This window comes from Hyperolius riggenbachi, chromosome 3, assembly GCF_040937935.1.
Source record: "Hyperolius riggenbachi isolate aHypRig1 chromosome 3, aHypRig1.pri, whole genome shotgun sequence".
Classification (NCBI taxonomy): domain Eukaryota; kingdom Metazoa; phylum Chordata; class Amphibia; order Anura; family Hyperoliidae; genus Hyperolius; species Hyperolius riggenbachi.
Genome location: NC_090648.1, coordinates 345,933,920 through 346,078,098, shown reverse-complemented (window position 1 = coordinate 346,078,098; position 144,179 = coordinate 345,933,920). Strand labels below are relative to the sequence as shown.

General features: G+C 41.8%; 1 protein-coding gene across 1 annotated transcript; it reads left to right on the top strand.

Annotated features, from left to right (window-relative positions):
* Window positions 1–42,060: 42,060 nt before the first annotated feature.
* LOC137561510 (homeobox protein EMX1-like) lies at window positions 42,061–103,502 on the top strand. Its single transcript, XM_068272815.1, has 3 exons — window positions 42,061–42,637; window positions 99,205–99,389; window positions 102,995–103,502. The coding sequence occupies exons 1-3, from the start codon at window positions 42,343–42,345 to the stop codon at window positions 103,160–103,162; spliced, it is 648 nt and encodes a 215-aa protein (XP_068128916.1). The 5' UTR covers window positions 42,061–42,342; the 3' UTR covers window positions 103,163–103,502.
* Window positions 103,503–144,179: the final 40,677 nt, after the last annotated feature.

Here is a 144,179-nt window from a genome sequence, read left to right as displayed (position 1 = left end):
TCTACTTAAAGGACATATCCAAGCTGTTTAAAAATAAAAAAGTCCACTTACCTGGGGCTTTCTCTCAGCCCCTGCCAGCCGCTCCGTGCCCTCGCCGCAGCTCCAATCACCGCTAGTGGTCCTGGGTGCCCTCCGGCGCAGGATTCCTACTGTGCCTGCGCCAGCAGCTCTCAGAGTCTCGCAGTAGTTTTGCGCCCGCGCAGAACAGCAGGACAACGTCCATGCGACTCAGTGAGCCGCACCATGGAACGCAGCAAATTGGAGGAAGATGCCGACCTGGCGAGGTCGGCCTCTTCATCAGAGGGGACCAGGAGCACACGGAGGGCATAGTTCGGTTGCTGGGGGCTGGAGGAAGCCTGAGGTAAGTGGATTTCTTTTTTTTTTTCCCTCCTTGGACCACTCCTTTAACATATAATGTAAAAAATACTCTCCGGCGCTGGGAAATGCCCTGTCTACAAGCTGCGTGTCTTGTGGAGGGATTCCCTAACCCTCAAAATTATGCAACAAGGTATATAAATCACTTGCACGCACTAAAATGCTTCAGCTGTTTATTAAAAAATAAAATATAAAACATAAAAATTGATCAATTCCCACACATACCCCTTCCACACATCCACACCGTAGAGAGGCCCCTCCACTCACTCCCACTAACCTACCCTACAACTTGAACTAAAATCAATTAGGTGTATTTTCCTTAAAGCTGGGGACTACGTCTAGCTGTTTGTCCGTTTTTAGTCTCCTTAGGATAATACGTATAAGTGTCTTTTTCCAATACACCACTACAAAACGTTGCTGTGATCTTTGATAGTCTCCACAGTTCGCTTTTCTTATCAAAAAACTTTTTCAAGACAGCAATGTGGTATAAAGACTCACGGTTTCCTTGTCATTAAGTATATCGTTTCTTTGAAGAGTCCTAGTTACTTCTCATTCCATTTGTTACTGGCTTCAAAACCGCTCTTTGTCTGCGGGTTCTCCCCGTCTGTCCGCCGCTTGCCAGTCTGACGTCCTTACACAGCATACGTCACTTCCGCATGGGGATCACTGAAGCCCGCTCGCTGTGTTGTCTCGTCTTTCGGCTTCTGGCTTGCACTGCTATTGGGTGACGTCACCACATTAGGCTATTGGAACTTTGCTGGCGGCTGCTGCGCGCTGGCAGTACGCTGCTTCCAAAGCCATTTGCAGATTCTTATGGGCACTGTTTCAACTTGAATTTAACACCTCAACGCGTTTCTGCCGATGAAACCGTCGGCCTTCTTCAGGAGGATTCAAGGTTATAGAGCGATTCAATCCTGCCATTTTTATAACTGGTGTAACTCCAAAATTCATCCGCCCCCATTCTCCAGGGCGTGGTTTCAATCATGTGATCCCAGACTCCATTTTCTTGTAGTCCCCACTCCATCTACATTACTGTAATCCTTTCCATATACATTATTCATTCAAAATGCCTCTATATTTATCTCATATCCCTCTTATTCCATTCCAAAATATCCTTACAATTATAAATTACAACAGGAGGTTCAAACAAACTAAAAAAATGCAAACAATTCCATCTCACTGTTTAGTCCATTTGGGATCAATGTCCCCAACTGATAAATCCATTTTGATTCATTTCTAGACATCTTCTGGATACAGTCCCCTCCCCTTCGTGCCCGGCTTATAATTTCCAACCCAAAAAATATTGTCCCCCTTAAACTCCCCCATGTTTTTCTTTATAATGTTTTGACAATGGGTGTACATCATTTTTCTTTTCAATTTTATTAAAATGCTCTGCTATCCTACTCTGTAGTGCTCTTTTTGTCCTTCCAACGTACATTTTGTGGCAGGGGCACTGGATGCAGTAAATCACCCCGCATGTGGTGCAGGTTATTTGATCTCTAATCCTGTGCTTCACGGAATCCAGTCCCTCCACCTCTATTATTCTGCCAGGATTGCTGGTCCTCCTACAATTTAGACAAAAACCACATCTCTGGAAACCCGCCCTCCCTCTCCCCTTCCCAGCTCCATCACAGTCTCCCTTATATTCGTTGGCAGCCGTTGCTATTGAGACCCCAATGTTTGGGGCCCTCTTGAACACAACCTTTGGTATTTCTGGCAACAGCTCTCCCAAAATTTTATCCTGTTTCAATATGTCCCAGTGTCTACTGATAATATTCTTCACTCTTTTTGATTGTACACTGTATTGTAATGTGAGACTGAAATCATTTCCATCCCAATCCTGTTTAGTTGTAGGGGCGTGAAGAATTGTTGGCCCCTACAACTAAACAGGATTGGGATGGAAATTATTTCAGTCTCACATTACAATACAGTGTACAATCAAAAAGAGTGAAGAATATTATCAGTAGACACTGGGACATATTGAAACAGGATAAAATTTTGGGAGAGCTGTTGCCAGAAATACCAAAGGTTGTGTTCAAAAGGGCCCCAAACATTGGGCTCTCAATAGCAACGGCTGCCAACGAATATAAGGGAGACTGTGATGGAGCTGGGAAGGGGAGAGGGAGGGCGGGTTTCCAGAGATGTGGTTTTTGTCTAAATTGTAGGAGGACCAGCAATCCTGGCAGAATAATAGAGGTGGAGGGACTGGATTCCGTGAAGCACAGGATTAGAGATCAAATAACCTGCACCACATGCGGGGTGATTTACTGCATCCAGTGCCCCTGCCACAAAATGTACGTTGGAAGGACAAAAAGAGCACTACAGAGTAGGATAGCAGAGCATTTTAATAAAATTGAAAAGAAAAATGATGTACACCCATTGTCAAAACATTATAAAGAAAAACATGGGGGGAGTTTAAGGGGGACAATATTTTTTGGGTTGGAAATTATAAGCCGGGCACGAAGGGGAGGGGACTGTATCCAGAAGATGTCTAGAAATGAATCAAAATGGATTTATCAGTTGGGGACATTGATCCCAAATGGACTAAACAGTGAGATGGAATTGTTTGCATTTTTTTAGTTTGTTTGAACCTCATGTTGTAATTTATAATTGTAAGGATATTTTGGAATGGAATAAGAGGGATATGAGATAAATATAGAGGCATTTTGAATGAATAATGTATATGGAAAGGATTACAGTAATGTAGATGGAGTGGGGACTACAAGAAAATGGAGTCTGGGATCACATGATTGAAACCACGCCCTGGAGAATGGGGGCGGATGAATTTTGGAGTTACACCAGTTATAAAAATGGCAGGATTGAATTGCTCTATAACCTTGAATCCTCCTGAAGAAGGCCGACGGTTTCATCGGCAGAAACGCGTTGAGGTGTTAAATTCAAGTTGAAACAGTGCCCATAAGAATCTGCAAAGGGCTTTGGAAGCAGCGTACTGCCAGCGCGCAGCAGCCGCCAGCAAAGTTCCAATAGCCTAGTGTGGTGACGTCACCCAATAGCAGTGCAAGCCAGAAGCCGAAAGACGAGACAACACAGCGAGCGGGCTTCAGTGATCCCCATGCGGAAGTGATGTATGCTGTGTAAGGACGTCAGACTGGCAAGCGGTGGACAGACGGGGAGAACCCGCAGACAAAGAGCGGTTTTGAAGCCAGTAACAAATGGAATGAGAAGTAACTAGGACTCTTCAAAGAAACGATATACTTAATGACAAGGAAACCGTGAGTCTTTATACCACATTGCTGTCTTGAAAAAGTTTTTTTGATAAGAAAAGCGAACTGTGGAGACTATCAAAGATCACAGCAACGTTTTGTAGTGGTGTATTGGAAAAAGACACTTATACGTATTATCCTAAGGAGACTAAAAACGGACAAACAGCTAGACGTAGTCCCCAGCTTTAAGGAAAATACACCTAATTGATTTTAGTTCAAGTTGTAGGGTAGGTTAGTGGGAGTGAGTGGAGGGGCCTCTCTACGGTGTGGATGTGTGGAAGAGGTATGCGTGGGAATTGATCAATTTTTATGTTTATATTTTATTTTTTAATAAACAGCTGAAGCATTTTAGCGCGTGCAAGTGATTTATATACACTCCTTTAACATATCCTGCAGATTTAGCGTTTATATCATGTAAGGGGGCTTTGCTATTAAACGCCGCATTCAGCAGATTTTGGCGGTTTTAATCATGATCGTGAGCACGGCTAAATCCGTGATCACGAGCCGGATTTGGACAACGATCACGAGTGCATTTGGAAATGAATCCGTGATCGAGAGGTGATCACAAATTCAGATCACAATGTCGGATAGTGAAAAAATGCTCGTGAATCACACATGGGCAGCACGGTGGTGTAGTGGTTAGCGCTCTCACCTTGCAACTCCGGGTCCCCGGTTCGAATCACAGCCAGGGCACTATCTGCAAGGAGTTTGTATGTCCTCCCCGTGTCTGTGTGGGTTTCCTCTGGGCACTCTGGTTTCCTCCCACATCCCAAAAACATACAGATAAATTAATTGGCTTCCCCTAAATTGGCCCTAGACTATGAAACATACAATACATGATACAGACATAAGACTAGGGTAAGGATTAGATTGTGAGCCCCTTTAAGGGACAGTTAAGTGACAAGATATATTCTGTATAGCACTGCGGCTATATAAGTACTAAATAATAATAATAATAATCACGGCTATTCCGTGATCACGAGGTTGTGATGAGCATCACTGGTTATTAGTGTTCTTGGCTCTGTACATACACATGTCTATCTCATCATGTCACATGTCACCTCGGATATCCTTTAAAGCTGCAGAGTGCAGAATCGCCATATCTATTGGGGGTGGGGTGTAAACCTGTGGACCTCAAGAGGTTTAAATCAATGTTGTTACTAGGTTTGGGCTTAAGTTTTAGCTGTAAAAATCTAGACTTCAATAGAAGTAATATTAAAAAAGCAATCTTTTTCTATAGCGACAAAAAGGCACAAAATGTCCTTATTTGCGGATATGGACACCTCAAGATTGGAGACTTTGGACTGGATACAGAAGCTCTGTTTGTGGCCGACTTTGCAGGAAGTGTTCTTTACATGACTCCCAAGGTAAGTGACAATAGTATTGCTAGCTGTGTCACCATTGTTAGTGCTCCATGGAGCGTTGGAAGAGTTCCAACTTTAGAAAATCCTCTACAATTGATGATAGCCCAGAGGACATTTACAGTGATAACAGTTAGAGCATTCCCTGGAAATGAGTGAGAACCTGGATGTAGTGTTGTGACTTTTTCCTGTGTAATGATGATCTATTTAGTTATCTTGTTTGTTATTTTTTCACAAATGCTCAAGGGTCGTCCATATGAGGCAGGTGCTGACTGGTTCACACTTGGTGTGTTCCTCCAGATGCCCATTGCAAAACACCCCGTACAATGACGAAACACCCCTCTGGAAGCCTACAACTTACACCCTCTGGCCAGAGACATCATTAGTAAGCTGTGTGAGGACCCAAGCCAGCATCTAGGTGTGACCGGGAGAATTAGATGACATAAATTTTTCCACACCCTTGACTTGGAGGTCCTGAAGCTAAAGAAAATAACTCCCCCAGTATTTTCAGATGTCTGGTATGCATCTTATTTGATATTTCACTTCTATATTTAACCACTACAATCTATCAGGAGTGCTGCTGCCAGATTGTCTACCCTTCTCACCGCTCCCCATAGATTGTACATTAGGACATAGTAGATAGTATATAAGTAGACAGTAGATTATGATATGTAGAAAAAAAAGTGAATACTTAGACACAAAAAACAAGAAAATCACTACCCTCCTTCCCATAGAATTGCAGGAGTAGATTACTACATTAGTAGTAGTACATTAGGAAATAGTAGATAGTAGTACATTAGCACATAATAGATAGTGTATTAGTAGTAGATGAGGTAAATGCATGCAAAAACAAAAATAAAGAAAAAACCCTCTGCCTCCCCACCTTCCCATAAGATCGGCAGAGATAGAAGGATACACAGTAGATTACATCAACACTACATAGTAGATTACATTAGGAGATAGTATATCGTACATTAGGATATATATATAATTATTTTTTATTTCTCATATATTGTAGATAAGAAAACTACCAAACCCCACTTTAAAAATAGTAGTAGACAGTAATTGAAATAGTTTAAATAGTAAAATAGTGCTCACTAGCTCTAAAAGTAAGAAGAAAATAGTATTTGAATACAGTAGTAACCACAAGTAGGATTCCTTCAAGATTGCATATTTCAAATGAGGGGGGGGGGGGGGGGAGCACTTGTTATATGGCGGAACGGAATGGCTTGTTATATGGGCCTTACCAGCCTCTTTTATAGCCCAACTGAAAATGATTAGCAACTGTTTTTAACAACAATGAGACTTAAACAGAACATTGGAGATTTTAGTCATGGGGCTGACTGATTAAAATTGTTGCAAATGGAAGTAAACAAGTAAAGCATATCAATAAACAGAGAATTCCATACAGTTAATCCACTACCTCTTCTCTTTCATATAACCTGAGGCTGTAAACCAGAATAGTAGGTTTTTCTAGTCCTATGAAAACCTACATGCTTGAACGATCCCTTTCTCCTCTCAGGACGTTAATGAGATGGTGTAAGATAATTTCATGCCCTGGTGCCCTTTTTTTCATACTGCCTCCAGTGTTGCACTGCTTGTCTTCTAGCCTCCATTTAGTTGTTACAAAAGACAGGAACTGCCTTTATTTCTCAGTTTCTCACCTTAGTAGTAGTTGCTTTTAGTCATTTCAATTGTTCTGTACTTTTCCTTTTGTCATTGTAGTTGATGTAAAAGTATAATTTTAATTAATAATAACCCTACTTTAAGATTCTAGATGGATTGCAATGTAGCTACAGATTCATGAGCTCCAGTGCAAATTCCCCCATCCTCCCTTCCCAGCACTGTCAGTATAATAATCACAAAATCAGGTTCCCAAGGACAGCCACAGAGAGGTGTGAAAAGAGGAAAAGGAATGGTTTGTTATTGCTTATCAATGTTAAAAAAACCACATATAGAGGACATAATTACTACTACATTTCCAATAAAGAACTAATGCAGAAACTGGGGTGGGGGAGCATGTGGGCCCCTCAGGTCCAGGGGCCCTGGTGCATTGTAAACCTTTGTATCTGTTGCTTGCATAGAAAGCTTACACTATTTTTGTAACACGTGATAAACAATTTGCATAGCAAGAGGAAGTTGCAGCGCTTTCGGACAGAAGCTGTAAATTAAATTAGCTATTTGCAAAGATGTGCAGAGCTCCACAATGTGGACAAAATTACACAACATGCATTCAAAACAGGTACAGGAGAGGAGGGCGTTAGCTTCATTATAAATAATATGTGCACAAATTATTCCCTACTAGACTTCCCCACAGTGTTGACGGGCCATCGGGGTGAAGACTTACCGTTTTTTGCATACCTTTTTTTTTTTTTTTGGAGGGGGGGGGGGGGATTTCAGGGAGATTATCTTTATTGTGATATTAATGCTGCTTTATACCTTTATATATTGTTAAATATCTAATATTATCTAATAATATCTAATGTATAATGTTGGCAAGGGAAAACAAAAGCAGTGCAGGGCTAGTGCTGCTTGGTTCAGCACTATCCATTACTTTTACTGCCCCCGGCAGCTTTTATCTGTAGCTAAAAGACCGCATCACGTGCTTATGCTTTTTGTTGTTCTGTCTCCTATAGGCTAATGTTTTTAAAGATTTTAAATAAATGATTTAAAAAAATATTTAAAAAGTGCCTCTAACATAATTCGTTTTGCCATGGTATTAAATAATTTTCTTTTTTTATATTGTTTTCAGGCTTGTAATTGACACTTCTGAAATTACTTAACAATAAAGTATTTTAACACAAAGGGAGAGAAAAGAAAGCCCATATATGCAGCACCACTGGGAAGGTACAAAAAAAGTTTATTCATTGATACAATAAACATTAATAATTGACACAATGAGATTCAACACAATATTAAAAACCAATTAAAACATACGGCAAGAACAAATCACTGCTCCAAAATATCAATCATATATCATTGGTATTATGAAATAATTGCATCACAAGAAATTACAATTATATACTGTCATAATATTAACACTAATAGCACAGTGGGCATCTAACAAGAGCCCAATGATGCCTATGAACCCGGGTTCAGTAATAAAGTGCAAGTAACAATATATTAGGCAAATTGTGAAAGAAATCTTGTGCAAATAAGCAAATAAAAATGGTACATAAATCCTAATAGTGCAAATGGCTGCAAACACGCAACAAGAGCAGCCTATAGATAAAGTGCATAGGAAAAAAGATGGAGGTGCAAACAAGGAAGATACTTATCCCCGGGTGTGATGCAAGCAGCAGGATGGTAGGTCTCCCTCAGGACAATCCCGCTAGCTCCGTGGGCGTCACCCCGCTTTGAAGGAGAAAGGACACCGCACTGCATGCATGCCAGAGCGGCGTTTAAATGGAGGAAGAAAGAAGGGCGTGCACATCGAGGCCGGGATCACGCTGGGCGGATATGACGTCACCATAGACGAGAGTGGAAGAGACCGGAAGGTGGAAGAGAGCCACGGTGGAACGCAGCGGCAAGAGCCGCTAGGTGAGTGGTCCACAGACTAAAAGGGGGAGGAGGAGTGCGCCCAATGCCAAACAGCCCACAGAACCAGAGCAGCATAGACCGCGGATTGTCTTGATTTGCTTAACAACAATGAAATGAATATCCATTTAACTGGCCATATTTCATCCACAGATATTGATTTTTTGGACATCAAAATTAAGATTGATGCGGATGGTCATTTGAATACGGACCTTTTCCGCAAGCCAACTTCGGTAAACTCCTTGTTGCACTATCATAGTGCACATACTAAACCCTTACGCAATAATATACCGGTGGGACAGTTCCTTCGCATACGTCACATCTGTTCTAATGAGAGTGATTTCTTTATGCAGGCACGTGGACTGACTGAACGGTTCAAAGACAGGGGTTACCCCAAAAAAGTGATATCATGGGCCTATCAGAGGGCCAGATCCACTGAAAGACCAAGCCTTCTTCATCAAACATCCAGACCAACCAATCAATTGGTAAGACTCAGCACCTCTTACAACAACCAATGGAGGGACCTGTATCGCATTTTTAACAAGTCTTGGCCAGTTTTACTTTCAGATACTACGATTACTAAATTCATCACACCCCAGGCATCTATAACAGCAAAAAGATGCCCAAGTCTTAAAGAGAATCTGTATTGTTAAAATTGCACAAAAGTAAACATACCAGTGCGTTAGGGGACATCTCCTATTACCCTCTGTCACAATTTCGCTGCTCCCCGCCGCATTAAAAGTGGTTAAAAACAGTTTTAAAAAGTTTGTTTATAAACAAACAAAATGGCCACCAAAACAGGAAGTAGGTTGATGTACAGTATGTCCACACATAGAAAATACATCCATACACAAGCAGGCTGTATACAGCCTTCCTTTTTAATCTCAAGAGATCATTTGTGTGTTTCTTTCCCCCTGCAGCTATCTTCAACTGAAGTGTCAGGCTGTTTCTTCCTGCAGAGTGCAGACAGCTGTGCCTGTATGTAATTCCTCAGTATGTGAAAGCCCAGCCAGCTCAGAGGAGGATTTATACAGCTTGTAAAAGATAATAGAGCAGAGAGAAGCTGCAGTAATCTAAATAAAACACAGGCAGTGTGCAGAGAGGGGCCTGGAGGGGGGAGATGCATCACAGAACCACAACACTGAAGAACTTGGCAGCCTTCCAGACACAGGCTGACAAGTCTGACAAGAGAGAGATAAGTTGATTTATTACAGAGACTGTGATAGCAGAAAGTGCTGCAGTAAGCCAGAACACATTAGAATAGCTTTTGGAACTTGTAGGATGGAAGAAAACCGGATGAAATTTTTGTTACGGAGTCTCTTTAAAGACAAACTTTGTTCGAGCCATTTTACTGAGAGAAAGAAGAGTTGTAGAGGTCCTCTTAAAGGTAGCTACCCTTGTGGGGAGTGTAATGTATGTCAGCATATGAGGCCTCAACAGTGTATTGCCAACATAGAAGTAACCAAACAATATAGGTTAAATGACTATATTAACTGCAAAAGTCGAGGTGTGGTGTACGCACTGTTATGTCCCTGCAATAAGATTTATGTTGGTCAAACAAAAAATATGCTTAAGATTAGAATACAGCAGCATCTATCTAAAATTAGGTTGGCTGCACGTGATGCAGCCAATGGCCAAGTCTTAACATCAGTTGCCTCCCATTTTCTATACACACATGGGGGCTCAACAGTGGGGTTGCGTGTTATTGGTGTAGAACAGATTAAATTGGGCCTTAGGGGTGGAGATTTGGTCAGGCATCTATTAAAACGAGAAGCCAGATGGATTTATCAATTAAATAGTATGGCTCCACTAGGTATTAACGAGGAGATTGACTGGACTGGCTATTTGGGCTGAAGGCCCCATTAGGGGTTCATTGTTAACATATAAAACAGATGCATTTAGTTGGGGCTCCTCTTCAGTGAGGGTTCTGTAGTGGTACATATTGTCATGAGGACCCTTTCATTGATGACTAATATCTATTTTGTGTGTTTTTTATGCAGATTGTACAATATCATATATGTGCTTAATTTGGTATTTGGATGTGGACTCCTTTAAGACATGGACGTTATGTTGTGGACTTCTTGGACCCTATCGTTATGGAATTTCTCCTAATGAATTGTTCTCTCGAACTTGGACCTGCTTCATTTTGGGAATCCTCTTTGCGGCCGTTGTGCGTCGTTGCGTGTGTTTTGGAAACATCAGATGCATTTCGTTTCCTATGGGGTGCTATATGAACTGCATAATGACTTAGTGCTGTCTCTTTAAGAACTTTTGAATGTGGCGTAATTATTGTGGAATGTGCCTCCCAGATGTATGATGTATAATATATGTATAGTACTGTAAGTATTGGTGTTTATATTTAGGACCCGATGTATGCATATATATGATATACTGTTTTGCTTTATTTATGTTGTACTCAATATGCTATTGGGCTCTTTGCTAGCTTCCTCTCCTTCTCTTGTGCGCGGTCTATGCTGCTCTGGTTCTGTGGGCTGTTTGGCATTGGCATGGCCGGATTTCAGGCAAGGCCACATAGGCCATGGCCTAGGGCACCAGGAAGCAAGGGGCGGGCTGCAGGCTGGCACACTCATGCAGTCAACCTGTGAACAAAAACAACAGAAGTGGAGGAGCACCCATGCAAAAGGATATGGGGTGTGCCGTAGCTTTAAGACCACTGTACCAATGATCCAAAGATGCAGATCCAGACGAAGCAGGCACCACCTTCAGTAAATAATTAGCTCTTTATTGAAAAAGTCATAAAAAATGACAAGTCATCGGTAAAAAATGGCTTTAGCGGCTGACAGCCCGCTGTTTCAAGCTCAGTAGCTCTTTTTCAAAGCCAGAAGCCATACAAACAAGTAGAGGAACAACTCCTCCTTAAATAGGAACTATACAAGTCATTAGCCAATCAATTTAAAATCTGGCTGGCCAATGAGAGCACTCAGGAGGGCTGTGGACCTGATGGGGAACTGAAAAAAATGACATCACCAAAAACACGCCTCCCAGACTTGCCAACGCCTAGCGCATGCGTATACAACCGTCCGCATGCGGAAAAACGTACGCATTATACGCGGAAAATCATCCAGACGGCAAAATCATACGTACGTATAAGAAGGTCCGCATGCGTAAAATTGTACGCGTCTGACGCGTAAAAACCGTACGCGTTTAACGCTGAAAATTTCACTAACATGCGTTAATATAGCCGCAAAGAAGATAGTAAGTGAAATTTAAAGATATAGCAGCGGTATACAAAAGTGCCTGGGGACCACCAAAAACGTCATCACAAACATGAAACGGTCACCACAACCAAGTGTGACAATATGCAATGACAACAAAAGGGGTGTCCCCAGAGCAAACAACAACCGCCTATACTTACAAAAAGGCAAGATACCACACATCGCTATGCGTTCAGCAAGACACATGGGAGTTTTCCTAAAAAAGAAAAAAGAAAAAAGAAAAAATTAGAAACAACACTAGAAAAAATGAGAGGAACACAGCCGTCCCAAGATTATCACACAGGCCAACCAGTAGGAGAAACAGTAAGCAGAGAAAGACAATCACAAAGGATAACTCATATACAGAAACTGAGATCATATTCTCGATTTAGCCCACCCAACCCCATAACATTACGTTTTCGAATCCACCATGCTTCCCTACGTGCCAATTCAGCCTTTCTATTCAATCTACCCCGCCAATCATAAGGTACACTATCTATAACCTGCAGCTTCATCTGTGCCACACCATGTCGAGCTGTTGAAAAATGAGACGACACAGCCTGTGTCGTATCATGATTCCGGATTGCTGATTTATGCGATGCCATTCTGTCTCGTAAGGGTTGTGTGGTCATTCCGACATATCCAAGGCCGCACGGACATTTAATTAGATAAACTACATAAGTGGAGTCGCAAGAATAGCGACCTCTAACAGTATATTGTGTGCCCTTGCATGGATGAGTGAATGTACCACCTTTTGCTATGTGGCTGCACAAATGGCAGCTTAAACAGGGAAAAGTACCAATTCTTGAACCAGTGGATAATGAATTAACAATCATGGAAGAACTCAATGAATTACAGCTACGTTGTCTAAATACTTTATCACGAATGGTGGGGGCCTTTTTGAACGAAAGCAAAGGAGGATAGCGGAACTCCGGTATCCGGGGGAAGGCTCCTTGCAAAAGGTGCCAATGTTTTCTAACAATACTTCCCATTTGTTGACTACAGGCTGAATAAGTTGACACAAAGGGCATACGAAATTGTTTCTGAGTTTTTTTAGAACGACATGAGTTAGGGGACAGAGTATGTTCTGGGTAACCTCTTGCTCTAAATTTGGTTTTAATTAGCTCTTTATGGGTTTCTAAAGAATCTTGATCAGATACTATTCTCTCTACTCGTGTAATTTGTCCCTGAGGGATAGCATTCTTTACCGAGGGTGGGTGGAAACTTTGATAGTGAAGAAGGGAATTTCTATCAGTGGGTTTAGTATAAAGGGTGGTAGTCAGTCTACCCGACTGCATAATCACCCTTGTGTCCAGAAATATTGCCTCATCTAAACTGCCATTTACAGTCAATCTAATTGCCGGACAACTAGCAGCCAAAGAGGATACAAATTCTGTCAGGGTCGAATGTGGCCCCGCCCACAAACAAAAAATATCGTCAATATAACGGAACCAACATTTGGCATGTTGATGAAAAAGGGGGTGGGTATAAACAAAACTTTCTTCGTACTGCCCCATAAAATGTCCAGCATAGGACGGGGCCACATTCGACCCCATTGCTGTACCTCTCAATTGCATATAGTAGGAACCCTGAAAAGAAAAATAATTACATCGCAAGATGATATTCAATAAATCAATAACAAATTTCCTCTGTGTACAGGACATGTCGGAATACTGCATGAGGTACCATTCGATCGCCTCCACACCCCCATCATGTGGGATGGAGGTGTAGAGGCTCTCGACGTCCAAGGTTACTAAAAGGGTACCCTCCTCAACAGGACCAAAAGATCGTAATTTGTCTAGAAACATCCCTGTGTCCCGAATGTAGGACTCCAGAGAGGTCACTAGAGGTTGCAGAATTCGATCCACATATTGTGCCAATGGCACAAATATCGAACCCACGCCGGCCACAATAGGTCGCCCAGGTGGCCGGCGTGGGTCCTTGTGGATCTTAGGTAATGTATAAAAAGATGGAGTACAGGGAGCCTCTTGTTGTAAAAAATTGTACAGGGCATCATCAATAATTTCATCAGCTTTTGCCTGATCTAACACCTCCTTGATACGTAACTGTATTCTTCTGAGTGGATCAACATCGACCTTAGAATATACATCAACCTGTGCCAATTGTTCCAGAATCTCCTGAACATAATATTGACTATCTAAAATCACCACCGCGCCCCCCTTATCGGCAGGGCGGATGGTGATTTCAGTCCTCCTACTCAGTTGGATAAGGGTGGCATGCTCTTCCTTCGTTAGATTATAATCGACTCTAGTAGTACAAAAGTCCAATTCAATGGCCTTCATATCTTCCTTCACTCTCTCGATATATGAGTCAATCACCGGGTGACTGGGGGGAGAAAAATTACTTTTGTTTCGCAAACCCGTGCCGGCTAGAGATAACAGATCCTCCTTAGGGGTCACAACATCCTGTCCAGACTTTCGTTCCACTGGAAAAATACCAAAAAAATATTTAAGTTTAATGTTACGAAAAAAACGAAAAAGTTCCTGATCTATCTGAAAAAAATTAGGCAAATTTGTGGGGCTAAACGAGAGGCCATAGTTGAGAACACGTTTCTCAATATCTGATAAAGAGTGCCCAGATATATTAACCACTAGGTTCGATTCTTCTGATCTTTCCTTGCACGTAGTGTCATGGAGCCTTTGTGACTGTTTGCGTTTGAACCTTGTGCCGCCTCTCCGGCGGCGTCTCTTCTTATTGTTGGTGAGTGTTCCCTCGACGAGGGCAAAAAATCATTTGAAGATGAATTATTAGGTTCTGAGCCAGTTGGATTAGCTCCTCTCTTTCCCTTTGGACGTTGCGGTCTGGAGTATTTACGATTGCCAGTCGGAAGGGAGGGTCGCTGCCAGATATAAACATATCCTGTTTTATAGTCAGAAGTATCCCTATGGTATTTAGACCGTTTGATCTCTACTGCTGATTTCCTATACTGTTCCATTTTGTTGTTTAGAGCATCAACATATGATTGGTATTCGCCAGCAGCCATAGTTGCTTTCAATTGGTCTCCAGCACTGTTGATCTTTCCGTCTATGACGGGCAATTCCTGCTGGATACGGGCTACTGTGTGCACCATTGCATCAAAAGATGCTTTATTCCAAATTCGCTCCCATATGGAGCAAAACTCAGCATCATGGACAAAAAGCATAGGGCTGATCGGTGAGTATTCAGCGAGGGTCTTGGCGTGCAGATCTAAATCAACGCGGCGTTTACGTAAAGCCTCCAATTCACGTTTGACAGATTTAATATCCGGATCTTGCAAGAAGTTAGAGTCATCCTCTGTGATCGCCAGTATTCTGCTCGCTTGTTCCTCAGTGTAAGAAAAGGTAACTGGAGATTGTCCAGCATTTCCATCCTCCATGGTGCTAGCGCTTCCTTGGTACAACTTCACAGCAAAAACAACAGAAGTGGAGGAGCACCCATGCAAAAGGATATGGGGTGTGCCGTAGCTTTAAGACCACTGTACCAATGATCCAAAGATGCAGATCCAGACGAAGCAGGCACCACCTTCAGTAAATAATTAGCTCTTTATTGAAAAAGTCATAAAAAATGACAAGTCATCGGTAAAAAATGGCTTTAGCGGCTGACAGCCCGCTGTTTCAAGCTCAGTAGCTCTTTTTCAAAGCCAGAAGCCATACAAACAAGTAGAGGAACAACTCCTCCTTAAATAGGAACTATACAAGTAATTAGCCAATCAATTTAAAATCTGGCTGGCCAATGAGAGCACTCAGGAGGGCTGTGGACCTGATGGGGAACTGAAAAAAATGACATCACCAAAAACACGCCTCCCAGACTTGCCAACGCCTAGCGCATGCGTATATAACCGTCCGCATGCGGAAAAACGTACGCATTATACGCGGAAAATCATCCAGACGGCAAAATCATACGTACGTATAAGAAGGTCCGCATGCATAAAATTGTACGCGTCTGACGCGTAAAAACCGTACGCGTTTAACGCTAAAAATTTCACTAACATGCGTCAATATAGCCGCAAAGAAGATAGTAAGTGAAATTTAAAGATATAGCAGCGGTATACAAAAGTGCCTGGGGACCACCAAAAACGTCATCACAAACATGAAACGGTCACCACCGTTTTTCCGCATGCGGACGGTTGTATACGCATGCGCTAGGCGTTGGCAAGTCTGGGAGGCGTGTTTTTGGTGATGTCATTTTTTTCAGTTCCCCATCAGGTCCACAGCCCTCCTGAGTGCTCTCATTGGCCAGCCAGATTTTAAATTGATTGGCTAATTACTTGTATAGTTCCTATTTAAGGAGGAGTTGTTCCTCTACTTGTTTGTATGGCTTCTGGCTTTGAAAAAGAGCTACTGAGCTTGAAACAGCGGGCTGTCAGCCGCTAAAGCCATTTTTTACCGATGACTTGTCATTTTTTATGACTTTTTCAATAAAGAGCTAATTATTTACTGAAGGTGGTGCCTGCTTCGTCTGGATCTGCATCTTTGGATCATTGGTACAGTGGTCTTAAAGCTACGGCACACCCCATATCCTTTTGCATGGGTGCTCCTCCACTTCTGTTGTTTTTGCTGTGAAGTTGTACCAAGGAAGCGCTAGCACCATGGAGGATGGAAATGCTGGACAATCTCCAGTTACCTTTTCTTACACTGAGGAACAAGCGAGCAGAATACTGGCGATCACAGAGGATGACTCTAACTTCTTGCAAGATCCGGATATTAAATCTGTCAAACGTGAATTGGAGGCTTTACGTAAACGCCGCGTTGATTTAGATCTGCACGCCAAGACCCTCGCTGAATACTGTCGAGCCAAGAAGATCCCACGATCTGTACGCTCACCGATCAGCCCTATGCTTTTTGTCCATGATGCTGAGTTTTGCTCCATATGGGAGCGAATTTGGAATAAAGCATCTTTTGATGCAATGGTGCACACAGTAGCCCGTATCCAGCAGGAATTGCCCGTCATAGACGGAAAGATCAACAGTGCTGGAGACCAATTGAAAGCAACTATGGCTGCTGGCGAATACCAATCATATGTTGATGCTCTAAACAACAAAATGGAACAGTATAGGAAATCAGCAGTAGAGATCAAACGGTCTAAATACCATAGGGATACTTCTGACTATAAAACAGGATATGTTTATATCTGGCAGCGACCCTCCCTTCCGACTGGCAATCGTAAATACTCCAGACCGCAACGTCCAAAGGGAAAGAGAGGAGCTAATCCAACTGGCTCAGAACCTAATAATTCATCTTCAAATGATTTTTTGCCCTCGTCGAGGGAACACTCACCAACAATAAGAAGAGACGCCGCCGGAGAGGCGGCACAAGGTTCAAACGCAAACAGTCACAAAGGCTCCATGACACTACGTGCAAGGAAAGATCAGAAGAATCGAACCTAGTGGTTAATATATCTGGGCACTCTTTATCAGATATTGAGGAACGTGTTCTCAACTATGGCCTCTCGTTTAGCCCCACAAATTTGCCTAATTTTTTTCAGATAGATCAGGAACTTTTTCGTTTTTTTCGTAACATTAAACTTAAATATTTTTTTGGTACTTTTCCAGTGGAACGAAAGTCTGGACAGGATGTTGTGACCCCTAAGGAGGATCTGTTATCTCTTGCCGGCACGGGTTTGCGAAACAAAAGTAATTTTTCTCCCCCCAGTCACCCGGTGATTGACTCATATATCGAGAGAGTGAAGGAAGATATTAAGGCCATTGAATTGGACTTTTGTACTACTAGAGTCGATTATAATCTAACGAAGGAAGAGCATGCCACCCTTATCCAACTGAGTAGGAGGACTGAAATCACCATCCGCCCTGCCGATAAGGGGGGCGCGGTGGTGATTTTAGATAGTCAATATTATGTTCAGGAGATTCTGGAACAATTGGCACAGGTTGATGTATATTCTAAGGTCGATGTTGATCCACTCAGAAGAATACAGTTACGTATCAAGGAGGTGTTAGATCAGGCAAAAGCTGATGAAATTATTGATGATGCCCTGTACAATTTTTTACAACAAGAGGCTCCCTGTACTCCATCTTTTTATACATTACCTAAGATCCACAAGGACCCACGCCGGCCACCTGGGCGACCTATTGTGGCCGGCGTGGGTTCGATATTTGTGCCATTGGCACAATATGTGGATCGAATTCTGCAACCTCTAGTGACCTCTCTGGAGTCCTACATTCGGGACACAGGGATGTTTCTAGACAAATTACGATCTTTTGGTCCTGTTGAGGAGGGTACCCTTTTAGTAACCTTGGACGTCGAGAGCCTCTACACCTCCATCCCACATGATGGGGGTGTGGAGGCGATCGAATGGTACCTCATGCAGTATTCCGACATGTCCTGTACACAGAGGAAATTTGTTATTGATTTATTGAATATCATCTTGCGATGTAATTATTTTTCTTTTCAGGGTTCCTACTATATGCAATTGAGAGGTACAGCAATGGGGTCGAATGTGGCCCTGTCCTATGCTGGACATTTTATGGGGCAGTACGAAGAAAGTTTTGTTTATACCCACCCCCTTTTTCATCAACATGCCAAATGTTGGTTCCGTTATATTGACGATATTTTTTGTTTGTGGGCGGGGCCACATTCGACCCTGACAGAATTTGTATCCTCTTTGGCTGCTAGTTGTCCGGCAATTAGATTGACTGTAAATGGCAGTTTAGATGAGGCAATATTTCTGGACACAAGGGTGATTATGCAGTCGGGTAGACTGACTACCACCCTTTATACTAAACCCACTGATAGAAATTCCCTTCTTCACTATCAAAGTTTCCACCCACCCTCGGTAAAGAATGCTATCCCTCAGGGACAAATTACACGAGTAGAGAGAATAGTATCTGATCAAGATTCTTTAGAAACCCATAAAGAGCTAATTAAAACCAAATTTAGAGCAAGAGGTTACCCAGAACATACTCTGTCCCCTAACTCATGTCGTTCTAAAAAAACTCAGAAACAATTTCGTATGCCCTTTGTGTCAACTTATTCAGCCTGTAGTCAACAAATGGGCAGTATTGTTAGAAAACATTGGCACCTTTTGCAAGGAGCCTTCCCCCGGATACCGGAGTTCCGCTATCCTCCTTTGCTTTCGTTCAAAAAGGCCCCCACCATTCGTGATGAAGTATTTAGACAACGTAGCTGTAATTCATTGAGTTCTTCCATGATTGTTAATTCATTATCCACTGGTTCAAGAATTGGTACTTTTCCCTGTTTAAGCTGCTATTTGTGCAGCCACATAGCAAAAGGTGGTACATTCACTCATCCATGCAAGGGCACACAATATACTGTTAGAGGTCGCTATTCTTGCGACTCCACTTATGTAGTTTATCTAATTAAATGTCCGTGCGGCCTTGGATATGTCGGAATGACCACACAACCCTTACGAGACAGAATGGCATCGCATAAATCAGCAATCCGGAATCATGATACGACACAGGCTGTGTCGTCTCATTTTTCAACAGCTCGACATGGTGTGGCACAGATGAAGCTGCAGGTTATAGATAGTGTACCTTATGATTGGCGGGGTAGATTGAATAGAAAGGCTGAATTGGCACGTAGGGAAGCATGGTGGATTCGAAAACTTAATGTTATGGGGTTGGGTGGGCTAAATCGAGAATATGATCTCAGTTTCTGTATATGAGTTATCCTTTGTGATTGTCTTTCTCTGCTTACTGTTTCTCCTACTGGTTGGCCTGTGTGATAATCTTGGGACGGCTGTGTTCCTCTCATTTTTTCTAGTGTTGTTTCTAATTTTTTCTTTTTTCTTTTTTAGGAAAACTCCCATGTGTCTTGCTGAACGCATAGTGATGTGTGGTATCTTGCCTTTTTGTAAGTATAGGCGGTTGTTGTTTGCTCTGGGGACACCCCTTTTGTTGTCATTGCATATTGTCACACTTGGTTGTGGTGACCGTTTCATGTTTGTGATGACGTTTTTGGTGGTCCCCAGGCACTTTTGTATACCGCTGCTATATCTTTAAATTTCACTTACTATCTTCTTTGCGGCTATATTGACGCATGTTAGTGAAATTTTCAGCGTTAAACGCGTATGGTTTTTACGCGTCAGACGCGTACAATTTTACGCATGCGGACCTTCTTATACGTACGTATGATTTTGCCGTCTGGATGATTTTCCGCGTATAATGCGTACGTTTTTCCGCATGCGGACGGTTGTATACGCATGCGCTAGGCGTTGGCAAGTCTGGGAGGTGTGTTTTTGGTGATGTCATTTTTTTCAGTTCCCCATCAGGTCCACAGCCCTCCTGAGTGCTCTCATTGGCCAGCCAGATTTTAAATTGATTGGCTAATTACTTGTATAGTTCCTATTTAAGGAGGAGTTGTTCCTCTACTTGTTTGTATGGCTTCTGGCTTTGAAAAAGAGCTACTGAGCTTGAAACAGCGGGCTGTCAGCCGCTAAAGCCATTTTTTACCGATGACTTGTCATTTTTTATGACTTTTTCAATAAAGAGCTAATTATTTACTGAAGGTGGTGCCTGCTTCGTCTGGATCGTCAACCTGTGAACTGCAGCAGTTGGGCAAGTGTCTGGAACTCAGGGAGTGAAGGAGCAGCAAACATGGGCACTTTATTGTTTGTGACCTGAACTGTCACTCATCGCTTTTCGATTCCAATTCCGCCCTCCACCAGCTCCAATCTATCAGAGCGGAAAGTATCGATTTGGTCCGTAAATGGAATCAAAATTATTCACCATTCCAATCATTTCAGACCATTCCGGTCCACAAAACAGACTGATAAAACAATTGACAATTGGTCATTTGTAGTCGCTTGGCACCATCAACACTGTTCAATCCAATCAAGCATTGATTACTGCCACCAATAAAAGTGTGTATGTGGTAGGGCACTAGCTGTTTGTCAGGGGGCGGCTGGTGATAGTGGCCTTGGGCAGTAAAAAGTATAAATCCGGCCCTGGGCATTGGGCGCACTCCTCCTCCCCCTTTTAGTCTGTGGACCACTCACCTAGCGGCTCTTGCCGCTGCGTTCCACCGTGGCTCTCTTCCACCTTCCGGTCTCTTCCACTCTCGTCTATGGTGACGTCATATCCGGCCGGCGTGATCCCGGCCTCGATGTGCACGCCCTTCTTTCTTCCTCCATTTAAACACCGCTCTGGCGTGCATGCAGTGCGGTGTCCTTTCTCCTTCAAAGCGGGGTGACGCCCGCGGAGCTAGCGGGATTGTCCTGAGGGATACCTACCATCCTGCTGCTTGCATCACACCCGGGGATAAGTATCTTCCTTGTTTGCACCTCCATCTTTTTTTCTATGCACTTTATCTATAGGCTGCTCTTGTTGCGTGTTTGCAGCCATTTGCACTATTAGGATTTATGTACCATTTTTATTTGCTTATTTGCACAAGATTTCTTTCACAATTTGCCTAATATATTGTTACTTGCACTTTATTACTGAACCCGGGTTCATAGGCATCATTGGGCTCTTGTTAGATGCCCACTGTGCTATTAGTGTTAATATTATGACAGTAAATAATTGTAATTTCTTGTGATGCTATTATTTCATAATACCAATGATATATGATTGATATTTTGCAGCAGTGATTTGTTCTTGCCGTATGTTTTAATTGTTTTTTAATATTGTGTTGAATCTCATTGTGTCAATTATTAATGTTTTTTGTATTAATGAATACACTTTTTTTGTACCTTCCCAGTGGTGCTGCATATATGGGCTTTCTTTTCTCTCCCTTTGTGCTATATATTGAGCCCTAGCACACTTGGTGGATTATTTATATGCTTGTGTTGCGGATGTTTCCTCTTTTCTCTTCAATAAAGTATTTTAAACACATTTAAAAAGCAAAACACATATATTTTAAATAAATAAATATAGCAATGCTCATACCATAAGTAGCTGAAAATTTAAAAAAGGGTAATAATAATGAAGTTCTGCCAATAAAAATTAAATATTGGCAAAACTTGACAGAAGATAGTTTAATGAACTTATAACAGCTTAATTGGGGCTTCAGATTTGATTGTTAAAATTATTGTCTGCTGTAATACTGTGTAAATAAAGATCTTCCATGTATATTCCATTGTTGTAATAACATATATTAAATTAAATTAAATTGAATGTTAAGTAGCACCACTAGTACTGTGGTGGTGACCGCTGCAAATATCACCTGGGTCATATTTAGAGATGGCCCGAACGGTTCACATGCAAACTTATTCGCGCAAACTTCGGTGGTTCGCGTCTTTACCGGAAGTTCGATTCGCCCCCATAGTGCATCATGAGGGTCAACTTTGACCCTCTACATCACAGTCAGCAGGCACATTGTAGCCAATCAGGTTACACTCCCTCCTGGAGCCCCCCCCCCCCTTCCTTATAAAAGGCAGGCAGCATCACCCATTTCACTCACTCGTGTGCCTGTTGTAATTAGAGAAAGGAGAGCTGCAGACTCAGAGAGAGATATAGGGAAAGCTTAGTTAGGCTCTTGTAGGCTTGTTAGCTTGTTCCTTGCTGATATTAATTGCTAAGAATGAACCCCTCAACAGCTCTTTTGAGAGCTAATCTTGTTCTTGTGATCTATTTTGTGTGTGTGTGTGTGTGTGTGTGTGTGTGTGTGTGTCACAGACACTTGTGTTGCATAGACAGCCTTGGTAATTCCTACTACTGTGCCACTGCCAGGCCCAGCACATTCAGTGACTACCTGTGTGTGTGACAGGTGCAAATTGCAATGCCCATCACCGCATATACCTACCTGTTGTTCACGTCAGTGCACCCACCTACCTACGTGAGTGCACACAGTTTCACTGTGCCTGTCCGGTACCTGTCTGTGTGTAACAGGTGCACATTGTAATACCCATCACTGCATATACCTACCTGTTGTTCACTTCATTGCACCCACCTACCTGGGTGAGCGCACGCAGTGTCACTGTGCCTGTCCGGTACCTGTCTGTGTGTGACTGACAGGTGCACATTGTAATACCCATCACTGCATATACCTACTTATTGTTCACGTCAGTGCACCCACCTACCTACGTGAGCACACACAGTGTCACTGTGCCTGTCTGGTACCTGTCTGTGTGTTGAAAAGATACTATTGGGTAAGGTAGTGGGTTCCCACGCTTCAGCGTCTTTTTCGCAGTTGGGAAGGTTTTGTGTACGCCTGGTATGTTCAGGCGCCCCCAGTATATTATTATTTGATTCCTATTTGGTTTTCCTCGTCTGATTGAGCCATACAGAGCTGGGTATCTTGGCCTGATGAAGGGCATATTTATTGTTATAAAAGCCCGAAACGAACGTGTGTCGTTGCCTTGAATAATACAAATACCCATAAAGCTACAATCATTTTCCAAGTCAAATTAGATATTGTTCCTATTTTTGGCTCTATGAGGACCCACTGTTTGATATTCAAGAACTGTATTTTTATACATTTTCTATTTTTGGATATACCTGTTTTGTATATGTGTCAATAAAGCTTTTTTATAAGGAATTTCCGGTGATCTTGAGATTGCATTAACTATATGAGTCCTTCTCTAAAGCAATACACCTGTCTGTGTGTGACAGGTGCACATTGTAATACCCACCACTGCATATACCCACCTGTTGTTCAGTGTACCCACCTACCTACGTAAGCGCACGCAGTGTCACTGTGCCTGTCCGGCACCTGTCTGTGTGTGACAGGTGCACATTGTAATACACACCACTGCATATACCCACCTGTTGTTCAGTGCACCCACCTACCTACGTAAGCGCACGCAGTGTCACTGTGCCTGTCCGGCACCTGTCTGTGTGTGACAGGTGCACATTGTAGTACCCATCACTGCATATACCTACCTGTTGTTCACTTCAGTGCACCCACCTACCTACGTGAGCGCATGCAGTGTCACTGTGCCTGGCCGGTACCTGTCTGTGTGTGACAGGTGCACATTGTAATACCCATCACTGCATATACCTACCTGTTGTTCACTTCAGTGCACCCACCTACCTACGTGAGCGCACGCAGTGTCACTGTGCCTGCCCGGTACCTGCCTGTGTGTGACGGGTGCACATTGTAATACCCATCACTGCATATACCTACCTTTGTTCAGTGCACCCACCTACCTACGTGAGTGCACGCAGTGTCACTGTGCCTGTCCGGTACCTGTCTGTGTGTGACAGGTGCACATTGTAATACCCATCACTGCATACACCTACCTGTTGTTCACTTCAGTGCACCCACCTACCTACGTGAGCGCACGCAGTGTCACTGTGCCTACCCGGTACTTGTCTGTGTGTGACAGGTGCACAATTGTAATACCAGTCATTGCATAATTGTTCACAGTACCTGTGTGACCGCTCGCTGTGTAATATACCACTCCGAGCATACCTGTTAACTGCACCTGTGTGACAGCTGCACATTGTATTGTAATACCAGTCACTGCATACCTTTCACTGCACCTGTGTGACTGCACATTGTATTAGTCAAGTCAGTGCATACCTTTGACTTTATCCCCCTGATATGGACAAAACAGGTAGAGGCAGGGGCAGACCCAGAGGCAGGCCACCCAGCAGGTCTGTTCGAGGTCGTGCTGACATGATTTCGTATGGCCCTGGACCAAAGTACAGTGCTCAGAAGAAGGCACTTCCCATCAACTCCCAAGATTGTCAGGACGTGGTTGACTATTTAACACAGAACACCTCATCTTCTGCAGCCACCAGCGCTACTACAAGCACCACATCTGCTGCATTTGACACTTCGCAGGAGTTATTTGGTGGGGAAATCACTGATGCACAGCCATTATTGTTACAATAAGATGAAGGCGCTAAGCAAGTTACACCACCTCATATGTCTGAGTTAGGCGACACTATGGACGTAACATGTGAGGAGGAAGATGATGAAGTACCTGCTGTTGGTGCAGTTTATCAGGTGTCTGAGGCAAGTGAAGCTGGGGAGGATGATTATGATGATACGGGTGCCACGTGGGATCCTAAAAGAGACAAGATGATCAAGGGGGCAGTTCAGAGGGGGAGCCAGATAGGAGTAGGAGGAGACGAGTTGCTGAAAAAAGCAGAGAGAGCTCGTTGTCAGAAACAGCTGGTGGCAGTGTCCGGCGCTATTTATCGCCACCTATGGACAGCCAGCCAACTTGCCCTTCAACGTCAGCTGCTGAGGCCACCATGGTGCCCACACCCCAGGGGGGCTCAGCGGTTTGGAAATTGTTTAGTGTATCTGCCGTAGATCAGAGCAATCCCATCTGTTCTCTCTGCCTCCAAAAATTGAGCCGTGGAAAGGCCAACACCCACATAGGGACAACTGCCTTACGAAGGCACATGCAGAAAAGGCACAAACTGCAATGGGAAGAGCACCTGAGGAACAGCAGCACACCAAAGAAAAGCCACACTCCTTCTCCTCTTCCTCCTTCAGGTGCATCATCTTCAGCCGCTTTCTCCATTGCACCTTCACAATCACAGCCACCCTCCTCCACTCCGCCTCTAACCTTGAGCAGTTCCTGCTCCTCTGCCCACAGCAGCAGCCAGGTGTCCATGAGGGAAATCTTTGAGCAGAAGAAGCCAATGTCTGCCAGTCACCCCCTTGCCCGACGTCTGACAGCTGGCTTGGTGGAACTGTTAGCTCGCCAGCTGCTACCATGCCAGCTGGTGGACTCTGAGGTCTTCCGTAAATTTGTGGCCATTGGGACACCGCAGTGGAAGATACCAGGCCGCAATTATTTCTCAAAAAAGGCGATACCCAAACTGTACCATGAAGTTGAGAAGCAAGTGGTGTCATCTCTGGCACACAGCGTTGGGTCAAGGGTCCATACACAGCCCATTGGGTCAACCTGGTGACCGCTGGCAAGCAGGGAGTACATGGCTGTGCAGCGGAACTTGTGACACCTCCACGGCTTGCAGGCAGGCCTGCTGCCACCTCCTCTCCTCCTGCTACATCCTCTTTGCTGTCGTCCTCCTCCTCCTCCTTGGCTGAGTGACAGTTCAATTCTACTGGTGCTGCGATCTCCTCTCCAGCTACACAGCCCCAGCTGCATGCCAGGTACAACGGTGTCACGCCATCTTAGACATGTCTTGCCTCAAAGCAGAGAGTAACACTGGAGCAGCTCTCCTGGCTGCTCTTAACAAACAGGTGGATCAGTGGCTGACTCCGCACCAACTGGACATCGGCAACGTGGTGTATGACCACGGCAACAATCTAATTTCAGCTTTGAATTTGGGAAAGTTGACACATGTTCCCTGCATGGCACATGTGCTGAATCTCATCATTCAGAGATTTGTGTCTAAGTACCCAGGCTTACAGGATGTCCTGAAGCAGGCCAGGAAGTTGTGTGGGCATTTCAGGCGGTCTTACACGGCCATGGCACGCTTTGTGGACATTCAGCTGAGAAACAACTTGCCGGTGAAACGCTTGATATGTGATAGTTCAACTCTCTGGAATTCGACCCTGGTCATGTTTGACCGCCTGCGACAACAGGAGAAAGCCGTCACCCAGTATCTCTACAACTATAGTAGAAGGACACAGTCTGGGGAGATGGGGATGTTCTGGCCCAAGAACTGGACACTCATGCGAAATGCCTGCAGGCTCATGCCGCGGTTTGAGGAGGTGACAATCATGGTGTGTCGCAGTGAAGGCGCCATCAGCAACTTGATCCCCTATGCTTTTTTCCTGGAGCGTGCCGTGCGTAGAGTGGTGGATCAAGCTGTGGAGGAGCAGGAACAGGAACAAGAGGAACATTTGTGGGATCAATTCTCATCAGAGCAAGATGTTTCCTCAACACTTGCAGCAGCACAGAGGGGGGGAGGAGGAGGAGGAGGAGGAAGAGTCTTGTGGGGAAGAGGAGTCAGACTCAGATGATGAGGAAGGTGTATTTTGGAGGAGGAGGAGAAGGCGGCAGAAGAACAACCGCAGCAGGCATCACAGGGGGCTTGTGCTGCTCAACGTTCCCGTGGTATTGTTCGTGGCTGGGGGGAGGAGAAGAACTTACCTGACGTCACTGAGGAAGAGCAAGAGGAGATGGATAGTACGTCTGGATCCAAATTTGTGCAGATGGCGTCTTTCATGCTTTCCAGCCTGCTGAGGGACCCTCGTATAAAAAAAATCAAGGGGAATGACAATTACTGGGAGGCCACGCTACTAGACCCTCGGTATAGGCACAAAATGGCGGAGATGTTACCAACTCACCTGAAGGCAGAAAGGATGCAGCACTTGCAGAACAAGCTGGCAACTATGCTTTACAGTGCATTTAAGGGTGATGTCACAGCACAACAGAATAAAGGTACCACTGCCAGTAATCCTCCTCCCATGTCAACGCAGGCTCCAGCGATCTCATGGTGATGTCTGACTTGCGGACATTCTTTAGTCCAAAGCCTCACCTTAGCCCTTCTGGATCCACCCTCCACCAACGCCTGGACCGGCAGATAGCCGACTACCTGGCCTTAAATGTGGATGTAGACACTGTGAGCAGCGCTGAACCCTTGGACTACTGGGTGCGCAGGCTTGACCTGTGGCCAGAGCTGTCACAATTTGCCATTCAACTTCTATCTTTCCCTGCCTCAAGCATCCTGTCAGAAAGGACCTTCAGCGCAGCTGGAGGTATTGTCACTGAGAAGAGAAGTCGCCTAAGTCACAAAAGTGTTCAGTACCTCACCTTTATCAAAATGAAATAGGCATGGATCCAGGAGGGCTACTGCCCGCCCGAAGACTATGTCAGTCCCCATACACAGCATCTCTGCCGGCACACCGTGTGACTGCCTGCCCCATGACTAAGTTGGTCCCCACACAGCATCTCTGCCTGCAGGCCGCTTGACTGCCTTCTCCGCCACCACCAACAGGGTCCAGGACTCCAGGCGGATTCCTGAATTTTTAAGCGGCCGCTATAATAATTTTTCTGGTGCGTGTACATGCCTGCCTAATTTTTCTGCCTGCACTGCAGCTGCAACAACAAAACAAAAGGCATGTACATGTGCTAATTCCCCTTCGTGATCATTACCTTGCCGCGGTGAAGGGGCTTACGTATCACAATGAAGCAATGACCGCCGGCTATATGAGTGTTTCGGGTGGGGGGCGCACCCAAGATAAGAAGGTCATTGCTTCATTGTGGACAGACCAAATTCGATCAGCTGGACACTCAGTCACTGTTGTTCTGTCATTCAGCTACCTCAGCCCGACTATATGGGCTTGAAAATCGCTATTGCCTGCACTCTGGCCATGGTGCGCACCAGTCCAGCACGGCCGTCACAACACAAACAGCTGTTTGCTATGCGTTACACAGTGAGTTTGGTGTGTCAGTGTGAAGCAGTACTCTAATTACACTCCCTGATTGATGTATACACATGCAAGATGTTTTAAAGCACTTTAGGCTTCCAATTTAGCATTCAATGTGATTTCTGCCTTTAAAAAGCTGCTTTGCGTCAAATCCAGATTTTTCCTTGGGACTTTTGTCATGTATCCCACTCCACCATGCCCCCCTCCAGGTGTTAGACCCCTTGAAACATCTTTTCCATCACTTTTGTGGCGAGCATAAATGTTTCTAGTTTTCAAAGTTCGCCTCCCCATTGAAGTCTATTGTGGTTCGCAAAAGTTCGCACGAACCGAACCTTTGCAGAAGTTCGCGAACTGGAAATCGGAGGTATAAGCCATCTCTAGTCATATTAAACAAAAATAAACAAACAGTTGTCAAATGTGTGGTCATGCATGGGCACAATCATGGCTCCTTTTTTAATTAAATGGAGCAAAGTAAATTTTTTGCTAAATCGCTGATGATTGCCCATTTTCAAAGTTCTTCGCAACACTAGTAAACCAGGAACAATATACATTTTTATTTCATGTCTGCTTTTAACAAATGTAAAATTATTTTTATTTATACTTAAGTTAATGAATGAAGATAACATTTGAATTTTAGTAGCAATAAGTGATGTATATATATTGTTTTTTTTGTGATAACATATTCTTTGGGTAATATTTTTTCCAAGAATTGTTTCATTTTATAGTCATTCCACATGGAAAAATATAGGCACCCCCCTATTTTTCACATGACAAGTGCCACAGTTATAAAACACCTCAAAGACTACAGTGAGCTGAGAAAGTTTGGGCAACCTTGTTAATCGTCATGCTTTTCCTGTATAAAACTTTAGTTGTTAAGATAATAAAATGTCAGTTAAATATATCATATAGGAGACACACAGTGATATTTGAGAAGTGAAATTAAGTTTATTGGATTTACAGAAAGTGCGCAATAATTGTTTAAATAAAATTAGGCAGGTGCATACATTTGGGCACTGTTGTCGTTTTATAGATTCCAAAACCTTCAGAACGAATTTTTGGAACTCAAATTGGCTTGATAAGCTCAGTGACCCCTGACCTACATACACACGTGAATACAATTATGAGAAAGAGTATTTAAGGGGGTCAGTTGTAAGTTTCCCTCCTCTTTTAATTTTCTCTGAAGAATAGCAACATGAGGGTCTCAAAACAACTCTCAAATGACCTAAAGACAAAGATTGTTCACCATCATGGTTTGGTGGAAGGATACAGAAAACTGTCTCGGAGATTTCAGCTGTCTGTGTCCACAGTTAGGAACATATTGAGTAAATTGCAGACCACAGGCTCAGTTCAAGTTAAGGCTTGAAGTGGCAGACCAAGAAAAATCTTAGATAAACAAAAGCGACGAATGGTGAAAACAGTCAGAGTCAACTCACAGACCAGCAACAAAGACCTACAACATCATCTTGCTGCAGATGGAGACACTGTGCATCATTCAACCATTCTGCATACTTTACACAAGGAGATGCTGTATGCGAGAGTGATGTAGAGGAAGCCTTTTCTCTGCCCACAGTGCAAACAGAGCCGCTTGAGGTATGCTAAAGCACATTTGAACAAGCCAGCTTCATTTTGGAATAAGGTGCTGTGGACTGATGAAACTAAATTAAATTGAGTTATTTGGGCATAACAAGGGGCAATAAGCATGGAGGAAAAACAACACAGCATTCCAAGAAAACACCTGCTACCTACAGTAAAATATAGTGGTGGTTCTATCATGCTGTGGGGCTGTGTGGCCATGCAGGGACTGTAAATCTTGTCAAAGTTGAGGGACGCATGGATTCCACTCAGTATCAGCAGATTCTTGAGACCAATGTCCAGGAATCAGTGACAAAGCTGAAGCTGCGCCAGGGCTGGATCTTTCAACAAGTCAACAACCCTAAACACTGCTCAAAATGCACTAAGGCATTCATGCAAAAGAACAAGTACAGCGTTCTTGAATGGCCATCTTAGTCCCCAGACCTGAATAAACTTGAAAATCTGTTGTGTGAGTTGTCCATGCTCGGAAGCCCTCAAACCTGAAGCAGATGTTTTGTAAAGACATATGGTCCAAAATACCTTCAACCAGAATCCAGAGTCTCATTGGAACCTACAGGAAGCGTTTAGAGGATGTAATATCTGCAAATGAGGATCTGCTAAATATTGATTTCATTTCTTTTTTGTGGTGCCCAATTGTATGCACCTGCCTAATTTTGTTTAAACAGTTATTGCATACTTTCTGTAAATCTAATAAACTTCATTTCAGTTCTCAAATATCACTGTGTGTGTCTCCTATATGATATATTTAATTGACATTTTTTATCGTAACAACCAACGATTTATACAGAAAAATCATGACGATTAACAAGGTTGCCCAAACTTTCACATCCCACTGTATTTATTGGCTGGTCCAAATTAAAACGATACAACTTATGCCATATTTCAATACTAGTTGTGCATGCAGCGTACTGTTTTTTCTAGCCTATATGTCTGTAAGGATTGCTGTATAGATGCATCACTAGGCAAGAGCACAGTATGCATATACAGCGTTGTGTCCCCAAACCGTTGCCCTAGTGATCACATCCGATCGCTATGGGCGGCAGCAATTACAGGTGTCAACAGATCTTAAGGCCAAGTATAGGTGTCACGAGGGTTTAATTTAATATAACACTGTCACTTTAATAAACGTCAAGAAAAAACTTTTTTTTCCAACTGATTTTGCTTGTAAAATGTATTCACAAGCACACAAAAAATGTGTGCATAATCACATGCACGAGAACGCGCACATGGGACAGAGGCACGCACATGCCGCAGTATGTGGAGGTTGCAATTAGTGCAGGACGTGAGTCTCACATCCCGAACCTACAGGAGCTCTAAACTCGACATGAGACTCATGTCCAAAAACCACAAGTGGTTCTTTTTTACAGATAATTTACAGATAATAATTGTTTGTAAGAATTAAAAAAAGTAAAAAAATAGAAATAATTTTGTATTTTACAAAGAAGGATACATTAGGATACACCCACATATACATACATATTAGGGATTGTCAGTAAGATGTAAATTATTCAAAGCAAATGCAGGATTATGCAACTTTTGTGTGCAAATTTGTGCAGCTTGAAAATTAACTGACTGAATTCCACCTTGGCAGTATTTGGTCAGAATTTTTCAAGTTGCATACATTTGCATACAATATTTGCATAATCCCACATCAACTCAGGACGATTATCTCATTGAGCGTCTTTAATATATATATATATATATATATATTATGTCCAGAGAATTGCAGCACACACGCTCAGTTTATTGAGCAAAATAATAAAGCTTACAGCAGCAAACGTTTCGGCTGTCCACAGCCTTTATCAATGCTAATTAATACACATCACATGATCACTTTTATACCTGCTGGGAAATGACATCATCACACCACATGATCTCCCAACCAGGAAGTAAACAAAACAAAGGAAGCAATAGATTGCAAATACACATATGGCAGTCCATTGTGACGATTAATGCCACTACTCAGATATCTGATTGTTGGTGATCTGCAGAATCACCAACCATGCAGACGCTATACCCGATTATGTGTGATCCGCAGAATCACCAATAATGCCAGTATAGCAAGACCGAGAGCAGAGTGTATGTGTGTACTTGGTGTTACCATAACTCCAATGGCTCTACAGAACCTCACCAAAGGAGTTGGCAAGGAACCCTCAGGGTAAAAACAGGACAGATCAGACACAAGGCTCCCCAGTGGGGCTGGGAAGGGTACAGAGTGAGAATACAGAGGTAGTATAGTTGGTCTCTACCAGAGCTGCTGGCGAGGTACCAACGACTCCCAGGCCGTCCGTGTAATAAAGTACAAACCCCAGCAAGCTGGGGATACTAAAACTGAGACAGATTCTCCCAGGGAGCGGACGGTTAAGACCGTACTGCAGCCTAGGCAACGTGCTACACCAGAGGGGCTGGTGTAGCAACACCTCACCAGTGGCGAGGGCCCACCGGTGAGTAGAATGGTCAGGCAGGCAAAAGTACAGAATCAGAGAACAGGAGAAAAGTCAGCAAAGCAGAAGGTCATAACAGATATACAGAAGCTCAAGCTCAACCTGAGGTGTGAGGACCTTGGTCTCGACACCCGGGAACTGGTCTAAAGTATAACAGAATAATCACACAGCAATCCTAAGCTTGGGGGTGAGGTCCTTGGTCTCAACCCCCTGGAACTGGTCTAAAGTATAACATAATAATCACACAGCAATCCTAAGCTTGGGGGTGAGGTCCTTGGTCTCAACCCCCTGGAACTGGTCTAAAGTATAACAGAATAATCACACAGCAATCCTAAGCTTGGGGGTGAGGTCTTTGGTCTCAACTCCCTGGAACTGGTCTAAAGTATAACAGAATAATCACAGAGCAATCCTAAGCTTGGGGGTGAGGTCCTTGGTCTCAACCCCCTGGAACTGGTCTAAAATATAACAGAATAATCACACAGCAATCCTAAGCTAGGTGTGAAATCCCTAGCATCACACCTGGGATCTAGCCTAAAGGTCTGAGCGCTGACACACAAGCATTCACGACAACAGACAAGGACAGAGTAACCATTCCAGGTTTAAATACTGAAAGCAGATTCAAGCAGCCCCGCCCGAGGGGCTGAACCAACCTGCAAAGTAGATTGACAGGTGGAAGTCAGCTGACCACAATGTCAGCTGATCTGTCTCCTCCGCCCATAAAGGTCCTTTTGCTCCATGCGCAGGCGTGTAGACTTAAGCTGCTGTGTAACAGAGATTCCTGTTCAGCCTGAGTCGGGAAGCGAGACCCGGGATGGCGTGGCCGCAGAGGTGACATCAGGTGTGAAAGCAGCTGCGCTGCTTTCCCCCACAGAGGTAACGTCTTCGATCGTTACATCCATAATGCATAATCCACTTATCTGATCGCAGATGACTTTATGTAGAATAATGTCTTATCCAGATCCAAGAATATATATTGGTTGTTCTCGGAAATTCCAAACCTGAAAGATTTTAAAAAGAGATAAAGGTCAAAGTCACGATTAAGACCTCCTGGGTGCAGACTACCCAACCAATCTATCCATGATACCTCACGTTTCTTTAGCATTAATATTCGATCCCCTCGCCTTCTCGGTTTGGGGATATGATCAATAATCATAAATTTAAGATCAACATCTTTGTGACCGAATTCCCTACAATGACGAGCCACAGGTAAGTCAGAATTGACACTCCTGACAGAGCTCCTATGCTGTGCAATGCGATCCCTCACCCTTTGGGTTGTTTCCCCTATGTAATTCAATCCACAGGGGCATTGCAATAAGTACACAACATAGGAGCTCTGGCAAGTTAAGTGAAACCTGATACTAAATCCATCACCAAATGTCGAGCCTTTTATGACATGGTGACACTCACTACAAGATAAGCAAGGGAAACTTCCCACTCGTGTCGGACCCAAGAAGGTAGATAGACTCTTAGGGACAGGACCTGTATCTGCATGGACCAAGCGTGTACCCACTGTCTCATTTCTCTTATATGCAGGAATAGGAGGCAAAGAAAATTCCGGTATTTCCGGATAAGCGTCTGCAAGCATGTGCCAATGTCGAGAAGGGGAGGGGATCGAATATTATTGCTAAAGAAACGTGAGGTATCATGGATAGATAGGTTGGGTAGTCTGCACCCAGGGGGTCTCAATCGTGACTTTGACCTTTATCTCTTTTTATAATCTTTCAGGTTTGGAATTTCCGAGAACAACCAATATATATTCTTGGGTCTGGATAAGACATTATTCTACATAAAGTTATCTGCGATCAGATAAGTGGATTATGCATTATGGACTGCCATATGTGTATTTGCAATCTATTGCTTCCTTTGTTTTGTTTACTTCCTGGTTGGGAGATCATGTGATGTGATGATGTCATTTCCCCGCAGGTATAAAAGTGATCATGTGATGTGTATTAATTAGCATTGATAAAGGCTGTGGACAGCCGAGACGTTTGCTGCTGTAAGCTTTATTATTTTGCTCAATAAACTGAGCTTGTGTGCTGCAGTTCCTTGGACTTTTTGTTGTACTTTAGGGGAACTGGGCACCCCCAATTGCGTGCACACCACCTGGAGAGTGTTTATCTGCCTGTGGAGCTGCTGCCCTCCCTTGGATTGTGTATATATATATATATATATATATATATATATATATATATATATATATATATATGTATATGTATATATATATATATATAGTAAATGTAAAACAAAGTTTCGAGAACATGTAAGAAAATAAGCAGTTATAACAATCACTTCACAACGGCACAGTTATAGCTTTACCATATTAATAACGTGATTAACTGTACAAAGATATTTAAAGCAATGTATTTTATTACTAGCTGATGATCCAGCGTTACTCAGGTATTTATTTATAGCATTCTAATACTGTAAAAGATAGTGGAAAATGAAAAAAATTGCAGCTGATTTTAAGTACAATATACAAATTATAATATAAAATGTTTGACAAAATGAATAAAATATAACTTAAACACAAAACGTAATTATAAACAACATTTTTAGATTTACCTCTAGGAGTGAGCATATATAAACTCTTATAATCATATATAAACTCTCATATATAAACTCAAGGGTGGGTGAACCCACCCTTGAGCAAGCAACATAAAATTGTCCACGGGAGAAACAGGGCAATCTCTGATCCACTCCACAGTATATAACAGTCTGTCCCTGTGACTTGTTGATTGTGATTGAGAATGCTAGTCTCACTGGAATTTGCAATGTCTTAAAATGAAAAGGGAGATCCATTGGGATGATTGTTATCCATGGAATAAATACAGTTTCACCTTCTCAATTTCCTATTAAGATATTAATTTCAATTACATTGGCCAGTAGCTTCTTAACACAAAGCCTTGTGCCATTGCAAAGTTTTGGTAGGTCGAGGTTGCAGAGTAAAATAATTGGAGATCTGACTTTAAGTAAAAGATGATGTGGTGGTAATCTAACTGGATCAAGTGAGTTTAGGATTTCTGTTGAAAAATTGATGACTTTATCTGCATCTATTACGGTATCAATACAGTTATATTTAGTTACTACGTCTGTTAACATGGCAAATATTTGTTTATTTCATGGACATCTTCATTTTTTGCAACAAGAATAGCCCTCTCTCTCAACCAGTTAAAATTGCTATAGTTTTGTATAAATGCTGGATAGACTGCGTCTGACAACACCAGATTACAAAGAAATCAGAAAGTAATTTTATCTTGCCAGAAGACTCAACTGGTGACTTACCTTCTCCAATTTTGAGTAGTTTATTTGAATAAATTAGAGGTACTCTCATGTTTTGCTTTAAAGTTACCTGTTGCACATGTCTCCACAGAAATGATTGTTTTAAACTGGTGTTGACTTTGGGATGATAGGTAGAGTTTGACTAAAGTCTCCACAGTGCCAGAGCTCCTCCCATTAGCTTGTGATTTCTTCTCAGATCTCAGAGTGACAGGAAGGGCCTCAAAAGCTTTCTTGTGAGCCATTGTGCATTTTTCCCATGATATTAATTTACATGTTTTGAGCACTTGTGCACAACCACTTGCCTTATTTATGTTGCAGGTAGTATTTTCTTACCTGACTTTGTCAAGAAAAACATGGCCTGACATATTGCTATGCTGATGACACCCAGCTATATTTGTCATTCAAACCTGGCGTCACAGACCCCACTCCACAAATAAACGCATGAGCTTCATGAGTGGATGAATAATAATTGGCTAAAACTTAATGCTGACAAAACTGAGGTTCTTGTTATCAAGGGCCAGGGCTCAACAGCAAAGCAGCCCCAGTCTCAACCAACACCGCTAAGGATAGGGAGCTCAGACCTGAACAACTCAGACTGTGTGTGCAGCCTGGGAATATTGATTGATGGGAAATTAAGCTTCAGGAACAAACCTCAGCTGTTGTGAAACATTCCTTCTTTCATCTAAGGAATATTGCAAGGATTAAACACCTAATTCCTTCAGAGGATCTTCCAACCCTAGTTCATACCTTTGTCACATCAAGGTTAGACTACTGCAACGTCCTCTACACAGGCCTGCATAAAAAAGACTTATGCCGCCTGCAATTAGTACAGAATGCCGCCGCAAGGCTGTTAACGAGCCAACCGCGCCATTGCCACATAACACCAACCCTGTGCTCACTCCACTGGCTATCGATAAAATGGAGAATTCTGTTTAAGATTGGCTTACTGACATTCAAATCCTTGCACAATCTGGGCCCTGGATACCTGAAGGACTTGTTATCACCCCCCCCCCCCCCCCCACACACACACACACACACACACAATCTTAGATCAAAAGGACGTAACACCTTGGTCACCCCCAGAGTCCACCTCAAAACCTTTGGAGACAGAGCCTTTTGTCATGCTGCCCCTACACTTTGGAACTCCCTGCCACACCCAATCAGGGCAGCTCCATCCCTGGAAGCATTTAAGTCTAAACTGAAAACCTACCTCTTCAGTCTGGCATTCATGAACATTTGACTATCTCCTCTGTAACACAACCCAGCCTGCAACCCTGTATTAATCTGAGACACAACTATGTGCTTTGAGTCCTATGGGAGAAAAGCGCTTTACAAATGTTATTGTATTATTGTATTATTATTATTGTAAGAGGCAATTAAGTGCAGAATGGGCTGTCCTCCCTCTTTCCATTAACATTGCCGCAATTCCTGTAGAGGCAATGGCAAGAGCAACTTCACCATGATCCCTGATTGTGGCCAGAATTAAATTAGTCAAAAATGTTTTCCCTGTGCCCCCAGAAGCATCCAAAAAAAAAGAATAACCACTTGTTGTTTTGCTACCTGATCCATAATAATTTATAAGGATTTTTTTTTTAAAATCTTTATTTAGAAGTGGCTTCTTTTTGGCAACATATGCACTCAGGTCTTTGACATTATAATTCTTTACCAGCATGTAATCTGTATAAAGTACGTCTTTTGGTTCTCAGACTGGTGCAGGCTGGCCAAGCTGCAGTAACGTTTTATTTATCATGGTTTATTGTAATATAGGAATTAACTGGATACATGAGTAACATTTGTGGGAAAGGGCACTATATAAAATAGCTACATGGGAGATGGTGGTATGGTACGAATATTAGTAATTCACATAGGGTCACACATTAAATAGAAGAATGGCACATAAACATACTTATTTATTTATATATTTATTTATATATTTAATTACCAAATAAGTATACACACATATTAATGAATCACAAACACAAAGAGTTCGCTTCATTGTGAAGTGAATATATGTTTTTTACACTAGGGAGTTTACGATAACTGCACACTGCATAATCAGAGTTCAGTTTGTACCAAGGCACAAAAGTCTATGAAATATAAGATGGGGTATGAGGATCGCATCGGTCTGCGCTCCCTATGATATGTACGAGTACATGTATTCACAATAGGAGAAGAAGGAGGAGTTAGGATGAGAAGTCAATAGGTTGCTAGGCAATAGGGTACAAACACCGCGAGAATAGGAGCCGCTCAGACAGCTAATTTACATACAACGTTGCACATAGCGTCCCAGTCTGCCGCTGGCCAGCAAGCCCCTGATGAGTCATTTGACGAAACCGGTAGGGCGTGGCCTCAAGCGGCAGACAGGAAGACGCTGAGAGAGCGGCGGTGAGGACGTCCAGGAGGTTTTATACTATGCGCATATTGATTTTATAGAATGTGAGTGTATTTTTAATGTTTTACCAAGGAATAAATACAGTATTATGCTATGAGGAGCTGTGTATTAGTCCTGCAGGAAGGAATTTAAACGCTGATGGCAAAGAGTCTTTCACCCTGTGAAACCACCCTGTTTGATCAGAAAGCGCTGTTGGCTGGGCTCTGTGAGGTCAGCATAAGAATCTGGTGAGCGACTACTGTTTTTTTTGCACAGTGGTGTGGGAGTTCATAGGAACACAGGGTGCATGGTGGCCACAGCGGGGGGACACCTGTATGTGAATGAGCACGGGTGCAGATCTCTCAATGTGACAGGTTCACACTATGTGCTTTGTAATTCTTCATATCTGAGGAACTGTGGAAGGAATTGCTGCAACTGCTGGAATACTCTGGAGGGATATCTAAACTCAAGGAATCCATACGATCTGTTGCTGATCCGAAAAGGGCAGCATATATATCTGGTGAGCAGGAATTTCTGTCATTGGAGCGGGATAGGTGCATTTGGACACACACAGTGGGGAGCACGCACCAGTGTCGGGGTGCACTCAACCTTGTATATTATATGTGAAAATCTATATACAGGTTCACGCTATGTTATGCTATATGTTTCTCTGAGGTACCAATGTTCCAAAAGCGAAGTGGTGGAATGAGGAATACAAGGAAAGGACTTCTACCCATACACGAGTTTTAGCTGATCTGTGGCAAATCAGCCTTTCAACATTGGTGAGAGTGTATATTACTATCAGAGACTTGGAGACGTTTTGCAGCAGTGGAATTGTATGCAGAGTGTTGTTTAATACCAGAGACTTATGGACATTTAAACAGTGGAACTGTGTGTGGAACGCTGTCTTTTAGAGGAGAGAGCGCTGTACAGACATTCAATCAAATATGTTCCGATGCTGTTTTAAACATTTTAATGAGATCATTGTGCTCATGCAACATCCTTTGTAAGTTTAACACAATGTCACTTCCTGTTCCTGAGATGTAGGTGCACCTCTGTTCAGCGTCTATATGTTTGTTTTCAATAAAATATAGTTGTAAAAATTTTGGTGGTTGATCTGGGAGCGGAAGCAACCATCCTGCTTTATGGTAAATCTGTCTTTTTTGATGATGTGTAATTTAAAAGTTCTTGTGGTGATGTTTCCAGTTGGCAGGGTTTAATTTCCCCATTTTTTGCAGCAAATATCAGGAGACTCAGCTTTAAACATTTTAGAATGACAATAGCTACAAAGCATTTCCATTTTTCCAATGGTAACACTTGCATTTTGTGAGTATTATTTATGTGGATCATAGTAGAATCCATCTAATGATAAGGTAAGTTTTTGTGCACTTAATGATCTATGTAACACAAACAGACTCCATGCAGAGGGTAGGAAGACATCAATAAATAAATAAATAAAAATATAGATGACATCAAAGATTATCAATGATTGGTATTTGGTGAGGAGTTACAGTACTAACCCCACTTAAACTGGATCATAGCAAGAATTGCCAATGTGGCAGCATAAACTCTTTTAAAATGAATCCGGGGGGGGGGGGGGGGGGGGGGTTGGAATGAAATTTTTGCAGAACCACATATAATCAAGAATTATTGTTAAATTGTGATGGTTTAAGAAAGACCATGTTAGAGATGGAGTTACTACTACTAATAATTAGTTTAAAGATAATCAACCACTTGCCAGGGGCTTGGACATTGGACAATTCATTAGTTAGACAAGTAAAATGTTTCACAGTTTGTCGTTGTCCAGATTATTTTCACAAGGTAATAATATATTCAGTGCAGGAGTCGCCATTTTTAGCAATTCTCTGTAGTAATCCTGGCATGGTGATAAATGTACAGTGCTGACTCTGTGCATTGGCTATGCAGTTTATGTGCTGTTCTCTGAAAAGGTGTCAGAGAATTAAGTACGGGGTGTCAAAACCAGAGATATGTCTGAGCTGATTACTTGGCTACAATAGCATATATTTCAGACATTAAAATGAGTTCTGTAGTGTCACAGCCTAATTTATAGGTCTGTGATTGAACCGCTGTTGTGACTCGGGGGGGGGGTAGCTCCTCCATATAGCCTGTGGGTGAGCACATCTGCCCTGGGCTCCAGCCGCGTCACTGCGGACCTTCAGAGCGTACTTTATACTGTCCACTCCTGCTGGCCGCACGTGATGCAGAAGACAAGTGGGAACAGGGCCCAAGCCAAATATTTGTAATATATTAATATATCTGAAAAGTGCTGCTATTAGTATAATAATATATAATAATTATTTGGTCTTAATTATTCCTTTTGATAAAAACACCAAAAGGGATCCGTAGTGAAGCAATCAGGCTTATTTTCCAACATGTATTATGAAGAATTGAGATCAGTGTTAAGAAATTAGTAAATGATAACTATTTACTGGTAACCTATAATGGCACCTTGATCTCCCCGGTGAGCTGCACTGTATGAACTTGTAAAATAGATTAATTGCTAAATATCGTTATGTGACAGCAGGTAAACATTGTTACAGGTTATACTTGGCCTGCCAGATTGGAGCAGTTGAAAAGGGGATGAGATACGTCCTGATAAAAAGGGCGCCCAATAAAATACCAGGAAGGTAAGGGTTAGGTACCACCTGGGGGGAGGTTAAGGTTAGGTACCACCAGGGGACTTTTAGGGTTAGGCATCGGTAGAGGGAGGGTTCTGTGTGAGAGTAGGGTTAGGTTAGGTCATAGTAAAATATTGGTAAATAGTACCAATAGTTTTACTATATGAATTAAGTAGTAGCACATCAGTAGTTTCACCAATATTCTACTATTAATTAAAATAAAATAAACTTGAATTTTGAAAAACAAAACAAAAAAAAAAAACTTTAGATTTTTTTTTAACAGATCATTTCTGTCAAATTGCCCTAAAATTCTAAAAGTGAATATTTTTTGGTATGGTGTGTGGCTACCTTTAATCTGGCTTCCATATGTTGAAATATTAAATGCTGTGTTTGCTCTCGCTAAGATATGGTTAATGGAAAGTGAGTAGTAGATAAGTCATACACGTGATTAAAAAGGGACGGCAATCAAAAAGGGACAAAAGTCTGCTCTGATCTGAGATCACTAAGCCAAACCAGTTAGACAGTGACATTTGGCAGTTAGTATTTTTTAGGGGACATAGGGGAATGTAAAACTGATGCTTAAAAGAGCAAATACATATAATCATTTATGGACATCTACTGTATTAAACTGTGTAAGGAATCGCTCAAGAAACCCTTGTCTATAGCAACTCAGTGAATAGTGCATCAGATGACTTTCCAAAGTACAAATAGAGGTTCTCAATAACACCACTAGATGGAGCAGGAGGATAAGTAATAGGCCACTGAGCTACATTTGTAGTGATTGGAATTCTAATCCCCTAATTGATGGAACTGTAGACACTACTAGAGGAGATTGAAATGAGTTACATTGGCAAAAGCCAGTGAAGGTAATTACAAGTGTATAGGTTATGACACTTTGTCAGAAGAATTCATTATTGCACAGAGCGAGACCCCTGTTAGCAATACTATTAAGAAAAGTACCATATAGCTATGAACGTTATACTTCTATTCAGCTAGTGCTGTGCAAATAGAAATTATATTTATTACAGTAGAAGTTATACATTTGACGAATTACATGTTAAAGATCTTTTCACAGCGCATTACTTACTTACCTGTATACTTACCTATAATCATGCTGCATAATCCTGAAAAAGAAGAAAACGTCACATAATTTGTTAAGCAGCTACTGAATGCAATGAATGGACACATTCATTATTTCACAGCTAAATAGAAGACAGAAAAATGTATGGTTAGTAGCACAGCTAAAATTGTATTTATATTTGTTGCATTAACAGAAGATAAATCTTGGTGCATATAAATTGCACTTATTGTTTCTGCTACATGGGAGAGTTTTGTCTTTTCAATAACAAATGGATGATTAAGGTTTTGTGTTTGCTGATAGTTGCTTTTCTTGCAGTACAATCATATCCACGGAAGATGTCATAAAAGAGTTAAAACGCCATAACTCAGATGTACGGCTACTAAAGACAGGTTCATGGGGGACTGGCTGCAGGTAGCAACAGCATAATTTCCTTTGCATGCGGCTGCTGTAGTTGTACCTCCTTGTATTCATCCTATTGGTGTGAAGGGAGATGGAGGCTGATAAAGAGGTGTGATGGGGAGGATCCTGTGTACATTACTGCACACCCAGGTGCTGTTCCAGATCCTAGTACACATCCCCAGCTCTGCACTCTTCCCATTTCCCTAGCTGCCTTCTCCTATACCTGGCAATGGTATCTGACCCTCACTTGCTGTGATTCTAGCACTGAACCAGTCATCTGATCCACAGTCCTGCACTTCTGTCTTCTCCAGCCGGATGAAAATCATTCTCATCCAGAAGTTACATCTCCACCTACCAACAGCACAAGATTACTTGAGTGATACAAGGCTGCGCAGGCACTGTCACAGCTGACAGGCAGGGGGAGGACCAGTTACAAGTGGAACTCTTAAGAAAAAGTCATTCTTTGTCAGTGCAGAGGAGGGATGAGAACAGGCACATTAACTTTTATTTAGGAACCGCCTCGGAATAGGATCTCCCACTTGGCATTCTTCCTACAGCTGGTAATGCCCATTATCTGTCTCCTGTAATTTGCCCCAAGGGCAGCACCATGTTCCTGCCTCCAGCCCGGAAAGGATTCTCTATCGAGGCATTGGTGGGTCCGGACAGAAGCCCAGAAGAACCTCTTAGGCCCACTGCATTAAAGTACCCAGAAGCTGGCACGGGTCTGCCCCCTACACCACTCCGCCCAGCAGGAATCCGTCTTCTCGGGGCACCAGATCTCATATTCCCCCCTGATCACTCAGCTAACCCCTATGGACATCCCTTGGGCATCCCCCAGCATCGCATCCTGCATAGGGACCCGCTCAGCTTCTGCCCCTGGATCCTGAGGCATCGAATGCCTGGTGAGTAGAGTGACATTTCCTATTTCCTCTCTCATGGCATGCAGTCACAGCTGGCACTAGGTGCAGCACATCAGTGCATTGCACAGCTGCTTCTGTAGCCTTTATATTTAATATGGTCTCATTGTGAGCAATCACTGAAAAAAAATCTGTTAATGTTTTTGGAAACATACTGCTGAAATTAGGAAACAGATAGATGACTTAACACATGTAAGAATATTTGTCTTATATTTGTATCGTTTATAATGTAATCTGTTAACTGTCATTTTCGTTTAAAGGTGGCTTACTAAGATTTCCAGAACTATTCTGTGTGATTACTGAACATGCAGTAAATGTTAGGAAGTAGAACTGGTCCCGGTATATCACCTGGGTATGTGCTATTTTTTTAACCTCTACCAGTACAGCTGTGTACTGAGATTAGGACGTTAGGCAGCTGAATCTATATCCCCACACCCTCCCACACATTGCAGCTCACATTCTAAATGAATCATTTATCCAATTATCCAATGTTAATGACAAATATCCATAGGTTCAGGGCTGTTTGAAAAACTGAAAAATTCCCCTAGACCTGGCTAGATATTTCCGGTAGAGAGGTCCCAAGATGAAAGTTACTCCTTTAATTAGCCTCCTTTTACAGACCCTATACCACAAGTCTTTGTCGTTCACTATATGTGCTAATTAAGTGAGCCTGTAATCTGAATTACGTTAATAGCAGAATTAATGTGGATGTACTTCACACCTTCTCATTTTTAATTATCACACTGGAAACGTGCACTCATTGTACAGATCAGCACTAATCCAGGACCTGTAAACTGGAAATTGACATTTGGACCTACAAAGCAGCTCACTGATCCTAGTGTAGGAGGGGTATGGCACAAAACAACTGAGCTAAATATTGGACATCTGAACTTCTGGCTGTCAAAGAAGCGTATTAGCTCCCCCCATACCAATGAGAATTACAGTGGTGCTATCTAAATGCTGCAGATTTTACTGTGGCATTTCTCAGTGTTGCAGGTAACCTGTGGCTTACTAGCTCATGTGGGAATAATATTTGGGCTGCAGATTTCCAACAAATGTGTCAAGGGTTTAACTATGTAAATGATGGGGCCCTAGAAAAAAAAAGGGTTGTCACCCCCCCCCCCCCTTACCCTTGATTCTGTAACATCTACCTCGGTGGCAATTCTTTAAATGCTTTAAGAATAGTTGTACAGGGGTTCCCAAACTATACATACATTTCTATTATCCAAATGTGTTTCCTAAATGCTTTTGCAGCCAACATTAATAACTGTGCAAGTTTTGGTGCTGCTTATCTGCTCAGTGACAAGGGGTATGCTGTAAGCAATGCTGAACACTTTTTAAAATATATGTAGGCCAAAAGAGTTTAAATCACAAAACAAAAACAAGAAAAGCAAAAAACTGCATTAATTAAACTAAACACAGCTATACAAAATATGCAACTGAGATAAAAAAAAAGATATATAACCATAAAAAGAAGAATAAAAATTAATTATGAATATACAGTATAACTGAATAAAAATATATATAAAAATATATATCCAGAAAAATAAAAAAAATATATAACAATTACAAAGTAGACCAATTCACAAAGTGTTTATTTTGTAAAGGATTTGCAGAAATGATTCCAGTTCTTGCCAGGAAAATCTGAATATTTCACAGGTGTTTCATTATTTGCAGGTGAAATTCTGATTTGTACCTCCATCATGGAGCAATTTATACAGCTGAGCGCATCATTCCTGGCACATAATTCACTGTTATATTCTCTGGAAGGGAGTTCATAAAAACTACACACAGTATACAACTGCTAAAATAAAACACAATGGCGCTGAATAAAAATCGCAGAAAAAAACTTCAGTTAATTCTTAAAAAAAAGAAAGAAAAAAGTTATTTCTGTTGAAGATATTTACTGAATATAAATTGTATATATATATATGTTAGCTGTAAACATTCATTAAGTATATATATATATATATATATATATATATATATATATATTTACCGTTATCTTGTATGCCATTAGGCACAGTTCACCATGATTATGATGTCACATGTTCATTTGCATGGGTAGTACTACATGTACAACTATTACAGTTATTGGTGCTGTTAATAGACATATTAAATAATTCGCTTAGGGTGCTATCTATTTTAGTAAAATGTAACTGCTCTATGAGCTTTGAAAAGGTAGAAATAAACAAGCGTAACCCTTTAAATTTTTACATTTTAAGATATATATCTTTTATTGTAGTCTGTGTATACTAAAAATCATCATCATCATATTGTAAAATAATAAAAATCATTCAATATCAATAGCCGTTATTATTATTTTTTTTCCTGGTGTATTTACTATACTGCGTTAAACAGAAAAATGTGCGTAAAGTCTTACCCCACGTTATTCTGATTAGCGCATTTTAGTGAATATAACCCTTGGTTCTTTGTGTAAGGCAAAGAAAAGAGAAATTAGATGGGGCTGTATATGATAACTGTAATGCTAAAGATAGTTAATAAATGTATGTTAGGACAGCTTTAGATCAAATTAATTGTTTTTTTATGCAGGGCTTTTTAAACTTCCTGTTGCACATTTAATTGAGGTTTGATGCAAACTATCATCTTTAGGCAGTAGGAATCTTTATTATTACTATAATTATTGCTGATTTATATATAAAGTTGTCATCTTTCATAGTGCTCTACTGTACTATATATTTACAATATATGGTTGTATAAGCCAAAGGGAGTACAACAGAAGTATAGCATTTAATACAAATCATTTTCCAATAAATAAACAGCGGTTACAACTTGCAAGAAGCAAAAGGCATTACATGTTGCATATGGATTTTGACAGCGAGCACACAAAAATCGCAAATGCATGCATGATTTATGAGTTTCTGTATGTGTTTTCACAGTCCAGTCACTACAATGGTGTAGAGTGAAAACAAACACAAAATCACTACTGCAGTGTGTTTCAAAAACACGCCGTTCAAACTGTATATGATGTGAACAGTGCCGTTGAAATACATTATAAGTAAATTTCATCAGGAAAAGTCATTGCTTCTAACATACCACAATGCATACAAAACTTGTCATGCTTTTTGTAAACACATATAGGGTGCACAATTTCTAAATCAGTTTGCACTGTCACTATCCTAAAGGTAAATGTGCCTAATGGTGGTGTGTTTATGAAAAGCCAGTTTTTACAACAATCTAACAGATTGCATTTGTGATTGAAGTTAGTAGATTATTAGACATATTTCATTCCTAGAAAGTAAAGCTTTGACCACTTAATCAAAATCTCCAGTGAATTATGTCCTATGTAAGAAAAATATTTTAATGATACCTGCTGGTGGCTGGGAAAGGTGTTAATTAAAATACTGAATGCCAATTTGTAATTGTTTAGAAATTCTGGGGGTGAAAGGGAAAGTGTAATTAAATAAGAAGAAAAATATACCAGGCTTAGCAAGAAGGTAATTATGTAATTAATTACTGAACTCCGTTAGTGGTTATATTTATGCATATATGTGCACATACTCACATCATGTACATATATGTATGTGTGAGTGTGACCTTGTATCTGTCTTCTCCATAGTAAAATTGCTGTGCAATGACAGCGCAAGGCAGTTTTACTTATAGTTACACCACAAACTTGTGTTGCACACATAGTGCAATTCACATTATGTATACAATGTATGTGTTGCTTCTATTACGCCATTACACCATTTCTGTAACGCACATCAAAGAAGCAATGAGTGCTTAGTATACATAACACAAGTTGCGCTATGTGCACACTATGCTGCTAGAGCAAACACTAATAAAATTGTCTTGCACTGTCTGCACACTGCAGTTTAACCATGATTTAGTGAATCAATCGCAAGGTATCCAAAATGATATCACAGAGCACAATTTACACATCAATAAATGAATGATGATATCTTGTGTTTGTATTTGAGGTGTGTGCTTATGTGTATTTGTGTGTGTGTGTGTGTGTGTGTTTATTTTATTTATTCTAATGTGTGTCTGTGTGCATCTAGCTAATCAGCTTACAGTGAATGGGTTAGCAAGCTCAGGCTAAACAGACAGATTCAACAGTTTTCTCCTTTTAATAATCCTATAGAAGTATAGGAGGACAATCATTGGTATGGGATATTGTTTCCTTACAACATTAAAATTATAACATTTATTGCTCATATTTATGTAGCACTAGCATTTTTCACATTAAGCGTGCTGTATGTAGTAACCTTCCCATCTGTCCCAAAAGAGCTCACAATCTAACATATCATGCTGGGCATACACGAGTTGATCCGGCGGCTAATCGAGTCGGCTAATCGCGTCCCCGCTCGTCCCCGCTTGTCCGCACGTGTGCCCGGATCGATTCCCACTCGTCCCCGCCGTGCGCTTCTTATCTCCTGCTCGATTCGCCGTTATTGTCCGCCCGCAGGGATCAAGCGCGGAATCAATCCCCGCGGTAATCGGACACGTCAGATATTATCAATCGAGCCATAAGGCACGATTGATAAGCCTGCGTGACTGCCGTGTATGCCCAGCATTAGTCTATGTTTTTTATACAAATACTGCTTGTGGGGTTCACACTACATATTCTTGACTTAATACCTTCACATTTATTCACAAATATAACACAAAGGACACAGGGTAACAAAAGCATCTATCACCAACTCAGTATCTGAAATTGTTTTGGGTATGATACGAAATTTTGTTCAAATACGGATCTGACAAAAGCACCTACCCTTATTTATTTAAAATATCCAGCTGAACTCAGTTTTTCATTGGAGAACATAGCAATATTGTTTCAATTGAATCGGTTGTTAAAAAGTCATATAGACACATAATACATGAGTCTCGCTCATTATAATGCTGAGATTTTCAGTGGTGACACAGTACAGTGAAACTTTAAGTGTCTATGCTAAACTGCATCATACTTTGCAAGTAGCAATCCTATCATTATCACATTATTAGGCAATAAGAAGGAGCTGAGGAGAGGTGCTGTGACCAGTGGCGTAGCTAAGGAGCTGTGGGCCCCGATGCAAGTTTTACAATGGGGCCCCCCCAAGCACTCTATACCAGGCATGGGCAAACTTGGCCCTCCAGCTGTTAAGGAACTACAAATCCCACAATGCATTTGCCTTTGAGTCATGACTGTGGCTGTCAGACTCCTGCAATACATTGTGGGACTTGTAGTTCCTCAACAGCTGGAGGGCCAAGTTTGCCCATGCCTGCTCTATACATAACAATTGATACGGCGCACCAAAACCTGCCATTGGCAACTACAGTGTCAGAGGTGCAAGAAGGTGATGGGGAACATTGTGTTAATGATTATCACTATTCAAAGTATCTATAGAAGTGATTATTACCAGCACAGGCCCAATAGAGAGCTAATACTGTAGTTGAGGCATGGCCCTTCGGGGCCCCTCTGGCCCAAGGGCCCCGATGCGGTCGCAACCTCTGCAACCCCTATTGCTACGCCCCTGGCTGTGACCTTTGCCTTTGCAACATAAATAGGCTTGGAATTGCTGAAATAAGGCCTAGTCTTGCCTACTGTTAACCTTTTAATAAAATATATTCTTTTCTATGCTATGTTTATTCGTATTCTGACCGACCTCTACTACACTAAACTTTTAATTATTTCTGATATAATTAGCTATATTTCCATCCCCAAAAAAACTGTTAGAATATTGTATGCAATGCCTATACAGAAAGGAATTTTGCTATTATTATTGTTATCAATAATAACTAAGAATGAAACTCTATCTGATGTACAATGTACATACTTTCTCATTATTCAGCAATGCTTTGTACGATGGCAGTACAATAAAATCCTTGTTTATCTTGTCAATGTGTACACGACCAAATCATACCATAGACTCTTTGTTGATTATGTTATATTTTGGACTTTTCTAGTTAGAGAATTTTTAGGCAAGAAAATGTCAGCCTCTCGGTATAAGTCCAGGTAGTTTTTAACAATTATGAAGGATAATTCAAAACGCTTCTCTTGTGAGCCTTGAGATCTTGTACTGACAGATACATCAAGCTCACAATTTTGCTAATATCTACTCTCTGGACTAGAGCGTGAGTGAATCTTAGATGTAGGATAGTGGTTGGCAATGATTGTATAAGTATGTAGCTGATTGATTTATGGTAAGTTTACATTGTAGTCTTTGCAGTGTGCGTGCAGAACATCGCAGTGGATTTCAAAATCAGCATACATTAATTTGTAACAGGGGTGTAATGTGCGCGTTGCCTGGTGGAATACAGCTCGGCTCACAGTATTATGATGGAACCTGATGCACTACTGAGTCAAGGTGCCAATCTGAATGGGGCAAGTGTTTGACTGTAGCAATAGCAGCGTTGTAAAGCACCGCAGTGTAAATATGGCCTGATGCATGAAAGGCTGGTAAATATGCCAGGCGCGGGCAGGGCACACCAATTTTACAGGTACTAACGCAAGGGACGTACCATCCATTGCAGTAGTAGCACCACACACATTACTGGGGTAACAAATGTGCTGCTATGGTAACACTGGTATGGTAGTAGTATTGTAACGAGTGATGGTCCCCTGGCATTAGTACCATAAGAATGGTGGGTGCTGCCTGTGCATGACAAATTTACCAGCCTTTCCTGCATCAGGCCCTATGTGCATTGAAGTGCTTTATAAAGTAAGTTATATTCCCACAGCAACGAGCTAAAATGGTCCCAAAATGAGATCATTCACATTGGCACTTTGGTGTATCAGGTTTTGGATTTACCAGCCTTTTCGAGCATCAGGCCCTTAGTGTGAATCCATAAAAAATAGTTCCAGAGAGGTTAAGAAGCCCCTCGTTATTGCATTTTATATTATTTTTTTTACATTTTTTTTACTAGTTTTACTTTGCATAGAATATGCTTTGAGAAATTGCTGTATACAGCAGCCCCCTGCTGTCATTGGTCATTCAGTAAGATGGATCATTTTAGACTTATGCTGGGAATACACGGTTCGTTTTTGAATTCGTTTAAACCTTCGTTTCGATTGTGCCTTTTGTCCTTTTCGATCCCGAAATAATCGGTCATACGGTTAATATCACCACCCACGGTTTCGTTTTTTTTTTCGATTCTGATGGTTTCGTTTTTCCAATGATCGAAGGCTGCAAAGAAACGAAACGAAAATCCCTTTTTACAGGGACGGACTAGCATAAACGAATATATAATCGATCTGAACAGCCATCAAGCCTACCAATGGCTCGATTAGATGGATAAAGAGAGATAATATCAAACATGTTCGATCACTAGTCGTTCGTTTTTGGGGTCTATTAATCGAAACTATAATGAGATTGACTATTTTCACATACGTTTTCAACACTCGATTCGTTTACCGAACGAATCGAAGGTTTAAACGAAGGCAAAAACGAACCGTGTATTCCCAGCATTAGACAGCTTTTATGGAAGTGGTGTCTTGGTTTGCAGTCCCAGCAGCATACTGCCATATGCCTGCCCTCCTGCCTGCCCTGCATAGATTAGATCATGCTCCTCATTTGGTAGCTGGACTATACACTCCTCATACCAAAACTGCTGCCCCAAATCAGAGATGATAATTTTGGATAACAGCCCTTTCAGTCCTTTCTGTATCTTGTAACTTAAAGGACAACTGAAGTGAGAGCGATATGGAGGCTGCCATATTTACCTCCTTTTAACCAATACCAGTTGCCTGGCCTTTTGCTGATCTTTCTGGGTTAAGTAGTGTATGAATCCCACACCTAAAACAAACATGCACTAACCCAGTCTGCATGATCCCCATGCTTGTTCTGGGGCTATGGCTAAAAGTATTAGTGGCAGAGGATCCGCTGGACAGCCAGGAAACTAGCATTGTTTAAAAGGAAATAAATACGTCAGTCTCCTTATCCCTCACAGCTGAAGTGTTTAAGTAAGGCAAAAATTATGTATTTTCTGTCCTGTCAGCTAAAATGACCTGTAAAAACAAGGATGAGCACCACCTCTATCCTAATGAATAGTTATGCCATGTAACACAACAGTAGGTGTTATGCACGAAGTTATAAAGTTAAATGCTTTTGTGTAAACTCACAATGAACATATATTAAATGCATTATATTTTACGCAGATTCCGAACAGTTTTTGAACAACCAGTTTGGCATTTCAGCTGGGACTAGCAGTATTTCATACTCTAGCCTTGTCATTTAGCTATATGTGCTTTAGGCATAAATTATGGTTAAAGGTGTAATTACATAGGTGTAACTGCAGGTTGACTACAGTGGCCTGGCTCCTGGGCTCCGTCAACACAATTTGGAAATGGGCGCTGTCTCCAAATGAAAAACAACAGGTACATTTCACAAAGAACAATTCTAAATACAGCCAGTGTCCATGCCAAAGGTTGGAGTAGGCTTCCTGTGGGTGCTCTGAGAACCCTGACCAAGTCTGGTGTACCATGTGTGTGCAGGGTATGACTGTGGGAGTGACGTACGGTAGTTAGCTACTTGTAGGACTTGTACGATTGTGGTCTGTGAAGTGCGGTGTAAAAGGTTGACATTACATATATGCAGGAAACCTATAAATTCATAAATAAACATTGATGCTTTCAGCTGTGAGCAGACATCTGATAGTAGGTGCCTAGTCCTATCGTTCCTGGTCAGATTGGTCTCTATTCATTTTCCTGAAACAATCTGGCACTGAGAATTTCTGCTTATGCTTTGCTCCTACCTCCACTATAATGCTGGGTACACACGGTAAGATTTTCCGTGCGATTTTGCGAACCGATCGTTTTTTCCTGCACGATTCCGCACTCGATTCTGCGCTCAATTCACTTATCTTCATTCGTTTTTCTTATCTTTTTCCATTCACTGCTATGATCAATATCGGACATGATGGATTTTATTAATCTGATCCATCTGTCGCACAGAAAATCGTACCGTGTGTATTAGGCATAGCAATCATCATGCATGCCCACCCCTCCTATAAGTGCTGGAGACCCCACTGTGTCAGTCCTTAACTCAGCTGTTGGCATATACCATCTGAATATTCAACCACCCTCAGTCTCTTCCAAGGTTTATTAAGCACTATACAGGCAATGAATAAATGTGTTTAAAGGAAAGGTTCAGGGAGGTGTATAAAAAAATAAAAATACTAATCCACTTACCTGGGGCTTCCTCCAGCCCGTGGCAGGCAGGACGTGCCCTCGACGTCACTCCGGGGACTCCCGGTCTTCTCCGGTGGCTCACCCGACCTGGCCAGGCCAGCTTCCAGGTCGGGTTCTTGTGCGCTCCAACGTGTGTCTCATGCCGTTGCGCTGACATCATCGGACGTCCTCCAGGCTGTACTGCACAGGTGCAGTAGTTCTGCGCCGGCGCAGTACAGTCTGTAGGACGTCCAATGACTTCAGCGTGACCGCGTGAGACGCACGTTGGAGCGCAAGGAGAAGCCCGACCAGGAAGCCAGCCTGGCCTGATCGGGTGAGCCACCGGAGAAGACCGGGAGCCCTCGGAGCGACGTCAAGCGCATGTCCTGCCTGCCACGGGCTGGAGGAAGCCCCAGGTAAGTGGATAAGTATTTTTTATTTTTTTAAACACTTTCCTGAACCTTCCCTTTAAGGCCTCAAATAACAAATCAACATACATATTTTGCCGATCTATCTTCAGTAAATGGAAACATCATCCCAGCTGCTACACATGACCTCTGTGGTTTGTGTCTGTGTGGTTGTGTGTCTGCTGTTTGTGTCAGTTTGTGTGTGTTTACTTTGTTTCTGCTCCAAAAATGTCTCGTTGATCCCTCTTGTGATCTTGATATGTTTTGGATGAAATACGCCTTAGGAACTTATACAGTATTACATAGAGAAACAATATCATGTTTACATGTTTAGGACTATTGTGACGTTACCTTGCTGTATAGTCATCCTAAATGACTGAGACTACAAACCATTTTATAAATTATGCCGGCCCTTCTACCTTGCAGAATATGAGTCCAGAGATTAAATCCTGGCTAGTACATTATATGCATGGAGTTTGTATGTTATTATTATTATTGAATTATATTGTTCAATAATCTCCTGTGGTACTGTACAAACTTAGAAACAAACGTTGATGTACAATACAGAGTTGGTAGACAGCATATGTCACAGTCATACAGTGTGTATTACAATACGCACTGCAAATGACAAGACTGAAAAGGATATCATTCGATTACTTTACTGCTGTAAAAATCGCCTTTAGAATATGATATAAAGAGAAGATTGTGAAGGAAATTTCAGCTTTGTTCACACTATTTGACAAGCAGGAAAATACATTTGATGTGCAGCATGTACGTTCAAGTGTGCTAAACTATGTGTCCACAGCAACATATAATACAATATACAATATAATACAATATACAATCAATACAAGAACGTGTATTTGCACCATCCTGTCTGTTGTTTTAGCACATGCTCACGTGCATTAGATTTGAATGAGACCATTATAATTAGCTGTCATTTCTAATGCATTAAACAGAAACATTGCTTGTTGCGTGTAGAGCCCTTCATGACAATTTGTTCAATGTACTCTATAGCCCAATCTACGCGATACGATTCTTTATGCAATTCGATTACGATTCTATTTACGATCCGATTAAATCCGACATGTCCGATCGGGATTCAATTCGATTTGCCATTGCAAAACAATGTCAAATCGAATTGAATCGAATCGAATCCCGATCGGACATGTTGGATTTAATCGGATCGTAAATAGAATCGTAATCGAATCGCACAAAGAATCGTATTGTGTACATTGGGCTTAAAATGCATGAAGGAAACTGTATCAATGCTATATAAATGCGTTGTATAAATAAGATTTAAAGATAAGATAAGATTTTTAAAGGTTAGACAAATAAGATTTCCTTATGCGAGTGTGACGTTGGGTACTTCACAAAGCTTCAATAATGGACCTTTATAATTTTGTACATATTTTACGCTGTAATAATCTAACACACAATGGGCCTGATCCAATTCACTTTTTCTCCTGAGTTTTCTCCTAGGAGATACTTTTTTACCTTCTGTTTAAAATAACTTTTCAGCACTCTGCATTTGAAAAAGTATCAAAAAGTAGGAGAATAATGTTGTCCAAATTATTCTGAGTGTTGTGTAGCTTGCTGGTGGCCTAAAAGGCATTTTATTTATAAGATGTGAAAATATCACCCAGGAGAACATTTAGGAGAAAAAGTGAATTGCATATGGACCAAAGTGGATTGTATCCGACCCGAGGTGAGTTAGTAACACATGAGGCAAGTAAGTAAGTTCAATAATGAAAGCTTTTTCCTCTAACTTTTTTGCGTTAGCCAGTTAATGGTATTATACTTATTCAAAACTATCTGCTAAATACTTTTCAGAAGTGTGTCAAGATTGTTGTTGAAGCAGGTCTTACTGCAGGACGTTTGTAAAAATGAAGGGAGAATGTACTAGATTCCAACTCAACTCAAGATGTTTACATAAATAAGCAAACTTTACTTTTGAGGAATATTTTTGTAAAGTTTTTAATGAAGATATTTTCTTACGTGTTAATATGTGAATTCCTGTCGTCGTCCAATACCATTATAACAATCGCGCTAGTGTAGACTTCTGATGGAAATTAAGAGATCATTTACAATACATTTCATTTACAATACATTTCATTTACAATACATTTCATTTATGCCCCCTATCTGCTTTAGAGCTTGCTTTAGGCACCACAGGATCCAAAGCAGTGATCCTTGTAAAGGTGGCAACTTACTATTCCATTTTTCCTTTTCAGCTTTTGTTTTGCTTTCAGTTTTTCTTTTTACAGCTCAAACATTTGAATTTTTTTTTTAAATATTTTATTTATTAAATATTTGTACAGTTTGCTATTGTTTTTAAATTCCAGGGGACTTTCTCATACAATCAATCATTTCTCAAATGTAAAATGAAATAAAAAAATCATGCAAATGAGTTTCTTTCAGAAACGACAAGCTAAAACGATGGCCCATGCAACTTACTTCATCTTTAGTTACCCACCCTCCCTTTATATAGTCTAAGACAATGTAAGAGGGTAGAGGCATTAACTGATGTTATTGTTACTTTCTCACCTTACTGAGAGGTGCATTCACATTATGTATGTCATGGTGTGTTAAAATGTAAGTTATAATCGCACAGCAAAACACTGCAATGGTCCCCAAAAGTCCCAAAATGATCATTTCTGATGGTTTCAGGTGATAGATTAGTTACAGACTCACTGATTACCTATCTCCTGACTAGTAGGTTTGTTCAATGAAGAAGGAAGGGAACAAGATGAGCAGGAGTCACCTTACTATGGGCACAACGATATTGGCAAAGGATTTTCTGGCTTGGCTGATTACAGGACAGAACGGCATAATTGCCGGGGGACACCCATTACACATTCTGGGTTTTCATTATGGGTCTTGATTCAAATGCTATTGCAATTTGCATTTTGCAATCCAAATGTGAACCAGCCCTAAAACTTGTGACACATGCATGAAACAAAAGCCATATTAAATAACTAAATTTTCTTATTTCTTAATTTATGTCATTAGTAATGTTAAAGTCACTAACCAATAATTTATTAGAGAGTATTGATTTAAATGACAACTGTAGTGAGGGGTATATGGAGGCTGCCATATTTATGTCCTTTTAAGCAAGACCAGTTGTCTGGCAGCCTGGGTGATCTATTTGGCTGCAGTAGTGTCTGAATCACACCAGAAACAACCATGTAGCTAATCTTGTCAGATCTGACAATAATGTCAGAAACACCTGAACTGCCTATGCTTGTTCAGGGTCTATGGCTAAAAGTATTAGGGGCAGAGGATCAGCAGGACTGCCCGGCAACTGGTATTGCTTAAAAGGAAATAAATATGGCAGCCTCTATATCCCCCTCGCTTCAGTTATCGTTTAAGAATGTTAATAAAATAATTATAATAATTGCCTTTCAAAATATCACTTTAATTTAAAACAAAAAACAGGCTTTTAAGAAACATTTCATATTGTATTGCAAAGGTTAGGTTAATATATTTATCATTGCAATTATTGATCAGGGCCTTAAATTACTTTCATCACTTTACATCAGCACAGTTATGTGTTTAACAATAAAATCTAATAAATAATTGAATAAAATCTAATAAAAATATTTACAACAGTTTATCAAATACATTATTTAAAAGTAGCCCCGACTGCTAATAGTTGTGCAGCAGCTACAGTGAAAAGTCTTTTTTAATGAATCTGATGAAGGCCAGTGATGGAATCACTTATGATTGCTGACACATTGATTTATTAACAAATTTAGTCCAGTATGTCATTTTTTGTTATTAAAACTGACTATTCCAATTGCCACTAACACCCATTTTCAAAACTGACGAGCACTCCTATAACTATAACAACATTTCAAGAATTCAAACTTTTAAGAATTCTCTCTCTGCTGCTTGTGTGATTGGCTATCTGGTTTTCCAGACGTCTTTACAGAATGAATGACAGGGTACATACCTTTTCGATAAATATCAGTATTTTACCTTGTAGTTCACTTTTGTGCAGATGTATGCAGCCCATTGTTCAATGTTCTAGGAACAGACTGTGGATTTTCAGTATGATTACGTGAAAAGTTTTAGTGTTATGCTGCAAAGAGTTTTTCTTCTTGATCACACCATTGGGTTTCATGTTATCAGCAATGGGAAACCACTTTGTGTAACTAACGCATGGACTTTACTCTGCTCACCAATAAATAAAGCAATGGTAACAATATGGGAAACCAATGCAATATTTCACAGATAATAATTTTGCAACAATATCTTCTTATATTCTTGTGGGGCAGTATAATATATATGCTTCTCTGTTATCTTCACTGCTGGAAAGTACTGTAGATGTTATAATGTTTTTATAAAGATAAAATCAGGTAAATATGAAATAGAATTTATGATTATGAATAGTATAGTACATATGATGATGTTTACCATTCGCAGTCAACAGGTGGAACTCCAAAGGGTCCTTGCACACTGTGTGTGTTGCATAAAGCACGCGTTATAATAAGTGTAATGCAGACTGGACATAGACTTTTATGTAAAGCCTGCATGCAGCGAGTTAGAATAATATGATCAGTTACAGCACAGAAGTCTGAACAGACCCATAAATTGGCAGTGAGTAGACATACAGAATTATTCTGCATCAAAACAGACGTAAGAAAAAATGGATCTGATTTGGTGGACTGTGGAGTGCACTGGAAAACCTGTGATCTAGCATGGTGATCTAGCATGGCATTTTCAAAGCTGTCTGCCATTAGGAGGCCAAAGTTTAAATCATTCATCTGTATCATGCCACAACATAGTGAAGTTGCTTAAAGGGAACCTGAACGGAGCAAAATTATTTAAAATAAACACATGATGTAGCTGTAAATGAATATTGCATACTTACGCTGCCATTTCCTCTCAGAAGCTCACCATTTTCTTCTTACAGTGATCCCTTCCAGTTCTGACAATATTTTGTTAGAACTGAAATACACCAGTTGCTGTCAGTTATATATCAGCAGCTGTCAGTTACAACTGAATGTTCAAGGTAATGTCCATGTTTCCCTATGGCTCAAATGGGCGATATGACAGTTTAACAGCGTGCTGACCTGAAAGCAGTTATGGGGTAATGGCCATTTTTAAAATGGAGGACAGAGAATTGCATTGATCACAGTGGACAAACAGGAAGTAGGAGAGGAGAAAGAGATTGAGGAGTAGACTACACAGGAGGTAAGTATGACGTGTGTATGGTTATTTTGACTTTTGATTTTTAGTTCAGGTTCTCTTTAAGGCTTACTAATTTGCAGTTAATGTTAATAATAATGTTAACATTTGTATAGTGCTCCTGTCAGACTCAAAGTGTTTGAGAGCTGCAGCCACCAAGGACGAGCTCAATAGGCACACTCTAGTGCATTAGAGAGTCTTGCCCAAGGAATCTGTGCTGAATAGGTAACTGGCTGTAGCTAGGACTGGAACCCTGGTGTCGTGTGTGGTGTTTTTAACCAGTACAATATCCAGCCACCCAGTTATGTGACCACAGTAATTTTGAAAATGAAACCAATCCTGGATTTATTAAAAGGAATCTGAAGCTGTAAGTATATGGAGGCTGCCATTTATTTCCTTTTAAACAATACCAGTTGCCTGGCAGCCCTGCTGATCTATTTGGCTGCAGTAGTATCTGAATCACTCTAGAAACAAGCATGTAGCTAATCCTAATCTTGTCAGATCTGACAATAATGTCAGAAACACCTGATCTGCCTCATGCTTGCATAGGGTCTATGGCTGCAATTATTAGAGGCAGAGGATCAGCAGGAAAACTGATAATGCTTAACCACTTGCCGACCGCACGCTTATACCGTGCGTCGGCAAAGTGGCAGCTGCAGGACCAGCGACGCAGTATTGCGTCGCCAGCTGCAGGCTGATTAATCAGGAAGCAGCCGCTCGTGCGAGCGGCTGCTCTCTGTCAATTCACGGCGGGGGGCTCCGTGAATAGCCTGCGGGCCGCCGATGGCGGCTCGCAGGCTAAATGTAAACACAAGCGGAAATAATCCGCTTTGTTTACATTGTACGGCGCTGCTGCGCAGCAGCGCCGTAAGGCAGATCGGCGATCCCCGGCCAATCAGCGGCCGGGGATCGCCGCCATGTGACAGGAGACAGCCTGCAGATCAGTGCAGAGTGATTCACCTACATGAATGGTACAGAAATGTTTCTGTTTGATCCACCGACCCTAATGCTGACATCGTTGCTATGCTTTATTGTCATTGTTACATTTTTAATTTAGATAATTAAAAATGAAATGTCAGTTTGACAAGTTGTAATAAATTCAAAGAGTTTGATTTTTTTTTAATAAAACAAAGAAAAAATGCCTCAAAGGAAAATATACTCACTTTCACTTAGCTCTAGAAGCTCATCAGTCACTGATACTACAGTGAGCTCCCAGATTGTCCTTTCATGATTGTTTTCAGGAGATAAGGCTTGATTATATATGTTGAGTATGGAATGTTATGTCAGAAGGTAATTCTGCCTTACAGTAACATATCTTCTTCAGTAGATAGAGGACTTTTCTGAGTTTGGTGTCATTTTTTAATGGAATATTCTGAAGAATATTTCAAGGCTCTTCTGATGATTCATTGTGTAAAATCTTGTGAACCTGGAAGTTAGAAGTATCAAGTGCTGTAATTACTAATACCTACCTAACACGAACCTGTGTTCCCTTTAAGCAGGGTAGCTCACTGGCTCCCAGAGGTATTGTACATGCTTGCATCTCTACATACCTTTTAAGCAAAGCAGGTTATGTTGGCGCACTGAGAGCTGTGCGCCGAAGCTGGGCGCTGTTATAGCAGCAATGCTATGCTGCATGCCCCACGTAATGGTAATTCGAGGCTCTGACAGCTGCCACACCCCGAATTACATCTGCTTCCGAGTTGCGACAACTCAGGGGGGGGGGGGGGGGGGGGAATAGTATTTAATGCCGCCTCGGAGTTTAGTGGCAGCAGGGAGAGCCGTCATTCGATTCTCCCCGCGCTGAACTAAGCGGCGCCCACTCAATATGTACTCCCTTTTTAAGTGGTCCAAGAACACTTCATCCAGGGTCAGTCATTTATGAACTGTCAGGGTTTCTCATTGTTTAACCATTCACCTTCTGTAGTTAGCTCACCTATTCTTGCCTTCCAAACTTGATTTCTGTCCACTCACTGTGATGGGCAGCCAGGGCCGGCCTTTGACCTGAGCGACCGGTGCGATCGCTCAGGGCGCCGGCTTCCAGGGGGCGCTCCTCTCCCCTGGCTGCGTGTTTTTGCGGCCCCGGCTGGGTACTCCCTCTCCGCCCCCTGGTGCCGCTGCTGGGGGTGATGTGCGTGCGCCGTGATGGAGGGGGGAGCCGCGGGGAGGGCAGCCCGACCTCTCCCTCCCTTCCTCTCCGGGCCACCCTCTGTGCTCAGTGCTCCCCCCTCCGATGCAGACTGCAGCAGAAAGAACTCACCTCCCTGGTTCCGATCGCCGGCGCCTCTCACTTGCCGCTGGTATCTTCTACATTAGTTACTGATGCACACTAAACTTCCTGCTTAACAGGAAGTTTAGTGTGTATCGGTAAACTATGTAGAAGAGAGTAGACCAGCGGCAAGTGAGAGGCGCCGGCGATCGGAACCAGGGAGGTGAGTTCTTTCTGCTGCAGTCTGCATCGGAGGGGGGAGCACTGAGCACAGAGGGTGGCCCGGAGAGGAAGGGAGGGAGAGGTCGGGCTGCCCTCCCCGCGGCTCCCCCCTCCACTATGCGGGGGGGGCACCTACCTACCTTATACTGGGGGCAGCTACCTATCTAACCTATACTGGGGCAGCTACCTATCTAACCTATACTGGGGGGCACCTACCTAATCTAACCTACGCTGGGGGGCAGCTACCTATCTAACCTATACTGGGGGCGGCTACCTATATAGCCAATACTGGGGGCACCTACCTATACTGGGGGGCACCTACCTACCTAACCTAACCTGGGGGGCAGCTACCTATCTAACCTATACTGGGGGCAGCTACCTATCTAACCTATACTGGGGGGCACCTACCTATCTAACCTATACTGGGGGCAGCTACCTATCTAACCTATACTGGGGGCAGCTATCTAATATATACTGGGGGCAGCTACCTATCTAACCTATACTGGAGGGCACCTACCTATCTAACCTATACTGGGGGGCAGCTACCTATCTAACCTATACTGGGGGTGGCTACCTATATAGCCAATACTACGGGCACTTACCTATACTGGGGGGCAGCTACCTATCTAACCTATACTGGGGGGCAGCTACCTATCTAACCTATACTGGGGGCGGCTACCTATATAGCCAATACTGGGGGCACCTACCTATACTGGGGGGCAGCTACCTATCTAACCTATACTGGGGGGCAGCTACCTATCTAATCTACACTGGGGGGCAGTTACCTATCTAATCTATACGGGGGGCACCTACCTATCTAATCTATACTGGGGGGCAGCTACTTATCTAACCTATACTGGGGGCACCTACCTATCTAACCTATACTGGGGGCAGCTACCTATCTAATCTATACTGGGGGCATCTACCTATCTAATCTATACTGGGGCAGCTACCTATCTAACCTATGTTGCAGGTACCTACCTATCTAACCTGTACTGGGGGCACCTACCTATCTACCTACACACTACTAAGCCCCCCCCCCCCCATTAGTGTATGTGTGTGGTGCGCTCACACGCGAAGAGGATGAATGGGGGGGGGGGGCACCAAAATCTGGTTCGCTCAGGGCGCTGTGAAACCTAAGGCCGGCCCTGTGGGCAGCGTAAGCAACCACTCATTAAAGTACCCCTGAACTGGGTTTTGAACAATATACTTTTCATTCCGTTTCAATTGTGGTGCTGTGACATATGTCCCAGCACCATCCTCCTCCCCCTCCAGCGCCCCATGAGTCTTTGTTTGCAGCTTATCGTTCTTGATATGAGTTAATACACACAGCGCACAGGGGAGTTTCGGCATACCAAGAGCTATAATCTGCGAGTGAAAGGGGTGGAACTAAGGACAGACAGAGAAGAGGAAGAACTGCTACTTTCCTCCTCCCTGTAATCAACGTTTTGCTCAATCGAATATTACAGCTAAGCAGAGCAGGGACACATGGAGCGCTGGGGGTGGGGGGTGGGGGGAGGACACAAATAAAACAGTATGAAAAGCATATTCTTCAAAACCCAGTTCAGGGTTATTTTAAGCTTGAAAGCAGGAAGTGACTGGGATAGCTGCAGGTAACCATAACCATAGGTGACAATATTTGAGTGTCCAAAGTTTAAAGGCTATCATGCGATGTGCAAGGGATGTAAAGATGTATTTAGGCATATCTAGATACCTGCCTGCCATGATTACTACAGGGTTTTCCCCATAAGCTACATGTTCTAATTTTTGTTATTGTAGAAAGTCACTTTTAATGCAGAGCCCTGCAGCCACAGAGGACTATCCAAGACAAGCAGTCAACTCCAGCAACAGCCTATTCCTTCTGGCACACAATGTTCTGCCTCCCCTTCACTTGTATTTGGTTGTACATGCATCCTAATACAAGAGAATGAAAGAAAGACTGCTGTTTAGTCCATTGGAAGCATCTGTCATTTCTACAGAAGTTTCCCATTGTCTTCCAATGCCGCGGGGTATTATTTACCAGATAAGACCTGCTTTAGCATTCATAAGTACTTATCCAATTCAATTTTTCTCCTAGGAGATAATTTTTCCTCTCCTGTTTAAAATAACTTGTCAGCACTCGGCAGTTGGAAAAGTAGCAAAAAGAAGGTCAAAAAGTATTGCCAAAATTATTCTGAGTATTTTCTTGCTTAGTGAAGGCCTAAAAGACATATTGATAAGATGTAAAAATATCAACTAGGAGAAAACTTAGGAGAAAATGTGAATTAGATCGGGCCCATAACTTAAAGGGACTCCGAGCAGTGCAGAAACTATGGAAAGATGCATATCATTTTAAAGCTCTCTTTCTCCTCTTTCCAATGATATATAAACCGCCTCCCTATGCCTTTTAGTTTTCGCTATTTTCGCGATTGAAATTGCCGCGGCTGCGATTTCGATCGCGAAAATAGAGAAAACTAAAAGGCGTAGGGCGACGATTTAGGGGTCTTCAGAAAGAGGAGAAAGAGAGCTTTAAAATGATATCCATCTTTCCATAGTTACATTGTATTACACAGGGCGACTTTTTCTGCTGAATGGAGCTGCTGACTTTGAGAAAAAGTCGCCCTGTGTAATACAATGTAACTACGGAAAGATGGATATCATTTTAAAGCTCTCTTTCTCCTCTTTCTGAAGACCCCTAAATCATCACCCCACGCCTTTTAGTTTTCTCTATTTTCGCGATCGAAATCGAGGCCGCGGCAATTTCAATCGTGAAAATAGCAAATACTAAAAGGCGTAAGGTGGCGGTTTATATATCATTGGAAAGAGGAGAAAGAGAGCTTTAAAATGATATGCATCTTTCCATAGTTTTTGCACTGCTCGGAGTCCCTTTAAAGGGTTTAGCTGGGCTTAAAGGTACCCAGAGACCTAACTGTGGTTGGCTGATATCGACTGATTTTGAAATGATGAGTGAAGTGTTCTGTAACCTTCATTTACTGATGAATCTGCAAAATAATGCAGCCAAACGGCAGCATTTGTAATGCCACAGGTTAGCGTTTGACATGCGGCTCAGTTACTAGGTAGAAAAAACGCGTCATGTTTGCTAGCATCATGAGTGTTAGCAGTGCATGGGAGCAGCTGACTGGCGGGGGAAACACCGCCTTCATCCTCACTTATGAAAGAGGCTTAAGGATGCTTAAAGTATACAACAACTAATATACATAAACATGCATTTTATTTTTAGGGCCCCTTACCCACTTGTGCATTGTTGATTGCTTTTTCAGAAATGCCCAGTTATGCAATCAGCAGGGACATCAAAAGTGCCCAGACTGCACTGTCTGATGCTTCCATCCATGCATTGCAATTCAACCCCGAAAACTCAATGCATGGTTGTCGACAGGGCCGGCGCTACCATAGAGGCAAAAGGGGCATTTGCCCCGGGGCCTGACCTCTGCTTAGGCCCCAGCAACGCCGACCCTCCGATATTTTCTCCCCCCCACCCCCCTTCCTGCTCGCACTGCTCCCCGGGGCCCTGCTGCAAGTATATTAGCAGCCATAATCACCTTATCCCCATCGGGTGAGCAGGCGGCAGCGGCTGCACTCGGAGACACTCTGTCTCCCTCCCACTCTATGACCCGGCGTGTGTTTACACATGACGTGCTGGGTCATAGAGTGGGAGACAGACAGAGTGTCTCCGAGTACAGCCGCTGCCCGCCCGCTCACCCAACGGAGATAAGGTGATTATGGCTGCTAATATACTTGCAGCAGGGCCCCAGGGAGCAGAGGGGTAATGGGGGGGCCCAATGATGAAGTTTGCCCCAGGGCCACAGGGCCCCTTGAACCGACCCTGGTTGTCGACAAATTAAACTCAAAGCAAACACACTGTAATTCCATTCAATATAAATGAACAGGATTGCAACCGTATTGGGAAGAATCGCATAGCAATAAAATGCCATGCATTGTGATGGTCACCTGCCTTACATGTAGTGGGAAAGGGGCCTTGAGGGGCCTTTTACACTTAATGCATTGTGTTGAGTTGCATCGCATTGTGTTGCGTCCCAGCCATTTGCCAAAATGAGATACAACACGACACAACTCAAAACAACGCAACTCAATGCAACGCATTAAGTATAAAAGTGTCCTAAGTGTTACTTTGGCTACTTCCAGGTAAAACATAATACTGCAAATATAATTGACACACACTTTTATTGTAGATGAATGCTACTAATATTACCTTATCAGTGGATTTTCTATACATATGTAATTATACTTCTTTGCTGCCATGGCAATGTTTCCTAAAATCTCTGCAATGTGTTCAGTAGTATTGGAGGGATTTGTTATTTTTACATAGAAGTGGAGCTGTATCTTAAAGAAAACCTGTACTGAAAATAAAAGTCAAAATAAGCATGCACAAGTCATACTTACCTTCCATGTAGTCTACTCCTCAGTGTCTTTCTCCTGTCCTGCGTCCTGTTTGTTCACTGTGATCAAGGGAATTTTCCGTCCTCCATTTTGAAAATAGCCATTACCCCATAACAGCTTTCTGGTCAGCACACAGTTAAACTGTAACATCGCCCACTTGAGCCATAGGGAAACATGAACATTACCGGGTACATCAGTTTTCCTCTCAGCTATAACTGACAGCAACTGATATATTTCAGATCTGACAAAATATTGTCGGAACTGGAAGGGATTATTGTCAGAAGAAAATGGTGAGCTTCTGAGAGGAACTGATGGCAAGGTAGCTATGTAATGTTCATTTGAAGTTACCTCATGTGTCTATTTTAAATATTTGTACTCAGTACAGGTTCTCTTTAAGTTTTAATAAAGTGATGTAAACTTTGCAGTGAATATCAACCTAGTTGTTGTTTTAGAGGATCTTATATTGTCTCCTTGGGTTTGTGTGTTTTGTTTTTTTTTTCTTCCTGATTCCTTCCAATTTTCAAAAAATATACTGATTTATTGGCTTCCTCCCAATTATTGGCCACAGAATGTGAAAGGGACAATACACTGTGAGACCTCCGCAGGCTGTGTTGTCACTATAGCGAAAGACAGGCATTTTTTAGCCTTTTTTACCCGACAGTCAACAGCTCCCCTTTTATGAATAGGATCTGTTCATACTTGTCAGTTAGCAATGAGTCCATTGGACCCGTTGCGGTAAGCACTTCTCATATAGCCTATAGTTGAAACCCATCTTCTCCGTGTACCAGCAGCAGGAACATCAGAGTGGACACCACACTGTCTGCTCCTGCTGGCCATCAGAAGTCTGGCTCAAGTGGGAACCTAGCACTGCATACACAATCAGGCTGAGGAGAGTAAGGGAGGAAATGACATCAGGATTGGCTTCAAAAAAGCCACACACAAAAATGGGAAATTCTAAGAAAGATTTTGTCTTTTTTTACTTTAGAAAAATCACTAAAATTAAAACGTGGACAGTGCAATACATATGTTATGCAAGTAGAGCAAGTATTTATCTTATATATGTGGTTTTTTTCTGAGATAGTATGGCTGACAGCTCCTCTTTAAAGAGGTATCATAGTGACATATAATAGAATGCAGTAATTTATTCGGGATAGATCCCAACCTTTACATTATTTATCCTGGTTTCAGCATCAAAAACACTTTCTATATCTATATATTGCTGTATATTAGTATGTAGTTCTGCTGTCCCAGTAATGTTTAGCCTAGGCGGTTAAGATATTCAGAATTCTGCACCCAGAGCATTTTCAGAGACAGGCATTATTTTCACTGGATTCGGAACTCTCACTAAACAAACATTCCCCAGAAATGCACATGACAGAACTGAAGATATAACCACCTGTGATAAATTTCAAAATGTAAATCAGAATGAGAAAAGGTTTTATAAATGAATGTAGCAAAAAAAAGAAAAAGGAATTTAATAAATCATGTTGTTTTTAGTACAGTTCCTCTATACTATCTTAGACTTTTGTTGCACAAAATGATCCTGAGTGTGTATTGGAGTCTCCTATGCCTTCCTCTTCCGTGATTGGCCAAGGCAGAAAATCCTCCACTGATGCCGGAAACTTGCAGTAGAGCAGACCCGACGGCGATCGGGTATTTCCGTGTAGTTCGGAGCCGACAGCCGTCAGCAGGGCCGGCCCGCTCATGAGGCGGGGTGAAACATTTGCCTCAGGCGGCAAACTTCAAAGGGCGGCACCCGCCTGGGGGGGCCGGCCGCCGAGCCGGAGGGGTAGCGGGCAGGTCGGGGGTATTGTGCCTAGCGGTGGGGAGGGGGGTCGGACCCCCCCCTCCCTCGCCTGGGTCCCCCGATCTGCGCTCCCCTCCAGCCTGTAATTAGTAAGCTGCTGCCAGAAGAGGCACGGGCAGGGAGGACTCACCTTTTCCGCGTTCCAGCGAGCGCTCCACTGACGTCACTTCCTGCATCGCCGCCCACTGTATTGTAAGTGGACGGCGATGCAGGAAGTGACGTCAATGGAGCGCACGATGGAACGCGGAAAAGGTGAGTCCTCCCCGCCCGTGCCTCTTACGATCTGGCAGCAGCTTACTAATTACAGGCTGGAGGGGAGCGCAGATCGGGGGACCCAGGCGAGGGAGGGGGGGGTCCCCCTCCCTCTGCCAAATTTGCCTCAGGCGGCAAAAAGTGACGGGCCGGCCCTGGCCGTCAGAGCGCCTGCGCAGGAGCCAGGAATTTAAATATTAAGTCACGGCTGCACGGAGGGCTGCAGCGAGACCCCCGTGGGACAGAGGACGGCGTGGGAAGCCTCATTAGGATCCGGAGGCTACCCCCACCCGAGGTGAGTACCCCCCAGGGGATTTTTTGAGGTTACAGATCCTCTTTAAAGGCTGATTCATAACTTCAGATTCATAACTAAAGATCATCTTTCTGAATGAGACTGGAGTAAACAGGAGAAGCAGCTTATCTCTCACCTTATCCCTCACCTTATCCCTCACATCAGTTTATCCCTCACCTTATGATACCCAATGTTTTCAATAGCATAAATATAGTTTTCAGAAATATTTCAAAGGCACTGCTAGAATAATGGAAAAACTGATATAACTAATATAAGGGGGACAGTTTCTATTTAGTACATTCTGGAGTTCCCCTTAAAAAATAAAACCAGTGCGCCCCCTATCCACCCAAGAGATGCCAAACAGCTTGGTCTGCAGGCAGGTAGACTAGTAAGGCCTACAAGGCAGCGACCAGTAGATGTTTGCTCCTACTGCTGGCTTAGTTGAATTTGACTCTGGTGTTTACATCATTTGGTAGCACAAGTACAATCAGCACAGACCAACAGGAAAATGTCTGGTATTGTAAAAAAAAAAAAAAAAAACAGATAAGGCTCAATGCAGGTATTGGTGTGGATTTATGCCAAGGGATATTACATTTTTTTTTAAAGTCTGTGGTGTGTCTTTATTTCATTAGGATTTGTAGATGGTAGGTATCTCATACATTTGTGACACTGGGCATATAAGTAAGGAGTTTGTGCAAAGGCCCAGTTACTCAAGTAGCTTTGAAGATGTGACTACCAAGTGACTGGAAAGCACATATGAACACTAAGCCCCCCCCCCCCTCCTACACACACACACACACACACACACACACACACACACACACACACACACACACACACACACACACACACACACACACACACACACACACACACACACATTGTTCCCACTGCATCTTGAAGCGGGTACTTTTTTAGAAAAAGGTTATTTGAAACATCTGGAACCTGTTCAGAGCTGTTAGCCTTTTGGGTATTTACTCAATAACTGTATTTTGAATTACATATTGTATAATTTACAAGCTGGCTTGTATTTGGTATGCTTAAGTGTACGCATTACTTATGTTTCTGACCCTGTATTTATTTAGTGATTCATCATGACAGAACAAATCTTGCCATCTGTCTTAAGGCCACAATAATGAGCTCTTATGATGCCCTGAGGATTTTGCCATTCATAGGGATATAGTCAACTCCATCATTTACTAAACCCACAACACATATCACATGTTGCTAACAGTCCACTGAAAGCAGCTGCTGTAGCTACTGAGGAAGGGGACACAGGAAGGCGAGTTTTTGTTGTTGTTGTTGTTGTTTTGTTTTTTTGTAACATTTTAGCATCCTGAGCAATTTTAGCAAAGTTCAACTCTTCCATCTCAGACCAGTTCATATATCCTTTCTAAACCAAACACAGCTGAAGAAGTTTTCGTATGTCTCAAGTGTATGTAGTATGTGTTTGTGCACTTTGTGTGTTTGTTGCACTTTTTCCTGTGGGAGAAAAGCGCTTTACAGATGTTATGGTATATTTTATTATTGTATAGTATGCATGTAAAAATATGACATGAATCAATCTATCTGGATACAAGTAGGTGAGCTGTATGCCTCCCGAATGTCATCACTCTGCATAAACTGTATTGCTGGGTAAAATTTCTAGTAATGTACAATCCAAATATCACAGAGTCAATTTGAGATATATATTTACTGTATTAGATGACATGTGGGGTTGATGTGGCTGTGTAATATTTAAAGCTATAGGCTTGCTATACACCAGCGGTTGTGGATGCTTGCCTTGCTTGCAAGGGCGAAAAGAGATACTTTGCATATTCAGTAGTGGAGCATTGTGGGTAACCACTAATGTACACTTATAGCTGCATTATTGCAAATTTCCTTCTGTTTTAAGAAGGCAAATTTCAACAAGCATTGCTCATTAGTAGGAGGGCTCTTTGTTCTTTTTTATCCCCCTATACGTCCCTAGTGGTTTGGGTCACCCTGAGCTGCTTGGTTACTCTGCTGTATTTGATGAGAAATTGCATTTAAATGAATCACTCATGGTTGCATTTTGGGCAACCTTTACTAATCAAGCCACATGACAACAGAATATATAAAATTTGATTAAAGGAAATTGAGTTGAAAGACTACACAGTGAGATAGAAGCAAGTTATTTTTTATATATAGTATGTATAGTATTCTTCAATCTTCATCACACAGACTTGTTATATAATCTAGTCTGTGAGGGTTGGAGGTGGAAAGATCACGAGGGCCAGTCACTATGGATAAAATGTATCTCTTAAAAAGCATAAACAAGTTTGAAACCACCGAATTGAAAAGTCTTGTCTTTGATTAGTGCTTTTGTTTTACTTGAGATTAAATTGATTAAATTATTGTGGCGTGTTTTGTTGACATTTTTACATGCCATTTTATGGCTCATGCTGGTTTGCCAAACCTTATAAGACTGCTGGAACTTGTACATTGTTCATTGAAGTTTTCCTTCAGACAGACTCCCGACTTATTCCTGTTTGGGGGTGTATGGGATGAACGCCTGCTGATCTGGAGTTTAACAAGGAAGAGGAGGGTAGAGTTGGATCTTGTTGGTATTGCAGTGATGAGCTGTGTTCACTGCAGCAGTTTAACAGGACAAACCCACTTTCCTCCACTGTAGTAAGTTTATTCTGACTTCAGGGGTCAGGTCCACTTTCGTTGTAGTGAATTTTCTCCTCTATTACTAATGTAACATAAGTTCTCCTTAATCCAAAATGTAGACCCTTGCAAAGAAACAGGTGCAGAACCCAAATCCGAAGAGTGTGCATTGTGTGACTCTGACTTCTATCCTGTCTAGGAATCAACCTCCTGCTGATTTAGCTTTGCATTAATAAGTATGTGTTTTCTCAGGTGATACTGTTAGCATTGATGTGCGCAGTCAGTCAGTAAATCTGGATACTGGTGTTCTAAGACAACTAAATAAGCTGTTCACAGTGGTTAAAAATAACAAGTTCAATACAGTCTGCATTGTTACATCAGTACACAGAATGCTTCATGTTGTATGCAAAAACCCTAGAGACGTATTGAAGGACGATACATCCTTCAATAAAACAAACATCCCACAAATCCAGGTAGACTAAACTCAGTATTTAATGAAAGTGCAGGAATAGAGGTTATGTTCAGAGAATGAGACATCAATGTTATTAGTTCTTTTAGAGATGTGAGTTGTGAAAGCATAATAAGAACCTCTCCTAAGCTTTTTTTGCAGTCTAAGTTCTTATTTGTCCAGAATGCATTAGTGACATTGCGGTATGCATCCTATTGTGTCATACATCAAATATCTGCCAACGACTTTTTCAGAGCCACAATGGGTCCCCTTTGTCAAGGTACACTGTGTTCTGTACCTTGACAAAGGGGACCCACCATGACCCCAAAACAGACATTGGTGATATAGATGGATATCTGATGTACAACACAATCGTCTGCTTATCTGCAGGGATGTACAGTATTTTTGTCTTCAATAGTGTGGAATGGCATTAGAACCCCTTTCAGGCTTTTACTATTATCTGCATTCCCACTGGGGAGATCATCCCTCTATTTCTGTTCGTTGGGCCTTCATGAACCTTCAAGATTGTATGTAATATAAACTTCAGTGGTCACAGGGATAGGATATTGTTGATGGCAACTTTAAACATTTTTTATTTATTGCTATCTCTGTCACAGCTGGAAATATTTCTTCTCTGGATAGGAAATGAGGACAAATAAAACAAATGAGTACTTAGAACAAATCTGGATGTTGAGTAAATGTCCTTTTATTTACACCTAAATTGTTGGTGTGAAGTGTGTGTGTGTGTGTGTGTGTGTGTGTGTGTGTGGGCCTATCCAGGGGTGATATAACAAGAGCAGGGCCTTCCTATGTAATGCACGCGTTAACATGCTGATGTATGCATAACTTACTGTTCTCACTCCAGGTTACATCTAAGTGTCTACATGGCAAATTCTAAATTGACCACAAGGGCTTCTGGCAGTGAACTTGAAGCTCTAGTGGCCAGTTTTGGAAAACAGAGGAGAAAAGCAAAGGATATAAGTGATCCTAGAGACCTGGATTTTAACCCTTTCCCATATTTTCTCCTGATCACTCACTCTCCCTCCAGGTCTTAATTTTACACTAGTGTGAGGAGGCAGCCCATCCATCAGCGGGGGGCGGGGATGTTAGAGGGAGTTGGCACCAAGTCGTGCGTTGTAGCTTTTCTCTGCATTGCACACACACCAGCGTGATTACGCAGTGCAACATGATGCTGAAGTGGATCAAAGTGTCAAATTAAGTCCTGAGGGGCCTGACACCATGCTGAGCTAGATCTGGTGGCAACGCAGGTAGTGGGAGCCCCAAATGTACTCATTACATATATGTATTATGTGGCACAGCACGGCGCCAGCAGTGATCAGTGTGTCAGTCATGTTGAAAAGATCATGAATTAGTGGTTGCATCAATGCAGGTATGTGCACATCCACAGCAAGTACATTAATTGAGGCTGCCCTTGATGTATTCAAATTGAGTGCATGCTTGCAGCGGTAATAGTGCACATGCAAAGTCACTTACTGTTTGACAATCCTCACTATAATCTGATGAGCCAGTCAGGGTTTTCATACAATTCGGCAGAGAATTAGGCAGGCATCCTGTCCAGGATTACTGGAACACTGGTGTTCTCCAATGCGCCGCAGTTTGTTTCTATGCTGGTTGATAGTTCACATTGCTAGAGTTTACATTATCGTCATGTTTATTATTATTTCCCTAGGTCCTAAACAGTTTTGCAAATATCCTGCAGCTGGAGCCTCCGTTCAGCGCTCTGCACCCAGCCCCGTGATGCCAAACAACCGCGTTCCGGCTTGATTACGTCATCAAGCCGGGACCCGGATAATCATCACAGGGCTGAGTGCAGAGCAGTAAACGGAGGCTCTGGGTGGAGGATATCCACAGGAATAAAGCAAGAAGAGAGAGGCTGCTTGCAGGAGGGGGGGGGGGTGATTTAAGCGATCTGGCCACAGAGGGGGAGAGATGAAGGATCACTGCTGTTGACTACAGCGGTGATCATTCATCCGTGGGGGGTCTCTAAATGTTCCTTTTCACTAATTAGCAATGCAGCTGAAAGTACCAGGGAGTGTGCTCATGAGTGAGCTCGATCGTGCACAACTATGCTGCAAGGTAAAATTGTATATCTATGTCCTCGTGGCTTTGATGTCACAGAGGACGTAGATATACTGTATGGGGGGGAAAAGTGCTTAAATAAAAGGTCATTTTTTTTGGTGGATGCCAGTTGTTTTCCTTGTAGGTAGGCCAACAACTTCCATCCAATTTGCAAATATTATTAATAATTTTAGTTACATTGGGAGCCTTCTAACTACCCTACAGTACAATCTACCTCTGTTGGGAGGTCAGATGTTTTCATTAGTATCTATTTATTCCAGCGTGATCAGTGCTAGAGGGAGCCATTTCTCTCACACACATTAACATGGGTGTTTTGGGGGAAACTCTTTTTCATTTATTGATTCCACTACAGGTCAAAATACTACACTGTATTGGGCTCCTGGTGCTCCTTATTCCTGGAAGGTTACTGGAATCTTTCACTGCTATCTCACATGGGTTCACATGAAGTAACACAATGATTTATTTAACGTAACACTGATATGCAAGTATACTTGGCTTTTAGTGTGTAAAACAATCATTTTGTTTGAAGTGTACTTTCAGTTGTCTTGCCCAGAGCAACATGTGCTTTAAATAGCAGCTGGTGTGGCCAAAACAGTTTCATATATATCTGAGTTATTATAGTTTTGAGTTTTATAGTTTTGTTCTGTTGCAACAGTAAGAGAGATAGTGAAAGCTGTTTTTATAAGACCAGCTAGCTTGTGTTTGTACCTGAGCTTCAGCTGCATGTAAAATAAAATATAAACACTTTCTTGCAAACTGATTGGGTATTAAAAATTAAAATATTTTCACTGATTTATAAAGTTTAGTGTAAAAAACACACACTGTAATTGATATGTTATTTTGATAACTGTTCTTACAATATTTTGTGTGTTGTTGATTTTACTTTTTTTTACTGATAGCCATGAAGATAATTCCAGCATTGAGTAGAATGATGGCTCTGTAAAAATAAACAAAATATATAAATAACCAATAGAGGAACAAGTTCAGTTCTGCCCATGATGGAATGTATTATTTAAGATTTGCATATCTCTATATGAAAACTATCAAAGGCTTGAGGTGTGCAATCTGATATGCATGAACCTTGATCTGCTCTGGCTTTTATTATTATTATTATTATTTATTGTATTTATATAGCGCCAACATATTACGCAGCGCTGCACAATAGGTAAAAGGGTTAACATACAAGGTAGGACATACAGGAAACTCACAACAAAACAAGATCATGCAAATGATTTGATAATACAGTGTCATAGGTCAAAATAGAGACTGTTCTAGTCCACAAGAGGGGTGATTGTCAGTAAGATTGCATAATCAAGCTGGAAACACTAAGGGAGATGGCCCTGCCAGAGGCTTACAATCTAAAGGGTGGGGGTGGAGACAATAGGTGTATCTGTTGAGAGGGTGTCTAACAGAACATATTATGGTGCTGGTTTAGGGGGTATGTGAGCATGAAAGGGTGAGTCTTGAGAGCTTGTGTGAAAGTATTAAAGGTGGGGGCGAGTTTGGTGGCTGGAGGGAGCGAGTTCCAGAGAGCAGCCTATTGCGGGTGGACCTGGCATTCCAGAGGCCACAGGAAACACGGAGCGAATGCCTAGGGGTAGGATGGATAGAAATAAGGTTATACCGAGGGGGTGTGTGGGTAGAGTTTGGGGGGGAGGGAAGGGAGGTGCATAGGGGTTGAGGGCCAAAAGGGAGTCTAAAGACAGAAGGGGAGAGGGTGCGGGGAAACAGAAGGGGGACAAGGTGTAGAAGGAGATGGAGGTAGAGCATGTGGTGATGGGGGAGAGCGAGATGGGGAGGGAGATAGCTTGGAAATGGTGGAGGGGTAAGGGAGTGAATAGGAGGGAACATTTTGTACTGATGGGATAAGGTAGAATGGGGTGTGGAGACTGGAGAGTGGAAGCATAGACAGGGGGACAGCAGTTAGACCAAGATGAGATAAATGTCACCAATGATGTGGCTGAAGGGGGTTCAGCAAAGTTGCATCAGTAATCAATCTGGTAAGAAGCAGTCCACAGGAGATCATCAGTGAAGTTGGCAGAACATCAAGGATGGCCAAAAAAAAAAAAAATAAAAAAAAAATCCAGCTGTGTGTGATTGGTAGTTGGGGTGTCTGGTTGGTAATGACGTAGCTTGTCTGGAGGTCGGCGATGGATCAGCTGATAGGGAGTTCAGCAGTGGAGCAGTTAGCGAAGATCAGCAGTAGTGTGGTTGGTGAGGCACGGTGAAACCATCAGTAGTTTGGTAAGTGGGTGTGCAGTGCTTAAATTTAGCTTAGTATTATTACTGCAGAACAAAAAAATTTGACAGGTTTTCTAATGTCTTTTTAGTATTTTCCCCCTTTATACTGTATGTGCAATTTGGGGCTTATCAATAAAACAAAAGTCACCTTGGTGGTGTAGTGGATAGCACTCCTGCCTTGCAGCGCTGGGTCCACAGTTTGAATTTGGGTCTGGACTCTGACTGCATGGAGTTTGTATGTTGTTCCTATGGTTGCATGGGTTTACTCTGCAATTGAAAAATAACTATGGTAAGAATAAGATTGTGAACCCCTATTTGGGACAGTTAGTGACAAGATTATATACAGTGCAAAGTGCTAAGATAGATGGAAGCACTTTATAAATACAAAATAAATACAACAGTAATTAATGTACTACAATAAGCACATCAGAATGGGGGTTGGGCGGCTCATGTAGACCTCTGAATTGCCCCTTGTTCCCTAGACCGTATTGTAACCAAAATTAGCTGCTAACTTTTTATTTGTAGGCTATTTAACATTTTTGCAAACACCCACCCACTGGGAAACACTTAGTGACATGCACTGTTCAATGTACCCTGTAAAGCACCATGGAAGTTATCAGCATTATATATTGTAAATGAATATAGTAATAGTAAACATCAACATAGTTACTTCTCCCAGTTATTCAATATTGTCTCATTGCATTATCACCCAACGTTATGAATGCCATTGAGTGTTGGCTGCTATGGATGATGACTGCAGGTGCGCAAATCTCCCTGGAATCCTCCATGTACAGTATATAAATAAGCGCTTAAGTAAAAAAGCTCTTAAGATCTGTAACTTCGCATCCACTGAGCTAAGTACAAATAATACATTTGCAGTAAAAGCATGAATTATTATATATGTATGTACCTGATACTTTACTCCTTTTAGAAAGTGTCTAAAGTGTATGAATTTTCTTCTTTTTGAAGCTCAGTTACACCAAAACTGAGGAACCAATAAATCTACAGCAAGCTAAAATTCACTTTTTTTAAACCCACAGATTTAGCAGGTTTTAAATAGTTTATTTAAATTTAAATTAAATTTATTTAAATAAATGTATTTCTACTGATACTAAGCACACTTTTCAATTAGTGATAGGGCCCTATTCATATTCCTGTTCCCTGACACATACAGAATGTTTTTATTATTATGTATTTATATGGTGCCAACATATGTGCTATGATTTATAGATGTCACTAAAGCAATGCGCATGCAGCACATCACAATGTAGTGTCTTCCAGTAATGGCCATGTCCCGACACACGGAACCACGTGGCCAGTCATTTGTAACACGGATGTAATGCTCTGTGTCGAGAAACCCATGCCTCAATTCCTGTTGTCAGAATGGAAACTTATGCACCACAGTGGCTGTGTGCAGTTGTAAATGTACCTATCACCCGATCATCGCGCTGCTTTATAACGTATGTCACAACATGCACGGTGTGAACATACCCTAATGTATACACTGTACCATTTTCAAATATATGGTTTTTATTTGATCAAAATATCAGCTGATCATTGATTGGGCATGCCCATTTTTTGTACGAGTGATGTCAGCAGGAACATGGAGAGGGCTGCGGGCAGGAACAGAATGTGATTAAGGGATTTATAGCTTTTTATCAATACGTATTTCCTACTTAATGATGATAGACTACATAAATGATCAATATCAAGAAAATATTGACTATTTGTCTAATCTACCACTAATCTACACATGTATGTCTAGCTTAAAGCAGGCTATACACATATTGTGATTGATATAGCGATTGTTATTAACCACCTTAGCGGTAATGACGAACTCAGCTCGTCCATTACCACTGCAGTGGATATCTCCGGCCCCTGTGGGCCGATTTTGCAAATTTTTTTTCATATACGCAGCTAGCTAGCTATGTGTGGGGTCCGATCGCTGCCACTCCGCGGTGATTCGCCGCTGTGTATGGAAGCCCCCCCCCCTCTCCCAGACCCCTTGCACAGCCTGGCCAATCAGTGCCAGGCTGCGCTAAGGGGCTGGATCGGACACCCCCCGACGCCATGACGTCGATGACGTCATCCCGATCGTCGCCATGGCGACCAGGGAAGCTAAGCAGAAAATCCCATTTACAACAGGATTTTCTGCTTGCTGTAAAAGCCGGCGGCGATCGGACTAGATGGGCAGATGCGTCTTCTAGTGGTGAATCATGATTCACGAATAAAAAAAAATTGAAAAAAAACTGTTTGCACGCCACCCTGGCGATTTTAATTTAACCCCAGGGTGGTTAAGGGCTAATATTGATTGACTGATCCGCAATATTGTTTTTGAGTTGATCGAAAAATAATTGATCGTAATATCAATCTGAATTACATAATATCAATTTAAAATGAAAATATGAGTGATAATTGAATAGCATACAGCTTTAGTCTAATGTCCTTACTATATTAAAGCTGCAAAAAAACAAAGCCTGCAAACACTATGCAGATATTATTGTGGTTGAGAATTGATTCAGGAAATCTAGCACTGCTGGAGGAGTGTGCTAACCAGTATCCACTTTGCCTCAATTCTCTTTACTGAAGGTACAGCAGTATCTATATCTCTTTGTCCTTATCAAATATCAAATCTCTGATCATATCAAGACTCCTGTGCAGCATCAAGAAAACCCTGTTATTAGTGCTGTTCCTGCAGAATACACTTATACTAATGTTCTATATCCCACATGGAAAATGTTATTGGCATTTCAATATAAACAAGAATACTTAAGACACCTTCTTAATTGGTATGCGTGCGTGTTTGAAATTTGTATGTGCCCTTCCTTAAAATGAAATGGGTCAATGTATAAACTGTGAATTGTTTATATATTAATATATTGATTTGTAATTTGTGTGGATTCAAAATGTTGGAATCTGTCATTCAGGTAAATGCATTGTGGCATGGAAGGTGTGACAGGCCTGTGAAATAAAATTCCAAGATGATATGAAAAATGTTATTACGCAAGCACTTACTATGCACCTTGGCATTGCAGGAGTGCCACCTGAGTCTTAAGAAATGGAATCAGTGGACTATTGTGTTGTTTGGGTTTTTTTAAACGTTGTTAGAGTTACATATAGGCATAGGATGATGGTTACCCAATCTGGCCTCTTATGGTTGGATTGGAAAACTATATGATGTTTGTAAAAAGGGAACTCCCTGAGCCCCTGGCTTGTTTCTACTGCAGAAAAATATAATGTGGCAGATTGAATTATTTCAGCTAATCACTGTATTTTTACCCGAGACAGTGTGGTGCCAGACATTGCTGTTTGCTCTCCTCCCCTCCCTTCTGCAAAGTGAAATACACATAAGTGTCTGTCTCAAGTATGCTCACTATTGGCTCACTTACTGACTGCCATGCCTTTCAGGCCGGTGAATCATTCATACCTGTTAGTCTAACTACCCTTAAAAATGTGTGAGTGAGCGAAAGGCATGGAGAGTAAGTTCCTTTTTGGTTCAGGAACTAATATGTGATCGCCAAAAATAAACACAAGTAAGCTGAATATGTGTATTATTCCATAGCAAAATAGGCCGATATGGAGAGAATATACAAATATCATCATATCATGAATTAATTTACAAATAGATGCAACTGGCTTTAGTTTATGCTAGAAAGCTAATAGTGTGCTACTGGACATTTGGTAATAAGCCAATGCTTTGAGTGCAAAGAATTCCTATTTGCATTTTGCCAATTCAATCATCTAGATTGTAAGTTTGCAAGGGCAGGGACCTCCGCCTAGTGTTTTTTTTCTGCTGTCATTTATCATATGAACTTGTACCAGTAATGGTGATGTCTCAACCATACATCAACTATGTACCCGTGTTTCCCCGAAAATAAGACACTGTCTTATATGATTTTTTCCTTAAAAATATGTGCTAGGGCTTACTTTCGGGGAGGTCTTATATTTTGTGGTGCTAGCCAGATCCCCCTTCAGTATTTAGCTAGATCTCCCCTAGTATATAGCCAGAAACCCCTAGTGTATAACCCCCCTCCCACCCCTCCCCCCCAGTATATAGCCAAAATCCCCCTATTATGTAGCCAGCGTATATAGGCATATTCCCCCCCTCTCCCTGCCCCTGCCACAGACACTAATACTTCTCCATGCGAATGCACGGAATTTAACTGACATCCAGTACAATCGGGACAGTTGCGCTGCTGCTGCTGTCAATTTACCTCCTTTGTTGCTGACCCCCTCCTCCATAAAGTCGGATCCCCCTCCGTTTTCATTGTGCATAATTCATCAGATCAGCGGGTAAAGGCAGATAAACTTGTACAGTATCATCGCAGCCGTATACAGGAAGTGATCTCTGTTTACTTCCTGTATACGTCAGCGCTGTTTCTATACAACTTTAGATGCCTTTCCCCGCTGATCTGAGATCTGCATTATGCACAGCGCACGCCGGAGGGAGATCCAATTTGCTGGAGGAGGGGGGGCCAGCAGCAGGGAGGTAAATCGGCAGTACAGCGGCGGTGCGGGCAGGGGGGGGGGATTGGCTCGGCGGCATGGAGGATGGGGGTGTCTTATTTTCAGGGAATGTCTTATATTTCAAGCATGCTTGAAATATAAGGGATGTCTTATTTTCGGGGGATGTCTTAATTTAGGGGAAAGACGGTATGTACTTTTATTGCTGGATGTCCTGATTGTACAGAGTTTTGAACGTCCTATGTATCTATGCTCCCCACTATTTGTTTCGTACAATGTACAGCGCAATATTGTATATATTGTGTATATACAGCGCTATAAATGTTGGCAATATAGAAATAAAGAATAATTATAATAAAATGGCATGATCATTGCTATTTGGCATTACAGTCTTTTGGGTAATATGAAGGCGCGTCCCAGACAAGGTGCTGTATTTATGAAGACATAAGATTTGCATTCACACAGCATTCATCTTAAAGAAAACCTGTACTGAAAATAAAATTCAAAATAGGCATACACAAGTCATACTTACCTTCCATGTAGTCTACTCCTCAGTGTCTTTCTCCTATCCTGCGGCCTATTTGTTCACAATGATCAAGGGAATTTTCCGTCCTCCATTTTGAAAATAGCCATTACCCATAACAGCTTTCTGGTCAGCACACAGTTAAACTGTAACATCGCCCACTTGAGCCATAGGGAAACATGGGCATTGCCTGGTACATCAGTTTTCCTCTCAGCTATAACTGACAGCAACTGATATTTTACTGACAGCAACTGATATATTTCAGATCTGACAAAATATTGTCAGAACTGGAAGGGATTATTGTCAGAAGAAAATAGTGAGCTTCTGAGAGGAACTGATGACAAGGTAACTCTGTAATTTTCATTTGAAGTTACCTCATGTGTTTATTTTAAATATTTTTACTCAGTACAGGTTCTCTTTAAATACTCACTAGGTTCACACTGAAAGATTCTCTGTAAAGCATACTCACCAGAATTACTGTCCAACAAATTTCTCTCTTACACCAAACTTGCTCAAGCTCTGAAACTTTTCTTGTTTCTCTCTTCAGGGGTATTTCAAGAAACATGTAGCATATTCTATAAAGTGGAGAATACTATATTTTCTTAATAGATTTATTGGCTACAATTCAGCCGCCTTCTCCTCACATATGGTATCTTTCTTTTTATATCAAGTTACTGGCTACGGAAACCTTCTACAGCTACTTTGATCACTATACTCTCTGTCTGAGTGTCATATTGTCTGTTGAGCAATTGGAAATTGATTCTGCCTCTACAAGTTGTCAGGGGTTGCTACATGCTTTTACAGTTTATTGGGGGTTTAAATGACATTTGCAGGTCAATACTTGAGTCTGACCTCCCACACAGCATCACTGGTGCACGAAGGAAAAAGTGGTTAGCTGGGGTTCATTTTTCCCATCCAGTTAATTTTGTATTTCCCCAAGATAAGTTGCTATAGCTTCTCTTCTGTTAACCATAACGTAGTCACACAGTCACTGTAAAAAATACCATTGTTCCCCAACCCTGTCCTCAAGGCCCACCAACAGTGCATGTTTTATTGAAATCCAAAGAGGTAGTTGATCAGCTCTGCTGAGTCACTAATTACCCCACCTGTGAATATTTGCAATATCCTACAAAACATGTTTTGTTGGTTGGCTTTGAGGACAGGCCTGGGAAGCACTGCTCTATATTTAGAAATGTGGGGATCACCTTTTACATGTGACAGTTTTCTTTGGTGATTGTCAGGTAATGGTGAGGACTCTTAAATGTATAAAGGAGCTGATTGCCTTTTATAGACTGCGAAAAAAAGGTTCTCCATGCTGCAGGTGCATCACATTGTTAGTCACCAGCTTTGCCTACATGACTAGGCTGCAGTTCACTGAAGGGGCCCAGGAACTTGTCAATCAGTGGTGGGCAGCAGGCAACATGTTTACGGCCAGGTGAAAGGAGTCACAGATAACCACTTTTAGGTAATTGTAAGACAATCAAAGTGCTAATTACTTAAAAACTGGAGAACAAATGTGGTAAATGATGATCAACATCACCAATTTTTTAAATAAGCGTCTATGAATATATTCACATATTATGGATATATGTATCGTGAGTCTGTTAATAAATATTAACTGGCTGAAATTAATTTTGTAAAGTGCATTATGGAACAGAGATCATATATGATCCTGCAAATCTGTCCTGAGTTTATTAAAAATATCCCTTAAGCTATGCTATAACTCAAGAGAGGGTTGTAAATCTTTACCAGCTAATAACAGAATAGTTTTAATACATCCAAGGCAGATCTGCAAGATGATATATGGAGCCCAAAGATCAGGTGGTAGGTGTTATGCTGGGAATACACGGCTCGATAGATAATTTCTAACATGTCCGATCAACGGTCAATCGTTTTGCCACTCGATTTCTCATTGAAGTGAATTGAAAAAAGATAAGAAAAATGAGCGGAAGAATAGAGAGAATCGAGCAGGCAAAACGATCAGGTGCAGAATCGAGTGCCAGAATCGACCCGTGTATTCCCAGCATCATAAAGCTACAGCAAGGCGTATGCATTTTAAAAAAGGGGGTAAAGAAAGTACTGTTCAAGGTTTCATTTCTCTGAGTTGAATTTCAAATATCTTTCCTGTGCACTGCGTGTGATAATTCTATAAAGTGTACAATTCTTTACATATATTTGTCTTTGCTCGTTGTTGTTATCCATAAAAGTGAGCATATTTACAATGTTTGCGAGTATATGGAGCAGCTCATTATGGAAAGAAATGCAAATCTGTTATCCTCCATAGATGTCTTGTAGCTTTACTTTTTTCATGACTTTAGATTTAAGAGACAGTGGCCTCAATTCACTAAGCTTTATCAAACACTTTATCAAACGTTTGATAATTTACCTCATGAGTAAAATCTAATTTTGAATTCACTAAGATGTTATAGATTTATTGAACATTTGATTGATAAAACATTTGATAAATCTATAACACCTTGGTGAATTCAAATGTACATTTTACTCATGAGGTAAATTATCAAACGTTAGATAAAGTGTTCAATAAAGCTTAGTGAATTGAGGCCAATGGGTAGCATAGAGTAAAAGAAGGACTGCAAAGAGAACAGTCTCTAGAGACATATATTGCATATGTGGGATTCCAATAAGGCCTTCTAGAAAGAAGTATCAGTCCAGTAAAGCCCAGGATGCTTTTCAATCTGTCTGACTTTAGCTCTGTGTCTATGGATCCTATGCGATTCACTTTTTCTCCTACAACTTCTAGTTATGTTTAAATAACTTTTCAACACTCTGCAATTAAAAAAGTACCAAATAGTTGGCTAAAAAGTACTATCAAAATTATTCTCAATTAAAAAAGTACCAAAAAGTAGGCTAAAAAGTACTATCAAAATTATTCTCAATTAAAAAAGTACCAAAAAGTAGGCAAAAAAGTACTATCAAAATTATTCTGAGTATTTGCTTGTGGCACTTTATTGATAAGCTGTAAAAATTTGCCTAGGAGAAAACTTAGGAGAAAGAGGAAATTGGATCAGGCCCTCTATATTACAGCAATAATTCCAGAACCTCCTCAGGTTCCACAAAGTGCTTTCTTGGGACTATGCACATAGATAAATATAAATTCATCAAATATCAATTTTAAAGGGAGGAGTTTGTGATTAAACCATTACTATTATTGTGCATTTATACAGTACTGTCATCTTCAGCTTCACTTTAGTGTATATGGTATGGTCACTAACTTTACCTGAGTAGACCTTACAATCTAAGCAATATAGTACAATATATATAATTTAAATATTTAAACTTTACTCATAACATTACAAATAATTAAAACATATTTCTTTATAGAGGCAAAACATATTTTTACACAGCTTTTCATTTTTTATCATAAATGCAGCAAATGCATTAAGAATATATAGTTTATATATTAGAGACGAAAATATTGTCAAATGTTAGGTAGTTAGAAAATCATCCTATGCTACTGAAAAGGTAACTAAAATGCAATAAGTGTAGGTTTACAGTGAATGCATTGCACCAGCGTATTCGTACATAGGCACATTTCTTGCCTTTCTCGATGTAATGGCAATGGATTTGATGTGTGCTGAAAATGCATGCAGTAGTGCAATACAACAGATGCGTTGCTATGACATTCAGGGCCGGATTTGTGGGCAGGCCACAAAGGCTGAGGCCTAGGGCGGCAGCCTGGCTGGGGCACTGTTGCAGCTGACAGAGATCAGCTGTTTCAATCATCAGCCTGTGTGGCCGCACCAGCTTGTATCCCAGTGCCGCTCCTTCCCGCTCGCTAACCTGCCCGTACAATGTAAACTCGGATCCTCCTCCATTAGGTTGCTGTAGCTTGCAGGGCTGCTGCTCGGATTCAAACAAATAGAGGCAGATAAATAGCGGTGTTTCCTTCATCAGATCGATCAGAGAGTTCCCAGTGACGCGCCATGTACAGGAAGTGAGTGATGTCACTTCCTGTATTTGAATTACATGGCGCGTCTGGGAACTCTCTGATCGCTCTGATGAAGGAAACACCGCTATTATCTGCCACTATTTGTTTGAATCCGAGCAGCAGCCCTGCAAGCTACAGCAACCTTATGGAGGAGGATCCGTGTTTACATTGTACGGGCAGGTTAGCGAGCGGGAAGGAGCGGCACTGGGATACAAGCCGGTGTGGCCACACAGGCTGATGATTGAAACAGCTGATCTGTGGGGAGTCACTGCTTAGCTCTCAGTCGGAGGGCAGCGGTAACATGTACAAAAATCCATGGTGCAGGCATTGTAGAAGCTACTGGGGCAGCTCTGTTACAAACTTACATAGCATGAGGCAGCCAAACCTGATCTGTCCACAGCCGTACACCGGCTTTGCATCAGAGTAGCAGGCAGCTGCGAACAGATTGAGTCTGGCTACCCGGGCCATGCCATGTAACAGAGCTGCTTGTGTTTGTTTATTAGTGTGAGGTGTGGAGGAGAGTACAGTAGGGTTGGAATAAATCATAGCAGGTCGGGCAGCGGGTGCATTGACGGGGCATTTGCAGAAGGCTAAAAGCATGGGCAGCTTGAATGGCCGGGTTGGACTCGCTGGCACAAGAGCCCTGCAGGCAGAGGCAGCTAACACACAGCCTGCAGCTCAGCCGACAGCGTGGCCTGTCTCAGAGAACTACCTGCTGTGCAGAGACCAGGATCACACGGCAGCTGTTAGTTCCTTCTCCCCTCCGAGGACTCCAGACAGCAAAGCAGGGGGGAAGGAGAAAGTGCTCATCCGAATGGGACACCTCAGCTAACATGTGGAGATGCAGTGCAGCCTTCACTGGCTACAACAGGAAGCTGGAGAATCCGATGTCCCTGTGACCCTGGCCTGCATGCATGTGAGTACATGCTCCTGAGTCCTGACATCCCCTCTCCCACAGCATTACATGTCCCATTTGTCCACTTCCTCTCTCTAGAGGTACCACTGCCCCCAGCAAGCCCTTCTCCCTTCAATAGAGGTACCACATATCCCAGCAAGTCCCCCCCCCCCCTTTATACATGTACTACTGGTGCCAACATGCCCCTCTCCCTCCATAGAAGCACCACAGATCCCAGCATGTTTCCCCACTTCCATAGACACACCACAGATCCCAGCATGCCCCTCCTGCTCCAAATAGTATTGTTTTCCCTCAGGGCCCCAGAGCCAGCTGGCCTACCACCTGGTCGCCTCCAAAGTAAATAGTGGGCCCCTTCTGAGTTTTCACAGCGGTGCACACAGACATCTGTCCGGCTGGTGTGCTATTCTGCATGCTTTGTGACCACTTGAATATGTACATTCTGTCAGGTCACGAGGATGAAGCACACAGAGGAGCAAGCCAGGTGAGTGCGTTCCACAAAAAATGTCCTGCAGTGGCCCCGGGGGACCACTATTCACACTAGAGGAGGCCTGGGGGCCCAGCAGCCATCTCTGAGGCCCTGGGAGACAACCCAATACTATGTGGGAAGTGTCGGGCCTCTATGGAAGAGGTGCATGCTGGGAGCTGTGGTGCCTCTATGGAGGGAAGGAGCATGCTGGGAGCTGTGGTGCCTCTATGGAGGGAAGGAGCATGCTGGGAACTGTGGTACTTCTATAAGGGAGGTAGGTCTTGCTGGGAGCTGTGGTACCTCTATGGAATGGGAGGATAGTCCAGGGGGTTACTGTATCTTCCTATACCTCACCTTTCCAGTGCTGGGTTCCTTTCTGGTTGAATTGGTTTTTCAGTAAGCGAGCGTGGGTGAGTGTACCTGTACTGGGCATGTGCAGGTAAGGTCTGCACATGCCCAGTAAAATGAAGTGCATGTGCACAGGGTAAAAAACAAAACCTTGCACAGGTGCCTTAGTTCTACTGGGCATGCGCAGACCATACTTGTGCATGCCCAGTGCGGTCACTCTCACCCACGCCTGTGCTTGCACAATGAAGAAACCTATTTGAGCAGAGAGGCCCAGTGCTAGAACGGTGGGATGTAAGAAGTAGTATATTCAGGCTCTGTGTTTGAGGGGGGGGGGGGGGGTAGGGTGGTTGGGGTGTATTGGTATGTGTATGAGGCAAGGGGGGGGCGGCTGGTGACAGATGGCCTAGGGCGGTAACAAGTCTAAATCCGGCCCTGATGACATTATATTGACATCACATTCGGGAAGGCCACTGATGCACTAATGCAGTGCATTCACTATAAACCTGCCTGCATCCACAAAACAGCTTTTTACATAGTAAGCTTTGCATGCATTGCATGAGCTGCTTTATTGTTCTTTCTTATTGCTTATACCTTTATTGTAAAAAAAAAAAAAAAAAAAAGAATATGACCACTATGCGCATTTCAGTTAGCCCTAATTGTGTGACCTTGTAGCAGGACGTGGTGATAAGATGTGATTTCTAACATAACCTGTTTTGTTTTTTGTGCTTGTTTTTATTTATTTTTGTTTAATAGCAATCATATTATGGGGTAATGTACTGTGCAGTAAATAATTTGGGTGTTGAAAATGACAAAAAACATCATATGTTTCAAAACAGAGAAACAAGATAATAATCAGTTTTTAGTAAAATATCACAAGGTATTTTTCCACTACAGGCATACATACTAATCTGTTTCCTGTCATTATTTGTAGGCTGTCTGCTGTCATTATTGATAGTGGCTGGACAGTGTAATGGTTAAGGGCTCTGCCAGCACCTATTCAGTAGGAGACCTTGGGCAAGTCTCCCTAACACTACTACTGCCTATAGAGCGCGCCCTAGTGGCTGCAGCTCTGGCGCTTTGATTCCGCCAGGAGAAAAGCACGATATAAATGTTCTGTGTCTGTCTGATAAGCTGAGACGTTTGGAAAATGTCTTTCTTTCCTTTAATTAAATGTAAAATTTAGACTACACCTGTCCTCTAGGTGTCTGTTGCTCCTATCATGAACAATCCTTGTACAGATAGGATTTTAAGTATATATCCCCTAAGAGGAACATGAGGACCATTTATGACCACCATCTCTGAGGACTCGTTCACACCTAGGACATTTTTGCACTTTTTTCAAGCACCCGCGATTTTGAAAATTGCCCTAAAAAGCTTGTGCAATGACTCCCTATGAGAGTGTTCACATCTGAGCGGTTTGTTTCCAATCCGCTCAGCAAAGCGCTGCCTGTACCATTTTCTGAGAGTTTTTGCTCAATGAAAGGTATAGGGAAATTGCAAAGCGATTGAAAAAGCGCATTGTATAGCAATTTCCCCAGCGCTTTTAAGAATAAATACATTGTATTTATTTTTTGCCAGATCAAAGAGTTCATTTGCGGACTTACGTCAGGAAGTGAAAAAACAAATCGCTCTGCAAACGCGCTTTGAAAAGCGCTTTATACAAAAGTACTCTAGAGTACAAAAGTAATGTTTTACTTTGCACTATTGTATGTCATCATTAGTTTTTAGACTGGTACACACTTCATCAATGGCAAAATTAAATACTCCGCTTTTATTGTTTTTAATTATATATTATTTCTGATTGTGAAGATGTTTTATTTGTCTTGTCCTACCTTAAACCCTAGTCCAGTACAGTATTATATTACTTTTACAAAATTAATAAATATTTTATACTTAAAGAATCAGTTAAATGAATGTGTATGCTCATCTCCACCCCTGTGCATAAGCAGTGTTTGTTTTGCTTCAATTGTACTTCGTAATGCACTTAACAAAATAAAAAAATAGTTTCCAGTCAAGCATGCTTATTTAAGATTCTATGTTAACATCAGTGATGATTAAAAAAATGGCTAAAACACTAATTAGAATTTAGGCAGAGCAACTTGCAACTTCTAGCAGCTAATCCAGTTATGCAGCAGCTGTGTTAACTTTTTTTTAAGATTTGACAGCTCCAGCTTCCTCTTGTCCTTGCTCTTCACTACTAACTGTTAATTTAGCTTATTTATTCTATATAAGAAGTTAAACCATGTAATAATAGTATTTTCTAATAATATACAATTTAAAAAATATATATCTTGGCTATTTAAAAAAGAAAGCGCTTCACAAAATAGTAAGAAAAATTGTATGAAATTCTGATTATATTTATTAATTTGTATCAAGGAGGTGTAAGAAGATTATTTTTCTTTTACAATGATAGTATTGATTTTTATTGGCAGATAATGGGCTGTAGTCCTTCCCAGAGTCACCTTAGACCATAGTGAAGTTTTGCTCAGTGTTTAGAGTATTTGCAGTATTGTGATTTCAGTTACATGCTCAACTTTAATCCACATTTTTTAAATAAATCATGTACAGGCCGTTTTTACCAAATTACTTATGATCGCTATCTCTAAAAGATGTGTCAGTGCCTTCGTAAATCATGTTCTTTAATGCAGGCTAGAAGGGCCAGAGAAGTTTCACAAAAGTGTATGCTTGTTCCAAGTAGTTTTAGAAAGGATCTTAGCTGAGAATCAGTATTACGTACAGTTCTTAGATAGAATTTCCTTATTACTGGGTGTAATCTATGCATTATTTTCATGACACGTGTGCTTCAATGTGTTTGGTCACCATACAGTGAAACACAGGCTTGTCAAGTTAACATATACCTATAACTAAATTAGCATCTAGTTTAGGGACAATATCTGAGGTAGCATGTTAAACTGGTTCTTAAAAATGACATGCATATAATGATTTGTACATTGTAAAGTACACATAATGGAGAAATTCTTGTAATTATTATGATACAACAAGACAGTAACAAACCTAATGTTTAATAGTTGATGTTAAGGAAGAGCACAATTTTACTAGTTTGCTGCATCCTACGTAAGCACCTTGGTCCTTGGACTGTAATAATTGTGTATTTATATGGCTCCATCTTCTGTGGCGCCGACTTTTTCATTGGCCATGTAAGTATATGAGTGTAAAAGTAGGATTTACTAACACAATGATAGGTTAATAAATATCTATAAACAAAACCAAGCTTGAAAAATAGGCTTGGCAAGATTTTTATTTTAATTTGAAGGTGTGGATATGCAACTGCATATTTAAATCCCAAATTATTAACCAGTTGGCAGATCTTTATATGATCCAATTTGACACAAGTGACATTTGATGCTTCTTTTTTAAACTCTATTTACTACAAAAAATATTGATTTATAACCTCATATTAATTTTACAGCTATGACTGTGACTTTCTAAAGTGATTACATTGTTAAAAAGACTTATAATGTATTTTTCAAACTGATTACTATCTTGCACAACTGTTCTTTATTTTTTATATGTTTTTAATAATTTTAAAATTATAATAAATATTTTATTTAACAATTTTATGATGTATAGAAACATTTTATTTTAAATTAATAGTAAACAAATGTGCAATTTCTTTTGAAAAAGTATTCATTTTACATAAAATATTCAGAAAATGATTGGTAACTTCTTCTTGTAAAGTGTGAAAACGAAAAACTCCCACACATGTATCATATGCCTTGTCTCAGCAAATAAATGTCAAAATGCAACTTTGCACTTAATTATTACACACAAAGGCATACATATTCATATAGGATCCTAAATTAGCTTAGAAGCCTTTACTAGTAGGTTCTTTTCTTAGCTGATATAGGCTTCAAATTAAATTGTAGCAGAATGCTTCATGAGAATGCATGTACTCAGATGTGGAAAAATGCCCATGCATACAATTATTTGTGTAGTAAAACTTCTGATGTCTGTGTCATCTTCAATCAGTCATTTTTTCTTTCATTTCAAATGCTTTATTTGGCTATTGACTAACCAAAAAATATAATAATTTCAAAGTGCCTATTTTTGTAAACAAATTTCAGTTAGCTCACATTTATCACGGCAAGTTGAAGATTAGGATTTTATAAATGAGAAGAATGAACCATGCACAGAAATAAATGATAAAAAAAAAACAACAGAAAGCATGTCTTTTTTTTTATAGCAATGAAGTGTAAATGTGCCTGTGCATTGCTGTGTGCACAACTGCGAGCAAAGTGAAGACATACAGTGCAGTCAAACACCTGTGTGAAGTTATGCATCACTCTTGAACTCTCTCTAGGGTTTTATAAATTCAGTTCATAAATGTTACAGAACCATACAGCAGGGCTGACGGTAAGGATGTCTTATTATTGCAGTGTATGTCCAAGGTAAAATACAGTAAGCAATCAAGATGAAAAGTCTGTTTCAGCACTTACAATGATTTTGGGTTGGTACAATTATGAGGTCAGTTTACTCCTTGTAGCTGGGAGGTAAGCTTTGAAGACCAATCGCAGCACACCTGGGAGCTATTTAAATACTTTGCTGGCTAGTTCTAAATTGATTGTCATTTTGCCAAGTGAACAGTTACTTGGTTTGACAAATGATGAGTGAGTTAACTGTTATACTTGCACAGACGAAAGGACACCTTATTGAGTAATTTCTTACATTTAAATAGTTTTGAGCAATAGATCCTTACCTATATCTGTCTGTAATAGTATTTTGGTATTTCAGGTTTTATGACAAAAGGGGGCTGATTTCCCATAGGGGTCTGTGTTCATTGCAAGCAAAAATTGTTTTCTGAAGGTTATTTCTTCAAAAAATTGTTTTGATGAGCTACATGAACTAATTAATTTCATACACTGGAAAAACAACACAAAATAATAAGTTTCTCAATAAAAAATACATGTCAATACATGTAGGCAGCAGTGGAATACAATCCAAATTAAAGCAGAATAACAATGTATATAATAAATAATAATAACATTATGGTGAGAGTTTTTTTAAATTTTGAGGTAAAATTATATTTATTTTGACAGTTTGTACATGTTAATACTAAAGCTTTTTTTTCACAGATACAATACTTTTTTTTTTTAAATGTATACATATGTGAATGTCATTTTCTCAAATAATAGAAAGAAAAGAACCAGTACTGAGCAACTTATATCGCGTCATCAACATACGGTAATATTCATTTGTGAATGAGGATGTATTTTTCTCTTCCATGATCAAGTTGTGGGCAAATGGAATAGAAAACTAATCATTAGAGGTCTATTCCTCAGCAGTGCAGAGCTTACATACATGTAACTTGCATCTTTTGTGGGGATTTGGGAATTTAAAGTTCCAGCAATACAGAGTATACATACAGTTTTCATGATACTGCAAAGTAAGTTAATATATGTACAACATAGAAATTTAGCACACCCAATAAGGGGTACAAAGCAGAAATGAAAAGGCACTTGAGTACTGTGATACAGTCGGCGAGAGTGTCCATAAACGCTTATGGTCTATACCAGTGATCTGCAAACTTGGCTCTCCATCTGTTAAGGAACTACAAGTCCCACAATGCATTGCAGGAGTCTGACAGCCACAGTCATGGTTCATAAAGGCAAATGCATTGTGGGACTTGTAGTTCATTAACAGCAGGAGAGCCAAGTTTGCAGATCACTGGTCTATACTAAGTAGACCATGCATATAAGGTGAGCCAGGCAAGTAACACAGTAGAGAAATCCTGCACTTTAAATGACTTAATCCATCCCAAATACAGTGCTCATCTCAAAACTATTGTTCCTCTTTTGTAGTTCCTATATAAATATAAAATATACTTCTGTGCAGATAGCTGAATAACGTTTATGTAAAGTGATTGTTCCTAAAACGTCACCTAGATTATCAGTAACAAAAATTCTGCATGATAGTAATAGAGCATGTATACCAAGCTTAACTCATGTGAAAGCAAATAAATAAGAGTCAGATTGTGTATTATTAAATACACGTCTTTAAAGCCAGATAACACAGAGATTTGGTTAGGTATGAAACACATTCTTTCCTTTTAACCCACGGATCACTGTGACATCAGTCAGTGATGAGTTGTAGCATGAGTGGTTGAAAAATAATTCCAATTTGCTAAAAATTTTCGTAGCATATATAATCACTTTACGAATTCCTTTACAAGTAAATGCCACAAAATATTATATTTTATCGTTAGAAGAATCACCTGTATCCAGCTCATGGGTGTCACCTGATATAAATGTTGTGCCCCCCAAACCTTGGGGCCGGTTCAACTGGTGTTAATGATAGTCATGAGGTTCGTGCTATTTACACGTCGGTATCGGTTTCCCATTGTTTGTGCAAATGCCGCATTGGATCTCAGTCGTCTCCTTTAGTCAGGATCAGGTATGCTTGGTGCTTCCATGTTCCCACACGGAGGTCAAAATCCAATACCGCGATCATTGTCTTTGTGGGTAATGGTTGTGTAAATGAAGAAATATACAGGAGGTTTACAAGAGACCTGGAAGAATCATCATTAGTAAGCCATTGCACATTGATGTGAGAAATATTTGGATGTTTTTTTTCTCACTGCTCAGTAATTTAGCTTCTAGTATTTAAAGATACTCTGGAAACACTACAGGCATACAAAGGTTTGGAGATAGAAGGGGGTGTATTGCTGGCTACAGCTGAGGTATCAGCTTGTTTCTACAAATATCCTGTATGGGGAGGGGACTGCCAGTTGTTCATTTTCTTCTTGAACTTTGTGATTTTGCTACCCAAAAGAGATTTTTTTGTTAGATTTTTAAACTTAAATCAGTACTATTGCAAAAATAGTGCAATTTCACCACTTCACCTCAAAGGGGTATTTACCCTAACGGACAAGAGTGATTTTCACAGTTCAGTGCTCATCCCTTTCTTTTGCCAATAGCTTAATCACTAATAATCACAATGAAATGATCTATATCTTGTTTTTTTCACCACCAATTAGGCTTTTTGGGGTTGATATTTGTTTTCAGTAATTACTTTATTTTCTATGCATTTTAAAGGGAAAAACGAGGGAAAAAAATGAAAAAATCCTCTATTTCTCCAATTTCATCCCCTATAGTTTTAATATAAACACTGCTACTGTACATAAAACCCACACATTTTATCTGCCTATTTGTCCTAGTTATTACAAGATTTGAATTATGTCTCTAGTACAAAGTATGGTGACAATATATTATTTGGAAATAAAGGTGTATTTTTTCTATGTTGTGTTTTTTGTTTTACTGATGCACGGGAGCATGCACGTGCGTAAGCGTGCACGCCCGTATGTGCACCTGCACGGCAGCAGCAGTGCTGCTTAACTTATAAATACATCCTGGAGCCGTTAAGAGGTTCCAGCTGTATGTTTTAATACGCCTGCTTGTCTTTTAGAGGTTAAAATACATGTGTATACATACTTAAAAGAAGTACACTTCTACCAGAGTAAAATGAGATTTACATTACTTTACTCCAATGTTGCTTTCGCTTACAGTAAGCAGTAACAATCTGTCAGGTTTTCAATTAGTCCATCTCTTCATGGGGTATTCTCAGCTCCTCCATCTTTCCCAGCAAGACACACAGCTGCAACAGTTTGAAATGCACTTAGCACTGTCGTTCAGTACCAGCTGCCATTATAAATGTGGCGGGCAAACAAGGACACAGGGGGGGCCAACTAGGGCATGGAGGAGGACACAAGCGGGACATAGTACACTAGGGGGACACAGGAGCACACATGAGGGACACATGGGGGACACAGGAGGAATCATGGAGGACACATGGGGATACAAGAGGTACAAAGGGGACACTATAATTGGGAGGAGAACATCACCCCAGATGCCCCTGGACCATGGATGCACGAGGTTTAGTTTGTATTTGTTTAACCTGGTTTTTGTCTTGTAAACATAGGGTCATATTATAGTCCAGAGAAATGTGGTAGGTGTTGCATACATTACAGATGTTATTCCGAAAAATATGGTAGGTGTTGCATACATGACAGATTTTAAGCAAATTACATAGCAGGTTATGTAATTTGTGTAAATCCTGGTAAACATGTGCTACCTATACATATTAAGTTTAATGGGGTTTAGTGAACATACCTCATACCTATACAGCAGCCACATATGTTCATTACATACACAGCTGACATCTTCTGCAGCACTTTACAGAGTACACTGTCATGTGTGGTATTGCAGGGCCCTATAGGGAGCCAAATGCAGGGCTGCATGGAAGCAGGATGCCAGGACCAGGTGGTGGTCCTGCCGTCCTGCTTCCATGCAGCCCTGCATTTCTTTTTCTATGGGGTGGTCTTACCTGGCTTGATATGTGTCCAGATGAGGATTACTTCTTTATTTACCCAGTGCAGATTTTCATTGTGTGTATAAAGGCCTGAAGAAGGGTCTTTGACTCGAAACAAATCGATGTTGTTGCCTTTTCTATTATAAATCATTTTCTACTATAAATTATAGATATGCACTATACCACGTGATGTGTTTTATCTGTGGATATTTCCATGGATTCGTCTATGGATATTCCTATAGAGTAAAGAGTCGGTTTATATTTTTCTGCACTTATCTGAGACAGTAAAAGAAAAAGTTAATCGGTATTTTTTTGGTTTCCTGTTTTTTCTTGATATCTATCCCTGGTTATGCAATACTGATTATAGTGGTGTATGTGGTCCACCAACAGGGATTTTCCCTGAATTCTAGATCTCCTAAATACAGTATTACTACACTGGCATGTCACAAGGAGAAGTTCACAATCTGATCTGTACCAAAGTCATAGTCTAATGTGCCTAACAGCCTAAGACCAATTTTTGGAGAAAACCAGTTAGCTTGGCATGTGTGTGTGTAAACCTGGTGACAGAAGTAACATGCAGGCAGCCACCACAGGCCATTGAAATCAGGAATGTATTACTGTCTGGAGGCTTGTGTGTTGTCATAAGATCATGTGAATCAAGGCAGCTTTACCTTTCTGGATTAGCAAACATTCACCATACGCACAAAGCTGGCTTATGAAAGTCTTACACAGTAAAAGTTACCTGGCTAATTAGTCTTTGAAAACACATATAAAATAATTTAATATTAATGTATTGTATTATGTATTTATCTTTATAATATTCAGTACAAAAAATATTTTCAATCTGGCAAATATTTAATATTACCCATGGACATTTTACTTTTACCATAAGCTGCCAGCAGGTGGTGTGCACACAATTTTGATTGAATTTTGTTAACTCACATGATTGCTTGCGCAGAGATAATATTACCTAGTACTGAAAGACCGAAAGTTATTCAAGGTAGCAAAGTTGACAAACTATTCACACTTTGTTGCAAAAGAGGATACCTAAAGTAGATTGTTTTTGTTGTTTTGAACAGAGAATGTGAACATATGAAATATACATGTGCATTATTTCATAGTAACCAATATAGAAAAAATGTTCATGTTATAAATACAATTACAATTAAGAAGCTAAATAAAGATAGTTATACTTTATTACTATGCAGTTATGTAGATCTGACATATTCTGAAGTGCTTAACAGAATACATAGTCACGTCACTAACTATCCCTCAGATATTCACCATCTAATCTGTACCACTGTCTAGTCATAGTCTAATAAGTGTTACAATTACTGAAAATGTAAGCCCACTTAACATAGGCTACACAGAGCTGTAGCAATAGGATATACAGAGACAACCACCACCAGCTTTACTGAGCTCTGGGATCTGTTTATTACATTTTATTGGAAATTATTTACAACTTTGTAACATGGCTATCCGTACTTGTCTACCTTGTCTCACCTGTCTTTATCTTTTGATGGGGACCTAACATTTGAGTTGTCTACTCTAAGGGATAATTGGGTTTATTCTGCTCAGTTAGGCTGTGGTAAATGTTATATAACTATATATATAAAACACCATTAGTTACCGCAGCCCACTGGATGCCTGATTCACTAGTGAGCTGATGCTCAGCATCGCTAGTTATCTGGTTACTAATATACCTGTGATTTTAGGAACTGGGGACATGCCTTGCAAGATGGCCGGGCAATCCTCCTCTTCTCACAAAGCATTGTGACCATTGCTAGTGGGCACATGAGCTGTTTGGATGCCCCTGGCCCAGCAGCATAGCTGGTAAAAAACAGTGACTGCTATAGCCCACTAGAGCGCTTTTAGCCGCACTTTTGAAATGGAGATTCTAAAATGCGATAGGACAACCGAAGTTAATGGAGCGGAGTCCACAGAGCGATTGTGATTTGCTGAAATCACAAATGCAGAACCTGAAGCTTGTTTGAAGCCATTCAATTGAGGAAAGTGATGGTCCTAAATCGCTTTATTCTAGATCGCTCTGGAATTGCAGCATTTTGAGAGTGATTTTGAAAAAGCAAGTGGGCGTCCAGCCTTAAGGTTTATTTTGCTGTTTAATCACACTGATAGCAGAGAGCACCGGATAAGCACCTGCACCCTTTACTGATGGGTATAGGGTTCTTCTACTAGACCATTTGCCCATTTACCTTAAAGTGGACCTGAACTCTTGAACAGGACAGAAGAAATGCATAGAGCAATCTGTGTCTAATCACAAGTTGTAATTTGATCTCTTAGCTGTCAGCTGGCTGCCTTAGCAAAGCAGTTAATTTGTAAACACAGGGTGTTAACCCTATGTCTTTCCTCATGAAAGCAGGAATTAGACACTCTGCATATATATTGCAGAATTTATATTAGCTGAAAGTGTAACTTAAAGTGTTTTTAATGGAATAAAAATGTTAATGTAAAAGTGGGTATCCGGAATAATTTACCTCATTCTACAATGTATCACTATGGTGCCTTTAAGAGATACTGCCTCCAGCATTTGTTCTCTTTGAGTTTCTCCACGCAATTGATTTATTGTGAACAGAAAAAAATAAACAAATTCAAACTGATCAAATGTTTATTTTGCATAGCGATAGTACATCATGACTGTGTATTATCAATGAATGCCTGCTTCAAGCAGGTTTTAAAGTTAGGCCTTAAGTCACAGAAGAGAAACATTTTAATTTATGTGCATAATTATAGCTGCTTAATGTTAGCGTCTCATGAGATAAAGTTAAAGTGAACCCAATTTGGGAGTGATATGGAGGCTGCCATATTTATTTTTCTGTCAATACCAGTTCCCTTGCAGTCCTGGTTATCTTCTGGCTGCGGTAGTGTCTGAGTCACAACCCTAAAACAAGTATATGGCTAATCCAGTCAGACGTGAGTCAGAGCAACTGATCTGCATGCTTGTTCAGGGTATATAGCGAAAAGTATTAGAGACACAGGATGAGCAGGACTGCCAGGCAATTTGTGACTAAGAAAGTATAGTGCTGGACCTGCAAAAAGCATGTAGTGAGTCACCTCACAGTATCAGATTTGCATACTTCTCTTAGGTCACCATTCAGAAAACATTAAGCCTCGTACAGCATAATGACAGCCTCTGCTGAGAATCTAGCACATGTACAGTGAGATCTGAAGCCACCTGACTTCTCAGCCAGCCTGGTGGATCAATTATCGAGCACCAGCTGAGAGCATTGTTCGCCCCAGACAGTGTGCCCACCACATGACATTACTCCCACTCCACTCTGTCAGCCCTCCTCCACCCTGACCAGCAACAGAACCTGTTGCTAGGCTGCAGGCTAGCGACACGTCTGTACAGTCATTAGAAGATCCAAAAGGCCCGCACACTCACTTGTAGACCAAGTCAGCTTTTATTCAATGAACGTGACACAACTCCATTCTGTAGACCAACGATTGGAATGGAGTTGTGTCACGTTCATTGTATAAAAGCAGACTTGGTCTACAAGTAAGTGTGCGGACCTTCTGGATTTTCTACTGACTGTATTTATGGTCCTGCACCTCCACAGTGGTGTGCGATTTTTCCTCTGACATCTGTACAGTGTTGGCCCTGCAATATCGACTCTCTATCTCTGCCAAAACAAATGATCAGTTCAATAACTAGGATAACAGCACTCTCCAGAGAGAATCATCAATGGCTCCTTTCATCAAAGGTTTCCAGGCATTCACATTTATGATATAAATACTATTTTTGCTTCTGTTTGTTTTTTTTTTTTTTTAAGATTTTCTATTTCAATTTAATATTATACAAATTTCCATAAATTAACCTATTTTGGTTCCTGGACATAGAAACTACGTCCAGGAACCATGCGCGCTACCGCGCCCGATCGCGCGTGTACACGCGCACTCCCGGCCCGCGGTTCGTTAGCCAGGCAATCAGTGTATCGGGCTATGGTGCCCGATCACTGATTCCTCTCCCCCGCTGAAAAAGCGACAGCTTCTCTCAGAAGCTTCGCTTTTTCTGGCTGTACCGTACCCCATGCGTCGCTCTAAGCGTGTGTTACTCTTAGAGTGACGCCATCTTGTGGCCAAAAAGTAAAACTACAACTAAAAGTAAAAAAAATAAAATTCAAACACACATTTACATTATAAATCACTTGTTTACATCCCACCCTCCCAAAACTACCCAAATAAAATGTTTAATATAAAAAAAAAAACATTACAATAAAAATTTTTTTTTAAATATTTACATAAGGGTCTAAACTTTTTAGATATCAATGTAAAGATGAAATACTTCTATATATTTTTTTATTTTAAACTTGTAAATAGTGATAGATGCAAAACGGAAAAAATGCACCTTTATTTCCAAATAAAATATTGTCGCCATACATTGTGATAGGGACATAATTTTAACGGTGTAATAACCGAGACATATAAGCAAATACAATACGTGAGTTTTAATTATGGAGGCATGTATTATTTTAAAACTATAATGGCTGAAAACTGAGAAATAATGAATTTTTTCCGTTTTTTTCGTATTCTTCCTGTTAAAATACATTTACAGTAAAGTGGCTCTTAGCAAAATGTACCCCCCAAAGAAAGCCTAATTGGTGGCGGAAAAAACAAGATATAGATCAGTTCATTGTGATAAGTAGTGATAACGTTATAGGCTAATGAATGGGAGGTGAACATTTCTCACGTGAAAACGACGGAACGCGAATGGGTTAATAACGTACATACAAAAAGGTTGTACATGGATTCCCATAATTTGGTTAGAGTTATTATAAACAGAGGTCTGTTGCCCAGGCATTCACGTTTATGATATAAATACTATTATTGCTTCTGTTTTTTTTAAGGATTTTTTTTAATTTTAAATTAATATTATACAAATTTCCAAAATGTAATACCATACATACAAAAAAGGTGTACATGGGCTCACATAATACGTTTTATACATAAATACATAAAATGAATTAATATTACATATAGGATTCACCAGGTTTCTGTAATTCAGTATCTAAAATTATCCCCTATGCTTCTACTACTATGCAATTGCCTAGAAAAATTCAACTAACGTGATAGGTTCGTCCATTTTTTCTGCTGCAACTTGCAAAATTTAAGGCATGCCAGATTGTGTTAAATATTTCACTATTCTCTCTCTCCCCCCCATCCCCCATATAAATCTTCATAGTAAATCCTGACAACAAATACAATAAGGGTATAAGAGGCGCCCTGGTGTAATACAAGCATCTAAAAGCAGTATAAAAACGGAAAATAAATTTGAGGTAGCTTACCTCAGTGACGAAAAAATCTTTGTATTTTACAAAGGTTTTTATTAGTAGCACAGGCAACGCGTTTCGCTCCCTTTGCTGAATCTGTCATTTAGTTTGGCACTGTTATTGGCCTGAGGTAGCGGGCTTTGACCCGCGAAACGCGTTGCCTGTGCTACTAATAAAAACCTTTGTAAAATACAACGATTTTTTCGTCACTGAGGTAAGCTACCTCAAATTTATTTTCCGTTTTTAAACTGCTTTTAGATGCTTTTATTACACCAAGGCGCCTCTTATACCCTTATTGTGCAATCATACCCCCTTACCTTACCCGTCTGGGGGGTGGGTACAGACCACACGTGGCTTCGACCACGGCGGATATCTGTCCCCTTTCTTTTACCAAGGAGAGCGACCGCATCCAGGTCCCTAGGGACCACCCTGAGTGGTTTGTTGTCTCCACCTGCTTCCTGTGGTCGGTTGCCCCCCTGCAACCCACCTTTGTGAGTAGTGTCTTACTTTTATTACGTTCCATTGTTTTTGACATACTACACCATTGGGCTCCCTCAGTTTTGTCTCCTGTATCTTTTCACTAGAGGGTGTTTTTGACACCCACTTCCCACTACTGACAACAAATGCGATTGACCGGCTCCTTTGGCGCTTGCCAGTTTGAGGGCTAATTATGTATAAAATATAATTTGACATTTGCTCTGATTTTGCTTCCCTTATTCCCATACTCCTAAAAAGATATGTGACATCTCTGTACACTATGTTTTACTTTAGCAAATAGGAGTGTTTTGAGTTTTTCCCTCTCAATTGTCAACTCCTCCAAAACTTCTCCCGAGAGAGCTTTTATGTTGTACCTCTAACATGTTTATCTTTGCCAAATGATCCAACAACTGTTGTTCTCTATCTCTCTTTGCTTTACTTCCTTCTCATATCAGTATCCCCCTAATTACTATTGCTTCTGTTTTTAAAGGTGAAGAAAATACTCCAGAGAACTATTTGCTTCAGGGACCCTTTTCAAGAAAACCCAAAAGGATAAGAACTGCTTTCTCTCCCTCACAACTACTACGCCTTGAAGGAGCTTTTGAGAAGAACCATTATGTAGTGGGAACAGAAAGAAAACAGCTTGCAAACAGTCTATGCCTCACAGAAACCCAGGTACAGCACACACTGTGGCAATGCTACATTCTTTCTGCATCAAGCCTGCAGGAATAAAGGGAGGTTCTGTGAATCATATCAGCATGGGTTATTTACATAGAGAATGTGACACAGATATAAAGAGCTTAAAGCTAACATTAAAATTCAGGCCAGTGCTAATATCTGGTGACTACATGATGTACGTGAGAGTGTGGGTTGTGTTATGCTAAAGAGCTCTTCAAGTCATGACAATGCTGTTACCCCAGGCTATAATTATTGTATTAATTAACTAATCTATTAAAGAAACTGGTAGCAAAAAGAATATGGATATACAAATTAAAAAAGCCTGCTTGCCTGGTTGTCATGTTTGTCATCTGCCTCTAAAGGCCATACACGATACAACCACATAGTTCAGTTTCAACACTTATCCAATAAAATGGTAGTATAAACAGAAACAATGAATAAAATTTTGCTTTCCATTGACAAAACTTTATAGATTTTATGGAATATTTGCAATATCAATACCCTAAATCATTAGAAATCATTATAATACACACAACATTTGTTGGATTTATACAGCTGGACATCGAAATGCGGTTGACTATAAATTGTTTATTTGACCTATTTGTGTTTTTTTTTTCTTTTTTTTTTTGGGGGGGGGGGGGGTGCATTTTTTAAATTCTGTTTGTCTTTGTTAATTCATTATGAATATAAAACAACTGTTTTAATTGTATTTTTGCATTTACTGAATTAAAGTGAACCTAAACTGATGGCTTCCTCCAGCCTCCCATAGTCCATGAGGTCCCTCAGGCTAGGTTCACAGTGGGATGTTGCGTTGTAAAGTTGCAACGCAACATTACAATGCAATGCAACAAAATAGTGGTAGCGCAGATTAATGCTGCCTTACCGCTGCATTAAGTTAGGTTCAGTAAAATATACAGTCAATGAAAAGTATGTTTTCCTGTAGCTGGTAACGTGTGCATTTAGAAGTAATGCACAGGAGCAGTGCGTTACCATAATGCAACACGTTACCATGCAAAGCTAACGTCACACTGTGAACGTCGCATAGACTTTTTATGGCAGTGAGGTAAGCCTTTATAAACTTATAACGCAGCTCCGCAACGTCCCACTGTGAACCTTCCCTCAGCGTCCTCTGGGTCCCCTCCGTTCTACCGCTGGTGGCTTAATTACCTGCGCAACCCAGGTGATGCTTGTGCGCAACTGTGCATGCGTGGTCCATCTGCGCACCCGTCTTGACTGCACTCCTGTGGCCAGGAGCATTTTGCATATATGCGTGGTTTTTGAAAGTATGAACCATGCATATACAGAATAATCTCGGCGACTGGATCCCAGCCGCGTTGTGCAGGTATTGTAGCTGTCTGTGGGAAAACGGAAGGGAACCAGAGGACACTGAGGGACCTCACAGATTAGGGGGGTTGCGGGTAAGTTCAGGTAAGTTGCAGGTAAGTTCAGAAATACATTTTAACATCAGTTCAGTTTCACTTTAATTATTGGAATGTGTTTTGCAGTAAAACTACTCCTTTCAGCTTACAACACAAGCTCAGCCAGCCTTCTCACATGCACAGCTGATCACATTTCTGACAACTAATAAGAGAACTCCATTCATGGAGCTGCGCTGAATGGCTGCTGCAGACTTTCTTTGATTTGGGCTAAATAAACCAGTAGCAAAATAAGCCAATAGCCAAAAAGATGTGATAGGATGTCAACTATTTACCTTTAACGCTAAAGGAACTCAGTAATGAGAAGGATATGACGTATATTGACGTCTTTATTTTATTTGTTTTAAATGTTATGTCACCATAATGCTAATTTTTTGGCTTTAGTAGTGTCTGAGTCACCCACTGGAACAAGTATGCAGGCAGGGGAATTAGACTGGAGTCAGTTCAGATTACCATATTTCCCGCTGTATAAAACGCTCTTTTCTCCCCAAAAAATGGGGAGAAAAAGTCCCTGTGTCTTATTCAGCGAATGCAGGTAATCCTGACTTACAAATGCATGCTGATACGAGCTGCCAACCCACCATCACATTGAGGATTCCCTGCATTAGCTCCCCTTTGTGTCACTGCTCCCCCCCTCTGGTGTAATTAGCAGTGTAGCGGCAGACCCCTGTGTGGTCCTCTCCCCCCTTGTGTCTCTGCTTCCCCCCCTCCTCCGTGTCTTACCTAATCCACGTGGATCGCAGACCTCTCTTTTCTCTCGCAGCTCCCGCTAGTGGTGGCTTCTGCTGGTGCGATCACTAGGGGGAGCTGCGAAAGAGAAGAGAGGTCTGCAATCCTCACGGAAGGTGCTGGATTAGGTAAGACACTGCCACTAACCTGCTAATTACAACGGGGTGGAGCAGAGACACAGGGGGAAGAGCTGACCACACAGGGGTCTGCTGCTACACTGCTAATTACACCGGGGGGTGAGTAGAAACACATGAGGAGAACGGACCACACAGGGGGAGCTGGGGACACACACGGGGGCACACTGGGGACAGAAGGGGACATATTGGGGACAGAAGAAGACACACTGGAGACAGAAGGTGACATACTGGAGACAGAAGCAGACATACTGGGGACACACTGGGGACAGAAGGGGACACGCTGGGGACAGAAGGGTACACAGGAGGACACATGGGGACAACGGAGGACACATGGGGACACAGGACGGCACCAATTGGTGGAGAACATCTACAAAACGCTCCTGGCAAATGGACGCACCAGGTTTAGTGTATTTAGTATATATTTTTTTTCCATGGTTTTTTCCTTCTAAACCTAAGTGCGCCTTATATTTCGCAGCATTTTATACAGCAGACAATGGATATTCATTCATGAATGGATACTCATTCTAGGTCATTAGATCAGCATGTTTTATATCTTAACATTTTGGTTATTGTTTATGCAGTACAGAATTAATAAAGCTGCATAACTTAAAAAAGTTGTTAAAAAGGGACTTCACTCAAGTGCCAAACTCAACGTACTATTGGTCTAAGCCATTGCCCAGAGTAAGCCACCACTGCACTAAGCCACTGCCCACACTAATCCACTGACCACAGTTGTGCTGCCCACACTAAGCCACTGCCCATAGGTGTTTCCACGTTTGTGCATATTTACAGCTTTCTGTTAATATATAGGATTATTTAAGCCATTTGTAACTCAGATGTGGTACTTCCATGCGGGAGTAACAGTAATATTGCCGTGCACATGGTAATATTACCGCTACTTCATGAATCCACCCCTTTTTATTAAAACATCAATTTGAATGACCCTCCGGTGGGAAGGAATTTCCACCAATTAAAACCCACCTACTATATCATCTCTGGAGTTGCCTCTGTTTCTTTTGAATGTGTCAACTGTCATTTTAGTGTATCAGACTAATTCCTGGGGAACTAGTCAGATGGTTGACTGGTGAAGTGACACACATTAAGGAATATTATAACGTTTGCAGGCTATTGGCTCTGAAGGCCAAACCTATATGTACGTACTGTATCTTGCAAACACATAAAGAGGTATATATTTGGAATACTATTGTCATTTAATCGCTATTTCTACAAAACTTCATTGAGCTGTTGTATAAAGATGAACCATGTGGTTTATCATTGAAAATGTTATTCGCTTTTCTAGGTAAAAGTATGGTTTCAGAACAGAAGAACGAAACACAAACGTCAAAAGCTGGAAGAGGAGTGCCCAGATTCACAGCAAAAACGAAAAAGCAGTCAGCATGTCAGCAGATGGAGAATGGCGACCAGTCAAAACAGCCCCAAGGACATAGATGTCACATCCGATGACTGATAGTGACTGACGTATAAAATGCACATTCTGTACATGAACAATATCACAACGTGTGATCGGATGGCAGCTGCAGGAAATAAAGTTGATAAACACTGTACTTGTAGCACCAACACAAGCTATGCACTGGGACACCACTATTACTGATTAAGATCAGTTTTCTGGACATAAGTTTTCTAATGCTCTTGGCACAGTCACAGTCACAACATCTACACTTGACTGATATGAACTGAATCAGATAGGCCATGAACTGTCTTCTGATGATACTGCAAAATTTGTACCTCAGGAATCCCCACTGTGTACTAGATGGAGTTAATGTAAATATATATTTAAACATGGAAGTATGGCAAGATAAGGGGACATATGCATAATAAAAGTGTACAAAGATCTTAGTGTTATTTACTTGCTTTGTTCTCAGGCACTTGGATTTTAATTGAGTTTTTGGAATGTGAGCCTGTTTTATTATTGTAATCCCACACAAGAGGTCATCATGGGGGGTGACGGTGGGCGGGGGCATTAGTGATTGGACAGTACAAAATTGGGATTATTAAAAATCTGTTAAACTGATTATTAAAAAAGCTTTAAAGAAAGGTGTAACCCTGACCATGGTCATATCAGAATATAGCAATGAGTGCGGAAAGGTTAGTGAATTAGTGTTTGTACCATTCCAATCATATGCAGGGACCAGAATACTCCCAAAATATCAATATTCACAAAGTGTTAAAGGGACACTTAAGCCAGAAAAAAATGAGTTTTACTCACCTGGGGCTTCTACCAGCCCCCTGCAGCAGTCCTGTGCCCTCGCAGCCACTCACTAATCCTCTGGTTCCCCTCTGCCAGCTAGTTTCGTTTTTGCCGACAGGCCCATCAGGACTGGCCACGCGTAGCTTTTTCCACATTCCCGACTGTAATTAGCGCTATTGCGGGCCACAACGAAACTAAAAACGAAACTAGCTGGCAGCGGGGGACCAGAGGATTAGTGAGTGGCTGCGAGGGCACAGGACTGCTGCAGGGGCCTGGTAGAAGCCCCAGGTGAGGAAAACTCATTTTTTTTCTGACTTAAGGTTCACTTTAACCTTCTTGCCGGTTATCCCGAGCTCAGCTCGGGGTAACCTGCGCAGAAGGATTTCTCCGGCCCCGCTGGTCCGATTTTCAAATTTTTTTTTTTACTGCACGCATCTAGCACTTTGCTAGCTGCGTGCATTTTCCGATCGCCGCTGATTCGCCGCTACCTGCTGCGCCGCCCCGCCCCCCCTCCAGACCCCTTGCGCAGCCTGGCCAATCAGTGCCAGGCAGCGCTGAGGGGTGAATCGGGATTCCCTCTGACGTCCCGACGTCCATGACGTCGGTGACATCATCCCGCCCGGTTGCCATGGCGACCGGGGAAGCCCAGCAGGAAATCCCGTCTGAGCGGGATTTCCTGCTTACTCTGATCGCCGAAGGCGATCGGAGTGGGTGGGGGGATGTCGCTTGTCAGCGGCTATCATGTAGCGAGCCCTGGGCTCGCTACATGATTTAAATTTTTTATTTTTTTAAAAGTGCTGCGCTGCCCCCTTGCCGTCAGAATTAGAACGGCAAAGGGGTTAAGGGGCCCATACACTCAGCCGATTAGCGGCCAATCGATTGATCGATTTGCGTCTGATTTTGATCCATTTTGATCGATTTCAATCGATTTGACATGCTGGAAAATCTAGGTCGATCTCTTGAGATTGCTTATCAATTTGCATTGAACTTAATGGAAATCTGATGGCAAAAAAATGCCATCAGATTGATTTTCAATAGATTTCATACTGAAATCTATTGGAAATCTGTTCCTAGTAAAAAAAATTCCTAAACACATCAGATAGATCAGAAAATCTATCTGATCTATCTGCTGCTAATCTAACGAGTGTATTCACTTATCTGCATTGGCCTAGTGACAGTCAGGCAACTGGGCCAATCAAAGTGCAGCAATATTGTTCTTTGAACCTATTGGTCCAACCGGGCCCCGGGCGGGTTCAGTGGAGCGATTGTTAAATGTAACGAAGCGCTCTTTAAACTAATTGAGCCCAGTGTAATTGGACTGCGCACGCTGTGGCTGCATAGCATGCGCAGGGAATTATAAAACTCTATGTATTCATTAAGCTGTGCTGCTGTAGCACTTGACAGTCAGGCTACTGGGCCAATCAAAGTGCAGCAATATCATTCTTTGAAACTACTGGACCTGCCGGGGTCCAGGCAGGTTCAGTGGAGCGATCGTTAAATGTAATGAAGCGCTTTTTAAACTTGAGCCATAGCGTGCACATGGAATTATAGCACTCCCTGTAGTCATTATAGCAGCACAGCTTAGTGAATCAAACCCATGGTGTCTTATGGCAGTAGCAGTTTTAGTTATTATGGGGCCCGGTCAAAATTAACCTGGGAGCCCCCGAGCTGGCTGACCCCACCCACCCAGTTCTCCAATCAACTTTATTGTGGTCCACAATGCCCCTGCAGGGTCTTTGGCTGTGTAGTGACCCATCTGTCTCGGCTGACGCGCTGCTTCATTAGTTCATGGCTGGCTCCGTGCGTTCCTGTCTTCATCCTCACAGGGGTTCCTCTCCTCCGCAATCCAGCACGTTATTACATAATGTACCGCGGAGTCATTGAGAAAATGTGGCCAACAGGAATGAAGACAGGCACGCAAGGAGCCACGGACTAATGGAGGAGCACATCAGCCAGGACAGGTGAGTTGCTACACTTCCAAAAACTTTGCACGGGATCACAATAAAGGTGGTGGTGGGAGAACTGGGGGGGGGGGGGGGGGCGGCAGAAGTTGGCTTGGGGCCCTAGAAGGATTGCCCAGTTTGCCGCTATGGAAGCGCCAGCCCTGTCTTCTGGCTTAGATCCTGTAGTCTCCTGGAGGTCATGGCCCACATTACTGCAGTGCCTACTGGGAAGGGGAGTGAAGCAGCTGACTTTTCCCCTCCTTCCTGACGTTTTCCTGATATTAAAACCAGTCATTCTCCGCTCTGTTTTCAGCAACTGCAGGGAAGCATGGCTACAGGAGCCTCTTGCCCTCCCTACTGAGCAGTATTCTGGGATGTCGCACAGTAGGTTGAGAGGATGGGGTGCAATCAATCTATGATTTATCCTGCCTATAGACACAGAGGGCTTCAATTTTACATACACAACCACTTAAGCAGAGAAGGTCATGAAAATAAATCACATTGATATACATCACTCTTGTTCTCCAACTATCCCCAAGGCGACAGCTGAGTTCCAGAGAGACGAAGGTAAATTTGACACTCGGAAAAATGGGGGGGTTGTCAGAGGTCACAGTGTCACAGCCCATACTGTATCGCCTGATGCTCGTGGAATCTCCTGAATCAAGGATTATACATGCTCACTGGGATCCAACTTCAATAATGAAGACATGATCTGGGCACCATTTACCAATCTGAACCAATACAAATGGTTCTATATAAGCAGTCCAGACGAGGACAGAGATGTGAAACAGCTGTAATGCCCGGTCTGCTCCCTCCTTGCACCCATCTTTTTCAGGAATGTCACCCACCCTTATTTGAATTGTTTGAATGCTGCATGTGGACCGCTTCTATAATAAACCATTTGGATTGGTGGATGGTGCCCGGAGCATGTCTTCATTGTTGCTGAGTTAATGTAAATATATATATGGCTAACAGCTGAGCTAACCTGTTCAGGATGAGCAGAATAAGGTGGACATTCAGATCTGCTTCCTTCATGTCCGAGACCATTCTATGTAATGCGGCCAATAATGTATGGCATGGAATGTTAGCCATGAAGATGGTGCAATCTAATGTATAATGATGCCCCTGAATGGCTATGTAGGTGATTAGCTACAAGGTGTAAATTTTATATTAGCAAAATAAATATATTTTGGCTAAAAATGTGGACGACATCAGCTTAATGGGATTTCTTATTCGATCCAGAGCAGCACCTTTCCTGATATTGCCATGAATTCTGAAGCTAAAATAAACCTATGAGATAATGAATTGTATGTGCATTACCGATAACAAATAGAACATTAGTAGCAAAGAAAAAAGTCTCATGTTGTTTTCCAGTACAGGAAGAGTTAAAACACTTGAACTGTTATGTATGCAAAACAAGCTTCTCTGAACTCTTCCACCAACCTGGTGGAATTCAGTCCTGTGTTCAAAATAGCTTAACAGCCAAGAAACAGTGAGGGACAGCTTGGGATAAGGTTGTACTGCAGGAAAGTTCAAAGGTTCATTAGCTCTGCCTTGTTTACAGCTTAAAATAGAGAGTGAGGTTTATAAACTGCAAATATGAGAAAATGATGCAATGTTATAAAAAAAAAGCTATATAACTGAAATAAAAATATGAGACTCTTTTGTTTGCTACTAATGTTCTTTTAATTATTACACGTACAATTCATTAGCTCATACGTTTATTTTCGCTTTGGTGTCACTTTTAAAACTTGGAGGTGCATGTGAGTATGTCAATTATGCCACAGCAATAACATTTACTGGAAATCTCTCTAAGTGAACCCAGGTGAGAGACAAATGGAAGCTGACGTACAGTATTTATTTCCTTTTAAACAATGCAGATTGCTTGGGTGTCGTCCTGGTCCTCTGCCTCTAATACTTTTAGCCATAATGCTGATCCTCTGCCTCTAATACTTTTAGCCATGATGCTGATCCTCTGCCTCTAATACTTTTAGCCATAGACCTGGAACAAGCATGTAGAGCAGGTGTTTCTGTCAAAAATCTGACAAGATTAGCTGCATGCTTGTCAGAGGTGTGTGATTCAGACACCTTTGACCAGAAAGAGCAGCAGGGCAGCCAGGCAACAGGCATTGTTTAGAAGGAAATAAATATGGCAGCCTCCATGTGTCTCTCACTTTAGTATCCTTTTAGAACCTATAGTTTCTGACGCTCTTTATTCCTGCACATGCACTTCCAGGTTTTGCATAGATTGCTTAGAACACACAAACACTGGTGCACATGACAGGTGGGGGCCCCGGGCTCTGCCACTACCCGGGACCCCCAAACCCGCATGCAACACCAAAGGGGGAGAGCAGGCGAGCCCCAGAGCTGCCACCACCAGGCAATTCACCCACACTACCCCTTCAAGCTGGTTGCCAAACTCCTCTTGTGTTGTGCATAGAATGTTTATGGTCAGTCAAATCTCCATAGACTTTTAAGGTCATGAAGAGCCCATACGAGGTGAGATTTTTAGTGATGTTTCCATGGAGATAAGTGAGACTTACATACACAATCACACTTCCACCCTTGTCTTGATGACTTGTTAAGTGGTGTTCTCCTTAAAGTAGACCCACTTGCAAATCTACTCTTGGCAGAAGGAGCCCTACACTATATATAAAGGCAACCTCTTGCATAAAGGACACAAAATGGGAGGAGGTATTTGTTTCACTCATTATTTCATTGCCTGGAAAAACTACACTATCTGGTGCTGCTTTTTCCTCTCCCAGTTCCTAAGGTTCGTCACACAAATTTCATTCACTGGACACCCCTCATCTTGCATACAGGAATTTCTTTTATCTATGAACATGAGATAGCTCTTACCACACTGACATTTTGGGACAACAGCCCTGATGCAATAAACAGCAATAAAGTTGCCTTGCGCAGGGAGGAAGATAGACATAACTCTCATTAATAGCTTATTACAGCCATAAAACTCTTTCCTGGCAGAGAACAGTTTCGGAGTGCATGGAATACCATGTATACTTGAATATAAACCAATACAAGTATAAATCGAGATACTTGAATTTTCACTTCAGACACTAGAAAAAAAATTTGACGCTACTTTTAACATCCTCCCCATCCCCATATCGCTTTTCTGGTGGGATAGTGGCCCCCTCCTTCCCCTATATAGCATTCCTTGGTGTCTAGCTGCCCCCCCTCCCCCCATACAGCATTCTCTGTTGTCTAATGGTCCTTCCCTCATATAGCATCATCTGTTCCCTCATATAGCATCATCTGTTGTCTAATGGTCCCCCTTCCTTCTCTCCCCCTTACAGCTTTACCTGGTGTTTAGTGGTCCCCCTCTCTCCTTCATACCGCTGCCTGGTGTCTAGTGGCTCCTCCCTCCACTATACAGAGTACCTGCTCTATTGATATGCAATTTTTCTGCACGCCTATGCTTTCTACAAGAGCACAAATGCACAGAAATGCTGCTGGATCAGCATTTGCAAATGGGTAAAACTGCATCACACTAATGTAATGTTTCCATCAGTTTGAAATAACCTAGCGTTGTTCAATTCACAAGTAATTAGAATCGTGACTGCAACACAATGCCAGGGGAAAACCCTTAGCCCTTATCGTATACACATCAGAAAATGCTTTGCTTGTTCTTTGTACCATTTTACTGAATAAGTCTGAAAATCCAAATTTTGATGTATTATTATTAATTATATATATATATATATATATATATATAGTGCCATCATCTTCCGTGCCACTGGACAGAGTAAGATACAAACATGGGTACATGAAAATACAGACTCTGGTACACAACAGCGTAAGGTATACGTTAAAGATAAGTAGGAAAATGACAGAAAATTAGAGGAACGAACAGGGTTAGTCTTGCCCAGTTTATTTTTCTTTGAATAGCTGTTATAAACTGTCTAGGTATGCGGGTAGTAACTATCCTTTCTTTCAGGCCATGGTCACTATCTTAGAAATGTTTTTTTCTAGCACATAGGGAATTAAGAAATAACCAGCGGTATAAGTTAGTTAAAACCTTAAAAAAAGAAGCTCATCTTTAATGAAAGATCTATAGTCTCAGATAGGCAAAAATATACATACAGTGTTTACTGCGTACAACATGTTTCAACAGCTGAATCAGCTTTGCCTGGTAAAATGCTCTAAAGTGCGCTATTAGTATAACTACTGCTATTCTTATTATATTACTATTTTGCCTGAGGAAGCTAGTACAACCAGTTAAACACATTGAAAGCAATAAAGTCTTTGTGTTTTTACCTACCCCATATTGTTTATTATTCTTTCCTTTTAACTTTTTAATTCTTTTGGGCCTGATTACAAAAGGTTAGTAAGTTTGTCAAGTTTGTGAACTTGACACTATTAGCACCACGCACATTACTAAGGTAAGACTCGTTACTTTAGTAAAACATGGCACCCCAGTAATGAGCATGGCGCTAGTAGTGCAACTGGCATTGCTTCTCTGCATTTTGAGCATCAAGCCTTTTATTTCAGTGAACACCTCTTAAAGTGATACCAAGATGACATGTGACATGAGATAGACGTGTGTATATACGCTGCCAAGCATACAAATAACTAGGCTGTGTTCCTTTTTCTTTTTCTCTGCTTGAAAGGATTAACATTTAGGTATACAAGTGACAGTTTCTCTCCAGTCGGGATCTAGTCGGACTATAACATAACACTAATAAGAAATTGCAGCTATGAAGTCTTTATATTAGAGATAGATACTGATTCTCTCTACTGGTATTTTATATTCATAATGTTGATTTACTTTCAATATTTTCCTATATTTTCATTTATAGTAGTACTAGTTTATATTCTAGTAAACATGTAACTATACATGGAATCCATTGGTTCTAAAGTGGCTTTTAAATGACAACTACATATTATCCAAAAACATATGATTGCAACAGACATCTTTAAAGCACCAGGGATGAATGAAAAGTTGTCTGGGATCAATGGAAATGCTAAACTGTTCATTGTGATTGCAAAGATAAGGCTGTACTATGGTTCACTGCTGATCAGCATTTCCTCTGACATGTAATGAATAAGCTATGTGAACATCAGCTGCTAAAAGGACTTGTGAAATCCAAAGCTTTCATTGTAACCCATGAGTCTAGCCAGTTTTTGCCTGTCATGCTGGCATCCAGTCAGAGGTTTGTTTATCTCTGAAGGTCCACCATGTACATTTAAAGTATAACTGTCGGGCATAAAATAAAAAATCAATTCTTTACTTTTATCCGGTAAACAAATAATAAGGATGCTAATCAGGCAATCCAAAAGTTAAAATCGCTATTACTTTTTTTGTTGATAAATGATCATTCCCCAGTTCACCTGACTCTTATTTGATACACACAAAATTTGGTACACAAAAAGGAAGTTGCAGGGCATGCTGGGTTGTCCTTCTGCTTCGCTATTTCCCCCTCACACTTAACTTAACTAAGCCTCTTTCCCTCCTGTTTTCTCCTCTCACTCCTCTGTTCCTCTCTGATTGGCCAATATTTCTCATGCTGAGAGAATGCACTTTCTATAGTGTAGGGCAGGCAAATCAGGCAGAGGAGAGTAAGGCCCGGTTCACATTAGCGTTCCCTGTCCGGATCCGCCCGATCGGATCCGGACCGTATACTGTACAAACGGAACATACGTTCCGCATAGCAATGCAAAGCCTATGCGGACGTTCACATACGTACGTTCCGTACAGTACGGAGCCTGATCCGGACTCCGGACACTCCAACATGCGCTATTTTTTGGGTCCGGATCTCCGGCCCACGCACCCGGACCAGAGCCGGACCTGAGCCTGACAGCACCATCCGGAACACAGAAATCAATGGGGAACGGAAGGCACAGAACACACTGCCTACAAAAACCTGACATTCTACCCCACTTCCTATGCGTATCCAAGCGGCCATTTCGGATGGGGACACATGGGCCAAGCATGTCTGGAGTGGAGCAGCAGTGACAGACGTGCTGGAGCTGTTTGGCAGAATGTCGGAGGTGGAGGTGAAGCCTACAGCGGAGGAACCTGATTCTACAGGTGCACCAGGTGCACCTTCTGCTGACCCCAACATTTTCTTCTTTAAATTTCGCTATTTTTTTCCCACGGATCCGGATGGCAGCCTGGTGCATGCCTGATGCAAATGGACCGGATCCTGATCGGATCCGGATCGGAATCGTACGGTTCCGATCCGGATCAGGTCCTGATCCGATCAGGATCCGATCAGGATCCGGTCCGTTTGCATGGCAAAACGCAAGTGTGAACGGGGCCTAAGGGAGGAAATTACATCAGGATTAGCTTAAAAATAGCCAAACTTAAAATGGGAAATGCTAAGAAGGATTTTCTCTTTTTTAACTGTAGAAAAATCAGTGCAATACATATGTTATGTAAGTAGAGTAAGTATTTATCTACTTCTATATGTTTTTTTCTGAGATAGTATCTAGATCGTATGGATAGTAAGAGCATCTAGTGGTGTGAAATGTTGCTGCTGGGCAGTAGCACTAAGGATGGGGTGCTGTATATGCAGGACACACCCTGAAGGGCCACAATATTTGGTAAACAAACAGCTACACATGATTGTAAGCTTGGAAGGGCAGCGTTCTCTCCTTTTTGTGTCTTGTAAGTTGTTCATTTTGTTAATCCCTATACAACTGTCAATGTATGTTATTATATATCATCTACCATTTCTGTATTTTGCAACAATGTCTGTATTTTTATGTACCCGAGCTTGTTTTTACTCTTTACACCACCACGAAAGATGATGGTGTGTAGTGTATGTGTGTTTTACTTTCACGTAGTGAATGACCACAGGCATCTTGCTGATGCCGGTGATCATTTGTTACAGGTTCTTTGATTGGCTTTGGGAACACATGTTCCTATTCACCGTTCAGTGCTCAGCAGGACAGCAGCGGAAACACGCCCAAGTGGGTGTGCGGGAGCGCGTGGCAGCGTGTTTTCAGTGATATATATATATATATATATATATATATATATATATATATATATACATATATATATATATATATATATATATATATATATATATATATATACATATATATATATATATATATATATATATATATATATATATATATATATATATATATATATATACATACATACATATATACACGTACCAGGGATCCGGAACTGGTTAAGCAGAGGATGGAAAATTACTAGGAGAAAACTTAGGATAAATAGTGAATTGGATGGGAACCAATGTTTTTAATCACTTAAAGAACCTATATAGAACATTATTGGCTACTAAAGTAGCTCTTCAATCATATAAAGTTCATTATACTCCACTGGTATCTACTCCATTGAAGACGATCATTACAGGATTCTATTAGATAATAACATCAACTGCATGAACTTTATCTTCATTCTTCTGCCTTTACTCATTGAAAAAAAAACTTGATGGTTCAGTTCAGAGAATCTGACCTTACTCTTTGTTCTTGTAAGCAAAGACAATTACTAAACTGAGAATGCTTTTAACATAAAAAGTCAGAAACTAGAAAAATGTGTTATGTTGACCTGCAGCAATATCATCATTTTATTCTCTTTTTATGTTTCATGAACATGTCTGGCTATGACACATGCCTGGGCTCTTTACTGTACACTGATGGTGTCTGCTAATCCTGCTAGGGCAGCCCGTACTGACAATCAGTTTTCATCTGTCCACAGTTCTTTGACAAGAGGAAAATGCAGTCTTGTGTCCCCCCAGGAAAAAAAATTATAGCCATATCCTTTTTTCTAAACTTCAAAGACTATTGCCTTCCTACATCATAGACTATTCCAACAAACCATCGTGGAAAGACAAGATTTTGCACTGATTAGCAATTCATTCTGAGAGACTAGCTCCAAATGAACCATCGAATTACTGCTTCCATGAGAAAAGTGATTATGGATAGAAAAAAAAAATACTTTATTGTATTTATAAATTATTAGTATGTGACAGGTACATTAGGTAGAATGTGTTCCATAACGCTGGTCACATATTAATGATTTGGAGCCATGGGCTGGATTCCAAATGTTTTACTCAAACCATGGAGGTGGTAATTCTCATTTAGGGGAGAAGTCAATTAAATAGGGGCTTATGGTGCTATCTGGACATCCTTTCAATGAGGGGGAATAAAATAGCACAAGGGTTTGAACAGTACAAAACAAAACTACAAACACCCACCCTGTGGAGTAAATAGTTTAATAAATAAAAAAATTGTACAAAACAGAGGTCCCACTCCAGAGATACAATTAAAAATGGACAATCTTTATTTAATCAAACTGTGGACAAGAGTACATCAAAAAAAAGCTCACATGTACAGTGGCTTGCAAAAGTATTCAGCCCCCTTGAAGTTTTTCACATTTTGTCATATTACTGCCACAAACATGAATCAATTTTATTGGAATTCCACATGAAAGACCAATACAAAGTGGTGTACACGTGAGAAGTGGAACGAAAATCATACATGGTTCCAAACATTTTTTTACAAATAAATAACTGCAAAGTGGGGTGTGCATAATTATTCAGCCCCCTTTGGTCTGAGTGCAGTCAGTTACCCATAGACATTGCCTGATGAGTGCTAATGACTATATAGAGTGCACCTGTGTGTAATCTAATGTCAGTAGAAATACAGCTGCTCTGTGACGGCCTCAGAGGTTGTCTAAGAGAATATTGGGAGCAACAACACCATGAAGTCCAAAGAAGACACCAGACAGGTCAGGGATAAAGTTATTGAGAAATTTAGAAGCACGCTTAGGCTAAAAAAAGATTTCCAAAGCCTTGAACATCCCACGGAGCACTGTTCAAGAGATCATTCAGAAATGGAAGGAGTATGGCACAACTGTAAACCTACCAAGACAAGGCCATTCACCTAAACTCACAGGCCGAACAAGGAGAGCGCTGATCAGAAATGCAGCCAAGAGGCCCATGGTGACTCTGGATGAGCTGCAGAGATCTACAGCTCAGGTGGGGGAATCTGTCCATAGGACAACTATTAGTCGTGCACTGCACAAAGTTGGCCTTTATGGAAGAGTGGCAAGAAGAAAACCATTGTTAACAGAAAAGCATAAGAAGTCCCATTTGCAGTTTACCACAAGCCATGTGGGGGACACAGTAAACATGAGGAAGAAGGTGCTCTGGTCAGATAAGACCAAAATTGAACTTTTTGGCCAAAATGCAAAACGCTATATGTGGCAGAAAACTAACCCTGCACATCACTCTGAACACACCATCCCCACTGTCAAATATGGTGGTGGCAGCATCTTGCTCTGGGGATGCTTCTCTTCAGCAGGGACAGGGAAGCTGTTCAGAGTTGATGGGAAGATGGATGGAGCCAAATACAGGGCAATCTTGGAAGAAAACCTCTTGGAGTCGGCAGAAGACTTGAGACTGGGGCAGAGGTTCACCTTCCAGCAGGACAACGACCCTAAACATAAAGCCAGGGCAACAATGGAATGGTTTATAACAAAACATATCCGTGTTAGAATGGCAGAGTCAAAGTCCAGATCTAATTCTAATCGAGAATCTGTGGCAAGATCTGAAAACTGCTGTTCACAAACGCTGTCCATCTAATCTGACTGAGCTGGAGCTGTTTTGCAAAGAGGATGCAAAGGCAAGGATTTCAGTCTCTAGATGTGCAAAGCTGGTAGAGACATACCCTAAAAGACTGGCAGCTGTAATTGCAGCAAAAGGTGGTTCTACAAAGTATTGACTCAAGGGGCTGAATAATTACACACACCCCACTTTGCAGTTATTTATTTGTAAAAAATGTTTGGAATCATGTATGAGTTTTGTTCCACTTCTCACGTGTGTGTACACCACTTAGTATTGGTCTTTCAGGTGGAATTCCAATAAAATTGATTCATGTTTGTGGCAGTAATGTGACAAAATGTGGAAAACTTCAAGGGGGCCGAATACTTTTGCAAGCCACTGTATCAGAGTCAATCTCACTCCGATACACGTGAGCTCTTTTGATATATTCCTGCCCACAGTTTTATTAAATAAAGATTGAACAATCTCAATTGTATCTATGTAGCGGAGCCTCTGTTTTGTACAATTTTACATGGCTTTTGGTGACCAGCTCTGGAGTTTTGGAGGTGGTTGCAGCAGACCTTCCTGCTATCTGATTTAATCAAAAACTTGATTTTAAGTATTTAATTACAAGCCTATTGTCAGGAACCGGCCCGCGGCACACCTGCGTATACGGTTCCCTACTGCGGGTTTGACCAGATCAAGCGGGGAGCCGCCTTATTCAAGCTAAAAACAAGGCTGGGACCCCTCAAACACTTCTCACTGCCACCACTAGCTGTTGCTAGACACGTCCACTCTGCTGTCGAGTGCTCAGCACGCAATCCGCGTTTTCGTACTCGGGTCAGCTTTGCGCTTTAGGCCAAATACGGGAACGCCACGCACACACACACACAGTACAGTTGTACAGTAACACAGCACAATCAGGCACTGACTTGTAATGCAAGTTACACTGTAGTGCAGCAAAACCACTAACAGTCGTTCCGAACGATACTGTTAGCCACTCTGCTGTCGAGCGCAAAAGTGCCCCATACACCCATGCAATTACAATCTCATACGCTACGGTTGCTCAAACCTACAATCAGGCATGGACTTATACACAGTTACACTTCAGTCTCTTCTAGGCTATGAGTGTTAGTTTAGTACAGCAGAAGTCAAACTTATTAAATAACGATTTAATATTCCAGAAAAAAAAGTGAAACAATGCAGAAAATAATATATACAAAAGATGTACAAAAAACAAAGTAAAAAAGTTACAAAGATAAAAGTTACAAGGATACACAACAAGACAAGTTGCAAATAACGTTACCGCGTAGGTTAGAATGTGGTTGGCCGGAGAACGCCGTTCCGATTCGCTCGGGATCTCTCTAGCTATGCGCTACCTCCAAGAGAAGATGATTTGTGACTGGCTTGAGTTATATAGTCCACTTGGGGGCTTAGGGCATGAATGTTCCATCTCCAAAACTAATGCAATTTCCCCGTTTGTGACATCACGGTCTGCCGAGCCCCTTGTCACACCTGGGCTAGCTGGGACATGCAAATTTCCAGGCTTTTCCTGTCACACTTTGCAGACTTCAAAGCAATTCTGTGTTCGCTTCCACTGTCTCCAGGTTAAAGGTAACGGTGACCAGGTTAAAGGTGACAACACATTGGTGACAGTATTTCCTAGCATATCATAGCAGGGAGTGCGTCGATAGCGGCGTTCGAATGTCCGACGACCGACGCTAGCGGCAATACATAACCTGATCCGGCCGGCGCGTATCCCCGCTGTCACTGCTGCTTCTTCTCCGCTGGGCTCTGGCAGGCTTCACTTTCTTCCTGTCCTGACAGGAAGTTTAAACAGTAGAGCGCCCTCTACTGTTTAAACTTCCCCAGACAGGAAGAAGTGAATCCTGCTGGAACCCAAGCAGAGAAGGGACAACGGAGAGAGCGGAGACACGTGCCGACGGATCAGGTAATGTATGCGGGGGGGGGGGGGGCGTCGGCAACGGCAGCTTCACAGATGGTGAATCGATTTCATGTTGAGATCGATTCAAAATCTGTTTGCAGTAAAGGCAGCCATACGTTCCCTCTCTGATCAGATTCGATCAGAGAGGGATCTATCTGTTGGTCGATCTGATGGCAAGTCGACCAGTGTATAGCCACCTTTACTCTTTTTCTTATCTTGTTTTTTGTTCCTCTTGCTTGTTTGTAGAACCATTTTCCCACCATCTGCATCCCTTTGTTTTATTGCCACCAACTAACCAAAAACAGCAGCGCTGTTGTTTTTTTTAATTTCTCCCAGAGCCGTCCTCATTGGTCCATAATCCTCAACAATAAATAAAAATAAACTAGGGGAAAAACATTCCGCCAGTACTTACAGTATGTGTATTTGCCACAGAGGATTCCTATTAATCCAGATGAATGCACCATTGCCGCCCTTGGAAGAAAATTCTCATATCCTGGGGATGGGGCTCCTGTTGAGTTAGTGGTGGTGAAATGCCAAATGGAGAAGAAACGCATAGATGAACAGAGTCACAGATTACAGTGCTGAATTTCAATAAAAGGCTTTAAAAATCACATACCATATTTTATTTCATAAATGTATGTTTTATTTTGTGTTACTCCACTATTCAACTCTGTGTTATAATGGGGCGGGGGCACATATTAGCTTACTGGGAAAAGAGGGAATCTAGAAAACAAACCTCCAACTTTATTAAAATGCACTGTAAAGTACTGTTACAAAACTGAAAGCATATCAATGACCGCACATTACTGACCATTCTAACTATCGGCATTACCTGGTTCCTGAATTACCTCACAAATCAGCTGCGTGCGTTTTAGGGCAGTCCCTCTTTGCTCATTTCTGCATTGCATGAGGTTTGCCTGAATATGAGTTAAAAGTATCTCTTTCTCATCTCAGACAGTGGGAGGTCAGAGATAGATGACTGTACCTCTATACTACACAGCTAATAAACTAGTGCCGTGCCAAAGCCAATCATGTTCAGCAAATAAGCACCAGCATTTCCACACTTGATTGGTTGTTCCATATGAATATAGCTTAGAGACTATCACTGAGGGGAATCTGAGGGCAAGAGACACCATTTCTGTATATGGCACCTTGCTGTCTGCCTTGCTGCTAATGCTGTGTCTGCAAAAGCCCAGTTTTATTTTTACTTTTTCTTGCGGTGACAATATAATGATACACCTTATTCTCCCAAAGGCAAGCAGCTTCACTGCATTAATTATAAATCAAAACTACTCCGGGTTTTCTTTTTATCTTTCTAATAACTTGATTAAATTGTGTCAGTTACCTGATAATATTCCATCAATGACTACAATGTATTCGTACTTTCATTTTGAGAGAGAGGGGGAAAAAAATAAAAAAGATGCATTATTTAAAAGATGATGTACAATTGTCGTTTATTTCATTTAGACATTTTTTAAATGTTAACAGAATTCCAGACAACCGTTGGAAGTTGACCCAGGTGCAGAGAGGTGATCTGACTGTTTCACAACAGTTTTTACCTCAGAGGTGGTGACAGCAGTGACAGAAACATCTGTTTCTCAGAGTCTCGCTCAATAGATTCCTCTTCAGTGAATCCCCGTGATACACCCAGCTACAATGTTACAGTGAAGTCATAAATACGCAGATACCATCATTTTGTTATTCCGAAAACCTGTCGTTAAAATTCCTGCTCTAAGGGTTAATGTGTAGCATGTCTTCTGTTAAAGTAGAATCTGTGGTTTTTATGGTTGTTACTATCTAGCAGTTCTCCCTAAATCTCTGTACACACACTAGACGAAACTTGGCCTGGGAGGGCGATAACGACCGCCTCTGCTGAGAATCAAGCATGTGTATGGCTGCTTGATGCCTCAGCCAGCAATTATTTGGACAGATTGATTGTGCGCCCATCGCCAGCTGAGAGCTTTGTTTTCCCCTCCTAACCTGCCCTGTGACATCAGAGGCTAAGGGTCCTTTTACACTTAATCAGTTGCTCTCAGTTATGCTGAAAGAAAACTGATTTTCATAGTAATGTCCACATTTTCCTATAGCTCAGTTCCCACTATACACTATTTTAACTGAAGGCTTTTTCACAATGCATTGCTATACTAACGCACACTAACACATACCAACGCATTAAAGAGGAACTTCAGCCTAAACAAATATGCTGTCATTAACCCCCTTGCCGGTCCAATTCCCGCCGGCAAGGGGGCAGCGCAGCACTTTTAAAAATTTTTTTTTTTTTTAAATCATGTAGCGAGCCCAGGGCTCGCTACATGATAGCCGCTGAGCAGCGGCATCCCCCCACCCAATCCGATCGCCTCAGGCGATCAGAGTAAGCAGAAAATCCGGTTCAGAACGGAATTTCCTGCTGGGCTTTCCCGGTCGCCATGGCGACAGGGCGGGATGACGTCACCGACGTCATGGACGTCAGAGGGGATCCCGATCCACCCCTCAGCGCTGCTTGGCACTGATTGGCCAGGCTGCGCAGGGGTCTGGGGGGGGCGGCTCGGTGCGGCGGGTAGCGGCGAATCGGCAGGTCGCGTACCACACACAGCTAGCAAAGTGCTAGCTGCGTGTAGGAAAAAAAAAATATGCAAATCGGCCCAGCGGGGCCTGAGAAATCCTCCTGCGCAGGTTACCTTGAGCTGAGCTCGGGATAACCGGCAAGGAGGTTAAGTTACATTAGTTATGTTAATTAAACTAGATAGGTAATATAATCTCTTACCCACCCTGTTTTAAAAGAACAGGCAAATGTTTGATTTCATAAGGGCAGTCATCTTTTTGGTTGAAAGGAGGTGACAGGGAGCATGAGACACAGTTCCAACTGTCCTGTGTGCTGATCACCCCTCCCAGTTGCTAGGCAACGTGAATAACAACATAGGAAATCCCATCATGCTTTGCACAGCATCAGGGATAAAAAGCCCGGGCAGTTTTCTTTGATGGGGCGGAGCTTTGCTAAAAATGCAGCTAAAAATGATGCTTTGGTAAGAAACACAAAGTTCTGATGCTGGGAAACTGTTAAAGAAACACCAAGCCTTTTCAGTTCTGCTGAGTAGATTTTTAGTCCGGAGGTTCACTTTAAGTGTGAAAGGGCCCTAACAAAGCATCTGTACAGTGTTGGCTGTGCAATCAGAGATGGTTTCAGAGGACTGGCAAATGAGCCGCATGATCTAACTGTCTGTAGTGATTATCCTCCTACGTGATCTGACAGTCTGTAGTGGTAATCCTTAGCATAAGGTACGGTCACTTTGGTAACAATGTAAGAAGCCTCATCCTGGACTGAATTTTCCAATAGACAAAGTAGGCACATGCCGACAGACACCACTGTTAGGGGGCTCTCATCTTTGAGAATATTTCATCTACCTGATCATGGGAATGCATTCAACATTATCAAACATAAAACCTTAATATTTACCACTTATTTAAATAAATGGGACACACACTACCATAGGCGTTTAACAGGCCGCGGCCATTGTTTATTGGGGGGAAAAAAGGGGTGTAACCGACAAAACCAACTTTATTGAATAATTCAATAACCAAGTAACTTTATTTCCATGTGAACACACATGAATTAACCAACACAAACGCGATCGATGGTCTGTGGACCCGACACGATCGCCACCACCAGTTCTTTTCTTTTACCATACCCCCCAATAAGGAAGCCCGCGACAAACAATAAATTAAGGGACGGGTGGGTGGGTGGGAAGCAGCTCAAGTCTGTCAGAGAGTTCTCCTCACAGTGACACTGACTACTCTGACAGGACTGGTTTTATTTCACCTCAGCCAACCCCCTGATTGGCTAAGGGCTTTGGAGGGAATGATGCACCGACCAATCCGCTTCAAGCTGTACCTGACAATCATCCAGCTCAAACTTTGCTTAACAACAGCATCTCTTCTGAGGTAAAATTACCTCACAGCACCTGAAACATAGAAAAGACTGCCAGTACCAAACCTTAACTACATACATCTATACATATATGCCTTTGTTTAATAGTTTTCAGCATACCCATGTTCGCTGCCCATCTATTTGTAGTGCAGCTCATTCATTTTGCTACCCATTTATCTCCTTTTTAAATTGGACTTGAACTCTTGCACAGGACAGAAGGAAAACATATAGAAATGCACCCTGTATGCATTTAGAGAGTTTAACCTGTCTAATTCTTCCTCATCCATGACTAAGCACTAGTTGTCATTTGATCCATCAGCTGTGTCAGCTGACTGCCATGACAGAAAGTTGATTGGTAAACACAGGATGTTAACCCTATGTCTGCCTTCATGAAAGCAGGAAGACGACAAACTACAGATTTACTGCAGGATTTGTATCAGCTGTAACAAAGAAATGTTTTTCTTTAAAGTTTATTATGCTGTTGTGTATCTTTTAGAGCAGAGAGGAAGTTCTGAGTTTGGGTCCATTTTAACCTTTTTATTATCTATTTTGTTTGCCTGTTTTGTAACAAGGAGGTGATGTTTGAGGTGACATTAGTGATGGGCAGAGTTTTGTAGCACTTGGCGTGTTCAGACTATAGGCCCTAGGACAAACATTTAGCTCTGTATTTAATTTTTATAATAAAAGATCAAATGCATGATAAACTTAAGATACAGTTTTAAAAGAGCAGTGAAAACAAAACATACATACACACACATACATACATACATACATACATACATACATACATACATACATTCCTGATTTCATCACTGTAGGGCTGCCACAGAGCATGATATAGGATCATCCCAGGCCAAACTCAAACCTCGGTTATCTTCTTGGTGGTGAATATTGGCATTGATTGTGCCCTGCATGATGACCCCTCATACTGCCCATACCGTACTGCTTCTTTGACAATACATTTTTTAAATTGTTAACTATTTTTTGCTCCCACCTTTTACAATGACATCATAACTGAGGTGAGATTAGTAATAAACATGATTTATAAACACTGCTACCTTCACTGGGCCCTAAGTTATCTGATCACCACTTAACTGAATCCAATGTTTTTTTCAGAAAATCCAGGATGCTGCACTTTCCATGTTAAAGCAGGAAAGAACCATCCAGTTTGTTAACAGTGCACAGTTCAGATGCCAGTAGCTGTAATAGTATGGGTCTTTTTCAGGGAGAGTCTTACTTATTTAAAGGACCACTGTCACGAAAATCTTAAAATTTTAAGTATATGTAAACACATAAAAATAAAAAGAATGTTTCTTCCAGAGTAAAACGAGCCATAAATTACTTTTCTCCTATGTTGCTGTCACTTACAGTAGGTAGTAGAAATCTGACATTACCGACAGGTTTTGGGCTAGATTCTTAGCAGAGGGACAGCTCTGTTGAGTTTAGACTAGTGTGCATGCATGCACCTTAATTTGCAAGTGTATGGGCCTTTAGTTTGTTATCTAGATTGGTTATCATAATTGCATATTGATTTGTTAAGCTATGTACCTATGGGTGGCCAATAAACACCACCTTGGGGCAAGGACCCAGCATGTGTACAAGAGCCTCCCAATATTGCTTAACCACCTAAAGGCCCATACACACGTCGGATTTCCGCGAACGATGGGTCGCTTGAACGTCCCGTCGTTCCGTCGTTCGCCCGCTAAATCGGGCGTGTGTACAGACTATCGTTCGTTTGATAAGAGTGGGTTTGAGCGATCCGCTTGGCGATTTAGCGGGCGAACGACGGAACGACGGGACGTTCAAACAACCCGTCGTTCGCGGAAATCCGACGTGTGTATGGGCTTTTAGCCTGTCTGGACAAGTATTTTCGTCCACATAGGCGCAGGTAAAGTCAAACTGGACTAGTATTCTTGTCCAGTTTGCAAGCGGTGGTGCGCGCGGGGCTGCGGCCCTGTGCAAACACTGTGGTTTTCCAAAAAAGCTTCCTGGAACCAATTGCAGTGCCTGTAATGAATGGGCATTCATAATATAGTACGTGAATGAACTACAAAAAAAAAAATAACACAAAACATTTCCTGGTAAACCATCTAGTGGCAGAAAAAGTTTAATTACACAACATAATTTTTTTTCATTAAAGTGGACCCAAACTAAAAATACAAGATTTCAGAAATAACATCTATTTTCTAAATTATAATAATAAATAGCTGCCTTTTTTTCAGCTGCATGATGACAAATATAAAATATTTTACATTTATTGGAGAAACCCCTCCCTTCCTTTCATATTGCCGGCAAATAATCCGGCAAACTGGTGGAGTAGATGGTGTCCAGCAAAGGAGGAATTGCTAATGGCTGCCACCTGTATAACCCTAGTTCTGCAAAGAGGAGGGTGAAAAGCATGCACTGAAATGCTCATAGGCTTGAAGGAGTGTTTATTTATCTTTGTATGTGTCAGAGTGGTGCAACTAAATATATTGAATTAAAAAAATGTTTGGTTTGGGTCCGCTTTAAAAGAAATATGATTAACCCCTTGAAAACAAGTATCGCCCACAAAAAGCTTACGCGTAATGAGTAGTGATAAAGTTATTGGCGAATGAATGGGAGGAGCGCTGACAGGGTAAAATTGTTTCTGTCCTGAAGGTGAAAACACCTGTAGGCTGAAGTGGATAAAGACCTTGCATGCTGACCCACACGTTGTCCCTCCTCCGCACTACACAGTTGCCTGCAGGCTAGTGACCCATGCCCCCAAAATGCTGCCCAAGGGATTAAGTCCTAATCCCAGTGGGTGTCAGAAATTTGACATGTGTATACAGTATAGCCTAAGCCAAAAGTGATTGTTGCTACTATAGTTATAATACTATTATATATTTTAGTTGGTTAAAGGTCCGTACACACGCCGGACTTTAGGCAACGACGGGTCCGTCGTTGCCTCCCGCTGGGTGGGCGTGCCAGCGACAGTCCGGCGTGTGTACGCTCTGTCGTCAGACTGATACGGCTGTTTCTGAGCGATCCGCCCGGCGGATCGCTCAGGAACAGCCGTATCAGTCTGACGACAGAGCGTACACACGCCGGACTGTCGCTGGCACGCCCACCCAGCGGGAGGCAACGACGGACCCGTCGTTGCCTAAAGTCCGGCGTGTGTACGGACCTTAAGACTGCAGATCGGTCTCTCCATACTTATGCATGGTATTTGCTTATACAATATACTATAATAGCAGACTATACAAAGCATGTGGATGACGTGTATGTATTTGAGTGAGTTTTCATTACACTATATTCTTACAGCAACGCCGTTATAGCAGAGTTTATGGACCTCCAAGTGTTTTACCCCGAAGAGAGAAATGAGAGGCATAAATGGAAATACCTGCTCAAAATGGTTATTTTTACTGCACAACTCTGTCTGGACGTGCCTTGAAACATCATTACCTTAAACAGGTGTTGGACACTAAAACAGGCCCATCAAGTCTGCAAGGAAATCATCAAGAAATCTGTTGCTTCATGACAAGCTGCGATTATGATGTCACTGGTGCAGTAAATCACAGGAGGGCTGTCAGAAAGACAGGACAAAACCAGACAAATGCCTCAATTTACCTGGATGCCAATAGGAAGTCACCACAGTTCTCACATTAAGTTTGTGATTTATGCAGGTACTGTTTTACTCTCCTAAACACTGAAGCATTTGGAGTAACAAGAGAGCACTTATAGGTTTCTGTAAACAGAAACAGAACATGTCAAGGAGAAAAATATTGAAGATAAACTTCCGGCAAGAAGAAAAACATTGTGTGCAAAAAGAGTGCCAGTTGCAATTCTAAAAATTACCTTTTAATAGGTATCCATAAAAATCTCGAATTTCAAAGGTAGCTACTGAATATGCAAGTGTCTATATACATGCAACAAAAGGTGTTGGACAAATGCCACACAGGTGCACACCATATTGGTGGTGCCTCTCCCAGAGTGTTTAGAGACAGCAGCCACATGCACATGTGACAGTCTTCATGTCTTTGGTGGGGGCATGTTGTTTTGTTGTTTTACTCACATTCATATAAACTGGTGGTCCTCTGACAAAGCCGTTTGTTTAGGGCGAAACATGTTATGTCAGCCTTTCTCAACCTTTGTACCCTGGAGGAACTGTTCAATCATTTTTTTGGAACTCATGGAACCCCTGCATTAGTGGAGGAATTTCTTTTATAGTAGGTGTGGTCTTTGAAATGGCTGTTACTTAACACTTTTTATTATTGTACCATGTAAGTCACATGTTTATTGTGCGAGTGATAAACAAGTAGGGAAGCTAGAATTCAGGATGGCCAGAAATTGAGTGAAGAAGACACAGAGGAGCCAGAGAGGTAGTTTTAAAAATGTCTCACCTGCCAGCTGAGGTCGCTGTCACCAGAGGGAAAATGAGAGGGAACCCCTGCAAAGTCCTCATGGAACCTTGGTTTAGAAAGCCTGTGTTTATTAGGTATTAGTTGTATTATGTAAAAGTTGTGTTATGTAAAGCACTTTGCACCTACTTGCACTGTCCTGTTGGACTAGTGCACTATTCCCTTCTGGATATACGTATGGTGCCCATACACCAGGGGTAGGAAACCTATAGCTCGGGAGCCAGATATGGCTCTTTTGATGGCTGCATCTGGCTTGCAAATCAGTAGGGCTTGATTCACTAAGCTGCGCTGCTCAAGCACAAGTTGCAAAAAATGAAAAATGATTGTCAAAACTTGGAACGTGCTTCCCGTCAGATATCACACACTGCAGTGTGTGAGTATTTCTGTACTGACAATGTTTGGCTCTACATATGCATGTGAGCAGTCTTTCTCACATCTAAAGAACATGAAGACCAACCTACGATCACATTTAGCGGATGGAAGTGTCAACGCCCGCATGAAGCTTAACCTCACCATGTATCAACCAGACTACAATGCCATCAGCAAAACCATGCAGCACCAGAAGTCGTATTAATGGTAAGAATTACTTTATTCATCATTGCTTAGTACAACAACGTTATTCAAAATAATTTAGAGACTTATTGTACTTTAAAAGTGTTGGTCTTACATAAAATGCACACATTTACTTGTATTTAGTTGGAAACATGGCTCTCACAGAATTACATTTTAAAATATATGGCGTTCATGGCTCTCTCAGCCAAAAAGGTTCCTGACCCCTGCCATACACGGTACAATAAAAATGTTCGATTTTCCCGTCTATTCGACCAAAAACAATCGAATGAAAGTCGAAAATAATCTTTTTTTTTTTTATCAAGAAAAACAAAACTATTATCCTGTTTTTTGGATAAAAATCCTAACGGACATGTTGGAAAAATCTTTATATTCGATCATTTTTTCCGGATTTTCTGACAAATCAAACATTCGTGTATGGTACCTCAAAGACAACTATGTGATTTCTTTGATCTAATGGAATAATCAAACTAAATGATCTAAACAATAAAAAATTGTACCATGTATGGGCATCTTAAAGAGAACCCGAGGTGGGAATTACTAATACTATTGGGGCACAGAGGCTGGTTGCGCACACTAAGACCAGCCTCTGTTGCCCCATCGTGTGCCTCCATGTCCCCCCTGCTCGCCGCTATAGACCCCGCAGTGCTGGCGACATGCAGCGTGTCGCCAGCACAATGTTTACCTTAGCGCTGTCTGTCAGCGCCGCTCCCCCGCCTCCTCCGCATCGGCGCACCCGCCCGTGTCCCTTCCCTCCCACTGATAGGAGGGAAGTGACGCGGGCGGGTAGCGGTAAACATTGTGCTGGCGACACGCTGCGTGTCGCCAGCACTGCGGGGTCTATAGCGGCGAGCAGGGGGGACATGGAGGCACACGATGGGGCAACAGAGGCTGGACTTAGTGTGCGCAACCAGCCTCTGTGCCCCAATAGTATTAGTAATTCCCACCTCGGGTTCTCTTTAAGGTAGATGCCAGGGGAACTGTCAGCATATCATTGCTACGGTCTCTCTTAGGGAGATCAGTGGAGGGGAAGCCAAAACAGGAGAGGCACCACTGTTATTATATGCATCACTGTATAGCAGCATTTGTCCAACATATTTGTTGCATGTATATGGACAATTGTATATTCAGTAGCTATCTTTGAAATTTGAGATCTGAATGCATACCTAAAAAAGGTTTGTTTTTACGTTACTTATAGGGCTATCATTCTGGGAACGTGATGCACATGTAAACACATATTTTAAGTTTTAAATGTTTTTGTGGTCAGGGCCGGACTGGGCCACAGTAGTACAGTATTTTCCCTCAGTGAGCCCCCCCTCCAGGTCTCTGGTGCCCCCCCCCCCCTCCTTATCTGACAGAGCTCCAATTGCTGCCTGCAGCACAAAAATTTTCTTCTCAGTGCTGTAATCACTCATGCTGAGAGCAGTGGCGTAGCTAAGGAGCTGTAGGCCTCGATGCAAATTTTACAATGGGGCCCCCCAAGCACTCTATACATAACAATTGATACGACGCACCAAAACCTGCCAATGGCAACTACAGTGTCAGAGGTGCAAGAAGGGGATGGGAAATAGCTTGTTAATGATTACCACTGTCCAACGTATCTATAGAAGTGATTATTATGAGCAAAGGACCAATAGAGAAGTAATATTGTAGTTGAGGGAGGGCCCTTAGGGGCCCCTTTGGCCCAAGGGCCCCGATGCGGTCGCAACCTCTGCAACCTTTGCGGTCGCAACCTCTGCAAAGTAGGACATTACTTTATATTGAAGGAGGGGACTCTATGCAAAGTTTTGCTGGGCAGCAGTGTCTCTGAATTACAATGCTGCTAAGATCATGTACATTTGGCCCTGTCCATAATACATCATGACCACGCCCACCTTCCGGTGCCTGGTCACACCCTTTTTTTCACCGCAATCATGGGATGTGTGGGCCCCAGGTTGAAATTTCTTTGGTGGGCCCCCAGTGTCCCAGTCCGACCCTGCTAGTAGTCCTTTAACCACTTGAGGACTGCAGTGCTAAACCCCCCTAATGACCAAGCCATTTCTTACAATTCAGACCACTGCAGCTATAACTGTTTATTGCTTGGTCATACAACTTACCACCCAAACGAATTTTACCTCCTTTTCTTCTAACTAACACAGCTTTCTTTTGATGCTATTTGATTGCTGCTGCGATTTTTAGTTTTTATTATATTCATCAAAAAAGACAGGAATTTTGTAAAAAAAAAAATGATATTTTAAACTTTCTGTGGTAAAATTTTTCAAGTAAAGTAAAATTTTTATACAAGTTTTTGTCCAAATTTATTGTGCTACATGTCTTTGATAAAAAAAAATCCAATAAGTTTATATGTATTGGTTTGGGTAAAAGTAATAGCGTTTACAAACTATGGTACAAAAAAGTGAATTTGCGCAGCTTGAAGCAGCTCTGACTTTTCTGAGCACTTTTCATGTTTCTTGAGGTGCTAGAATGCCAGGATAGTATAAATACCCCCCAAATGACCCCATTTTGGAAAGACACCCCAAGGTATTTGCTGAGGGGCATGGTGAATTCATAACAGATTTTATTTTTTGTCACAAGTTAGCAGAAAATGACACTTTGGGACAATTTTTTTTAAGTGTTTCCATTTCTGCTGACTTGTGACAAAAAAAAAAAAATCTGCCATGGACTCACCATGCCCCTCAGTGAATACCTTGGGGTGTCTACTTTCCAAAATTGGGTCACTTGTGGGGTACTTATACTGCCCTGGCATTTTTCAATTACAAAGTGCTAAAAAGTTATTTAACTACTTGCCAACCACGTCACACCGATCGGCGTGGGCGCAGCGGCAGCCCCAGGACCGCCTAGTGCCGATTGGTGTAAGGTCCTGCGAGAGTGTTTTGCAGGAGATCGCGCGCGCTGATGCATGCGCATCCCTGCTCGGATGGCTCTGCTCCGCCTTCAGTCTCCCAGTGGCGATCGCCGATAGGAGACTTAGACGGCGAAACTGCTGTCTATTAACATAGTACAGCTCTGCAATCTAAGGCAGCCATGTACTGGGGACAGCCATGTGACACGGCTGTCCCCCGGGACACAGGAGAACGATCAGCTCTCATGGGCTGAAGCCTATGACAGCCGATCGCCGTGATTGGCTGGCTGGGGGAGGAAGGTTTTTAAAAAAAAAAAAATAAACAGTAGAATTTATTAACAAAATAATAACATAAATATTTGTAAAAAAATATATATAAACACTGGGGGAGCGATCAGACCCCACCAACAGAGAAAGGGGGGGGGGGGGGAATCACTGTGCTGAGTTGTGTGGCCCTACAGCGAGGCCTTATAGCTGCAGTGTCCAATTTAGCAATAAATGGCCTGGTCTTTAGGGGGGTTTAACACTGCGGTCCAGAAGTGGTTAAACAAAAGATGAAAAATTATCTCCCAGGAGAAAACTTAGGGGAAAAAGTGAATTGCATCAGGCCCCTGGTGTTTTATTAGGTAGGATTATGTTCAGTATTACAATATGTAAAATATGTGGGCAAAGGGGGGGTGGGCAGCAACAGTAGTTCATCTTGTCTGCTCTCTTTGGCATTGTCACTTAAAGCAAAGGGGCTCAAATCATGGAGAAAAAATGCCTTTATTAGGTAAGTGTAAGATTTATATATTGATTGGTTCAATATTGGAAAAGTAGTACAACAAGACTGTATATTGTCACCCTATTTATTTAACTTCTATGCAAAGTATAACATGCGAGATGCTGGACTGGATGAAGCAAGAGCTAGAATTAAGATCGCTTGAAGAATTATCATCAACTTTAAATATGCAGACTTTGCCAGAAAGTAAATAAGAATTTAGAAACCTCTTGATGAGGGTAAATGAAGAAAGTGCAAAAGTTGGCCTAAGGCTCATCATTAAAAAAACTAAGATCATGGCTTCAGGACCTATCCCCTCCTTGCATATAAGGGGATAAAAAAATGGAAACCGTATCAAACTTTGTGTTCTTGGGTTCAAAGATCACTGCAGACGGTGAATGCAGCTAAGGAATAAAAGATGTTTACTCCTTAGAAGGAAAGCAATGACACACTTGGAAAATGTAATAAAAAGAAGATATGTCAACTTGCCAATGAAGGTTCATATAATCAAAGCCATGTTTTTCCAATAGTAATGTATGGTTGTAAGAGTTGGACCATAAGGAAGGCTGAGCGACAAAGAATTGACGTCTTTGAATTGTGGTGCTGGAAAATACTTTTTGAACAATTAGTACTGCCAATGCAAATGGTGAGCCTCGTAATTGAACCGCAATGAGTGGGCATGTAGTAGATAGTACTCTCACCTTGTAGTGCTGAGTCCCTGGTTTGAATCCCAGAAGGGCAATGTCTGCATGGAGTTTGTATGTTCTACCCGTTGATGCATGCGTTTCCTCCAGGCACTCTGGCTTCCTTCTAAATTGTCCTTTCACTACAATGGACATACAGTAAGTATATGGTAGGGATTAGATTGTGACCTAGAGGGACAGTTAGTGACAAGACTATATACTCTGTACAGTGCTGCAGAAGATGTCAGTGCTATATAAATACTAAATAATAATAAAATAATAATGGGTGGATTGCATAATAGTGGTATATGACAGAGCATGCAGTTAACATAATTTGATCCTACTTAATGTGATCCTACTGCCCTAGGCCGTGGCTTATGTGGCCTTGGCAGAAATCTGCCCCTGGGTTCAGCTACAGACATATATAGGGTAGATATATACAGTGTGCATGGGTATGTACTGTATGCATGCATGTGTGTGGATACGTGGATATGGTATTGGTAACACATGCTACAATGTGCTTGGATTACTGAAAACGGATCTATAATTGGATGCTGTTTACATTATTGTCACCCACCTTTTGACTCTACAGTAATTGTTAAGCATTCTTTAGCATAGCATGTCATATTGTTACATCTCCTTTTAGCACAGCGTAACCTTATTATTGTTTATCCTGTGCAGTGTTTTGCTTTTTTGTTCCCCATTTGTATAAAAACAAAATATTTTGTTTCTGTACCAGAGTCTAAACACTGATTGCCTCCTTTAGTCGCATCTATCTCAAAGTGTAATGACTGCACTAATTAATTTCTCCCCAAACAGATTGGCCTCATTTAAATGGAGCAGAGGGTTAATTAGCACACCTGAGCTACACTTCCTTATTCTGAACACAGTTCCTGTCGTGTTGTACATCTGCAGGCATCTGTCGTGTTACCAAATATTGTAAAAGGTAACACCTTGTTAATTAAAGCTTGACTGTGAAACCGCCATCTGCATAATCCGCTCTTTATGTAACTTAGAGAAGAAAGGGAAGGTGACATTATTCTGTCATCTCACATTAAAATGCATTTTGGGCAGAAAGGAGCCAAATGTCATGACAAACTATTATATGGTAATTGGAGCCTGAAATAATAATATGCGTTGTTGTCGATGTGGGATAGACGTCAAGGCAACAATAATAAATGAATGCAAACGCACAAATGAATGTAGCCTGATTTCAATGCATTTGGATGTTTAGGATGTTTAACCATGTAGAGGATCTTTAAAGGGACCCGCATGGTTAAGAATATGGAAGCATTCATTGCCAGATATGTTTTACCGCATAAAACTTGTAAAATATGAAATAAAAAGACCCCCACAGGTCTCCCTTCAAGTGAATCGTGGTCCTCGGGGGCTCTGTACAGTGTTTGGAAGCGCAGCAAATTCACCTGTCCAGCCCACCCAACAGCCTGCATACTTCCATCCTCATCTAAACCAATGCTTGTTCTCATTGATCTGGCAACATGTATGTTCTCATGGAAAATGTCTCTGGGTCATGGGCAAGAGGCAGACAGCAGGGATGAAGATGGGAGATTGCAGACTGATGGAGGAGTGTGTTGGCTGGACAAGTGAGTTCACTCAGATGCAGAATACTCTGCAGGGGCCCAGGAATTACCATTCACCGGGAGTGGGCATCAGTCAGCTCAAGGCCCCTGGACAATTACCCAGTTTGTCCCTATCGAAGTGCTGGCCCTCTTTACATGCAGGTTCTTCATTACTAGGTTGCACCCCAGGAACATAAATTAGGAAGCACCCTAGCCTTAGTTGACTCTATGGGAGGGTTCTTTAAGTTACTCGTGTCCTAACCCAGCACTGGCTGTTCTTACGTAAAGAAGAGTGTTTGCACTATAAACACACCATCAGGTTCTGTTATATTTGCTGATGTGCACTTCCTCTTCCGCACACACCCTGAATGGTCACATACACAGAGCTAGTCCTCTAACTCAAATGCTGCCTGCCTGGTTGATCTGCCGGCTTTAATATTTAAAAAAAAAATATATTTTCTGAATCATTAGCTCAGATCAAGTGTCCTAGCATCATTCTGCCTCCGCTGTCTGCATGCTTGTTGCAGGTGTGCAACTTATACTGAAGACGAGAGATCAGCAAGGCAGACTGGCATCTGAAATTATGGGGCATAGTAATATCTTTACTGGTATTTTTATATCCCATCAAATCTGTTCTTGTATGATGTTAGTCAGTCAGTCAAATGAAGACATTTAATTTTTCCCCCCTTCGCACAAAAAGGAAACATTCTTACACCAAACACAGAACTTTCTTATCTTTTTTTAAAAAAAGCATTGCAACAATTGCCTCCTAATGCAACCCCTAACAAGCACTGCCTCCTGGAACGACCGTTGATACGTGCAGCCAGAGGTAGTGGACAGTATAATGTCCGCTCCGATGGTCTGCCGGGTCCAGTCGGAGCCCAGGGCACCTGCGTTACCCCCATAGGCTATATAACAATAACAATAATATTTCTATAGCGCTTTTCTCCTGGGGACTCAAAGCGCTGTGACCCTGCATTATGCAGTCTCAAAGGCTTGGGAAAAGAGGTTAGTTTTTAGCCTTTTTTTTAAAGCTGCCCAGAGAAGGAGCCTCTCGTACTGATTGTGGAAGTGAGTTCCATAGAGTAGGGGCTGCATAGGAAAAGGCCCGTGCACCAAATGTTAAGTGTATCCTGGGAATAACCAGATTCATCTTGTTGGCAGAGCGAAGGGTGCATGGAGGGGCATAAAGTTCCAATAGATCCGCTATGTATTTGGGTCCCATGTGGTTTAGAGCCTTGAATGTCAGCAGGCAGATCTTAAAATGGATTCTCCATTTTACTGGCAACCAGTGAAGAGTTTGCAGTACTGGGGTGATGTGTGAGCTGCGATCCGATGAACAGGGCATTGCAGTAGTCTAGGCGGGAGGATACAAATGCATGAACCAGGGCAGGGAGGTCTTCAGCTGGGATAAGGTGTTTGATTCTCGCTATATTTCTTAGATGGAGGAAGGAAGACTTGACGACAGCTGATACCTGCTGTCTGAGTTTTAGATTTCCATCCAGGATCACCCCAAGGTTTCGCACAGTCTTTATACTGATCTCCCCCAATTGCTAGTTTGCGGTGGTGAGCGTTTTGAACTTTATCCATCATGCGTGGACCACCTACCACCAACACCTCTGTTTTGTCAGAGTTTAGCCTCAACCAGCTGGTGTTCATCCAATTTTGTAAATCCGCTACACACGCATTTATGGATGCTGATGGGTCTTGGGTGCCAGGATTGAAGGACAGATACAGTTGTGTGTCATATGCATAACAATGGTATCCTAGGCCATAGTTCTGGATTATCTTACCCAGTGGGAGCATGTAGACTGCAAAGAGTAATGGTGATAGCACAGAACCCTGTGGAACTCCATAGGCAAGTGGCACTGGATTAGAGTAGTGTGTGCCCAGACATACTTGCTGTGTCCTGCCAGATGGGAAGGTCTGAAACCAGCTAAGAACAGCACCCCTTAAGCCACAGTAATTCTTCAGTTGCTGGATTAGTATTTCATGATCCACAGTATCAAATGCTGCAGACAAGTCAAGAAGAATCAGAATTGAGCAAACATCCTTGTCCCTTGCAGTAAGAACATCATTCATTACTCGGACTAATGCCGTTTCAGTGCTGTGCCTTTCCTGAATCCTGACTGAAAAGTATCAAAAATGTTGTTATCTGTAAAGCTCAACACACACCATACAATCTTGGTTGTACAGATTTACCAAATCTATGTAGTATAAGGGCCAACAGATTGAAAATACCTTGAATGATTGATTGGATAAGCTCTTGTACTACATGAAAGTGGTAAGATTGAACATCCAAGATTGTATGGTGTGTGTTGAGCCTAAGCCTGACTTCTAGCTGGTTGGTGACTGCTTTCTCGATAACTTTTGATAGGAATGGTAAGTTCGCCACAGGTCTGTAGTTGGTCACAGAATCTAGTGATGGTTTTCTTCAAGAGGGGTTTTATGATTGCTTTCTTTAGTTCTTCTGGGAAAAGTCCACCTTGCAATGAGCACTGAGTTATTTTGTGAAGTGCTGGCCTGATCAGCTCTGGGCACTGCATTAAGGATCCAGTTGGGCCAGGATCCAGGTCGCAGGTAGTGGGGCAGAGACTTTGAATGAGAATTCCAAAATCGTCTCCACTCAGAGTGTCAAAGACTTGCCATGGTGGTGCGGTAGTAGGCATATGCAAAGTCCAGTGGTCAATTGATGTTGTTGGTGAAATGCTGGCATGGATGGCAGACATCTTGTTTGTGAAGAAGGCAGAGAATTCTTCACACCTTTCCCTGGAGAATGTGGTTGGGGCTTTTAGGCAGGAAGGATTGCAGAATGATTCCACTGTGTGGAAGAGTTGAGCAGCTCTGTTGTTGGCTGTAGATATTTTGTGCAAGATGAAGTCTGATTTTTTATTGGTTATTGCTTGTTGGTATTGTCTGAGGTGTTGAACTAGGCTAGATTTGTGGTCCTCAGACCCTTATTTACGCCACTGTCTTTCTAGTCTTCACCCTTTCTTTTTTAGATCCATGATGGTTTTGTCAAACCAATTAGCTTTCTGCTTTTTGGTTGCTGATTTGGTGCGCCATGGGGCAATACTGTCAAGTGTTTCATATATCATGTTGTTGTACTGGGTTACTATATGAGGGAATGCATCCATCTGCCCATGATTAATTGTGGACTGCGGAGAAGTGAGGTCCACTTACCGCAATGGATCCCACAGATCCGTTGCAGAGTGACAAGCGTGAATGGCTCCTATTTATAAAATAGGAAGCGTTCACTGTCCATTTAGCGATGAGTGGAGAACCGACAAAAAATATCCATTCTCCACTCTAGTGGGAACACAGCCTCAATCACCACAGTGTTTAGGATCTGACCCCTTTGCTATGCAGTAAGATGTCCAGAAATGGGGTTTGGATGTGCATCAGAGACACACCCTTCTGACTTGTCTCCTCCTGTCAGCTCTGCAATTTATACAGCAGATATGCAACTGAAAATTCAGAGTTCCGACTGTTGTACTCCACAATATTAATGGTAGGTTAAAGAGACGCAGTAGTGAAATGCAGTATAGTAAAATGCAGTGAATTGTTCAGAATATCCGCTTTTATGGTAATACTCCTGGTTTCAGCATCAGACAGAAACACTTCCTGTATATTACTGTATATTGATATGTAGCCTGCCCTCCCAGTAACATTTAGTCTAGGATGTTTAGTCATGCGACATTTTCCTACCAGAGCATTTTGGGAGACCAGGTATATTTTGTACTTGCTTTAGAACTATGAGTAAACAAACATTCCACAGAGATCACTTGACAGGACTAAAGAGGCCGCCACCTGTGATCAATTTCGGAAAGTAAATCGGGATGGTGAGAAAAGATTTTTTACAATGGGCTAAAACTGACTAAACCATTTATAAATAAATATTGTAAAAAAAATAAGCAATTTTATTCATTACATTTTTTTTCACTACAGTTCCTCTTTAACTGGCTACCCCCTATAAATATCCCTAGATTGTGAGAGGAACACTAGATCGTAAGCCCTACACAGTGAGTAATAAGAATGGTTCAATGTTCTCTGTAAAATGCTGCAGAAAAAGTGGCAGTGATTTCTAAACCTGTAAGTGAATAAAAAAGCAAATGCATGTTTTGGGTTATTTAGCGAATATCTAAGCAGAATGTCACATTAAAACTGATAATAGTAACACAAATAAGTATACTTCTAGCATCTGTTAAAAACTAGTGTACATTGTTAAATGTGGTATGTAATATGTAGACGGAAAAGCTCTAAGTGGAACTCATGGTTTTCTCACCACTGTAATTACTTTTGTGTTACGAAAAGTAATGCAGAATTACTGCAAGCTGCCAAAGATGAAACAGCAAACACAGAGGAAAAAGAGGTGCTGACATTGAGAAAGAGCTTGCCAGAAACTACTACAAATGCTGGGACGATTAAAGGACAACTGAAGTGAGAGGTATATGGAAGCTGCCATGTTTATTTCCTTTTAAGTGATACCAGTTGCCTGGTGTGATTTAGACAATAGTGTCTGAATCACACCAGAAACAAGCATGCAGCTAATCTTGTCAGATCTGACAATAATTTCAGAAACACCTGATCTGCTGCATGCTTGTTCAGGGGCTATGGCTAAAAGTATTACGAGCAGAGGATCATCAGGGCTGCCAGGCAGGGCCGGTTCAAGCCCGAATGGGGCCCTAGGGCAAAATTACCCTTTGGGGCCCCCTGACCCCACCCCTACTTCCACAACATATTCACACTGCTGGCCTCTGAGTCGACTGTCGCCCTCTCATCAGATCTCCCCCCTGAACTTTATTGTACTACCGGGGCCCCTGCACCTTTTTTGTCAGCATAGCACTGTTCCAGCCCATGAACTCTCCTCTTCATCCTTGCAGTACTGCCTCTTCCCAGTGACCTAGCACATGTTATTGCCTAATGACCTGCAAATGGGACAACAACACTGCCACTATTGTCAAGAAAGCACAACAGAGAATGTACCATCTATGGCAGCTGAAAAAGTTTGGCCTACCTCAAAATCTAATGGTGCAGTTCTACACTGCAATCATCGAATCAACCATAACATCATCTATGACTGTATGGTTCGGCTCCTGCTCAGCATTAGAAAAGGGGAGGCTGCAGCGCATCATCCGATCAGCGGAAAGGATAATTGGCTGTAGCTTACCTTCCCTGCAGGATCTTTACACTAGCAGGTGCAGAAAGAGAGCAACCAAAATTGCCTCTGACCCCTCTCACCCAGCTCACTCCATCTTCCAGCGCATGCCTTCAGGAGTAAGATTCCGGTCAATCGCTACCAAAACCTCTAGACATAGGAACAGTTTTTTTCCTCAAGCGGTAGCCATACTTAATGCTAAACCACGTTAGAGCTGCTAGGACTGAAAGTATTTAGCACAGAACTAAACATGAACAATTCTCACATTGCTTACTGCCATTATACTTATAATGTCCTTAACTTGTAATATTCACACTGTCTGTCCTTGTATTGTTTTTGTTTGTGTTTGTTAAGCAACTGCCAAGACAAATTCCTTGTAGGTGCAAACTTACTTGGCGAAAATAAATTGATTCTGATTCTGATTCTGATTCTGATTCATGGAGAAGAGAAAGTGGGCGGGGATGAAGACAGAGAGACTGGATGGAGCAGTACGCCAGGACAGTTGACCTGCTATGTTTATTATTTAATTCTTGTATTAATAAAGCGCCAACATATTATGCAGCGCTGCGTTGACAAAGCTTTGCAGGGGCCCTAGAAAGCACAAGTCAAGTGGAATCCTCGGGGGCCCAGGAGAACTTGGGGGCCCTGGGGCAATTGCCCCCTTTGAATCTATGGTAGCGCAGGCCCTGCTGCCAGGCACCTAATATTGTTTAAAAGGAAATAAATATGGCAGCCTCCATATACCTCTCACTTCAGTTGTCCTTTAATGCAACATGAAATAGTACTACAAGTCACAAGCTATTTTAGAACCTAATCTAAACTGTTTGGAACTGTTTGGTAGTAGGTCACCTGTGAATTATGGTTAACCTTCCTGGCGGTAACCCCTGGCGGTAGTTCGGGGTAAGCTGCGCAGGAGGTTTTCTCAGGCCCTGCTGGGCCGATTTACTTAATTTTTTTTTTTGCTGGACGCAGCTAGCACTTTGCTAGCTGCGTCAGCACACCGATCGCCGCCGCCCCACGCTCGATCGCCGCTATCCGTCGCGCCGCGCGCCCCCTCCCCCCAGACCCCGTGCGCTGCCTGGCTGCCTGGCGACGGGGGAAGCCCTCCAGGAAATCCCGTTCTTTGAACGGGATTTTCTGATCGAAGCGGGCGGGGGGATGCTGCTGAGCAACGGCTATCATGTAGCGAGCCCTAGGCTCGCTACATGATTTAAAAAAAAAAAAAAACTGCTGCGCTGCCTCCTGGCGGAAATAATTAAACCGCCAGGAGGGTTAATAATATGTTAATTTTTTTGTGTGTTGTTCTTTGATACTCATTTTTTTGTACTATGCTTATTCACCTATCAATTATATTCTTATGAGACACTAGTACTGCACCTTTTCAGATATATACTGAACCCGGGTTTATACAGGCTGGGAGCTCTATATAGAGCTCTCAGTGCTGCTTAGATATTTGGCATTGCATATGTGCATATATTATATTTATTATATATACAATGACAGGTACATTAAGATGGAGACATTTGATGGGATGTTTTAATTGTTTTTATGTTTTGGGGGGTTCTCCCCCCCCCCCCTTTTTGTACATATAACCAATTGGTGGATCATTGTTTAACCTCCTTGGCGGTAATGACGAGCTCAGTTCGTCCATTACCGCTGGAGGGCGCCGCTCAGGCCCCGCTGGGCCGCTTTTGATATTTTTTTTTTAAAACACGCAGCAAGCAAATTACACCGATCGCTGCCGATGCGCCGCTACCCGCCGCGTTATAGGCCCCCCCCCCCCGAGACCCCGTGTGCAGCCTGGCCAACAGTGCCAGGCAGCGCTGAGGGGTGGATCGGGACTCCCGATGATGTGACGACGACGATGACGTCGTCGATGTCATCACGATCGTCGCCATGGTGACGGGGAAGCCCTAAAGGAAATCTCGTTCAGAAAGGGATTTCCGGATGGGCTTGATTGCCGGCGGCGATCGGAAGGGTGTGAGGGACGCCGCAGGGAGGGGGGAATCATGTAGCTAGCCTAGCGATTTTAAAAAAAAAAACCACAAAAAATAGTGCTGCGCCGACCCTGGCGCATTTAATAGAACGCCAGGGTGGTTAATAAAGATCTCTTTGTATATTGTATCTATCATGGCGTGGTGCTTGCTATAGGGTTTATTTTCTGGGTTTGGGCATATATTGTTACTGACCCTAGCACACTCAATTTTTATTTGCAAGAGTGCGGACGCTTTGTGTGTTTATACCTAATGCTATTAAATAATTCCTTTTGCAGATCATTTAATTTGAGACTTAAAGAGACAGTGAAGCAAAAAAAAATATATATGATATAATGAATTGGTTGTGTAGTACATTGATCTCTCCAGCAATTGTCACGCAACCTCCTCCTCCTCCTACTCTGTACATTCCCGGGCTACTTTTCACTGTACCGGGGACGCGGCTTGATGACGTCATCAAGCCGTGTCCCCGGTACTGTGAACGGCATTCGGGGATGTACAGAGTAGTAGGAGGAGGAGGGGGCGCGATAATTGCTGGAGAGATCCATGACAGTGAGTAGCACTACCTATGCTCATCTCCCAGTGGCGCAGGAGAATCGAGTGGTGTTGGGGACTGGGAGGGAGTGTATGAGTATCTCCCAATGCCATCGGGGGGGGTTTGAGAGAGAGGCGGGTGGTAAACTGGGAGTGAAGAAGGCGGTATTGGGGACACTTATACCTTGTTAACCTATACTGTGGCACCTATAGCTGACCTATCTATACTATGACACCTATAGCAGACCTGCCTATACTGTGGCACCTACAGCAGACCTATCTATACTGTCGCACCTATAGCAGACCTATCTATACTGTGGCACCTATAGCAGACCTATCTATACTGTGGCACCTATAGCAGACCTACCTCTACTGTGGCACCTATAGCAGACCTACCTCTACTGTGGCACCTATGGCAGACCTACCTATACTGTGGCACCTATAGCTGACCTACCTATACTGTGGCACCTATAGCTGGTTAACGAATACTGGGACAACTCACTCTAACCTTAGCTCCTCACTCTCAACACTCACTCTGACCTCAGATTCCCACTCACAGCACACTCACTCATTTCAGGCCCACACTCTCAGCAGACTCACTAGGGATGATCGATGATATGCAAATTTTACCAAGTTTATGCAAATTGATGCAAACTTTTATGCAAATATATCCAGTTTTAAAATGGACCAATCAATTTCAACCTAGGTTTAAACTGATTGGTCCATTTTCAAGCTGCATATAGGTGCAAAAAATTTGCATAAACTTGCATCAACTCGGGGAAAAATGCATCTCATTGATCATCCCTAACACTCACATTAACCTCAGGTCCTCACTCTCTCATTTTCATCTATGACTTCTTATAGAAATGAGTATAAGACCAGGTACAGGCAGGTCTTAAACTGAACCGTAAATTTTGTGCTAACATGCCCCCTTTTCTTCATGAGAATCCTGATTTGAGGTAAAATACCGCACAAATTACCTCATAATTTACTGCATGAGGTAATTCATGACTAAAACCTACCAGAATTGGTAAATGTCATCACCTCATGAGGTAAATTACTTTACATGAGGTAATTTGTTTGATAACCCCACCAGAATTGAGGCCATTATATCATAATTTTTTTTCACTTCAGTGTATCTTTAACTACAGCTAGGCTAACAGTACACTGCATGGGGGACAGTCAGGGCAGCCATCAGGGAGGGACAACTGACACTGCAGTGAGGGGCCCAGGGCTTCTGGGGGCCCTGGTCCCCCCCAAAGCACTGGAAGGGCCGCATGTGCTGGCTGCGGGCCTGTGACTCAATAACCAGCACACCGCGTTCCGCCACTGAGAGAAGAGTGACATTAGCGCTTGAACGTGGGGAGCAGATGAGTGAGCCCGCTAAAGCTGACTTTCTATACTGCGACACCACCTATATCTGGCTACAGGCTACCTATACTGGGCCACCACCTATACCTGGCTACCTATATTGGGGCTGGAACCTCCTATACCTAGCTACCCATACTGGGAAACCACCTATACCTGGCTACCTATACTGGGGCACCACCTATACTTGGCTACTTATGCTGGAGCGCCTATAGCTTGCTACCGATACAGGGGCACTTGTACCTGGCTAACCTATACTGGTGCATTACCCAAACCAGGCTACCTATACTGGGAGCAACTATACCCTATACTGGGAGAAACTATACCAGGCTACCTATACCGGGGCACCACCTATAGTTGAATATCTATACTGGGGTGCCTGTATCTTGCTGGCCTATACTGGAGCACCAGCTATAGCAGGCTACCTATATTGGGGCACCACCTATAGCTGGCTACTTACAGGGGGAACCTATACCTGGTTATCTATACTGGGGTCACCTATGCCTGGATACCTATACTGGGGGCACCTATACCTAGCTAGGGCAGGGGGATGAGCTGAGACAGAAGGGGACAAGAGGTAACACAGGGGGATAAAAGAGGCACAGGGGGAACAGAGGCGGACAAAAGAGGCACAGAGAGAAAAGAGATGAGACAGGAACACAGAGGGACACAAAAGAGGCACAAACTGAGGTGAGACAGAGGGGGACAAAAGAGGCACAGGAAGAAAAGAGGGGGACAAAAGAGAATAGATACAGGATAAGAACGGACCTACAAGTCCCTATATCATTTCTTAACCGGGGACTACCTGTATTTTGCTAGTAATTGTCTCCACCCACAACATGCCACATCACGCTGTGCATGCCACTTTCTTCAGAGCCATGCACATTTTTCGCCACAGCGCACTTCGCACATGGACACAGGGATGGGGTGGCTAGTGGACGGGCACAGCAACCAGTTGGTGGGCCCAGGGAGGGGGGGCCCAGGCCTGATGATGTGTGAGGGGCCCCAAAATTTCTGGTAGCGGCCCTGGGGATAGTACACCTGAAGTTATCTTTCCACGTAGTTGAAGCAGTACATTTACAGATACACCCATTTAGTTATAATCTACTGTTCAGGTACATAATCAGCACAACCACCTATGTGTGTGTGTGTGTGTGTGTGGGGGGGGGGGGGTGCACTCCATCTGCAGATAGAAAGACTGCAATGAAATACAGTCCAGAGGCAGGCTGAATAATGAGTGTTACATCCAGTTGGTGATGGCAAAGACCTACTTCATCAGAGGACCAAAGAACATGCAGTAACTGGGTAGATTCTAGAAGTACATAAAATCACAGACTGTCAAACAGCCCCTTAACACATGGATGTGGCCCACCATCTTGTGCATGCAGGATGTCTGGCTGCCTCGCCATGCTTATACTACCTGTTATTGACACCAGTGTTGGTTTGTTCTATCATTCACCTCATCTGCTTTGATAATAATTACTATACACTTATATATTGGGGAAGGGGGGGTGGACAGTAAGTAGTCTTATGCATTTTTTAATATCTACTCGACGGTCTCTGGTGAAATTAGTCGTTGATCATGAAATGTATCAGAATGTTTCTTTGAGACTTTGAAGCCCATCGTATTTGATAGACCATGTTTTTAATGACCTACTTTTCTGGTTTGATGTAACAAGTATATTTTTACAACTGATTACACTTTGGATGTTTTATGTCATGGTTTAGGTTATGCTGATGATGTCATGGCCCATATGCAATTCACTTTTTCACCTGAGTTATCTCTTAGGCAATAACTTTTATATTCTCTAAGTTTTCAGCATTTTACAATTGAAAAAGTACCCAGAAGTTTGTGAAAAAGTACTATCAAATTTATTTTGAGTATTTTCTTGCTTGCTGGTGGCTTAAAAGGCATTTTATGACAAGTTGTGAAAATATCACCTAGGAGAAAACTCAGGAGAAAAAGTGAATTGCATATGGACCCACGACTCTTATCCAGGTATGGAATCCCTGAGGAAAGTGTTCCATCCAAACTTCATCTGAAAACATGCCCCGACATTCCACTGCTACTCTGATTATACCCAGCTATGTGTATCCTTCAGTCCTGGCATGACAGACCCAACTCCAACCATAAAAGCTTACTGAGCTTCAGGATGATTGACAAATTGCTAAAGCTAAATGCTAACAAAACTGGAGTTCTTGTCATTGGAAGTCAGAACCTGACAGCAGAATAGCTCTACTGTAAGACATTACCACTAGGGATAGGGGATCCAATCAAAATAGCTCTGGCCATGCGTGTGGCATGGATGTACAAACTGATGGAGAATTAATCTTCAGAAATAATATCTCTGTTGTTGTGAATTCTTTACCTAAGGAACCTTGAAAAAATTGAGAGCCACATCTTCAGAATATCTGCCAACCTTGGTTAAAACATTCACCATTGACACATAACAGCAGTTCTTCGCTCCTTTTCAAGATTAGCCTGATGTTATTCAAATCCTTGCACCAGGTAGGTGGCTACCTGAATTATTTTTAATTTTTTTTTCCAACTGCAACACACCTCCTGCAACCATAGAGTAACAGGATAAAATAATTCAGTTATTTCCAGAGTCCGCCCCAAAACCTTTAACCTTCTGCGGTGTACCCGATTGAACTCCTTACCCCAATCAACCAAGGCAGCTCCATGGATAGATGTGTTTAAATCCATAATGAAAGTCCATTTAGTCTTTCACTTACACACCTTTTCCTCGCGACATGATCCATCTGCCACCAATTACTGATCTGATGCTGGATACACACGTTGCGTTTCCGCGTCGATGCGGCGTTCGATTCGTGTCGATTCGATTATTTCCAACATGTCCGATTCGCAGGTCGATGGATCGTTAGGTCGATTTGCCATACTTTACAAATATAAAAATAATCGAAATGCGCTCGGAAATGCTCGGAAATAATCGAATCGACGCGAATCGAACGCCGCATCGAATGCGGAAACGCAACGTGTGTATCCAGCATAAGACACAGAGACATGCTAAGCGAATTGGGTCCTATAG

Bases quoted from the DNA above. Each gene is read 5' to 3' on its own strand.
- LOC137561510 (XM_068272815.1), top strand. From the start codon at position 42,343: ATGTTCCTGCCTCCAGCCCGGAAAGGATTCTCTATCGAGGCATTGGTG. The intron at 42,638-99,204 runs GTGAGTAGAGTG...CTGTTTTTAAAG, and splicing joins CCTGAGGCATCGAATGCCTG to GTGAAGAAAATACTCCAGAG. The intron at 99,390-102,994 runs GTACAGCACACA...TCGCTTTTCTAG, and splicing joins TATGCCTCACAGAAACCCAG to GTAAAAGTATGGTTTCAGAA.